Source organism: Cydia fagiglandana, chromosome 8 (assembly GCF_963556715.1).
Source record: "Cydia fagiglandana chromosome 8, ilCydFagi1.1, whole genome shotgun sequence".
Lineage (NCBI taxonomy): Eukaryota > Metazoa > Arthropoda > Insecta > Lepidoptera > Tortricidae > Cydia > Cydia fagiglandana.
The window spans coordinates 9,618,202-9,762,380 of record NC_085939.1 but is presented as its reverse complement, the minus strand read 5'-3'; the positions used below and the strand labels follow the sequence as shown (position 1 = coordinate 9,762,380).

General features: G+C 36.1%; 1 protein-coding gene across 3 annotated transcripts; it reads right to left on the bottom strand.

Annotated features, from left to right (window-relative positions):
• Window positions 1-64,100: 64,100 nt before the first annotated feature.
• LOC134666645 (uncharacterized) lies at window positions 64,101-118,390 on the bottom strand. Of its 3 annotated transcripts, none has more exons than XR_010098539.1 (7): window positions 117,986-118,390; window positions 86,512-86,874; window positions 76,465-76,582; window positions 71,850-72,019; window positions 70,653-70,724; window positions 65,035-68,764; window positions 64,101-65,004 (listed from the first exon to the last, which is right to left on the bottom strand). XR_010098539.1 is itself a non-coding variant. In XM_063523867.1 (7 exons), exons 1-6 carry the CDS (start codon window positions 118,080-118,082, stop codon window positions 68,697-68,699), a joined length of 888 nt encoding a protein of 295 aa, XP_063379937.1. In that variant the 5' UTR covers window positions 118,083-118,390; the 3' UTR covers window positions 64,101-67,011; window positions 68,675-68,696. The 3 variants fall into 3 exon arrangements, 2 of the variants coding, with proteins under 2 accessions (XP_063379937.1, XP_063379936.1); XM_063523867.1 differs by having other exon boundaries at window positions 64,101-67,011; window positions 68,675-68,764; XM_063523866.1 differs by having other exon boundaries at window positions 64,101-68,764.
• Between the last annotated feature and the right edge of the window lie 25,789 nt (window positions 118,391-144,179).

The following is a 144,179-nucleotide window of genomic DNA, read 5'->3' as shown; positions in this document are numbered from 1 at the left end:
CCGGACAAGTGCGACTCAGACTCGCCTACCGAGGGTTCCGTACTATTTAGTATTTATTGTTATAGCGGCAACAGAAATACATCATCTATGAAAATTTCAACTGTTTAGCTATCACGGTTCATAAATACAGCCTGGTCACAACCAGACAGGCAGACGGACATTGGAGTGTTAGTAATAGGGTCTCGTTTTTACCCTTAGGGAACGGAACCCTAAAAAACTAGTAAGATCGATATTTTTAGATCTGTGTCAGCGATTTTCTTTGCGTAGAATGACAGATAGAATTACTTGCGCAATTCCCATTTCTTCTTCTCTGTCGTATCGCTCTTGACAGAGCGGTCGTGGTCACGTTGAGGCGTCCGCATCGGTAGTAGAGGCGGACACAGCTCTTCGCACGATCTCCCGCCATCTCTCCCTGTTGGCAGACTGTCTGGCACAGTCAGATACGCGGTTTCCCACTGCGGATTTTATTTGGTCAGTCCAGCGCATAGGTGATCTGCCGCGCGATCTGGTTCCCTCCACTCTTCCTTGTACGACCAGTCGCTCCATGGAGTCGTTATCTCGCCTAGAGACATGGCCAAAGTACTGCAGTATGCGCGACTGTACTACTCCCATTTATAATATCATAATGAGTACATGAGTAGTCAGGATTATTTTCATCTCGCAATACTAGTAATCCGTAAAATTACTTCCATTTATAACGGTAACAACCTCCTTTTCGCTATATAGGCCATCGATTCACATCTCATTCTTAATCAGTCTAAGAGAGAATCTAATTAAACGGGGCGCGGGTTACGCGAGAACGCTTTTGTGATGGAGCCTGTTAAAAAGACTGCGGAGAATACTAAACAGCTTAAAGTTAGTACCTGTCGGTTTAACTATTGAACTAAACTATAAAATTGACTTTAGTTGACTAATAAAGGAATAAATATTTCACTCAGAATCCCGTGATATTTTTTTAAGATATAGGTACATTATATGTATAACAAAATTCTATGTAAAAAACAAGCCATGTCGTCAAAACCAGGGATCGAAAAGTTTTGTACCTAATGTTCTACTTAGTAGAGAGTTAGCTGAACTTTTATTTGAATGGTTTAAGTAAATTATTTGTTGCGAAATAGGTACTGCTTAAAATATTAAACAATTTCAACTGACAATGGACTGGACAAGAGAAAAAATAGCATGTCTGTAAACTAATAACGGTAAGATTAATAGTACAACTAACTGCGCACTATGCACCGGCAGGAACAGTGAAAAATGACTCCGTACTTCCATTATGGTAAAAGCAATGTTAGCTTTAGTAGACTTGAGTTTCTCCGTCTCATTTTTCTTTGAAGTCTAAGGAAATATATATTTAAAATGAAAATCATATTTAAATTGTTGCAACTTGGTACTTTGCGTAAAAAAATATTTCGCGAAACGCCAATTGGCACTTTGCGTATTTGGTACTCATGCGTCGAAAGAAAAATCTTGGTTGTTGAAAATTCAAGCTTATATCTTATTCCATAACGAAGTTGGAGAGGGGGGTCGAAAATGTCCAAAATGGCTTTGAGATTCTTTTGCCGTTTTATGTTGCACTATTTTTTTTTTACCAAAAAATATGTAAACTATACAGTGTGTTTACCAAATTTTTTTTTCTTTCTTCGATAATTTTAAGTAATATTAGTTTTAATTATGTAGTATAAAATGTAAGGATATTTGTTAGTTTGTCATTTTATGTGTAAATTTTGTGTCTTCTTTTGTATGATGTACCTATTGTCCTTTTTGTATAATAAATTGATTATCCATTAAAAAAAAAACTGGTCAAGTGCGAGTCGGACTCGCGTTTCAAGGGTTCCGTACATAACACAATTTAAAAAAAATTTTTTGTACGTGTAACGTGTCGTGAGTGAAACGCCTTGAAAAACCCGAATGAGTCAATCAAGTTTTCAACACATGTAACATGAAGTTTTCTGGCGTGGTGGCTTATATCTCTGCAAATATGCAAAGTAGCTTCTAGATAGGAAATTAAATGCCGAACAATAGTACAAGTGTCTAAATGTGAAGACTGAAGACCGAGCTCCGCGTAGGGCTGAAACTCGGAGCGTCCAATGGGTCGCGCTTCCTACAACTTCCGCAAGTGTTTTAAAAGTGAAGGCCGAAGAGAGATAATACCTACAGGGTGGCCAAAAAATAAGTACATTCCCGTAACCAGGGAGGTATTGGGATTATACCTACCTATTGAGCAACTTTTACTATGGGACCCGAAATCGCGAAAAGAAATGTATCCTCCCATAGAAAACGGACCAGTCAAAACGTATGAAACAGCCAAATTTTTCTTTGCGATTTCGGGGTTGCACGTCGGCAACGGAAATACACTTAGTTTATTTTTTGGCCACCATGTATAGTGCTTTTTAAAACACGTGACAATACCTAGTAACCTAATCAATCAGTACTACAAGTAACATTGCGGCTGTGTGCCAGATACAGCTTAGTCGCATTTTTTATCTTAAGTCCGACTCACGCTTGAAGCTAAAGGCACGTCTCTTCGGGACGCTTCGGGTCTTCGGCCTTATGCGGATTTCGGCCTAGGGCCTTCGCAATAGCTGTCTAGAACTCTAATACATCACGTTTCACTTAAACCGTGAAAATGCGGTTTAGGTTTTTCAGGGACACAGCCGCAATCTGTGTCCCTGAAAAACCTAAACCGCATTTTTGTTCTTAAATGCGACTCACGCTTGACTCTAGATTTCTAATAGGTTTTCCTGTCATCTTTAGGAAAAGGACTATTTTGTGTATTTTTTTCAGAGTTTTAGACTTAGTAGTTTCGGAGATAGAGGGGGGGGAATGGTAATTTTTTGTCTATTTTCTTGAATAACTTCTAGAATTTTTATCGTAAATTTATCAAAAAAATATATTTGAGATTCTCACAATGAGCTCTTTCGTTTGATATGTAACACGACATAGTTTGCAAAACTTTGATTTTTAATTTTATGGTTTACCCCCCAAAAGTAGCCCTTATGTTTAAAATTAATTTTTTGACGTTACATATCCGTCTTTGGGTCACGGACTTACATATGTGTACCAAATTTCAACTAAATTGGTCCAGTAGTTTCGGAGCAAATTGGCTGTGACAGACGGACGGACAGACAGACGCACGAGTGATCCTATAAGGATTCCGTTTTTTCCTTTTGAGGTACGGAACCCTAAAAATATTAGTTTCTTCGATTAATTACAATTATTACATTTATTACGAATGTATACACGTATGAATTTCTGAACGATGCATGTTCGATTTGCTGTCTCATTATTTTTACTAAAGACGTGAAAACGACAGAGCGATTGTAAACCAAGTATTTTTAATTCATAATTACGTCCCGCTCCTTGAAATTATATTTGAATAAATTTCACTTTAATGTCATTTTGTACCACGTAATGAGCAAAACCTAATATTTTTTACGGTTTTTTTTAACTCACCCTTGATCAACCTGGTGTAAAAATAACAACTCATTAACAAAACTGAAAACCGAATGAGATAATTTTAAGTTTTCGTGGAACCTTAAAATCTGTACGCGTTCTGATAGCTCATCTCTAAGATCTCAAGCCACGCTAATGTCTCATTGTGCGAGGCGAGACAGCATTCAAGTGGCTTTTCACATCAAAGGCAGTTTTCTCTTTGAGCCACCGTACATCATCTAGGAAGAGTGATATTCGCCGCTGAACCCTTGAGCAGCCAGGGCCGGCAGCGACACAATAGTCCTTTGTTTTTCTAGGTTTTAAAACATAATCGATAACTGCTGCTGTGACCCAATTCTCTTGGAGCTGGAATTGAGATGCCATTGAAAACAAAAATATACTCGTAATACGGTCATCATTCATAATTTCATTCGACATGCTCTCGTGACAGGCTTATCCCAATCCATAAATTATACGAGTTGTAGGTATAAACTCGATGCTTTGGTATTTTTTCTGATTCAAAAAATAAAAATTTACCTACCTATGTACAAGAAATCAACACTTCCTTGGAATTATTATAATGTACACCGAAACCTTTTTTTGAATAAGAATGATGTAAAAATAACAAATCAAGCTGATTCAAATTATTCTTGATAAAATATACCATTGCTTTTCTCAGAATCAATACGAGTTATCAAGAATACGGATTCCAATAGAAAAATTACAGTCTCGTCAAATACTCGCTGCTGTATGAATCAGAAGCGAACCAAGTTGATTGAGGTAAATATTATTTGCATAATTTAAAAACATTGAAACAGAGCAGAATTTGAGTTCGTTGTAAACCTATTAATTTTGGTTTTGTTTGTGTACGTTACGGCTTTGGATGTGATTATAAGTGCCTTGGAAGGGTATGTAAAAGTGGTTTATCTATAAACTGCTGTAACTTCGACCCACTTCCTTCTTTGTAACCGACTTAAATTCCAGGAAGAAAGATGTCCTGTATTCCGTTGCAGCTATTTTTTTATAACTAAGAATTAATGGGTCGGAGCGTGCGAATTGAGGTGCCGGGGGTTCAGAGTTGAGGCGTCCGGGGTAAGGAGTTAAGGCATCTGGGGTTTAGGGGTAATGGCGATAGTAAAAAGTTGACGTTTGTACAATTCAGGTACCACCACAAATTTCAACTGATACGTCGGAAGCGCTATATTTTCTTAGACTTTACATCCTTTCATAAACAATAACTTTTTGCTGGAAAGTTTTGACTACAGCGCCATCTAACTCACGTCGCTGATATTTGCATTTTTTGACTTATTTATACCCGCGTATGTTTCTATGGTTGCCGGTAACGCAAGACTTCAATGTTAGAACTTTTATAGGGAATGCTGTTAGCGGATTGGCCGTTTCTGGGTTTTGTTTATTTTGCGTTTTTATTAAGGCAGTGAGGGCTGAAAACGCGAAACCAGCTTATAAGAAACTCGAGATGCTTTTTTCAAGTAATCTCATCAAAGATTGTGTTACCTAAAAAGAATTACTGGTAATGAAAAGAGGGGAAATTTACACCAAATATTCATTGCGCGACTTCGTCCGTAAAAGTCGTTAAAAATAAAATAAGATAATTATCACTTAGCTGACCAATAATACATGATCGTTATCAAGAGGACGCTGTTATTCTCATGTACTTATAGGGTATAGTTAATCTCTAATTCATTTCCCGAATCGCGCCGCCAGTGTTTTTTACTTCCATGAATTTCAACTCTTTTCTCTTCTCTTATCTTCAGACATACGTTTTTGTGGCAATAACGAGTGTTTGAGAAAATGGAACATCGATAAATCTGTTATCGATAAGTCATTGATAGATTAATATTTAAAATAATAATATGTAACATCTACTTGCTGTAGGTAAGTTACCGAGAATTTTCAATTGCAAATCAATTACAAAGCGGTACATAATTTCTTTATTACATATATTTAGTACTTAAAAAATAAAAAGTAGACTGTAGTATACAGTGCCAAAAGAATAGAAAACTAACAATAAGTACATCAAAAGAGAAGAAGACCTTGTTGTGTATTTATTATATAATAATATTATAGATAGCTAACTTCTTATAAAATTTAATAAATATCTAAGTATAACGTTAAGGTAACATCAATAATAGATATGTCGATATTTTATTTTGTCAATCACCTTATCTTGCCACAAAAACTTCTACGTCTGCTTATCTTTATAAAAACAACTTGAAACAAATAATCTTAATGAAACGTCACGCCAAAAGCTACCCCTTACAAAGTTGACTCAAATCAATTAAAACCCATTACAAATAAATATTCAGGGTAGTCGTCGGAATCCAAATTCCAATCTTGCCAATATTGTCGCTCTCAGAATCGAACCTGTAATCTTTCAATTACAAATTCAAGTGCGATTCGTTCCAATTAACTTTCACATTGATCTGGGACTGGCCGGCTCCGAAGTCTTTTATTCGAGCTGGCAATTTAATCAAAATATCAAGTGGTTTCGTTTGGTTTTTTTTACTTTGAGCTTCCGTAGGAGTAATGAAAGATAGGAATCCAAAGTCACGTTTTCACAGTGGAAAATTTTTGACGGGTACGTAAAATAATTGGAGTATTTTGTGTTGCGTTCTGAAAAAGCCGTGGTTAAGTACGATTGAGACAGTAGTAGTAACCTGTAGGCTGAGGAGTTATTATGTTTCCAATCCAAAATCAATTCATTTCAAGTGTCATGGTACTCCAAAAAGAAGGTCCGATTCCTTAAGCTTGCCTACGAGTACATTCAAAATCTCATACTTAGGTACCGTAAAACGGGGTGAGTAGGTTTCGCGGGGAGAGTTGGGTTATGAATGGGGAGAGAAGGTTTGAGAGGGGGGTGAGAAGAGATTTTAAGGCTACTGCTACAAAAATAATATATTCCAATTTAAAATGGGGCTATAGTATACGCATAATAAAAAAAATCGATCCAATAATCTTCCAAAATCACTTTTGTTTGAAAAACCCTCTCACCCCAAATACGGAGCACTACGGGGTGAGGCGGGTTTTCCTCTTTATCGTCAAAGTTATGAAATGGAACTACCAAAAATAAAATACAAACTAAAATACAAACGTCCGAACCACTTATTATATACACCATTCAGTTTCACATGTAAAAATAAAATTTTATCGAGGTTTGAAAGTCAAATTTCACCCAACTCGAGTTTAAATTTTGCGTCCAAGCAACAAATTTTTACATACAAAACGGGTCTCGTATCGGGTCTAACAGATCCAAACGCACTTCAGACATCCGTCTCTCGTGAGTGTGACGCGCTAACGGCCAAGCAAAATGACGCGACTATGGTCAGACCAAGATAACTCTGCAGCGATTTTTACAGCACAGACGTGTAAGTAAGTGTTATTTTAAATGTGGACACTTGTACGTCTGCGCTGTAAAATCGCTGCAAAGTTATCTTGTTCTGACTATCTATCCCTTGAAGGGTCTAAGAACGGCAGTACCTAACGAAGAAGTTAGAGTAATAATCAAGGCCACTGGGTTTATCAGACTCATAAGCCACTGCTGAAGTGATTATAATATGTACCTGCACATAATAAAATAATAGAGAATTAATCTTAATTCTCTATGGCTCAAAATACCTCAATACACAACTTTTAGCTCGATCAATCAACGTAACGGGCCACAAAAACAACAATCAATCTATCAATATCGAAATTCCTAAATCCCATCTGAGTGGAAGTCAAAATTCACAAGTCCTATAAAAGATTACATCTGGAGTCCCGTTGTTTGCCGCAAGTAATACGTCAATGTCGCAATAATTCATTCTGTCACCTCGAATCACAACATTCCGGGAAATAAACATTTACTTACTATGCTTAACTTTGATCATTTGCAGAGAGAGTATTTTGGCGATGTCCAAGTCCAAGTCAACATTAGATTTTTTTTTTTATTATGAATGGGCTTACTCATGGCCACAGACTAGCCGAGGCGTAGACGTGGCCTACGATGGAGCGAGCTCGCCCAGAAGGTGCCTGTTCACTCTTGATTTGAAGGTTGCCGGGTTATAAGAACACGGAAATATAGACGCCGGCAAGGAATTCCATTCCTTGGCAGTGCGCATAAGGAAAGTAGAAGCAAAGCGCTTCGTGCGAATTGGTGCAATATCTACCAAGTAAGGATGGAAACCGGCCGTGCGTCTAAAAGTCCGATGGTAGAATGGGGACGGTGGAATGAGCTCGTGTAGCTCTTGGGCACACTCCCCGAAGTGCAACCTGTAGATTTTAGTTTAGTTTTAGTTTTAAAAAAAAAGTAAATAGTTTGTAAATCTGTGTTGAAAAAATCATTGCTCTAGCATCAAACACGGAGGAAACAGTCGAGTACGTTTGTATGGAGAAATGACCACTCCTGTTGGCTCTTAATAGTAGGTAAACTTTTAACTCTCCTAATCTTGTAAAATCAAGATTATGCAAGGCATATTGTATTATTACCAGATTATTAACACAGTTTTATAAATATATTTTATGTTGTAGGTATTTGTGTCACACAAGTACAGGGACAGTCAACATTAATAATAGTGAATAAAACAACACAACAGAAGAAGTATTTATTTGAAACCGTAAAGTATTTTTACTAATACTGAAATCTTGAAAATTATGAATTATTTATTCGCAATTATTGATTATTATTTTTTGATCTCAATTTGACTACGAAATCTTAAATGTGCAGGCGTAATATCCAAACCTAAAAAAGCATGACGTTTCCACTCAAAATTTAACAAAGTTTTAAGAACCCTAAACACATTTGACATCTCCATTATATCGTAAGTAGGTATTTAAAAAAAGACTTCACCACGAATTCAATTACTACTCGTAAGATCCTGGAAAAGCTAAACAAAGGAAGGATTACACACATCGTGGAACAAGAGGATAAAGGGATACATCCGTCTTTTAATTAAAAGAGCCTAATTATTTCACTGGTAAGGATTCAGACTGAGACGTGATTATTTTTCCTGTGATAGTAATTTCGAAAGGATTTTTCAACGCTTTTGAGGGATGCAGCCTTTACTTTTTGTAATGAGGTAGTTAAGTCTGTTTAGGTACCTAGGATTGTAAATGTTTGTTTTAGAACTAAAACCATTTGATGATAACAACAATATTATTGTTTTAAACTAAAGTAACTAAAAGGCTTAACTTGAAAACAATTCGTCTGAACATGAATGATTCATAATTATTATGTTGAAGTTATGTTAACTCGTGTAGCTCATTAAGATTATCCCCTTTATGTTTTTTTTTGTTATTAGACTTATTAGATAGCTGATTGAACATTACAGTTCAAGGGCCGATTTCGAATTTTATTTTTATTGTCGAATAACGGACGAAAACTAATTGACAGATCATATGATACTAAAAATCGCCAGATTACAGTGATAAAGTCAACTGCAATGATACCTATGTTACTTAACGAAGGCCGCAAAAATATCTGACACGGTCTTATTTCTAGAGCCTTAAGAGCATGTCACGTATTTTTGCGGTCTTCGAAGAGTAACGTATTATTGCAGTTGACTGTACACATATTTACAATACCTAGTCAAACCATGAACAATAAAAATATAAGCCTGGGTATGGGTAAGCCATGATAATGCATGACTTCCAAGGTGTATTAAATAGCTTATTATGGCGCTTGAAATTATTAATTAGAAGCCATTAAATAACACCTAGACTGTCATTCAACATCTTAAGTCTAGATTTCAAACTAGGTACCCACTTAGAGGTGTAAAAGCGAATCATAGCGTTTGAAGTCGCGGAAGGGGACTATTGAGTCGCGCCAGACGCACAGAGAGTGCTACTTGAAACATCAAAGAATGTGATTATAAAATACGTAGGTATGTAGCTGTATCATGTGGTCTTTGACGAATGAGACGTTTACCTACTCTATATTGTAATGTATATAAAATCTATACCACTACCACCAGTTTTGACATTGATATATTCACTCACATCTAAGTAACTTACTTTCTATGCATCTCGCTCGTACTCGCATATTAGTACAATTAGTACATGCGAGATGTATAGAAAGTAATTTGCGTAGACGCCAGCTAATATGTCAATGTCAAAACTGGTGGTAGCCGCACTAAATGACTAAAGTGTCATTCTATAGAACTTGCTAACTATGTAAACAAACCGCCATATTGAAACTGTCACTGAACGATGATTTCAATATGGCGGTTTGTTTACATAGTTAACAAGTCCATAGAATGACACTTTATATTAGCCCACATGCCTTTCAAATATAACACATTGAACAAATTGAAAAATGCAGAAGTTTTATAAAAACTTCGTTTTTTTTTGGCTTTATTCGTTTTTATCGGAAAAATTACCACTGGAATTTAAATAAACACAGCCGTTTTGAAATTCTACGAATTTTCGCAACGGTATCCGCAACTAAAGCTCTATTAATGCCAACATTGATTTAAAAACGCCATTCCTTACTGACCAAAATAAAATAGTTCATATTCAATTCGAAAAGATGCGCTATAGCTATTTTTTTAAGAATTTTGATGACAACCTTAGATAAAGAAAATATTGTTTGTTTTCAACAAGGCCGTCACATCATAAGCATGCTTTCTTCATTTTTGCCTCATAACCGAAGTGATATCAGCAACTTGGATTATTCCCAATTCACACCCTTCCCTGGTGCGAAATTCCACGGCAATCTTCAATTATCATTTCAAACATTGGGGGGATTAATTAAATTCCGCACTTGTATAAATCGAAATCGAGATCCCCTATACTGTTACGTATTTCCAAAAGAACCTAACTAGCATAGATGCTCTTCTAAACACAGGTTCTTTTACTCAAAGGGGTAATGAAAGTGGCGTGTGATAGACCGTTTTACGATTGGTTCGTATGCATCGGCATTCTGTTTGAAGTTTATTGAGTTGCACCCTTATTTGTAGTATGTGGGGTTGCGATATGAAGTCGCTGAAATTGACCGTGAATTGGGCGTCTAATCGCGGATGTGGAATAAAGGGGGACTTTACGTTGTAATTAAATGGATGGAGATTGGTATTACACGTGGTGTATCTATAGAATAGGCTACATGCATTAAAATATTATATGATCTTTGTTTTAACACGTTAATGCAAAAAAGTTATGTAAGTACCTAATCACCACAAATAAATTGGTAGTGATAAATATTAAAAAATATTTCTGAAAGAAAACGAATAAATATATATGAGTTATTTTTACTTAGGTATACACTATTAATCTTCTAGGAAAAGACTATCATGTTTCCCATACCTTTTTAGGCTTACACTATCTGGACTATAATATAACAACTTTTAAATTTAATTTGCTAAAAGTAAATAAAATTCACCCGTTTTAGTGCTTCAACACGAGAAAACATTTATTTTACTTCACCATTTTATATTACTAAATTAAATTAATACTTCTTCTACTAGGTACTTCTACCAACGAACCCTACTCATTAAACAGTTGAACAACCCCACGAACAGCGAAAATAAATTATAAAATCTAATCCCATTTCAAGACACCTTACTTAGTATATTTATTTACTAAGCCATAGACAAAATCAGCACAAGAGAAGCTCAAAATATAAGTAAAAATAAAAGGCAGGTTCAAAAACATATTATATAAAGTTAATAAAGTTAGATTAGTTAATAAAAAAGATTATAATATAAAAGATTATTAGATATCGCAAAATAAATAAACATGCAGAGAACAATGTCGTTAAACTAAATAATATACCTATTAGCTACGTAAACTTAATGTCCATGTAACTAAAGAAAGGTTTCATTAAAATAGGAGAGTGCCGGAGGGTTTTGAATCAATAAAAAACTAATTGGGAAGGTCCGGCTATTACAAAGGCCTACAAACAGGGTAAAATACATTTTCATAGGCTGAGCGGACCTAAGCTTTGAGATTTATTATACAGTGGAAGATAAATTGGGAAGGGTAGATGGGGAAAATCTTAATATTCAATGGCATCCGCAAACCTTTTGAGTTTATGTTGTTTAATGCATTGCCTTCGGTGTGTATATTATATGCCTACATAATTATGAGTATTAAAATGGAAGATTAACCTATTTCATTGGTATTACTCAACAGCAATGTTATGTGCTAGAGGTGGGATAGATTTATTAATAAAATGGCATCTAAACCAATTTCTAACAAGCAGTAGCGTCTGAGAGCGATACTAAAATTTTTATTTTAAAATAAAACTGGAAAAATTCACTGCTTCCGGCAAGTCTTAAACTTGTGACTTTTCGGAACACCCAAATGAATTCGAATTGGGAGTGAATTTTTCCTTTAATATTGAAATATTATAAAATTGCATCTGTACCCGAAAATTCAGGCATGAATAAGACAAATGTTTAAGTAGGAGACTGTAGCACAAAAACGTGAGACGATAGAAAACTTTTAACAAATTTAAATGGTTAAACTTATGTATCATTTCAACCGTAAAACGTATATTTTGTTGAGTTTTAATGCCACTAAGACTGATATGGAACCACATGAAGAATACTTCGGTAAAGATTGACTTATCTACACAATCTCATCTCATCAATGGATTAAAACATCGTTACTATACAAATTCTGTTTGTTTGTGTTGGAACAATTTTCTGCCGATTTTCTGTGCAGCTTTCAATGTCTAATTTAGCTGTTTGTTTACATTTTTTGTTCATTAGTGGGACTTATTGACTGAATTCTTTTATGAAAATATGTTATAGAAGAGCCTTTCTACATTGTCACTATACCTATCACCAGAAAGAAGGTAGACTTAGTAAAAATTCATGAAGTACGAAAAGCGATCACTAAGTAAGTTAATATAAACAGTTCAGAGAGAAGGCTGCCCGTTTTATTTAAATAAAGTGAAGAGCGGCAGGTTAATTATTCAATTATACACGCCATCCGTTCCTAGGCAAATTTGGGATTCCATCTAAAATAATCTAAAATCGTATTTCATGAACACCTTCCATTTGACAATATACCTTGATGAATCGTATTAAAGTTTACTGTCCTAAATCAATTCATATATTGATGCGAGGTATATGAAGAAAACGGACGATTTGCATAAAGGTCAATCAGAGCGATCGAGGACCGAGATTACAGGAACGCGGAGTGTTTGAATGGGTCTTTGTTCATACAGTTCAGGTAAAACAAGTACGTGGTACAGTCAAGTGTAAAAATATCGGTGTAGACAACTTACTCAAAAATATGTCCCATAGTTCTTAAGAGCCAATCAACATGCACACTAGCGCCAAACTAATTTTATTAATCGTGATTAAAATCGAAAGATTCCGGCCTCGACCACTGGAGGGGTTGGCGATTTTTATTATATGACATCTATCTCAGTTTATAATTCTTATACCTAAGGTAGTTGTAGTAGTGTGATTGATTAATTATCTACAAATATTTAAAAATTAAAATACGAGAATTTGGTTCGTTCCCTAGTACCTATTTTGGAAGTAGGTACTTACATAATGAACCACCCACCATGGGGACCACCATTTATGGGGGATTAAATTTTGTATGACACTAAACCAATAACATGATAGGTTTCCTTGCCTTTAATAAAAAAATAATAATTCATCGTCCACATCCACATCATCCACAGATCCAAGTTTAGACTTCTTGGAGCAATATATATAAATAATAATAATAATAATAAATATTATAGGACATGATTACACAAATTGACTAAGCCCCACGCTAAGCTCAAGAAGGCTTGTGTTGTGGGTACTCAGACAACGATATATATAATATATAAATATAAATACTTAAATACATAGAAAACAACCATGACTCAGGAACAAATATCTGTATCATCATACAAATAAATGCCCTTACCAGGATTCGAACCCGGGACCATCGGCTTCATAGGCAGGGTCACTACCCACTAGGCCAGACCGGTCGTCAAAATATAAAGAATGACATGATACTATTTGAAGTTTGTATTGCACAATATGAGGTTTGAGGTAAAAATTGTAGATGAAAAACACTTCCGCAGACTGTTTCAATTTCAAATGTCCTGTGCAACGGTCAATCTTGGCAAAGACAGATACAAACCTGTACCTAAGTACTAACTGGACAGCATCGTCGGTCATATTTACCTGACCGATTGAAGTCAGAGTCTCCTGTAGGTGAGCTTTTCTCTACAAAAATCTACGAGTCATACATATTCCAAGCACATAAAGTCTATTTCAATAGAACTTGCTAACTATGTAAACAAACCGCCATATTGAAATTGTCTCTGAATGATCAATTTACTAGTGATGGGCAAGACTCCTACATACTACTTTACTAATGTCAAACCATATGGAATAATAAAATACCAAAAGTAAAAAACAAGTAGTTACTTATTTTTAATTTGTATAATCACGATCAGAAGACAAATAAAATTAGTACTTAAGAATCATGTATTGATGTATTTTATAACCGTGGAGGTAGGTACAGAGCGTGGGTTGGGTAGTGTGTAGCGGGTTTATATTACAAACTTTAGTCACAACACTACCCATCATAGACAATTGTAGAATTTAAAAGAAACAAAACCGCCATTCCATCAGGTCCTAATAACCTAACTTATGAAACCATTTTAAACTTTTAATTAAATATCCAAGATACAGTTACATATTTATGTATTTTACGGAACGGATCGTTTCAATAGTGTATATGTGTATGGTTTCAATGGTATTTGATAAGGTGGTGTGAAAATTCAAAGAGAAACAGTGATTAATCAAAATTGCGTTGTTTGTTTACATAGTTTGCAAGTTCTATTGAAATAGACTTTAGTTACGAGTATTCTCACGACATTGCCTACCCACAAACAATACAATCATATCCGTAATGGCCATGTGACAATCAGCTGCCCAAATCAGGATTTCCTGTATCTTGGGCCAGTTACAGAGTAAATAGGTCTTGACCTCGTCCAAGCATGTTCGCCTAAACATTTACGACTTTAACAGCTAAAGACATATGAAATTTTATTTTAAACTTTCGCGTTAGACCCGTCTATAGCTAATGTGAGTTAATATGAGCTAAAGACATATTAAGTACGGTACATTGCAATATATGTATTATTAAATTGATACTATGTAGGAGTCAATATTATAAATTATAATCATCATTTAACTAACCTGAAATAATTTCGGCTAAGGTAAATGTTGGAATTATATTTAATCAATTTATATTTACTCGTAATAGATACGGTCCCACAAATCAACCGAAAATGTGTTTATTCTCACGAAATACGATTTCTAGATATCTACTTACCTATTTAGATAATGGTACATATTTATTGTATTCTTAGATCTGCCCGCGTAGCCAACATGCCAATCGCTTACGCTTTGTAGCGATCGAAACGCAACTGTCACTGTCGCACTAATATGATAGAGTGATAGAGAGACACTTTCGTTTCGAGAGCGTTTCGTTGTCGAAGCGATAGCGATTACCACATTGGCTAGGCCGGCTGACGGCTTTCGTTACGTTTCGATTTTCCGAACTCCGAAATCTTCTATGCTGATAACACTAGCCCTTTTTAATCTTACCTAACACATGAGAAAAACATATAATATGTCAGCTGAGATAAAGCTGTCGAAGTGTTAAAATGGCTGAATTACAATTTTTTCAATAGAAACGTACAAAAGCTACAACGGTATCTTATTGTTAGACTAACCTTTTCAGATTTTCTACATAATCGTCGCACGATGAAATAGGATTTCTTAGACTTTTATAAATAATGTACAACAAGCCTTGCGTGAAGTGGTCACATTTTTTCACTTGTAAAAGTATTAAAACCAGGGTGGACCTGCAGGCGGCATGATAAGAAAATGTACTGTGCGTTATTCCACTTTATTGGCATTCGTTGCCATACTTATTGTTAACAATATTTATTTGATAAGTAGCAGAGGATTTTAGGTCTAATTTAACAAGAAAGGTTTGTATTAAAACAAGATACATATTAACTCCAGTCTTAAACGAATAAATAAATATTAGGGAATATCTTATTTAGTTACACAGATCAACCTAGCCTCAAACTAAGTAAAACTGGTACCTACTATATGGGTGCTAGGCGAGAATACGAGTATAGATAAATACACACTGACTAATAATCGAACTCATGACCATCGGCTTCACAGGCAGGATCACTACCCACTACGCCAGGCCGGTTGTCTAAATATAATAAAGTCGATTTACTATTGTACAATAACTATTAGTATAATAATAACATCTAATCCACCGTTTAATTAATTGGTCATGTTTAGTTTTTCTCAAATACCAGCACAATAATATATTGTTACATATTGTAAAATAAAATTAGGTACAACACTTTAAGACTAGCGTGACAAAGATATCAAAATATCGATCGACCCCGCCTCTTCCGGCCTCGAGACCGCAATAGAGTGAACTTATTTTGTCATCTATGTCACTAAGGTTGACAAAAGGGCTTGCAATCTTACGCGGGGCGTTGGGTTCATTTATACGGCGCGATTCAGGAAATGAATTCGAGATTCACTAGATATGAAATAGTAGAAATATTGTGACGTTTCACGGAAAAAGGTACCTACCTTGTGGCGACTGGTGCTTACGCTATTATTAAAGCCGCTCCAATATTCAGCCAGGGCAATGGTACCTTTTGCAGCGGAACGTCACATCTTAACTTAACTATTTCATATCTAGTGAATCTCTAATTCATTTCCCGAATCGCGCCGATAATCAAGTGCGTGCCAATCCTTGGGTGGGTAAGGTGACATTCGAACGGCAATTATAACTGCTTTACTCTTCTCTTCTCTTCTTTTCTTCTTGCTGTAGTCTTAACGTGGGCCCTGTCAAGTGTCACTCATTCACCTTGGTAAAATGAGTGACGGATTCAATGTTCTAATCGCGGCAGTAATGCAACTACGAACGTTCTTATCAAAGTGACAACGCCGGCGTCAACGTTGCAGCAATAAGCTGTATTATCTATTACCTGTCATCATTTAAAATTTACCTTAAGTAATCCGTTGAATTATGCTTGGCAGTTAGAATTAAAAAATAATGAATTTTGGTTTTAAAAAACTGAAACGATGGCTGTTATAATATAGCAATAGATAGCTGATAGCCATGATTAGATGACTCAAATTGTCATGGACTCATTCTCACTCATTCACTCAGGATAAAAACAAATACCTACCCACCCATAATCATACACGAATAAAATGTTACACCTACTAAACAATAAAAATAATTTCAAGTAACATATTCATGTCAAATAATTTATAACAGGAAAAGCCCGATGAACGCAAACACCCCAATCATCATTACTTTGTCTTATTATCAAAAACCCTTGTTATGGAAGTCGTTAATGGAAAGAATATACAAAAAATTCCCAACGTCAAATATAGCCATATTCGCTGCGATGCCATAATGGAATTTTAATGAGAATTTCAGCTGTTAGCTGTAATTTCTTTTTCTCCCTGAAATAAAAGAGAGGCATTTATTGGAATCGATAACAGAGCCTTCCCTTTCGAGATAATGCCGAGTCGTGACCTTATTTTATTGATTGCGCTCCCTTCTCGAGATTTTAATAGACTTTTATGATTGTCTTTAAGTCGTTAGAGTTGGCGTGTTAGGCATGTCGTGCGGTCAGAGCCACAAATGGATTGACTTCTTAAAGCTCTTTCGCATTACTCTTTTCTACCTTACTTCTGAAATTGCTTACAAATCAGATGTAATACCTACTACATTTTTTTACAAACAAGATATATATACAGTAGCATTACTAAAATAAATTAATAACTAGCTTAAATCTAAAATAGGCCCTTGAGGCATTGAGGCACTAAGGATGCTGGCGGCATTTCCTCGCTGTATCGCAATGCTGATAAGTTGTGCGAGGTAGCCGCCAGCTCTTCGGTCAATTGAAATTTGTTACTTATTACAAAAGATGGAATTAGTTACTTTTTGCAATAAGTACCTATGATTGTTTTTATTCAGTAACTCACACTGTATTATCCCGCTACCATAATACGCACTTAATTTTCAAATATGGGCTCTTCTCTGAAAAAATACAATGATTTCATCGAATTGTAAATTGATCCCGACTAAAGACCATTGTTCCATTAGCATTGTTCTCGACAATGATAGAATGATTTTCAGACTCCATTCAAGATGTTACCACGGGTGGTTATGGTCCTACTTATATTAATTCTTACTCTTGAAGTTACTAAAATATCGTCTTATAAAACGAGAGACCAGTTACAGAAGAGTTATGAATATGTAAAGGATGGGAAACTGAGCACCGTAGACAATTTAGTAGGGAGAGCTGTGGATTTTTTTTATTCGAACAAAACGGTGATGAGTTTGCTTGCGAAACAGTTGTGGGACGTTGGATCTCATGCGATTGATGCAATCGTGAATGTAAAAAGTAAGTAGTGTTTACCACCGTAACATGTAGACGTGACATATTACTTGTAAACATTGGTACACCTTGGTGTATTCATTGCTGTAAAGTGTAAGTTAAAATTACACATACTTACTGCCGGATTCGAACTTTAAGATACTACTTACTTTAATAGATCTATAAACGATATAAATTAGATGTGTCAGTGTCAAAAGTGATGTATTTGTTTGGAGAAACGTTACATTTGACACTGACATATCTAATCCATATCGTTTCTATGTCTATTAACTGACGTATCTTAAAGTTAGAATCGGGCCGTTAGGTATTCAGAGGCCACGACTTTATTAAATTTAGTCAAAAAACTTATCAAAAACTTTTACCGTAAATTTTTTCAAAATCTGTAAAATGAATTATCGTCGCATCATGAAAACCTTTTACCATTTAATTTTACAAAACTAAAAAAATATCATTGCATCATGTCGTTTAAGTTCGCCTGATTCATCAAATTTAGTAGGTACCTAATTAAGTAAAGTAGAACGCACGACACACTATATCCGCCATCGTGTACAGTCAAGGAATTTAAATTCCGACCCATTTCGTACTTTGTCACAGTGACAACCGTATGAGGTCTCTAGCGGCTTTCATATTGATTGTCACTGTGACAAAGTACGAAATGGGTCGGAATTTAAATTCCTTGACTGTACCTATAGAAAATAAACATAGGGTGCTTAGATCATAACATGCATAAATCATAACCCTTCCCATAATGTGGTAAAAATAAAATGCTCAACTAATTAATGTTTTCTGGTTGTATGGTAATTTATTTTAGAGCTAAATTATGAAAGTAGGTACACAACTCAGCCACGTTAGTATTTTTCCTGTTCAATTATGTGAGGCCAATAGGTAATTAATTCAAATAAATATTATACTCGCCAAAAAAGAAAAAGCTAAAAGAAAAAATTCTTATAGCTTTTTTATTCAATTTATGATTTTAAGTTTATATAACTACATGAAAGTAGGCGTCCCTGGATTTTTTTATACCTACCTAAAATATTTTTATTTATTTATGAGTGATATTGTTACAGATGTAAATTGTTAGGACACTTATGATTATTAAGTTTACGAAACGGTAAAATCAATGAAAAATGTATTTTTTTTTTCAGATAAAGATATCAGTTAATAATCTGAAGCAGAATTGATTTCCGGATTGAGAGTTAAGTTGAAATTTATATCGTCAGGATGAATTTTTCTTAATTATTAAATTAACTGAGCATATCAAACAATTGTATGCACCGATACGATATTATTATATTCGTGAACATTAAGTTTTTTTGTATTTTGGGTACCATTCAATTTTACATACCAATAATTAACCTTTAACTAGTTTTAGGAGTTTGGAGCAAAAATTTTTCTTCTTTTCTCTCTCTTAATCATTTAAGGCTAATAACTAGAATTTTTAGCAATAACTGTTAGAACTTATAAACCAAACAGGTTGTAAACCTTATGCCATGAGCTGGCGACTATTTTGTTTTGTCTGTGGTTTTTTATTTTGTCAGTATACATGAACAAATGAATATATATCGTTTCTTTCTGTCTGCACAAAATAATGTTTTACTCTCAATCCTGGTATAATTCCACTACAAACCCAATAGGTTATGGGCCCAGGATACGCGATTAATTAGTACGTAAATAGTTTTCGGCAAGAAGTACAAAATTAATTCGAAAATGTCGAATGAAAATTTGCCGACGACGACCTCGTCTTCCGGGTCGAGTTCCGGGATCGCAGTCAATTTCGAAAAGCTCAGTGGCATAGCTAACTATGGAAACTGGAAGTTTTCGATGCGTATGTATTTGATTCACGAGAATCTATGGGATTGCACAGAGGAAGCGTCACTTGGCGTTCCCAAGATCAGCGATGAGCGTCGACAACAGAGAACGCTTGCAAAAATATGCCTGATGGTGCAACCGTCATCGTTTTCACATGTACGTAACGCAAAGACTGGATTCGAAGCTTGGAACAATTTGAAAAAGGCCTACGAAGATAAAGGGCTATGTAGAAAACTAGGCCTGCTACGTACTTTATTTGGATTGAAACTAGAGCAATGTAAAGATATGGAGGCGTATCTCTTGAAGATCATGGATATCGATCAACAACTACGAGACATAAATTCTCCATTAGATGATGATTTCCTGTCAGTAATTATGTTAAGTGGTCTACCACCAGACTATGATCCACTTATTATGGCATTGGAAAACTCGAACGTTACATTGTGCAGTGAAACAGTAAGAAGTAAATTACTACAAGAAAATTTACGAAGAGACGATAAGACCGAAGAAAGTTCTATGTTTACAAACCGGGGTTCTAGTACAAAAAGTGTCAACAAACATCCATCGAAGGTTAAGTGCTTCATATGTAAGAAACCGAATCATTATGCGAAAAACTGTCCGAACAAAGCCAATAAAAGTGAGAAACGCAGTGAGAAGAGTGAAAAAGCGTGGAACGGAACGTTGCTAACCGCTTTGACAGTTGACGTCAAGTCAAACTCATTCTACGTTGACAGCGGGTCAACAAGCCATATGTCAAACGACAAAACGTTATTGCAAAATTATGTTTTGGAAACTCCGCGTTCAATAACAGTGGCGAATAAAGAAAAGTTGCATAGTGAGGGACATGGAACCGTGGAATTGTTGTTAAAAGGACACAGTGAAACTACGAAACTAAGCGACGTTGTTTACGTGCCGGGATTGTCAACAAATCTTATTTCTGTTGGCAAGATGGTAGACAAAGGACTTGAGGTGCTTTTTAAGAAGCAAAAGTGCTATATTTGCTGTGGCAAAGACGTAATTGCCAGTGCTACGAAGGTGAATGGCGTCTATGAACTGGACATGGCGAGTCAACCGTCACGTGGATGCGAGCAAGCTGCGGCATGTCACTCTAAGGATTTGGGTGAGCGAGTGCCTGAGGTTCTTTCAAGGGATCCGGAAGCTGCTAATCTGTGTGAAACGAAGCCATCCCAGGAGTTGTGGCACCGCAGACTTTCACATCTGAACAGAAGGAGTATGGATTTACTGAAAAAAGGTATGGCTAGTGGAATTGATTACACTAATGATAAATATACTCCCTGTGTAGCATGTCTTGAAGGGAAACAAAGTCGATTACCATTCCCTAAAAGGTCTTATACCAGAGCTACTGAGAAACTTGGTCTGATTCATACTGACTTAATGGGACCTATGCCAGTTTCCTCATTCAGTGGCAGTAGATATCTCTTGACTTTCATTGATGATTATTCTAGAATGACTTTTGGATATTTTATTAAAAGTAAAGATAAAGTATTGTCTGTATTTAAAACCTTTAAGAGTTTTGTTGAGAATCAAACTGACTTAAAGATAAAAGCAATCCGTTCAGATAACGGCACTGAATATGTGAATAAACAGTTCCAGATGTTTCTGAGAGAGCACGGTATCCAGCACCAGACAACCATACCATATTCTGCAGCCCAGAATGGAGTCGCGGAACGCGCCAACCGCACAATTATGCAGGCAGGACGCTGCATGCTGCAGGATGCTGGAATGGACCCGAGGTTCTGGGCCGAGGCGTTGAATACAGCAATATACATCAAGAATAAGTCACCAAGTAAGGCGGTAAGAGGGACCACACCTGAAGAGCTATGGTCAGGTAATAAAGTTAATTTATCCAATTTGAGAGTATTTGGCTGTGTTGCCTATGCAATGATCCCTAGTGAAAAACGTAAGAAATTAGATGCAAAGAGCAAAATGTATGTATTTGTGGGATATTGCGATGGATCAAAAGGATATAGATTGATTGACCCTGAAAACCCGTCTAAATGTATTAAGTCTCGAGATGTACAGTTTTTTGAAGAGAAAATGTATAAAGATATAAAACTGAATCAGCAAAATTCTACTACTGACGGTCAGTTACATTTACTTAGTGATGGCATGGATAATACTACTAGAAATGCAGAACCTTTACCTGCAGATCCTTTGCCAGCTGATCCTATTGAGGAAGTACCTGAAGTATCTGAAAATGAATCGAGCACTTCTAGTTCCAGTTTTGTGGATGATCGTAACGATGTCACTTGGAATCCTGATATGACTACGGATCAAGGCTCCAGTGAGTATGAAGAAATGACAGACTCCGCTAATGCTGTGATTGCAATGACAGCTGCTTGTCAAGGTGCTGAACCAAAGACAATTCATGAAGCGCTGTCAGGACCTGAAAAAGAACATTGGAAGGAAGCAATTGCGGATGAGTACAAGTCATTTGAAAAGAACAGAGCCTGGACATTGACAACATTGCCTGCTGGAAAGAAAGCTGTGAAATGCAAATGGATTTTCAAAAAGAAACTTGGACTGGAAGGTCAGCTACTTCGTTACAAAGCTAGACTTGTAGCTAAAGGATTTACCCAGGAATATGGCGTAGACTACAATGAGACCTACTCTCCTGTGGTAAGATACTCAACCATACGTACTTTACTTGCCCTGGCAGTCAACTTAGGCATGAAAGTTGATCACATGGATGTGAAGACAGCCTTTCTTAATGGTGATCTAAAGGAGACTGTGTATATGGAACAGCCAGATGGGTATAAAGTAAAAGGTAAAGAAAACTACGTATTCAAGCTTAACAAAGCAGTCTATGGTCTGAAACAGGCATCGAAGGCCTGGTATGACAAAATTGATAATGCCCTGAAGGTTCTCAAGTTCAGAAAATCACTCAGCGAGCCCTGTGTTTACATAATATCGAATGATAGTGGTAACCTCATTATATTAGCACTATATGTTGATGACATTCTGATTTTCAGTAAAGATACGCAGGAGAAGAAAAAGCTGAAGGAAGAACTGATGAGAATATTTGAGATGAAGGATCTTGGTCGTGCTACGCATGTATTGGGCATGAGATTGACTCAAGATAAAAATAAAATTACTATTGATCAGAAAAATTACATACAGAAAGTATTAGAACAATTTAATATGGCGGACTGCAAGCCTGTGAGCACACCTTTAGAGACCGGCTTGAAATTTGAAAAGGGAGAACAGACTGATCCTGACTCTAAGTTCAGAAGCCTGATTGGATGCATTATATATTTAGCGGTGTGCACAAGACCAGATAATGCCCATGCAGCAAGCCTATTAAGCCAGTTCAACAACTGTTATTCTGAAACGCACTGGAAAGCGGCGAAGCGTGTTCTTCGATATTTAAAAGGAACAATGGATTATTCCTTACAATATGAGAAATCAATATTATCTGTTACAGGATATGTAGACGCTGATTGGGCATCCAACCCGCTAGACCGACGTTCGTATACAGGGTACGTGTACAAGATAAGCGGCTCAGCTGTGTCATGGGAGAGTCGTAAGCAAAGAACCATTGCCTTGTCTTCAACCGAATCAGAGTACATGGGGTTATGTGAAGGAGCGAAGGAAGCTGCATTCATAAGGACCTTTTTACATGAATGCCTAGGTAAATACTTACCCATTACTCTATACAACGATAGTCAGTCGGCGCAGAAGATTTGCAATAGTCAAATCAACCATAGTAGAAGCAAACATATAGACATTCGACATCATTATGTGCGGCAAGTCGTAAGTGATAAAATTATTAACTTAGAGTACTTGTCTACTGATCAAATGCCTGCGGATGTTTTGACAAATACAATAGAATACAATACTCTTTATTGCACACCTCACATACACGTAGTTTACAATAAATGGACAATAACATAAACAAAGACAGTAGAGGTAACAACAGGCGGTCTTATCGCTTAAGAGCGATCTCTTCCAGACAACCTTTGGGTATCGGAGACATAAGAATTAGAATATACGGTAGGTGGCGCAAAGAAAAAAATATGAAAAGTCGAATTGAATATAACTTAACAATACAAAATATTACTATAGATAAACATACTTAAATACGTATAACCATAAACATACATAGACATACATAAAAAGTATATATTAAATAAAGAAACAACAGTGTCAATATTATAAAAATGAAAAACTAAGGTAGGGAAAGGTAGTATTCCTTAAGGTTTGATTTGAAGGAGGTAATAGATTGAGAACGTCTTAACTCGACAGGGAGGGAGTTCCATAGTCGAATGGCCCGAAAAGTAAATGAGCAATTATAGAATTTGGAAGAGGAAGATGGCACAGATAGGAGCAAATTTTGAGAGGATCTAAGAGAATTTACATAAGGGAAACGTTCCTTGAGATAGCGGGGAGTTGCAGGATTAAAAAGTATAGAATAAAGAAAAGAAAGTATGTGAGAGTTACGACGATGACGGATAGGGAGCCACTTGAGTTGGGATCGGAAACTGGAAATATGGTCATATTTGCGTAACCCGAATATGAACCGTATGCAGACATTTTGAATGCGCTCAAGTTTATTAAGTTGCTCCTCAGTAAGGTCGAGATAGGAGATATCAGCATAATCAAGAATGGGGAGAAGTAACGTTTGAGCAAGCGCAATTTTAGTAGGTATAGGCAGAAAATGACTAAGTCGCCTGAGAGACCCTATAGCGGCAAACATCTTCCTGCTCACTTCACTCACTTGAGGTACCCAACATAGAGAGCGATCCATAACAACGCCAAGATTTCTCACTTGGCTGGAATAAGGAATTTGGATACCATCAAACACTATCGGACGAAGCTTAGCGAAGTCGATTTTGGAAATCAGTTTAGGGCTGCCAATTACAATTACCTGAGTTTTCAGTGGATTTACTCTAAGGCCATGATTCTGACTCCAATTGGATAAGCGCATCAAGTCAAGATTCGTGCCCTCTATGACTGAATCGAGATCACTAACAAACAAACAAAGACAAAGCCTTTAACCAAGGACAAACATTTTAATTGTGTTTCTAATCTCGGTTTAAACTGTTCGGTTTAAGGGCAGGTGTTGGAACTTATAAACCAAACAGGTTGTAAACCTTATGCCATGAGCTGGCGACTATTTTGTTTTGTCTGTGGTTTTTTATTTTGTCAGTATACATGAACAAATGAATATATATCGTTTCTTTCTGTCTGCACAAAATAATGTTTTACTCTATCAATCCTGGTATAATTCCACTACAAACCCAATAATAACGACTCTTTCAATGGGCGAGGTTTATATGTAATTAAATCTTCACTATCACAACATACATAGATATGTTTATTAGTTATATGTAAAGACGAAAATATGTAAAATAACATTTTTTATACATATTTCTTGTATATGTTTTGTAGTACCTACTGGTAGGTTAATAACATGATTTGCAAGCATAAACTGAATAGGTCTTTTCTGAAGTAGTTTTTTTACTTTTGAGTCAAAAGGGAAGCGAGCGAAGCGCTTTAGCTATTTTGCGGTGCTTATTGTAAACATAAATATCACACGTTATGACTAGACATCTAGACAAGTAATATCGATTGTTCATTATGCAGTAAAATTTATGCAAATTGATAATTATACTTCATGAAAGTTGATCACGTTGAAAATGTGCAAACAGTTTTAATGCAAAATAAAATTATGTTTTGTAAAACGCATCACCAACCAGGTTTTATTTATGTAAGCAAATATTTTTAGTTAATTTGTATTTTTTGCTGACTGTATAAATTTTTGTAACGAACACCAGGTATATTTTATTTTTCTAAACTTTATAAAACCGGTTTCCTGATTCCTGTGATAACATTTTATAAACTGCATTCATTTTAGTATCGATAGCTCGGGAAACTAAAAACTAAATTGCAAGTTATAGTTCGTAGCTTTGTAATAATCGCCCGGCGGCTAATCGTCTTTTGTTAAGTAAAACCGTACGTGGTACTTACCTGCAAAATAGGGTCATAATTATTCTATTTAGCACCTGAGCGCGGGCTAGTCCAACGCTCAAAAACCAGTGTAGGTGCGCTCTCCGATAACGCGCCTTTGTTACGCATCTCGATGACACATTTTAGACTGGTTCTGTAGCGTTCGACTCGCCAGCACTCAGTAACCGAAGTACTGTACTTTTTATGCAGGTGGTTGTGGCACGTGGCACGGTTTTACTTAACAATAGACAATATGATTAGCTCGGGCTCTATTAGAAACCTACGAACTGTACAATATTTGATCAGAGCGCATTCTCATCCGCATTTACGATGGCACTTGTAAACTTCCTTCGGTATTCGTCGCATGTTTGCCATTGAATAATGTAAGAAGTATATTGTTTCAAAATGAAGTAACACGTTTCATGTATTTTTGTATTAAATGGAAATATACTTATTTTTTTAAAGTAAGCGATACAAAAAATCAATTAATAATAAATTTAGTAATATGTAAATTCTTATTTACTGATCGCGTATTTAAGTTTCAAGATTTAACTCTGACGTTTCGAGGACGGCGTTGTCCCCGTGGTCTCGGAGAAGACTACCTACATCAACATCTTCTAGCCGCGCGAGTTTTTCGAACTATCCGCACTTGGTCTTGTTTATCTATCAGTTTGATCGTTTTGCGCACTAGGGATATTACTTCGTCGACACACAAGTTAATTTATAATGATATGTCCGAAAATAACATATTTATTTAAAATTTTATTATTTTACACAGTTTGAAATTAAAATACTCAAACAAAATTATTAAATTAAGCTTTAAAATATTTTATGGGTGCTCTAGGCGCATTCTAACGTTGGATGAACTAGTAAATTTCTTTTTTTGTGTAACAAGAACAGGCGGACCGTAATAAACACACTGTGCGACGTACGTAACGTTCGGTTCTGTGTGTCAGACGCTTCTCAAAACTGTTATCGTCGAAACGTTTTTCAACAAACAAAAGAACAATCGAAGCCAGAGTTTTGCCCGTCTATTTAATAGACACACAAAGACGAGCACATTATTGAGGCAATAATGAACGTCTTCGGTGGTACAACGGTAGTGTTACTAATCATAATTGAAACAGGGGCTCAAAAAACCTATTATGCAGAGCTTCCACCACAACCTAAGAGAGATTATAGACCCGACAAATGGTTAACCAACGCTGCGACAGATATGTGGTTTGGAAAGCAGAGTCTGACAGATATTCTGGGAAGAGATTTTAAGGACCTGGTCAAAAAGGCTGTTAGAATGGGTACTTATTAAATTAAAGTCAAATATGTTATGTTACTTTAATTTTCTGTATTTTACACTGTATTTAATATTTCAGGTCGGTCGACTACTAACCACATCTTGAAATACAAGCAGCTCAATAGTACCGTTATTTCAGCGCCAAAGGAGCTGATAAGCCAGATTTTGCAAAAAATGCGAGTGAACAATACGCAATTTTAAATCATTCTGTTTTTACAGATTTTTTTTTATCTACATAGTACATCCGAGTATTACAAAATGATTCGATTGAGTGATTGAACGTATTCTGTCTACATATATTTAAGTCCAATTAGAATAAAGTTTCTTATATAAAAAAAAAAAACATTTTTATTTTTAAACCTTTGCATCTAAGGTAAGGTACGAAATTACCATCATACTTCGACAATTCTCCTTCTAATGCTTTATTCATTCATTTCTGATACTCACTTTGTCGTCGTCCGTTTCACTTAAGAGTCGGTATTGAATGAATGTTTAATCTTCAATATTTCGACTTCAAATCTTCAAAGGGATTACAATGAGCTAGGACTTGATGAGAATTCTTTAGTTCCCTTTTTGGTAACTAATAAATAATTTTCGGATCCCTCTCGAGTCCCCTATATTGCAGCCCCGGGTGTCCCGTTTGATGTTTTAAAAGCCACTTCATAAGTGTTTGCCCCAACCGCATGATTAGAAGGCAGTTAGGGGGTGACGTGAAAGTAATCTAATAGGAGATGAATTTTAAATGACGTTATTGGACCTAATGACGTCTGAGATTTACAAAATGAGATTTATGCGCATTTTGGTGGTGTATCTACCTTTTAGCATTAAATTTTACAATTACATTATAAAAAGTTTTCATTTCAAGTGAAAAGTGTTATGAGATGATTTTTTTGGCTCGAGCCCTAATATGTTAAACAAAAGCCTTTGTTTCTTTTATGCAGAGGCATCTTAGGCAAGTGATTTTGTTAAGAAGCAACTACCGTGATAGTATTAAGGTTAAAATTTATGTAGCAGCTCATTCTGAGATAACTCATTGGGTAATGTAGGATGATCGCCTGTGCGTGGCCTGTCAGGTAACAGAATAAGCTGTTACAAAAATTTTAACCATATAAATAGGACGGTAAAATTGCTTTTTAAACGAGTTTGTTCCCGTTCAGTCAGTGGCGGTAGCATTGGTAACTGCTGCATAAAAGAAACTAAGGCTTTTGTCACAGATTAGGGCCCGAGCCGAAAAAATCATTTCATATTCAATTACACAAACGGGTCTACCGCGATATAATTTCATTGTTTTTACCTTTAATTCCGACGTTTCAGCTGAGTTGCACCAGCTGTGGTCACGGAAAGACTGACGTCCCAACAAATGTCAACGGAGATATTAATAAAACAACACTAAACTACCCGAAATTAGTTTATAAAAATGGACAAAAGACAAAGAAATTGCAGCTACCCGTTAAAGTTTAATGTTTATTGTCCACGGCACGACACGCAACACTCACACCTACCTACACCTAGACTTTCTTTGTCTACCCCGAACATTTTTATAAACTAATTTCGGGTAGTTTAGTGTTGTATTATTAATATCTCCGTTGACATTTGTTGGGACGTCAGTCTTTCCGTGACCACAGCTGGTGCAACTCAGCTGAAACGTCGGAATTAAAGGTAAAAACAATGAAATTATATCGCGGTAGACCCGTTTGTGTAATTGAATATGTGTACAAAACGCGAGAGTTTAAAGTGTTATAAATCATTTAATTTCATGATGTAGGTACAGTTGTGTTTTATAATAAGAACATCTAGTATGTAGTACCTACCACAGCATCCTACAATTACTATGACTGGATAATTACGTGCGCTATGCCAAATTACCTTTGAAATAAACTTCATTTTGACCGGAGCCTGAGAGGGGCGGCGCTTTGAGAATTTTTCGTGCAAAGCGAGGGTAGTCCTTAATGAGCGCACTTGAAAACAAAGCTTCAGGTACTAGCAGTTTGGTTCATATGGTAGGGTGACAATACTTTTACTTAGTAATACTTTTACAAACTCAGGGAACGATCTCAAAAGGCTTAGAAATAAAATAGACATACAAGCTTCATACGATAACGAAATACATTTTCAAGGTTTCTTTTGTTTTTGTGTTATGAAAAGTTAAACATTAACTTTTTAATATCTTTGTTGATACAAGCTCTTTACTGATTATTGCTAGGTTTGTTTAAGTAGCAGGTTCTTTACTTTATGCTTATTTGTTTCATTCGTTTTTGCAGTAAGTATTTCCATTAAGGTTACCAAAAAAACAACATTTAATGTATTACTAAGTCGCCTCGGGACTCTATCAAGAATCGTAATAAGAAGACAGTTGAAATTGTCACAAAGATTATTATTTCTACAGCTGCTACAACTACGTACAATAATAAAAATGCAACAAAAATAACGATTTAAGCCAAGAAACATACCAAATTTTTAGTGGCGCTGTTCACAAGCGAGCCTTATTTATAAGTACCCAGTTGCCATCTCGTAATACGATAATTATATAATGTGTAACTAAAATTAATTAAAAAACGGTTGACCATAATACACAAATACCTCCGAACCGAAATTTGAAATTTTACAAAGTATAACTAAAATTAAATACAAAACCAAAGACTCATAACGGTTGAACATTATTTACTCTGTCAAGCCATTTCCGTCAGTAGAAAAGAGCGGCAAATTTAAAAAATGTAGACGCGATGGGTTATCGTGCCATAGAACATTTGAAACTAGCACATTTTTCTACTGACAAACTTGATTGACCGGCTTTAGATACCTAAACATCCAAATCACTGTGATAAATAACTATAATACTAAGCTACTAAAACTACCTACGAGTATATACTTATTTATTACCTACTGCCAATTTCTAATAAAACTCAATAGTATTTCAAGCCAATATTACACAAGTCTTCTTCTTTCCCCTGCCCTTATCCCACGTTATGTGGGGTCGGCACAAGATGTATGGGAAAGAAGAATAAGAAGATTACACAAGTATAACATAAATACTTAAGTGAATAAATAAAGATATACGCACATTACAAAATAAATAAATATTTTATTAATAAAAAAAATCCACTGCACAACTATTTACACTTATAATTTCAATTTACCACACTCTCTTGATCCTTATTTCCGCTTCCATGTGATTGTATAAAAATATATTTGCTCAACAAAAAGTAATTGTTCACACGTGAGTAGTAAGTACTATTTAAAGAGAAAAGTTATAATAATGTGTGATAAAAGGGAACCCTTCGAATGAAGAGTTCAGGTTTTTTACACTACAACACATTTTATACACAATTGTACATTTCCTGTCGAAAATAACAAAATAAATGTCAATGTTGATATCAAATAAATACGTATGGTAGGTATAAATAATATTGATTCTTTAGTATTGTAAGACGTGTATTTTAACCAAGACAAACTTTTTTCTCCTGATCCGAGTTCGCCGTATTCGGTGCCATTCACGCGCTAACGTTCACAAAATAAGGCGGTCTCACTCTTTGGCTCTCGTCAACTAACCCCTTAATAACATTTACTCAATTTGCTTTCACTTGTTTAATTATTATATCCTTTATGTTATCATCCTTACTCTTATTCCACGTGAAAGGTGACAAATTCCATAATTTTGTAAACACATTTTTCACAACATTTGAAACAGTATTTTTTCCATGCCACATATCGACGATACTATCCCAAACGGTTTGGTCTGAATGTTTCTTAGGATCAAGTATTTCAAACTGTTCTGTTCCAACGTCAAAAATTACTAGAAACACTATGATGGTAATTTCAATAAGTTTCATAATGTTTAGCTTGTTTTGTTATTTTTATTCAAGCAATTACAAAACAGCGGTTGCTCCTTATTTGACGTTTATTTTTAGATCACTAGTAAACTGACCTTAGAATTTATAACCTTGAAATTTTCACAAGGAAGTGTTCTAAATGGAGTGACCAAATTTCCAAACTGTAGATGTGAACTGGCAAATGTCATGTTTTGGTACCAAGTAAAATAGTTCCGTACTGAGGATGCTCGAGGCAAATATTATTGCGGAAACATTATTTTGAAACAAGCAAGGAAATAATGCTTGAAACATAGTATGTATATTTAAGAACTAACTCAAGTGTCGACTCAATCATTAGGTAAAATGAACCCAGTTAGAGTGAATATCATTATTTTTCTTCTAGTTATATCTCAAGTGAAAACCGCATATAGAGAACCATTACGCAAAAAAATCACCAATGAAGCATTAGATTTAATATATAAAAACAAATCTTTCACCGACATCATAATGTCAGAGTTCCAAATATTGTGGAATGGATTTTTAAAAAGAAAAGGTAATATAGTTTTTACTCCAACACTTTATTTAAATTTTTAATTCATAAAGCAATAACAAGTACTTAATATAAACAAAAAATTAAAGACTTAAGATAAAAATTATATATTTACGAGAGGTAACTAAGATTTTGAAACAAAGTCGATAAAACAGCCTATTTTATTAAATATGTAGATATTTGACTATATTTGATTTTGCCTGAAAAAATATTAATGCGCGATATTTTTTGATATATTTATTTTTATTTACAGACCGATCGACATCTGAAAATGAAACTAAAAAAATACAAAACAGTAATATTCATGCATTTCCAAATGAACCTGAAAAACAGAAAATAAATTTTAATAAATAAAAAAATACTCATTTCTGTCCCAAATGACCCCAAAAAAATTAAAAAAACCTATCAGTACCACAGGGCCACACTCTTACCGCATTGGTATTGGACCCAGGTGTTATCCTGGCCAGTTAGACTCGGACCAAGCCAACTCTGCATATCATTTGCAATGACAAAATATGGTAATGTTATCATTAATGTATTTTAACCGTTCATAATGATACTTCCTCACTTTGTCGCATTAAAGTTGGTGCAAAGTTAGCTTGGGCTCTAGCCAGCCAGCCAGTTTTACAAGGCTACTGCCAAATAAGCTCATGACCGACGGCTATTTAATAATAAATATATATAAGGGCGGCTTTTGTAGGAAGGAATGGAAAAACTTGCACGTTTTTGGTAAGCTTTCATAGTTCAGTTGGTTATGAGCAATAAGACCGGCGTTCTGAAAGGTCCCAAGTTCGAGTCTTGCCGGAAGCGAAATTTTGCCATTTTTCCTTTCATATAAAAGACGGCTATTACGGTTGCTGATGTATTAAGAGACTGTCCTATCAGTAAGTAAAAATATGGTCGACCTATACGCCGCTCTTGTTGTCTTTGATATTTGAAGCGCACTCTATGAGGCTCACAGAGATCTTGATGTTCGATTATTTAAAGCTCAGCGTTATTTTTAAGGATTATACAAACTTTTAGCAATTAGGTAATATATTAATATTAGCGAAAAAATAGAGTCTGTGCGGAAAGAGAAGAGTGATGGAATATATGGGGCCCAATACATTCCACGACTTTTCTATTCCCAAACAGACTATAACTATAATAAAATATCTAATTATCCATGCTTGAAAAACTTTACGTGATGTAAGAGTATGCAATTTAATTGGACTTTAAAAAGGGATAAAATAAAATACTGCCCCTTTTATATACTGTATGTCAGCAACTGATAATTAGTTGAAGTCCGTGCCGAAACCAAATCGAAGCCTGTTTGAGACGAACCAAAACCTCTCTTATGTTGATGCCCTCTAAATATAATACATAACCCTTTAATACGAACTTTTTAAACGTTAAAAAGTTCGCATTAACGAGTTTTCCCTTGGGATTCTCGCTATCGAGGTTCTACTGTTTTCCTGCTTCTACCACTTTTTGGTTCTTTTGATAATTCTTGCATGTTGAAAAGAGAAACATGGTAGGAAACATGAACGATATAAAAGCGTAGAAAATACAATAAGAAACACGAACGAACAACAGTGGGCGAACTAGGCGCAATGAAATCAGTGTCTGGTGTTGCAATAGCTTACTTTTATTTTAGTGTTATTGCGGTATCACCCGAGCTGCACAGCACCTGCTCCTGATAGGGTTAAATACACACGGCCGGTTATGGCAGCGAACGTTATTTATTCCGTTTGTGGTAACTGGTAAAACTTTAACACACTTTTAACTAGAAGGCATATCTTAAATGTATGTATTATATTGATAAGAAGCAAAATAAATAAACTTCAGCAATTCCCATAAATGGTTGTGCAAGCGCCATATTTTGTGTGTTGCAATAGTATTTAGATTGTTAACCAAGGTATGAAGGGCATTCATTTCTGCCGAGGCTTAAATGATGCATTTCTCCCGAGGTAAACACTCTACTCGTACTTTTCATTTCGAAGACGAGGAAACTAAAATGCATGTGTTTAAAAAAACATGCCTAAGTATACATTTATAATAGTATTACTTGAGGGTGCTTTCAATAAACAATATAGGGAACAGTATTGTTATTTATGGAAAGCGAACCTAATACCTGGACCGAAATAACCTGGACAGAACTGATAAAATCTGCGACACAAACCACCATAGTCCAATGTTCCCGTAACGCTGAAGACCGTGGCAAGTGGAGGCGCATTGCGAGGACTGCGTTATCCACGATAGATACGTCTCATCATACAACCACGACCACTCTGTCAAAAGTGAACGACTGAGGAGAAGGAGGATTTTTCCTAAGTGGTTAGTTCCAGGAATTTTCAATTTTCCCTAAGTAAGTACTACTTCACGTCCATCCTACGCTCGGAGCTTTCCATTTAGATCCCCTGTGTTTCTCGCAAAGCCGGCTCGTGGCATGTCCCATTGCAGCTTTGTCCCACGCACTGTAACATAAACCTACGATGAACCTGGATTTTTGCGGACTCTTCGTTTCAGATGCTTAGATATTCTTTATGTTCTACATCTAAACCTACTTTTAAAACATGATGGTACACAGCACCTCCTAGATTAGTGTATAAGAAATATAATTTTGTTTATTAAAGATAAAGATTTCTTATTCAAGTAAGCATATTACAATACAATGCGCTTATGAACGTCAAATAAACCTACCTACCTCAGCCTCCAGAAGATTTTAACCCCCCCCCCCCCCCAGCCCCCCCCCCCTCTCAATTGGGACGGGCAACAAAATATACGAAAAATATACAAAGGTAGGTATATTAAAATTATGTACCTAGTATTTCACTTTATAGAGAAGACAATTTGTTTTACTGTATGGGTCCTTCACGGACAACTTACACCAACGAATGGGTTTTGTTTGATCCAATCAATTCTACGGTTAAACCAGACGCAGATAAGAAGCTCAGTCAACCTATAGCTTTCGCTTTTTGAGACCATTTTTAGAACTTTGTGTAAGTATTTTAAATCACTGTTCAGTTTCAATAAAGATCATAATATGTATGTAATATGCTGGAGTTGTTGAAATCTGGTATAAAAAATATATTATTTTATCTGTATTTGCGGTAGAAACTGCAGTCGGTGTGTAAGTCAAGGAATTTGTCAAGCACTTTAGTTGTTATCTCGATAGCTTCCTACCAAGTCGGTAAGCACTCAAAACTTAAATGACAAACTATTTCACATATATCCTGTGAGGGAAAGATATAGTGTAGGATTATATATGTATTTGTATAATTGGTTTACGTACTGTAACCGTTATTGTGATATTCATAATAAATAAATAAATAATGAATATATTATAATAATACTCGTGGACATTCTACACTGCCAGTTGCTACGTCGATATTGCGATATTATAAATACATAATTATTTCACCAAACTCAGCTCTTCTTATTAAATGCCTACATGCTAATATTAGAACTCTACTCATAGGCTTCAGATCACTCAAATTGTTTAGTGAGTGTAGCGAGTGAATAATTTTCTATAAACTAATACGAGGATTCCAAGCAAAATGTGGCGGTCTGTTAAATTAATAAGCATTCCTAGTTAACGTAATTTATTGATGATTATAGTTCTTTTTGTTTAACATTAGAAAAAATCTCCGCAATGTTGACATGACAATTGAAAAACGCTTTTTAAACATCAGTAACTATTAGTTATGAAAGGGAATGAATATACATAATCGTATAGGATTCATTATTGTTACATATTTGCCGTGACTTATTTATCAAAAGTGTTTTCCAATAAAACTACACGTCAAGATTGTTTAGGGTACATTTTTTTAAAACAACTATAGGTACTTGCTAACAATACACATGAATTGTGACTCAATATTATAATTCCTTTGACTTATACTTAAGCAATTAGGTACTATTCAATTCAAATATAATTGTTGATACCTACGTACTCCTTCATATTATTTTAAGCGGAATCACAGTATGAGCAAACACAGACGATGATTTGCTTAACAATGGTATATTGTCTTTTACAATGTTTCAAGTTCTATTGTTGGGAATATCCGTACTTTAGAAAGCAACAATCATCTTTGTGTTTCGATTTGTTAATTAAATGAATGCCTTGGTGAAAACTGAGATTTTTCGGTACCCCTAGTGTAAATTTCATTCGATAGTAATGGTTTCGTCTTAGCAACATTTTAAATTAAAATATTTTTGGATTACATACCGGGTGTGGCCTGTAACACGAGCAAATAATTACAACATAGATTGTACGCCTCAAACGGTGACACTTTTGTTCAACAACTTTTAAAAATTAATACATATTTAGAGTCCATATTTTTCATACAAAATAAATATTATCTTCAATGGACGCCATCGCCACGCCATATCATTGTGATTGACGTTACTTGTCACGTCTTAAACATAACAAAATTCGCAATACACTGTGTCTTAGAATAAACTTTAAAGTGTTTTAAAAATCAAACCACAAGTTATTTTTAAAAGTTACTGAACAAATGTTGGTTAGTATGAGGAGTACATCCTACAGTTAAATTTTTTGCTCGTATTACAGGCCACACCCGTATATTGTTTATCTCAGGCCACTTCGTAATAACTATCAAATGTCGGCATCTCATGGATTACTTACATATTTCAATAGTCGAATTGAGTTTTGTTATATATGTGAATTTGTTCTTATGTTTTATATCTGAGAAACAAAAACAATTTAGGATCTAACATTTCCTCGCTAAGCGAGAGTGGTCATACGGAGCGCCGTATATTACATGTAGGCAAGACGTAAAGGGTGCAGTGCCGTAATATTTCTTCATTATCCGACCCAGAGACCAGAGACTCAGCACTCAGGCACTAAGAACTGCAATTACTGGAGTGCTTGAAGCCACTATTTTCTAAGCTTAGTCAAATACGATAATAGTACCTACCTTCCTAGCTAACATTAATTTTGCTGCTGACATTTTGCAGTGCAAGTTCGCTAGAACAAAGTGCAGATATTTTTAGCGAGAACCTAGAGCATACCAGTTAACGCTAAAATAGGCTAGAATGAGATCTAATTAGTGTGTGTTATACGTTCGCTATAGTTTTCATTGAAAATATTTACTAAGGTTTACTTTTATGATTTATAAGAAAAAAATTACTTGAAAAATAAGAAAAATTTAACGTATTATCTTTTAATCAAATACTACCGTATGAAAATGTGGATTATTTACAGAGTCAGAAAAATTGTTGTTCGATCACGACCGACCCAGAAATCACTCTGTATGTATATCAACAATAAGGTATACACTAATGCGTCAAATATATCATTTGTCGTTTCAGAAAGCTCAGACATCACATGAAAACATTCACGTCCGTTTAAATCCGGACTCGAAATGAAGTTTGCCATCGAAACTAGATGTCGAGCAAACATGAGAGACAAACAGGCCAGGATTGGACGGTCGAGATTGATAGTTCTGTCCCATGACACCAGTTTACTTTTTTTAACTCTTATTCCACTCTATCACAAAGTATTAAAATGGACCTTGTTTTGTATCGTATAAAGTTCATATTTCAAGACATCACAAATGAATTGTACAAGGTTTCGAATATTGCGAGTCGATACGTTGAAGTCTAGACTGGAAAATTAAAAGTTCGGATGAAAGGATTGACATAAACCGTTTTGGTTCTTTTGATTTGACCCAGATGATATTTTTGACTGCAAGCCCTAAATCAAAATTCGGTTAAAAGTGTGTACACAGTTTAAATTTAAATGCCTATGAAACTCGAACATATTCAAATAACACACGTAGCCAAATAGGAATAGCTATCTTAAAGCCTTATCGTACAATAAGGTTTCAAGATAGTTATTCATATTGGCAATCACATTATGAATAAAAAAACGCCACGATTTTTCAAAAACTCTGCAATAAACTAAGTTACGAATACTATCGAACTGCTTAAAAAACGATGTTTACCAATATCATTAGCTATCAGTAGACAATTTAAAAATCAATAAACAACAAAAAGGCAAGCTAAATTACACTAGGCTTGCTTACGAATATTTTTGACTAGCGCCACTGCTACAGAAAATTATTATAACATTTGTAGTTATTGAGCGCTGCGGTATTGGGTTCATTCTGGGCTCGTGACAATTAATTTCTTGGAATATAATATATACTAAATAAACTTTTTAAATCATTAAATCGCCGGTTCCTATTTGGCGAAGGGAAAAACCAAGAAGTAGACTTAGCTAACTTAGGATTAGTTTACCCTCTAGATTGGAAGGTCAGATGGCAGTGGCTTTCTCAATAACAAATGGGGTTTGGATTGGTAAGATTACGTTGCCAAACGGCTCCAGGCTATAAGGATCCAAGTGCTTTTAGAAAACTCTGAAATTAGGAGTAAATATTATAGTATCTAGTCTCTACATATACTTATTTAAAACCTTGAAAATTTTAATACTAGGTATGTATTTCTACCAGGTGTGACCTGTAACACGAGCAAATAATTAAAATATGGATTGTACTCCTCAAACGGTGACACTTTTATTCAACAACTTTTAAAAATTATGAAGTATTTTATGAAGTATTTTAAAAATTAAGACGTCCTATGTTTCATACAAAATAAATATTATCTTCAATGGACGCCATCGCCATGCCATATCATTTGTGATTGACGTTGCTTGTCAAGCCTTAAACATAACAAAATGCGCAATATATTGCGTCTTAGAATAAATTTTAAAGTGTATTAAAAATCAAACCACAAGTTAGTTTTAAAAGTTGCTGAACAAATGTTGCTCAGTATGAGGAGTGTCAGCCTAGAGTAAATTTCTTTGCTCGTACACCAACCTATACGTATATTTTTTTGGTGTGTTTTTGTTTTGTACAGGTTTTTATTTTATGTATTTCTACCAATAAACAGAAATTTCAAGGCACCACATTTGCGCCAAAATTTGACAAGCCGACTTTCACTTTGCCACACCAAACCCCTCACGCTGGAGACACTTTTGATAAATTATTCACACACAATGTAGGAACTTTCGTCCGAATTCCGCCGAGCGGACGAATTTATAGGACACCTTCTGTTTCAATTTGCAGCCTGGATTGGATTGTTGCAGACCTAAACAAAAAACGACGTAACTGTTCATCAGCGGTAGCTACATAACATACACTCTTAGGTACTAAACTATACTATTTATACCTCTTTTTTGTAAAATATTATAAATAAATTCCAAATTAAAGATCAATTCTGCCAGCCAACATGAAGAAACAACTGAAAATTTGTATCAAATTACTTGGGGATAAAATGCAACTTAATTAAGACAGTTTTATGAGATGGTGTGGCGAGTAATATTTTGCGCGATCAAATAATATCATCCCGTTTCCACACATCCGAAAGTATACACTGAATCAAAAAACGCTCAATCTTTTTTTTAACAACCTTATACAACCTTCACCTTTTACAATTATTTAGCAACCACAACAACCTTATATTTTGTTATTTATAAAGATTAATTCATGATTTTACTTTATACTCCAATTCAAACGCTAAGGGATTGAGCACCTGGAATTATTATCATAAAAATTACTAACTGCCGTATTCGAACTTCAAGATATTCACAAGAGACAACACGTACTAGATCCATTCTAGATACGTTATAGTTTAGATATCAACTAGCTCTCTTTTGCAGCGCAATTCGGGCAACCAATGTCACTTTTACGTTAGATAGAGTAAGATATATGTATATTAGATGTGAATTGGATATCTAAATCATGTTCAGTGGAAATCGTTCAAGAGTACCTCCAGAACCGCGCAAATGTCAAATTTGACAGGTTAGATCTTAAACATATCGTTATCGTATCTTGGTGATGTCTAAAAGATATCTAATAGATGTCTATTTCAAAATCCGCATCGGGCCCTAAATATACAAACGTAAACATTAATGTACTTTTTTTGTGATTAAACTCTGTAAATAATTTGTTTTTTACAATAGATATGTAGACTATTTAAACTCTTTCAAATCATTGACGTACCGAAATCCTCGCAGTAAACAATAAATAGCGTACATCTATGTACTTAAAAGTTATACCTTTTTAATTTTGCTAATGGTGGCTGAACGTTTCATAAAATTATTAAGCAACTAACGCAAATTATGTAGAAGTTAATCATAGTTTACTGGCTCATAATTTAATATAACACCGTGTTAATAATCTCACACATTATATGAAATGAATGACCTAACTATTTAAAATTAACCACAATTGGACTGTGAATGTACCCATTATTCATAGAACTTACGCTTCCATATTTACCAATTCCAAGAATACTGATTCTTGGTATATTTCTTTCACAGAGGAATTTCAAGAAGAGAATGCTAAATTTCGCTTGGCACTGCGAATCGTTAGTCGTGCCAACAAATTGGATTAAATTTATTTAGTCCCCCCTCAAATTGAACTAATTGGTTAGTTGATGGTCGACGATTAATTTTAAATAACTGAAAGGGTCGATTTAACACTTTCAGCGATTCCTAATTAACTTGGAGCGTTAGTGTAACGGCTCTTTAAATGATTATTTACTTGCTGAAGTTTTTCTCCTAAAAGCTGTTAACGTCTTTTTGACTTTCATATATTTAGTCTTAGCTATTATTCAAGCACGACCAAGTACATTTGTTAATTATGACCATCTTGACTATAATTACCACATTTTTGACATTCAGGACCAGCCGGTCTAGCCAAGGTTACAATCGCTATCGCTTCGACAACGAAAAGCGTTATGTCTCTCTATCACTCTTCCATATTAGCGTGACAGTGACAGTTGCGTTTCGATCGCTACGAAGCGTAAGCGATTGGCATCTTGGCTACGCGGCCTGGAGTCCACAACCCCAAACATACGCAGTATTATATTCGTCGCACATTTGATGCATTATACCTATAAACCACCGTGCTTATCTATGGAGCACATTCTGCATCGTTAAAACATTGTATCTGAACACGAATGTTTTTTCAGATAGTGTTTTGATAAATGCTGATTTCTTTAAGATTAACGACGATGACGTTATCAATAACCGAAATTTCTCTCAGCTTACCTGTTTGGGCGTTTCTAATAGTTATTCATCAATAAATATTTATTTGACCAGCATTAGATGATTATATTATATTGTTTCCTATATTTACTCGAAATGTATTAAGATAAGTTTTTTTAAATGGTTGAAGTGTGAGCAATTTGCTTTCATAATCATAACGATTATGAATGCAAATTGGAGGCAATGTAAGGTGGAATACATATATTTATGTATGTAAATATGAGCCTACACTGCGGCCTCTGAACTAAATATTGAGTTACAGTATTGGGCCATAGAGTGGCAGCATTAGCCGTCATATTTCACCACAGGCACCTAACGCGAAATCAAAGCGTACCTAACCCGGCCAGTGATAAATGCCGCGTATGAATAGCCAGCACGCTATAATAATTTATCGGACTATCTCACGAGTCCACTCCACCCGCTGATCCGGGTGACGTATCACCGGTGCGATACCGTATGACTCGTTTAGTAAAGGCTTTTTGACTTATAGCGAAGGTTTGGTCAAGATACTATTAAGAAAACGAATATATATGTATATGAATATATATGCATTGAATATTTTTACGTAAAATAAGCAAATTATATACCACTCATTGTACCCTTATTTGTGCAAATAAATATTTTGATTGATTGATTGTAGTCCGTTTAGGTTATAGTTGATAACCATTTGTTAACACTGGAAGATTTTTTTATTTGATAGATAAGCATCAGCAATACTACTGATCATTAATCAGTAACAGCAGTAAAGCATTTTTCACCACACCAGCTCGGAAAGGCTTACTTTGCACTTCAAAAAATGATAGCAAAGTTGCATTTTATTCACATGTGAGGCAAAATAATCAAATGCAAATTTTGAGTTGTTTTCTTATGTTCGCTGGTAGAATTGACTTTTAAATGATGATTTTGGATGATAAATATTTAATAAGATTCATCTAGATTTGATTTGGTTTGATTTTGTTGGATATTTTATATTTAATATTTGCTTCGGTTTGGTGTGGTCAATATTAGCACGAGCGGTTAAACAACAATTTTGTCCCCTTGTAAAACAAATAACTATAAAATGGATCAAGTTTTATTTTTTCGAAGTCCATATCAAATTTCGTCTATATCGGTTTGTAACAAATATTCAAATCAAAGCACACTCGCAATAATAATATCAGTTGGGATAGGAATGTCATAGGCTTGATACAATCATTCTTGTTTTTTTTTGTATAAATCTTTTTTAGTTTTAAATTTTTTTGAGACCTCAAAACACTGGACATTATGAAATATAGGTACAAACGACAGTATATTATCATATGTAGGTAGGTATGATATGACTCAGATGTGGCGATATCGTGCAATATATTTTTAGCGGTTCTATTTATTTTAGCCTTCAAAACACGCGCATGACTGATCGCCAGTCATAGCTCTTTTTAACCGACTTCCATTTCATAGAAGGAGGAGGTTCTGTATTCGGTTGTGGCTATTTTTTTTTTTCTATGTACGTTCACCGATTACTCCGACATCCGTAGTCCGATTTGAGTAATTCTTTTTTTGTTTGAAAGGAGCTACCTCCGAGTTGGTCCCATTTTAATTTGGTTCTGTTCTGATGATGGGATCCATGAGGAATTGAGGGAACTCCTCAATTTTTAAAGGCACATGCATGGTGATTTGGGTATTTTCTTAAGCAACTCGAGCATTTTCTCCCGAAAACCACCACTTTGATGAAGTAGACCTGATGATGATGATTGTTTTGATGATAATGATGATGATTTATTAAATGTAGTATGTTCAGCGATTACTCCGGCACCTGTGATCCGATTTGAGTAATTCTTTTTTTGTTTGGAAGGAGTTGCCTCCAAGGTGTTTCCGTATTATTTTTGGTTCTGGTCTGATGATGGAATCCATGAGGAATTGAGGGAACTCCTCAGTTTTTAAAGGCACGTGTAAAGTGATTTCGGTGTTTTCTAAAGTAACTCGAGCATTTGCTTCCGAACACCGCCAATTTGACGTAGTGCAAGTGTAGCCTTACCACGAGTTTGACATTGACATATTCGCTAAGTTAGCGACGCTAACGTCTTCGTAACTTACTTTTTATGCACCTCGCTCGCACTAATATGCCAGTACGAGTGAGATGCAAAGAAAGTAAGTTACACAAACGCGCTAGCGAATAAATCAATGTCAAACTCTTGGTAAGCTGGTAAGGCTACTGATCGGGGGTTAGGGTTAGGAGTTAAGGGGTCGGGGATTAAGGGGTCGGGTAATGGTGGTTGAAGGGCGGCTGGTTCAGGGCCGAAGGGTACATGGATCAGGGGTTGATACGCTATGAGGTTGAGTGATCGGGGGGGTTGAGGGATTGGGTCAGTGGCGGGGCGGAGGATGGATTTAGTGTAGTGACAGGAATTATAATTTCCCAGACGGACTCGAGAAAATTCCAGATTACATATTTATTAACGTAAATACACGAATTTAGTGTTAATCATGATGTTGTTTTTCATTCACGCGTCGCGCTATTAACAATGCGTTAAAACTAAAAATGGAAAAATAAAAACTTTTTACAAAAAAAACAAAACCGACTTCAAAAAGGATGAAATAAAATATTATCCTTTTTAAGTCTATGCGTTACCAACTGATATGTTTGAAGTCGGTGCCAAGCCAAGTAGTAAAGAATACCCGTCAAAAATAATCAGCTTTATGACTATAAATCCCATTAGAAGTGTACCATTAGAACTATTATAAATGTGTAAGTAATTCTGTCTGCCTCTTTGTCGCCTTTTTATGGCTAAACAATTGAACCGCTTTAGGTGAAATTTGGCAAGAACGTAAATTCTTTGAATTGTTTTATATTTTGAAATGTAGTCCTCTGAATAAGGGACGGGAAATAACTTCAGTTCCAATCCCACGCTTGCGTGCCGACAAACATACGGTACGGACTGTGCCAGGAAGATCGATCGTGATCGTGTGTTCTGAGGTGTGTTCTTAGGTACAGTCGACGTCAAAGAAAGGTATTATACACTTTTGCACCTTACTCCTTGGTAATAAGACGAGAAGTGTAAACATATTTTTAACGTCGACTGTACCTACAGAAAGTACGTTCATTGTAAGGCAATCCAACGTACATCCTTATCGAATCGCACTAAAATAATGGTATGCTTCAAAAGTTGGCTTGGCACCGACTTCAAACATATCAGTTGGTAACGCATAGACTTAAAAAGGATAATATTTTATTTCATCCTTTTTGAAGACGGTTTTCTTTTTTTTGTAAAAAGTTTTTATATTTTAGTCTGTTCACTAAATACTTATGAAAGGAATAAAAGCTTAGAATCAGGCCAATGTTCGAGCTGGGTAGAAAAAAACGAAATGCATTGAAAACCTGGTTTAAGACAAAATTAAGAAGAATATTTTGTAACTAGTTACGAAAATAATGAAGAGGTCTGTCTTAATTGTAATTGTAACCAACCAACCAACCACCAACCAACTGAAAAATATACCTAAGGCCGTCGTCTCAGGCGGAATGGGCCTTGGTACAGCTCGGCAAAAAAGAGTAGAAATTAAAAAGTGGCAACACTGTTAGTGACGTCCCGTTTTCTTATATAAATTACTACAGTGTTGCCACTTTTTATTTCTTTTTTGGCAAGCTTTAACCCAGCTTTGCACCTTCGCACCAGGGACGGCGGGGGGCGGTTTGTTCGGGTAAATTTTTAGTTATTAATGTTTAGTTGTATAATCTGTAGTTATAAATACAATAATCAAAAATTTACAAAATGCCTTAACAATAATAATAGTTAACTAGAATAAAAAACAATTTCTTGCTACATATAAAATAAATAAATAAATAAATACATACTATAGGACATTCTTACACAGATTGACTAAGTCCCACAGTAAGCTCAAGAAGGCTTGTGTTGTGGGTACTCAGACAACGATATATATAATATACAAATACTTAAATACATAGAAAACACCCATGACTAGGGAATGCAAATCGGTTATTTTTTGTATGGAAATAACCGCGGTTTCGGTTAATAACCGATTATTTCCATACAAAAAATAACCGATTTGCATTCCCTACCCATGACTCAGGACCAAAAATCTGTATCATCATACATATCAATGCGTACTCGTGTGTAAATAGCTTGTACGTATGTACCCATAGTTATATAATATGTTAGTATGTACTATCAACGCGTTTTCCGCTGGAACGATCACCATTAATCTAATTTCCGGTGTCCAGGGAAGATTTATCGTCCTGCAAAGTTTGCACTTAGCGCCATTTGGCGCTAAGTTATTATTAACAATTACTTTGATCATCGCGCGAGTATAATAATGTTGGTGGGTCTGTTGTTTATGACGCATGAGGGAAAATTTAATTAAAAGCAAATTTAAGAGCGCTCTTACAAGAAAAGTCGAAATAATGCCAAATTGATGATACTAGTCGACGAAATTCAGGACTTTGTGCTCATTATTAGAAACAATGAGTACTTGTTCCAGTAAAAGCGTCTTCTTATCTTTTTAAATATTAGAAAAAGGACTTATTAAATTAGTAATGATTTTTTTTCTGATGGTCGTTTCCGAAAAACCACGTGAAGCACTGAACGGCAAGCTCTTATTTGGAAATGTTGAGAAGTTTACTCTGCTAAACCTGGCTATTTTGTATTACTAATACCCTATACTTTAGGCATATCAAACGATATTTTTCCTACATATGTACCTTTGAGAAAGAGAAAATCAAAGTAAAACGAACTCAATTTTCTCTCCGAAACAAGTGTCAATTTCTACGAAAATCTACTTAATATCGAAGTCATTTTCATACTCAAGCAATCTGCAACATTTGCTTATACTGTTGGTATACATTAGTGTTTATGAAATTTTACTATAATTTTTTGGCAATTTTTTGAAAACTACTCTATATTACCGATGACGCGCGCTCGCCAGCTCAGTGCCGCGGCAGAGCTTGTACAGGCAGGACGTGTGTCGGTCGGCTCCGCACATTTTCAACGGCGACGACGAGGTTTTTTATCATTGTGTGCGGCGGGCGCCGTGTAAAACGCTATACTGTGTGCGTGTAAACCGCAACGAGAGACTTTGATCCTAGCACTGTTTTTATAGTATTATAATTTATAATGGTACAGTTTAATAAACTACCGGACAGGATTAAAAATATTTGAAACGACCTGACATTCTATACGAGTATGTATTTATTTGACTCAAGATAGTACTCAGGGTCTGATGATGGAGCCGGAAGGTGGTCACCGGTACCAATCAACCATGCAACTAAACCACTTCGTGTTTAGGCTCGTTTTATTCGTCTTAACAAGATCTTTGACACAAAATAGTACTCAGGGTCTGATGATGGAGCCGGAAGGTGGTCACCGGTACTAATCAACCATGCAACTAAACCATTTCGTGTTTGGGCTCATTTGATTCGTCTCAACAAGATCTTTGACACAAGATAGTACACAGGGTCTGATGATGGAGCTGGAAGGTGGTCACCGGTACCAATCAACCATGCAACTAAACCACTTCGTGTGTAGGCTCGTTTTATTCGTCTCAACAAGATCTTTGACACAAGATAGTACTCAGGGTCTGATGATGGAGCCGGAATGTGGTCACCGGTACTAATCAACCATGCAACTAAACCATTTCGTGTTTGGGCTCGTTTGATTCGTCTCAACAAGATCTTTGACACAAGATAGTACTCAGGGTCTGATGATGGAGCCGGAAGGTGGTCACCGGTACCAATCAACCATGCAACTAAACCACTTCGTGTTTGGGCTCGTTTGATTCGTCTCAACAAGATCTTTGACACAAGATAGTACTCAGGGTCTGATGATGGAGCCGGAAGGTGGTCACCGGTACCAAACAACCATGCAACTAAACCACTTCGTGTTTAGGCTCGTTTTATTCGTCTCAACAAGATCTTTGACACAAGATAGTACTCAGGGTCTGATGATGGAGCCGGAAGGTGGTCACCGGTACCAATCAACCGTGCAACGAAACCACTTCGTGTTTAGGCTCGTTTTATTCGTCTCAACAAGATCTTTGACACAAGATAGTACTCAGGATCTGATGATGGAGCTCGAAGGTGGCGACGGGTACCTGTCTATCATGCAGTGTTGGCATCAATCTGAACTAAATCAATCCGGATTGATCAATCGAATTGACGCGTCAATCCGAATTGATCAATTCGAATTGATTTCATTCTGATTGACGCCTCAATCCGATTGAATCAATTGGAATTAACGCATCAATCCTCAATTCGAATTAAATCAATTCTCAATCTAGATTAACCTAGGGTCCCTTTCCCTTCCCTAAGATTAGTTTTCAAAGGTGTCCTTTTTAGGGACTTACTTACTGGACTTAAAGTCGATATCTGAGGTTCCCAGAGGTTCGAAAACATGTTCCTGATGTCAGTATTGACTGATGTCCCTTTTAGGGACATTTTTCGAAATTGGCCAATTACGTTCATATTCGTAATCGATGTCGACCATAGGTCCCGAAAAATGTTTCTGACGTCAGTATTGAAGGATGTCCCTTCCATTTCGGGACATTTTTTTAAATTGATCGTTGGCACTTTAAAACGATATCTGAGATTTCCAAAGGTTCCGTAACATGTTTCCGACGGCAATACAGACGGAGTTTCCTTTTTTTTCTGGACATTTATGGGACATTTCTTCCAATTAACCGATTGCGTTCAAAATCGATATCTGAGGTGCCCAAAGGTTTCGAAACATGTTTCTAACGGCAATACCGAAAAATGACCTTTTTTCAGCAGGGTGGCGTAATGCAGGTAGTAAAGTAAGTACGCGGATAAAGTGTAGAATCTAAATATTGCCGTTGAAACCATATTTTGCACCTCAGATATCGATTTTGAATGCAATCAGTCACTTTCAAAGAATGTCACTAAAATGTCCCAAAACAGGACACCTTTCAATATTGCAGTTGAAAAAATGTTTAGAAACCTCTGTTTACCTCAGATATCGATTTTAAACGCAATCGGGTAATTTCTAGAAATGTCCCAAAAAAGGACATCTCTCAATATTTCCCTCAATATAGTATTATAATTTATAATGGTACAGTTTAATAAACTACCGGACAGGATTAAAAATATTTGAAACGACCTGACATTCTATATGTATTTATTTGACTCATGATAGTACTCAGGGTCTGATGATGGAGCCGGAAGGTGGTCACCGGTACCAATCAACCATGCAACTAAACCACTTCGTGTTTAGGCTCGTTTTATTCGTCTTAACAAGATCTTTGACACAAAATAGTACTCAGGGTCTGATGATGGAGCCGGAAGGTGGTCACCGGTACTAATCAACCATGCACCTAAACCATTTCGTGTTTGGGCTCGTTTGATTCGTCTCAACAAGATCTTTGACACAAGATAGTACTCAGGGTCTGATGATGGAGCTGGACTGTGGCCACGGGTACCAGTCTACCATGTAACTGAACCACTTCGTGTTTGGGCTCGTTTGATTCGTCGCAACAAGATCTTTGACACAAGATACTACTCAGGGTCTGATGATGGAGCTCGAAGGTGGCGACGGGTACAGTCTATCACATAACTGAACCACTTCGTGTTTGGGCTTCGTGTTTGGTTTATCACCTAGTGTCAAAGATCTTGTTGAGACGAATCAAACGAGCCTAAACACGAAGTGGTTTAGTTGCATGGTTGATTGGTACCGGTGACCACCCTCCAGCTCCATCATCAGACTCTGAGTATCACCTAGTGTCAAAGATCTTGTTGAGACTAATCAAACGAGCCTAAACATGAAGTGGTTTAGTTGCATGGTTGATTGGTACCGGTAACCAACTTCCAGCTCCATCATCAGACTCTGAGTATCACCTATATAGTGTCAAAGATCTTGTTGAGATGAATAAAACGAGCCTAAACACGATGTGGTTTAGTTGTATGGTTGATTGGTAATGGTGACCACCTTCCAGCTCCATCATCAGACCCTGAGTACTGTTTTGTGTCAAAGATCTTGTTGAGATGAATCAAACGAGCCCAAACACGAAATTGTTTAGTTACATGAGAGACTGGTACCCGTGGCCACCTTCCAGCTCCATCATCAGACCCTGTGTATCTTCAGTGTCAAAGATCTTGTTGATACGAATCAAACGAGCCCAAACACGAAGTGGTTTAGTTACATGATAGACTGGTACCCGTGGCCACCTTCCAGCTCCATCATCAGACCCTGTGTATCTTCAGTTTCTTGTAACTTGTTTCTTGTAAATAAGCGAGTACCTATAATTTCTTTCGAGTAATATACGTTCATAAGTACGAGTATGGGGCTATTCATAAATTACGTCGTTTCAAATGGGAGGAGGGGGGGGGGGGTCTGGACATCGGATGATGGTAGCATGACGTAGGAGGAAACAGAGTCATCCGAAGCATGATTTTTGGATGATTTGAGGGATGGGGGGGTCAAAAATAGATTACGTAATTTATGAACAGCCCCTATGTACATTTGCACTGCATTTAGTATTTTCGTACTTACCAAATAACAGTTTTAGGACTTTATAAGTTAAGTACAGTTAGTGTTGTTATGGTTGATTTCAATATGCTTCGCGACGGATCAAGAATGTTTAATCCATCATTGTAGTGCGAGTGTGGTAGAAGGGATCGGAATACTGAGCTCGCACGGCCTGCCGCAGCGCGTAAAATACCTAAACTCGCTCAACCCCGAAATGTAATAGCACTCTTAAGCGTGAAGTGGTGACAGACAGACACACTTTCGCATTTATAATATTAGTATGGATTCATAGGGAATAGGCCCTATTCAAAAGGGTATTTGACTAATAGTCAAATCAGTTCTTTATTTTTAACTGTCAAAACGATTTAGCTATTATGGAATTTATATGAAACATTAGCATGCGACGTTACAATCAAATTACCTAATATTTATAGTTTTATACGGGTTTTAAAATAGAAATTGTGTCTAAAAATAACTGCTGTCAACGTTTCTCTGTTCTAATCTTCTGGTACTTTATTTCATGCATGGTGTAAAATAATCTATTTTAAATACAGTCAAATACCATATTTAATTGTATATATCTTAGTACAACTACATCCGATACCAAAAATCTAATAATTGACAAACTAGTTAGTATAAAGTTCACGTCATGTGTAGGTTAGTTACGAGAACTTTATGTGAAAATCACGGCTTTTGTCAAAGGAATAAGTTATTCCAAGTTATAATTGGGACACCGGGTTTCATTCAAATGATACTTAGTTACAAGATTATTATACGCATAATATATAGCTAAGTTGTTAATGTTTGTTTTATTTTAGGCATCATTATATTAGGCACATTAATTTATTATTGAATCTGTGATAGGGAATGCAAATCGGTTATTTTCGGTTATTTTTTGTATGGAAATAATCGGTTATTAACCGAAACCGCGGTTATTTCCATACAAAAAATAACCGATTTGCATTCCCTAATCTGTGAATCACTTTATAGCTCGGGTATACCTACCTACCTGCTGGGTATTTTTTTTATGGTAAGTTACCCAACAGGAAAAGTAGTGATGTTGTTTTTTTTACTTTCTGGGATGTCATTGTATATTATGTCTTTTAAACGAATATGTGTGGGACATTCCGAACCATTTTTTGATAATTTGAATATTTTCGAAAAAAAACGTTCAAAGCTGCCTATTGGGACGGACAACTTGTTCTTACTTAACCTAACTAAGACCTAACCTACATTGGCCCGACATGTTCTTGGTCGGACTTTTTCTTCTTTGCTTGTATGAGCTGTGCCAATATAATTGTTTTAATTAACAGTTGCCGCGTTTTATATTCTATAAGCGGCTTTAAAATGTAATTTTAGTTTACCACATTATTGCATCAGTAATTTTATTATTTGTTTTGTTTACCACTTCTTCTGCTGTCATGCCCTAGCGGGCATCGGTGGCCACTTTTGCAAAGTCTTTTCTGCTTTTAGCCAGTCTTGTTAGCATCGCCGCGTCCTTGATGTTTGTCCAATTTTTGTTTACCACGTTTTCTGTTATTTTCTAAATAAGTAGGTAAAATAGTTATTTGTAAAGCTTGAAGTAGAATATGTAAGTATTTAGATTATAAACCCAACAAACGCGTGTATATGTGTATATCGCGGACGGTCTAGAACGCAAAAAGACTAGTGTAATATTTTGCCTACATCGCTTTTAGTCTACATCGCGAACGGTCTAGAACGCAAAATGACCACTTTTTATATCACTAGGGTAGGTTAGGTTTTTTAGTTATCTTCAAATGTCCGAAGGCCAAACAGCACAGAATAGGAGCCCCGCTGTCGTCGACATCGCTAACGTAAAGATAAAACAACGAAAATGATGCGTTCGCGATGTAGACTAAAAGTGATATAAGATGGCAAAATATTACAGCAGTCATTTTGCGTTCTAGACTGTCTGCGAATAACCCCAAACGCCTACCTGTAATTCAACGTAGCATGAGACTGAATACCTACTCTGAAGAGGCTTGTGAATGAAAATATTTCATTCCGAGTGTGATACATCCTGGGCCGTAATTTGAGCAAGGAAGTCACAACTACGTGAGTGAAGTTTACAGACTCACCTTGTTGCTGATGTAGAGAGCTGGAAGCGTCATCTTATTGGAAAATTACCATACCACCACCACCATTTGACCTAAAGTGTCATTCTAAGGAACTTGCTAACTATGTAAACAAGTCACTAGTAAATTCATCGTTCAGAGACAATATCAATATTGCGGTTTGTTTACATAGTTAGTAAGTTCCATAGAATGACACTTTAGAAGACTTAGTTGGGCTAGGTTGATCTGTGTGTGACCGCCCCCATACAATTACTTATTTATATAATATTCTAATTTGCTTTTTAATAACTAAAATACATTTTTTTTAAAGTATAGTTGGTAGTGATCCTCACTACTAAGCTGGAGGTCTTGCATGTATAGCAATTCCTGTCAAAAGTTGCGATTAGACATGCTACATACATACTTGGTTCGAATCTCAGGCGAAAAATAGTTACCTAGAGTGACGGCACCAATCATGGACATGTTAAGCGCACTAAATTAGAATTTCGTTTAAAAATGGGATGTTTTGTGACGATACAAACATGGTGATTTTTTTTTCGGCACTTAAATACATGAGGAACATTTAAACAAAACCAAAAATTCTGTATGTTTAATACATAATTAATAAAAAATATATCAATTGAAATTTACGAAATCACCATTGATGGACATCAAAAATTCAGTAATGGACACCCAGTCATGGACATGGACCCAATTATGAACATCCATTAATGGACACTTTTGTATTGAACACATAAATGAAATAAATGATGTCACAAATCAACTTTTATTAACGCTATTTGAACTTTCATTTAGATTTCTAAGTTATACTATAAGAGTTTTAGTCCGGTTGCCGGCTGCATGAAACAAACCTGATCAAAAAATAGAATATACCTACCCTGTAGAGGTAACTGACATTTAGTACCTTCCAACGCACTTGGTCGGCCTAGGCTTAACCTGGCAGATTTTGTACAAATGGCAAAAACGTTGGACAAAAAAACATCAAAAAAATACCTCATCGAAAAATAGAATGAAACTTGTATGGTAGGATACCTGACTTTGGGGACAGTAAAAAAAAAAGTGGTCGGCCTCACCTTAGCCTGGCAGTTTTTGCAGTCCGACCAGATTTATTGGACCACATGACAGCTACAATTTACCTCATCGAAAAATAGAATTGTTGACGTATGTCTTGGTCGGCCTCACCTTAACCTGGCAGCTTTTGCAGTCCGACCAAATTTATAAAAAAAAAACATGAAAAAGACCTATCGAAAAATTGTATGAAACTTGTATGGTACGATAGCTGCCTTTGAGGACAGTAAAAAAAAATGGTCGGCCAAAACCTGTATTGGCCGGCCGATTGGCGATTGGGTCGATCAAATTTGTGGTACCATGTGAGAGCTACAATTTACCTCATCAAGAAATAGAATTGGCAGTTTTTGCTGCCAGGCTACGAGTTTTTGCAGTCCAACCAAATTTGTGGTACCACGTGACAGCTACAATTTACCTTGTCGAAAAATAGGATGAAAAAACGGATTATAAGAGCTAAAATAAATCTGTTGACGTATGGCTTGGTCGGCCTCACCTTAGCCTAGCAGTTTTTGCAGTCCGACCAAATTTGTGGTACCACGTGACAGCTACAATCCCTACAATTTACCTCATCGAAAAATAGAATGAAACAAACAGATTATAATAGCTAAAATAAACCTGTTGACGTATGGCTTGGTCGGCCTCACCGTAGCCTGGCAGATTTTGCAGTCCGACCAAATTTGTGGTACCACGTGACAGCTATTATTTGCCTCATCGAAAAATAGGATGAATAAAAGGGTAAATTTTTGAAGAGGGTGTTTTTTCGACATTTGTATGGCAATCTTTTATTTTTGAAAAATCTGATTTATAATCATCGTTTTAGGAAGGGTTCTTCACAACAAAAAATATACTGTAGAAGGCACCTCTGTACTTTTTATAGTTAGTTAGATATGGACGTTTAAAGATCGACATTTGTATGACACTATTTAGCCATTTGTAAGGCGCTTTTGACATGTATAAGGCATTTTTTCGACATTATATGGCAGTATCAACATGTATATGCTACTATTTATTATTTTTGTTGCATTTATAAGACCTTGACGACATTTGTATGACACCTTCTCGACATCTGTATGGCACTATGTCGACATTTGTATGCCACAATCGACATTTATACGGTCAAAATAGCCGTATAAATGTCGCCATACAAATGTCACGACATGTCGCTAATAATATTTTTTAGCGATATTTCCTACACAAAACAACCGATTCACTTATTTATTTTACTATATATTTTAACACTATATTTGCAACTATTATTATAAAATAAACATTTTTATTCCAACTATGTACCAACGTATTAAGCGTCCATACAAATGTCATTGTAGTCGTACCAAAATATATCGAAAGAGATTTTTATCTGTTTTTAAATAAATTAAACTGTTTCCGGGTCTATATTTGATGTCAATCGATGCCCAACTAACCGCACTATTGCGTCGTAAATTTAATCTAACCGTTATTCAATAGACAAAGAAGATTATAGGGGGTATATTTAAGTCATAACAAAACAGGTGCGACGCGGGACAGCGATAAAAAGGCTTCCCTGGTTTTATTAAATAACGCATTAATTTATCAATATGATTAAATCAATTCTCTAGAAAATGCTCTTTATAGAAATACAAAGTTCTTTATAATAGGTTGCCTACATACAAAGTTATGATTTTTTTTATTGCGCTATGCCGCCACTGGGACACGCGAAAAACGGCAAATTTCGCCGTTTTTGGAACTTCAAATGCGATTTTGTCAGGAACAAATAATATTTTAGGTACAGTTGTGCATGATTTTTAAAGCTTATAATACACTGAGTGAAAATATATACATACCCAGTCTTTTAGTCCTATGGACTTCGAGTTTTAGCCGTGGGACAGCAAAAAATGCCTATTTGAAAATTGACCCAAAAAACGGATTATAATAGCAAAATAAACCTGTTGACGTATGGCTTGGTCGACCCCGCCTTAGCCTGGCAGTTTTTGCAGTCCGACCACATTTATCCATCCATCTAAGACAAAACAAAGAGCCCAATTATGGACAACTAAAAATACCCAGTTATGGACATCGTCCATTATTGGAAAATAAAGAGCAATCACAAAATCAACCCAACTCAAATGTTTAGTGCAATAAATTAAATAATTTAACACAATAAACTAAAAAACTAATAAAAAGCTTAAGCTTGGACACTTGTCCATTACTGAATTTCATAAAATATCGAATCCAGTAATGAACAAACCCCACAAAAAACTTATTGCTGTGATTGGACATATTCAACTTAGCTCAATTTACTTGCAATATAGTATTATTCAGTAAAAATAACATCAAATCTCATTACAACATAACACAAGATAACAACATGCACAAATGTGTACTCACCTCCTTAACGATTTCAACAACAATAACGGATTTTTATGACTACCGCCCGCAACGAGATTTCACTTCGCAGCCATCTTAGAACAAAACGGCTGATTTTGGTGACATGTGTCAAAATGACAGCTCAAACATTTATTGGTTATGCTTTAGTGTTGCCAGTTGAAAAATGTTGGGACAGTTGCTTAATAAATTCGATCAACGTAAAAAATGTCCATAATTGGTGCCGTGTCCATTACTGGTGCCGTCACCCTATGTAGAAACGTAAATATTCAACAGTTACCATATTTTTAATGCAAAAAAAATGAGTATCTAACGAACTGAATGAAATATTTAGGTAAGCGGGTATAACATTTTAACGATAACTGCTGTTTGATGTGTTTGTCCCATTTGTTTTCATTTTTCACATTCACATTTAATTTCTACAGGCCAGTTTTAGGTAGCTCAAAATCGCGACAAGCGGAAGAAGAAGGGGGAGGCTTTTGCCCTGCAGTGGGACACAGTGGGTTCGTAATAATAATAACATTTTTATAAAAATGTGACATCCATAAAAAATCGACAACAAAATAAAAATCAGCCCAATTAACATCGCCCCGTAGTAGGCTTTACAGTTAGGCCAAGAATTCTATGAAATTATGACGTATAAATAGCACTTGCACTGCGCGTGCTATAAAAATCGCTGCAGATTTTTCGTGGTCTAACTCTAAACAAAAGATGAAACCAAAAAATCACATCTAGCGATTATAATATGAAGTCCATGTTAGGCCGTCTCATTTGTTTTGCACGACGCACGTAATAACACGATCAAACCTACGAGAATTTTGACATGCCTACGTGACGAGAAAGCTTAAAATGGAAAAGAAATTTATTTGCTCGATAAATTTATGAGTATGTCTGGTGCTATTGTTATAAGTATGTACCTACTATAAATAATATAAAATAAGGTACTATTTTATGGCACCTGAAAAGCATGAAGAAACATTTAAGTAGATTATATTTTATCAGAAACATGGTAAGTGTAAGTGCCCAGTGTGTCCATAGTTAGGTAGATGTAACTATTGAAATTTTCCGTTACCTACATAATACACTTTCTGAGTCTATCATCAGGTTACCACAAATACGCCAAACTACATTCTGGTTTTACTATTTGGTATTGTCAGCTAGATTACGTATAAAATGCATTTAAATTGGTCAGCCCAATACTTATTACTAAGAGCAAAATAGTATATTGTAAATTAGTCCGAGAAGTCTACATTAATGCTACGAGTTCTACCTATACGAGTGAAATATCTATAATAATCCCTAAGAAAAACTATATTTAAAAAAAAACGAGTATGTGCTTACTCTGAATATTTATCATTAGTACCTATGTATTTGCCTTCTTCCACGCCCTCCTCTATTATATTAACCTTCGTTGAACTACCGTTTCCAAATCGGCCAAATCATGAATGAAAAAATAATGCATGAAGGCACACAAACGATTGACTTGATTGTTAATACAAACAACGTACTTATGTACATTATCAATATTCGATCTATTCACTCATCGCCAACACACTGTTACATTGAATTTCAATAAACTAAAGCGCTCGCACTCTCAGCAGAGAGTTAAATTACTATTAACCATTTAGTTACCGACATAAATGTTCGTTAAAACAGTGTTATAAGCTTTTATTGCCGAACGATTTATAGGCCGTTTCCATCGGATTATTACGCAATATACACCAAACGCGTTCGATTTTGTTAAGCCAGTAATTTCCGATTAAGTTGCCTTTTGAGTGCGTCATAACTGCCAGTTTACGAGATTTAGAGAAAGAAATTTATATACGTAATAGAATAAATTATATTTATAGTTTAAATATATAAAGTAAAGTATACGACGTAATTACAACCATAGGATATTATTATCATTCCACTAAGTAGCGCCACGTGCGAGTATTCAAAGGACAATTAAATCTTACTTAAGTACATATATAGGGCTTCTAGTTCAATTACTGCTTTAGAGAACACAAGGAAGCGTGTATTAATTATAGTTCATCATCATCATCATCATCATCTCAGCCATAAGACGTCCACTGCTGAACATAGGCCTCCCCCTTAGAAATAGCCAGAGCACCGGGGGTCGCCGGAACCTCGGGGCCGTGGTTTGATTGTGCTCTGCATGATGGGGGGTGATTATAGTTATACCTACAAATACTAGTAGTTTGCCTGAACTCGCGTTTCGTCAAAGCTGTTGAAAAAGCTTACTCATAACTTTTGACTGCGGATTAAATTAAAGGGCCTTTACACGATCTGATTGTTTTCCAGATGATGAAGAAGAAATTAATTATGGCGGCCATCTTTTACAATATCTATTGACTTTGCAGCAACTTTTGAACCCTAATAATATTTATGTCAATTTTCATCACAAACACTATAATCAGTCGAATGCTGAAGAAATTTAAGATGACAAACTGTGTCCATTGTTGACCTAAAATGTTGGTGTTCGCTTAAATTCTATGGTATACAATACTAAAACAGTGCACAGTGGCTTGCTTTACCTATTAGTGTGATAAATTACTGTAACCTATAATTTATTAAGTAGGTAGGTACTTATAGGTATATTTGAAATCCCATATTCATTATTAAATGGTAGGTACGTACCAGCTGAGCCGTGTTCTATTGCTTATGGTGATACTCACTCGGAACTTGTTGAACAAGGATTGGATATGTTAGACCATTTCATTTGGTTTTTATGAGGGTCTTTCGACAGCTGACGCTATGATTTCAACTTGATTATTTTCTCTGCTGCTGCGTGACTACTGTATTTACAGGAATTTATATAAGTTTATGCATATCTAATAATAACTTTTCAAATAACAATAGTAAAGGATGCCTCACGTTAGACCGGGCCGGGGTGTCCGACACTTCGTTTTCTATAAAAAGTATCACGTGATCGCCAATCACCCATCATAGTGGAATATAATTCTGAAACTCACAAACAACTTAAGGTTATATTATGATTGTATAACATGTAATTTGATATCCACAAATCATAAAAAAAGCTGCTTGAAAATCCTCATTTCCTTTAGTACCATAAAGGATGACTCAAGCTAGACCGGGCACAGCCCGGGGCGTACCAGGGCCGACGCGTCCAACATGTAATTTTCCAAGCGGTGATCACGTGGTGCTATAGAAAACGAAGCTTCGGAAGCCCCGCCCCAGCCACGGCTCGGCCACGGCCCGGTCTAACGTGAGTCATCCTTAATCATGCATGACCAGATATTTTCGTGTCCATACTTTATATAATATTGATTAAATTTAATAAGTAAACGCGACTATTGTTTAGCGCAAATGGACGAACAACAGGGAAAGAATACTCAAGTAACAGCTCAATCGTTTTACGGAGTTCCCTTCTTACTTCGAGCTAACAAGTCAAATAAGGAGTGCGATTTATTCCCAACACCGGCGGTCAGAGGTGCTCAATAATTTAGCCCAGTAATTCGTTCAAGAGCGTATCCAGAACATCTATTATTCAGCACTAATGCCGAAATTTTCTAGGGCTGAGAAGCTTCAGGGAGTAAATACTAGGTAAAATAAGAACAAAGGGTGCGAGTGAGTCTCTTAAGGCCAGCGTAAAAATAAGGTAAAACATATTTTAAAGTACATATGGTGCTACTTTACCGCACTAGTGCGATAATTAGCACATTAAGTACGTGACTTTTTGAAGATTTGTGTAAATCTAAATAAAAATAACAGGGGAGAGTAGAAATACACACAACATCGTTTCTAAAATTATAAATAAATAATATATTGTAGGTTGCATGTAATAATTTACACCTGCCCTCAGCTGAATAAGAATGAAAATTTAAATAAAATAAATAAAGTTGAATAACGCTTCTGAGTAATAATTCCAACACCCCACTTCAAATACTTACACCATTCACTAAATACACCTGTTACTCGACAAATTAACTCCCGATCGCTCCATCCCTACCGTTCGGTCTAATGCACGCGAAAGTGTTTTCTAATTTAGTAGCAACACGGTCGCTGTTTGATTGATTGCTCCTGTACACAGGGAGTTGAATTGTTTATTCCATTTCGTTACGTTTCGGAGTGTTTGATGCATTATGAATTTGGATCACTAATGGATATAACTAACATTAGATCAAGCAATAAAAATGTTAAATCTCATTTGAATTTAGGCGTTTTATCAGTAGTAGAGGTACCTAATTCTACAGGGTGATTCATGAGACGTGAGCAGGACTAATCCTGCACACTCAGTAACTGATAATTGATCGATCACCGTCGTATTTACGTGAAACAACCACACTTTTTCCTATTTTTTAACTTTTTGGCGAGGGCAAATTTAATTCTCTACAATCATGGTCACCCTACAAGACCTAATTAATAAACATAAAACCTCTTTAACCGTAATGATAGCATTATGATTACGAAGAAAATAAACTGTCAAACTTGAGTGAAATACGACTTTTCAAAAGTAACCAGGCCGTGATGTCATTCAATTTGACACAGAATATCGGTAGTTTAGTATTCTAATTGTAGGGTGACCATGCATGTCGTAAATAAATTAATAACTTTTTTTTTCAACACGACTTGAAAATTAACGTTAACCTCACTAATACTGATACGAAACAGTTGCTTATAATTTACGAAATGCGCAGTGTTAGTCCTGCTCACGTCTCCTGAATCACCCTGTATATTTAAAAAGATATTTGAAAATAAATTTTGATCATTTTTGGTCAGTCATTATCGTAAGTCGTCCTTTATTTTACTTTCACCTTTAACCTTTCCCAGCGCCTCAAAGGCCATTTAGACGGTTTAATGACTTGCATGCTTTCTGTGCTTGCATGCAATATTCGATACATTGCTAACTAAATACAGAGATACCTACCGCTAGAGAGCAATTGCGAAATCGGAGGCGCGAAGGGAGAGCAGGAAGGCCTGCTCTTACGCAGCGCCGGAGCCACCCAAATCGAAGGGGAATCTATCCTGCTATAAAGCTTAAATAGTTATATTAGGTTGCTGCTACGTTACCACACTAGTGCGGTAATTAAGACATTACGTAACTAAGTAGGTATATCGAAAATTTTAAGGGCCATTCGAGGTGTGGGCGGTCAAGCCCGATAAGTCGAGATATTTTTTCATTCAAATTAGAACTATCTTGACGTGCGTAAAGTTCCTATTTGAACAAAAAATATCTCGACATATGTCGGGTTTGACCGCCCACCCCTCGATATGTACTGAAAAACGTTATACGATACATTTTCTATTTCTCGCATTTGTATCGTAATGTAAAGTGTCATTCTAATATGGAACTTGCTAACTATGTAAACAAAAGTCACTAGTAAATTCATCATTCAGAGACAATTTCAATATGGCGGTTTGTTTACATAGTTAGCAAGTTCCATAGAATGACACTTTACTCTGGTACTTCACCAAAAGTCTTATTATACTCGTATTAACATAGCAAACCCTCTGAATTTCTTAAATCCCTAGTCTCTTGAACATTCTAAATGTGGAAGTTGCAGCAAACCAAGTTATCTCACTCGCGAATCTTTCCCATTTTCATGCCTGAATTTGCATTAGAAAGTTAACGTTTGTAGATACGGAAGTCATCTGAAATGCTAATATTAAAACATTGAGCATTTAATGAAGATACAAATCTGGAAAATCAAAGCGGGAATACATTAATTTAATTTTTTAACAAGCAGAAACGTCTGCGAATAATGCTATGAAGCTTAGAATAAATTTAAAAGTGAAATAATGACTGCCTTGGTTGGGACTTGAACTCACGGTCTCTGGAATACATTACTTAACCAAGTTTGTCGGTTAGTAAACAAGCGAACCATGACGTTAGTAATAAAAGTTTTTGGTAAAAATTTCATTTTTGGTACAAGCTTTTATCGCTGACTGTACTTTTCTTTCCACAGGCAACTAATACTCATCGAGGCAATCCTAAAAACCCCAAACACAATTAGGTTTCGTTGTTTTATCACAAGAGTTCCTATGGCCACCTCTTGTCTCCAGTTAGTACATAGTAGTAGCAGTTGCACCGCCCACAATCTCCCTGCTTTGCCTTAAGGTTGACTGGTAGAGAATGCTTTTGGCATTAAGTCCGCCTTTTGTACGATAAGTTTTCTTTTGTGCAATAAAGTTTAAATAAATAAATAAATATCTAAAACTGTACGATTCTACATAGTACCAAATTTAAATAATAATAATGCTGTGGTATACTTACACTTCTTTAACTACTGTTAAATAGTTGTCTGGACCACATAATCACAAATCTAAACCCCAATATATACTTTTCCAGAACAGCTATACTTGACACTACGATAACAGACCACCACATGACTTTGCTAAATATCTACTCTAAATCTAAAAACATGCCTAATAAAGCTCACAAAACCATAACTGACTACCAACAAGCACTTAATTTATTTAAAAACAATGATCTCAACGAGTTATTAAAAATAAACGACCCCAATATTTTGACAAACAAATTGATTTATTACCTCAATAATGCAATCGTAACAAGTTCTAGGATAGTTAGAATTCCATGCAATAAAAGGACGTTAAGACCCTGGATTACTACAGGTGTACTGAATTGTATTCGGCATAGAAATAAATTGCAGAGGACACTTAGACATGACCCTACTAACGAGATACTTCAAATTACTTATCGCCGATATAGGAATTACTGCAATAATCTAGTGAAAAAATTAAAACAAAAATATGAACGTGATCTTCTAAATGAGGCCAAAAATAACAACAAACTATTATGGAAGTCAATAAAAAATATTACAAATTTAAATAAACCCAGAAGTAAAAACAATGAACTTGCAAACCTATCTGACTCCCCTATCTCTTCAGCTAATTTTATAAACAAACATTTTACTTTTGTCGGACAACATCTAGCTGAAAAAATTGCACCAACTTTGAGCTACGATCATAACCTCACAACATATTTAAACTCCTTATACTCTCATGCGTCATCAATTGGCATAATAGAGCCAGATCTGGGAGAAATTGAATCCACAATCCTAAATCTTAAAAATAAATCTGCATCTGGTTGGGACAACATACCAACAACTTTTATTAAACTGGCAAAATCTGAATTAATTCCCATTCTAGGCCATTTGACTTCACTGTGTTTCTCCAAAGGAATATTTCCTGACGCTCTTAAGCGAGCAATTATCCACCCAATCCACAAGGACGGGGACAGAACAGATATCAACAATTATAGGCCCATTTCAGTCCTTTCCACAATTTCTAAAATCATAGAAAAGATAATAAATCGTAGATTGATAAATTATTTTAATAAATACGATCTTCTGTCAGACCGACAATATGGTTTTCGTGAAGGTAAGAGTACGGAAGAAGCGATACTTGAACTAACTAACTCTGTCTCAAAGCACTTGGAGAGTAAAAAAAAGACGTTATGTATTTTTCTAGATTTACAAAAAGCTTTTGATACTGTGTCTGTCCCCGTCCTAATTCGAAAGCTAGAATCTATGGGTGTTCGCGGAAACTTCTCAAAACTAATCTCATGTTATTTAAACAATAGAACACAGCGTGTTAAAATAAGTAATGAGGTATATAGCTCCGATGAACAATCAACGCAGTTTGGCGTGCCCCAGGGCAGTGTCTTAGGTCCTACTCTTTTTCTGGCCTACATAAACGACCTTACTAACATCCAACTTACAAACGGGCTAGTTATTTCTTATGCAGATGATACAGCTTTACTATTCCATGGGGAAAATTGGGATGAGGTATATGCTCATGCTGAGGCTGGTCTTTCAAAAGTGATGATATGGTTACAAACCAACTTACTTTCATTAAATATTAAAAAAACCAATTACATAACTTTTTCAATTCTAAACAGTACACAACCATAAAACACAACCATAATAGGATAAAACATAATTTAATTGCTCACAATTGCATTAATCAACAAAATGATACTTGCTCATGCCCCAATATCAATCATGTTACCTGTACTAGATATTTAGGTGTCCATATAGATCAACTACTTTCTTGGAATCAGCAAAACGAAGTAACTGCTAATCGAATAAGAAAGCTGAACTGGTTATTTAGATATCTTAGGCATGTCTCAGATAAGGAACTATTAATATACATATATAAAACGCTAGTACAATCAATTATTCTCTATTGCTTACCTGTTTGGGGTGGTACTCATAAAACTAAACTCATAGCACTTGAGCGGGCGCAACGATCTATCTTAAAGACACTTCTGGGTAAAAAAATAAGATACAGCACTGTCGACGTTTACCGTGACGCGGACGTGCTTACAGTGCGACAGCTTTACATACTAAATAGTGTTCTCAAGGTACACAAAACATTAAAAATTGATAATAACTTAATAAAAAAACGTAATCCACATTCGGTAGTTAATCAACTTCATACAGCTAAGACTTCTTTTGCACGAAGACAATTTTATGTATTATCAATCAATCTATACAACAAAGTGAACAGGCTAACGAGCATTTACACAAAAAGTTATGGAGAGTGTAAAAAACTTTTATCAACTTGGTTAAAAAATAAAAACTATGATGAGACTGAATCACTCATAGAATAGATAGGATAGGTAAATAAATTATGTAACTGTATAACGGATGGTACGGAACAAGGGACGTTTATGCAAACGGGTAATTGTTTAGGATATGTACTTTATTTCTTACTTATTAATCACGCTAATGTTTGAATTCGGTTGTGAGATACAGTTTGTTAAACATTAGTGTAAAAATATGCATGTTTCAACCCTAGCTAGTAGATACTTAACTGTTTTGTAGACCACTTGGGTAACCTACTGTTATGTCTTTTTCTTATATAATATAATACTTATGTAATTAGTTAACAATAGTATTTAAGATTACCTTAAGTTATAGGTTATTTTATTTTTAGCGCTGAACCCTGTATGAAAGAGCGAATACCTCCTAACACAAGTTTTTAACTTAAAAGGAGGATTCGGCACCTATGTCTTTAAACGTGTGTTAAAAATAAATAATTTTGAATTTTTTGAATTTTTGAAAAATACGATATGTTGCTAACTAGATATATGTAACCTATAGGACCACCCCAGACTTAGTGTCTTTTGCCGGCGTCTAGTCAGTCGGCGTCTGGTCAGCGCTATGGAAAATGACGTCGCTGCGCAGTTGCCTCGACGTTGCGTCGACTTTGCGTCGAGCGCGGCCATACAGTTGTAGACGCCGACGTTCGAAAGACGCTAGATGTGGAGCCCTTAGTTGACTAGACGCCACAGACAAAACATTCCAGACTGAGCATAGTCACGCTACCACTGCCACGCATACGGTAATTTTACTCCATGTTCGGGTCGAAAGTGTCCTTGTGTGACGTCCGTGTCTTTGAACGGACCAATCACAGCACGAGACTTCGCTCACCTCGTCCCGCGCAACCGCGCACCTTGGCATCGTCGGTTGCATGAAATAATTGCTCTAAACTCGGTCTAGAGGATTCCTAGTGTATGCTAGACGCCGACTCTCGGGAGACGCTAGTGTGATGGTGACAGTCCATTTCCAACGACAGCAGTGCTGCACTACTGTTCATTTTACTATGGAAATTGACAATTACACCGACGCGTTCAGTACTAGTAGTGCAGCTGCGGTCAGAAATGGAATGTTACCATGAGGTAGCCCAAAATAGTTGTATTACTTAGGTTTTAGGTATTTTTATAGCATAATCCAAAATTAGCTAATATGTAGGTTTTTGGTTAATGGTTATTAAAACAAATTAATACACAACGATCCTTTTATTTTAATTAAGAAATCTCACAATAAAAGTCTTGAGTGGATCTTATCCATAAACGGCAATATGCACAGCAAATGTATTATTATTATTTCCTTACTCAAAAAAACTTACATATTTATTATACATACAAATTCCATACAAATAATTATTTACAAGCCCTTATCCATGAACTTCAAATTCTCAATTGATTTATAATTGGTCTCAAATTGCATCGAGAGTTAAAAATAAATATCGTTTACGAATAAGGGCAAAAACACTTGAATTTATGTTAAATATTGTCCATAATTCATAATGATGTCCAAACTGATGTAATTATAATAAAAAATAAGTGTTCCGTAAACAAAGTTTTGTACGGAACACTAAAAACGAAACAATCTAGATAGGTACCCTGTGTCAAAAGGGATCGGCCCTCAAATCCAAACACTTTTTAAACTAAACATTATTTGTACCGAAATACGTATATTGTGATTTATATTTTATTAAAAATAAATAAATTTTCGTGTACTACATACTTACTCAATTTATTTTTCTATAATACGAACTCTTAACTAAAGCAGTTATTTTTTACATTTTCACTTTATGAGTTAAATTAAATCACGTATAGTTGCATTTTTGAAATCACTATTTTAACGCTTTTTATAAAATGTTACATTTCAAAAGTAAAATATTATTAACTAAATATGTTTGACACATTTAGTTATACTTCTTCTTTTTAAGCAATGCAGCTTCTTTAATATGGAAAAAATATAAAAAACTGTGCATAACATGTGCACAGAAAACGTGTTTAATTTATATCTGTCACATAAGCGCATTAACAATTTTGGCGTTGTTTTTACGCTTTTTAACAATTATTGTAACGTTTGATTGACTATGTGCCTTAAGGTACTGCCCTACAGCGTACAGGTAAGGCCTTAGGCCACTGACGAGCATTCGAACAGTCCAAATAGCGTGGCTGCAATCCAAAATCGGTCCGTGAATGTCAAAAACGTACAATGTTTAATATTAATATGGCGTCCATTTGGATGAATCCATTGTAACGGCACCCATTTGGAAGGCTCGTCAGTGGCCTGCTTTAAACATGCATACCTATACAACGGGTCACTTCGATGCTGAAAATACTTTTTTGAACACTAATACAGCGATCTTACAATTTACGAATGTCAATACGTATTCTAAAAACTGATGGGTCTTATCAAAACAAATGAAGCCATAATATTAGCTAACAACTACTTCGAAAATACATGACAGACACATAAAACACGAGCTTCGGCATTTAGGCCCGTGTTCAGAAACTGTACATTTTTTTATTCAAACGGTATGTTATTTACATTATTCTAGTGTTGTTTAAATAATAGGAATTCATAGAAAACAGAGCTGTACAATTAATTATCTAATTTCTTTATCGAATTTATTAAATTATCGAAATTTAGCTGTCAACACGCAAATGTTAATTGAATTGCTTATGTTTCGAAGGTGATTCAAAATTGTCTAGAGTCAGACCGAGAAAAGTCTGCAGCGTTTTTGATAGCCCACGCAGTGCAAGTGTCACTTTAAACGTCAAACTTCTATGAGATTATGACGTGTAAATAACACTTGAGCACTGCGTGGGCTTCTAAAATCGCGGCAGTGTTGTCTCGTTCTAACTCTATATTCTTATTGTTTTTAAAGTAACGCGTTTATTCGGCCTATTTGCTTGAGTGCTTGCTTTGGCTTGAGTTTCTTAAAACTATAATTGTAATAGTTGACCTTCTTAAATATTACCACAAACAACAAATTTGAAAGGGAACTTAATACTAAATATTTTTGTAGACATTCATGGCGTTATCATTTAACGTCTGTCCTATCTAACAAACCGTTGATAATCGTTCTGTTATATGCAATTTCTGTTTGTTAGAAAGAGACAAAGGCATAAAGGTTTGTTGGTTGAGATTGCTAAGTTTCATGAATATGGTGGTTAATAATTACGACATTGTCATTTTACATACCAGGCAGGAATAGTTATTTACGATACAAGTGCGATAACGAGTTGCGAATTACCTTTTGGCACGTGTATCGTACAACGTTTTTCAGTACATATGTTCCTTTAAACTTTTGACATACTCGTACGCACGAAAAGTGCTATTTTATGCACTAGTGCGGGAAAATAGGACCATAATATGTACTGTAAAACTTATTTTTATTCGTGTCCCGTAACAAAGGTAAAAGTAAAACTGAGATCACATTTTATGTCTGTATGTAACACATTTTCATTATATGTCATTTTTATTATGTCATAATAACACAGTACTTAAAGTCAAATCTGTTCTATTAGTTAATCCAAAATATGAACTTGTAAAAGTTTTTAAATTTCTTGCTTGTTAGTTAGGGTCAATACGGATAAGTGTGGCTGCTTGGTTAAATATGGCTGGCCTTCACATGTGGGCCTGTTTACACATTAATTATAGTGTTTATTACGTGGTATTGGCAAACATATGAAAGAACTTACAATAAACACCTTTCAACGTGTAGGTAACCAGAGGGCCTACCGCGAACCACGTTCGACGTGTTGCCTCTTTGTCGCTCTTGTATATTCGTACGTAAGTATGACAGGGAGGCGACACGTCGAACGTACGCGGTAGACCTTCTGACCTAATGTGAAGGCCAGCCACACTAATCTCTCAGCCAAACTTATCTGTATGACCTTACTAATTTTAAATTACGACTTAAAAAAATAACGTATTAGGTAGGTATATCAATATAAAATTAAAGTTACAACGAAAAGAGCTGTGAACTAGTTTTATAAACTTTGGTAGTTAGTTTAGTGCCACTTTGGATTATGACTAGAGATCATAATAATATCTTTAATCTTAGAATGCCTTCAGTACAAAATATGAACCATTTTATTTACTGGACCTAACCTGCAACAATTAAACAGATGTTAGATGCAACAATAACAATTAGTGGAGACCGAGGTGAGTTGTGACAGAGGAGAGTTGTGACATTGTCGATTTTTTGGAATCTAATAACTGTTAGTGAGCTCGCAACAGTGTGCATTTGTTAGCTCGCAATATGAACTAACAAACGCGCGCTATTGCCATCTAGTTTTTAAGTAGTTAATAGATTCCAAAAAATCGACAATGTCACAACTCTCCTCTGTCACAACTCGCCTCGGTCTTCCCTGCTTATCTAAATTAATTAACACAGTAAAAACGTTTAGATCAGTATGTTGGTATACCAGCAAGTTCGAACGATTAGATTGAACGGTAATATATAGTATCTACCTACATACACGTTAACATTTTTTTTATGTGTAGAAGATAGGGCTATCGATCGAACCCCGTTCTGGCGCATCCCTATCCCCACTTAAGTATTGACATTAAAGTTTAAACAGCAAAATCTAAGTTTCCTTTTAAAATTCATATTTTTAAAACCCATATTCATTAAAAATTGCTCTTGAAAAAGAAAGAATTTCTGAACTTGATAAATTAAAGCATCAGGGACGATCTCAAAGTAAGATTAATTTATAATTAAGATTTTGTTTAAATATGAACCACATCATATATTTTCTTTTGTACAAATATAAATTTACAGAGGACCGTGAATGTGGACCAAATATATACGGAAAATAAATATGTAAATTTAATATGCTTGCTCATAAACAAATAATAATATAATGATATGAAATTAATGCATTTTAAATTATTCTCCTACCCATTGCAGTAATATGTTTATTTTATGAAGTACTCACCGCAACACCACTTTGCGACTGAGGTCATAATGCTATCACCTTTACCCTTGTCAAGACTAATCAAGAGTGAAAGAGATGGCATTATGACCTCAGTCGTTAGTTGGTATTGCGGCTACTACAATCCAAAATATACTTTGATGGTATAGTAGTACTAGGAGATCCACAGTTCGAGTTAATAGTATTTGGAAAATAAATATTCCTAAAAACACTTGTTAGATTTACTAACAGAATACATTAAAAGTTACATCTGGCATGCCTAAAAATCTGGACAACTGATACATGTTACTAAAGGGACATGACTATATTAACAACAACTGGCAAAATATTAGCATGGTGTATGTGTATGGTCCACATCACTCCATATTTAAACAATTTCCACTATAGACCGAACGCGCCGTACGCCTGCCGCCCGCAGCTTCCCCGTCACCCTAACGGTGACAGTCCATTTCCAACGACAGCTGCATTACTGTTCATTTTGCTATGGAAATTGCCAATGATAGCGACGCGTTCAGTACCGGTAGTGCAGCTGCGGTTAGAAATGGACTGTTACTATTAAAGTGACAGTCCATTTCCAACGACAGCTACACTACTGTTCATTTTACTATGGAAATTGACAAGGACAGCGATGCGTTCAGTACCGGTAGTGCAGCTGCGGTTAGAAATGGAATGTTAGTCGTCCTACCCCGTCGCCCCTGCAGTACCACGCAGGCGAGGACTCATTTAAGCGGTCGGTCTATAACTGCGCATAATAATATAGGTATTTTGGACAATATTGAAAAATTAATTTAACTGTCTGTTGAGACTTTTCTTACACAATGAGGAAAATGTTTTACCTTTTGTATTCTCTCTGTTGACTTATAATACTAACATTTGAGCTAGAACTGGCAGCGCTACCATGGTGATCGCGGTGTACAAATTTGCCCCTGTGAACAAAATAAATATAATACAACTGGTGTGTTAAAGTTAAGGTAACATTCCATTTTTGACCTCAGCTGCGCTACTGCTCCGACACGTCGATGTTATATTGTCAATTTCCAAAGTAAAACGAATGACAGTAACGTCGCAATAGTAGTGTACTACTACTATGGAAATTTACAATAACACCGCGGGCGCGGTCAGAAATGGAAAGTTACCATTATGGTCGCATATTGTGCGCTTCAACTACGAAATGTAAACAGGTTTTTAGCGCACAATATGTGTATATATCGTTCGAATAAATGTATACATCAAGTCAGTATCTGTCTTTAAAATATGGAATATTTGTATATGAGCCCTTATGTAACCGGTAGTATATATGTATTTACACTTCACAATGCTGTAATATAATTATCAAATTTCTTTAGGGGATGATAAAATTAGTCTGTGTTTTATTGTCTCAATCTACTAATTGGATGAGCGAAATGTACACTACTTCGCTGAACATTAATTAAAGGTATTAATTTCTTAGCAGATATCAATTTACACCCTGAACAATAGTCGTCTCTTTGTACTCGGATAAGGCTTTGTATAAAAGAAGACGAGAATTTATCTCTGTTATATAAGTTTTATATAATATATATAAATATGTTTCACCAAATAACAACTAACTAGTCTAACTCGCAGACTAAGTTGTCGGCAGAAGCTTAGAATTAACATTAACAAATAGGTTGTTGGTACTTATAGCAGCTATCATATACCTGTTATTAACTTACTTATTTATGTACTACAGGCTATAGATAGACATTAAAAGTGCCGCAACGTAGTTTATACCTAGCCATTTATATCTACACATTTTACTTTTGTATCTATTACGAATAAAATTGTCGTTATCAAACTTAATTATCATCATCTTCCTCGTGTTGTCCCGGCATTTTGCTTCGGCTCATGGGAGCTTGGGGTCCGCTTGGCAACTAATCCTAAGAATTGGCGTAGGCACCAGTTTTTACGAAAGCGACTGTCATCTAACCTTCCAAACCAGAGGGTAACTTATTGGGATTAGTCCGGTTTCCTCACGATGTTTTCCTTCACCGAAAAGCGACTGGTAAATATCAAATGATATTTCGTACATAAGTTCCGTAATTGGTGGTCAATGTCATTGGTACGAGCCCGGGTTTGAACCCGCGACCTCCGGATTGCAAGTCGCATGCTCTTACCGCTACCCCACCAGCGCTTTTTAGTCGCAATCAAACTTTTACCTATCATATATATACGGGCTCTTTCCTGTCCTGTTCGACTGAATACATCGTGTTATTATTTTAAACGTACACATGAGTATGTACCGGGACACGCGTTATCGAGATAAGTTAGTTCTTATAGGAAGGCTGATTTTGATTGAACAATTTGTTATAATTTTGATCTTATTATACCAACTCGACGATCGTCCTTAGTAATTGCCGCGCGTCTCACGCACGACTTTCATTTCACTTAACATGAACCAATCAGCGATATCATTCTCAAGTTTGTATCAAGACAAGATAAAACTGTAACAATCAGAATCAGCCTCGGGGTTTGAACCTTTCCCACTCGTGCTAAAGTTGTAAATGTGTGCGGGTCGCGCGTAAACATATCTCTTTCATCTATGTCATCGATTATACTAGGAATCGATGACATATATGAGAGATATGTGTTCTGGTCACTGGATTGGGCAACATCAACTTTTGATAGAATTACCGCATAAGGTACCATATACACCATCGTTCATATTTCGTTTTGAAGCACGAATATAATACAATAATACAACCAATTAATCTGTACGGTAGCAGTGAAAACTTACGAGTTGAATATTTTGTAAAAACCTAATATTATTATGTAGTAAAAAAAACATTATTTTACCTTTTGAACCAACAGCTGCGGCCAATTGCATATCCGCTGCCGTAGGCATCTCAGGAGTTGTGCTTATAGGTCCTGCAACAAAACAGCTATTATACTTCCACCCACCAGCATCACAAGGTGGGATTTAACTTGAACGATCGTCTTCAGATAAATATTCTATGTTTTTGCTATTGTATTATTTTCTGAAAGTAAATTAGTCTAATACCTCGGGGATACTATCAAAAATGTGTAATGGAAAAAAGTTGATCCATCATATTAATCTTCCTTTCAATCAGACCCAACATTACGTCACTGGAACCAATCGACGTAGAAGTATATGCCTTGTTGACTTTTAATTTAGCATCGGCAGCGTGCCTAAAAAAATGTTTTTCTGTCCGACCCACCGATATTATGTTTAAAGAATTTTCCGTACTACAATGGACTTAACGAAGCATAAAATTATTCACGAGGACTGCCTGCAGGAAATGTTTCATCTCAACTTTATACAGTAAGATAGCTGTGTACACAAACTTTCTGCTGATAAAAAGCTTAAATGGCCCTCTCGCAAATTATTCCGCAAAATTGTTATTTTCATGCCTACGTTCAAAAAAATATTTCCATCCCCTATTCTTGCCGGGCTCGGCCTTTAATGACGTTCGTCGACTTATAAAACGGTTAAATTGCTTGTTTTAAATAAATAAACAGCGTTGTGTTTATTTCGTCCTGTATTATTCTTTTCGAAACCGTTTTAATATTTCGCTTGCAACTATTCTGAATACATTTCTATATTTATTGAAGCATTTTTATAAAATCTTTGGTATAAGCAAATATTGTTTTGGCTACTTTTATTTTTCCTTGATTTAAAGTCATTAGCGCCCTTGTTACTAAAGCACACAATGTATCAAAGGGGCATAAATTTAACTAATTCACTCTTTATTGTCACTGGAGCCCCAAAGGTAGCAGTTCCTAGTTTCTCACAGCCATTAGCAGGTAACTGTCGGGTTGTGGGCGGGACTTAATTTGCACAAGGCATTAGCATGTCAATCCTGGGACTCCGGCAATACCCTGTCGACACGGGTACAATAATGAGGCATCTTTTTCCTTCTAATTGTTTTGTGTACTCTTGTTAAAAGTTTTTCTTTAACTGACTTTTAATTAAGTAGTTAGAGGCATACTCAAAAAATGTGTTTTATTAATGTAAGCATTTTTCTAAATTACCTGGGTAATAAATGGCTTCCTTCCGCACCGCGTATTTTGCTTGCGGTATCCTCAGGGTACAGATGAACTCAGCGGGCGATGGCAGATCCTCATCGCGTAGCGTCACTGATGCCACGGCCGAATACCTTCCGTTCACCAGTTTGAGGTCTCTTGTTACGCCATCTAGTAACCTATAACAAAAAAAACTGGTCAAGTGCGAGTCGGACTCGCGTTTCAAGGGTTCCGTACATCACACAATTTTCAAAAAAATTTTTTGTACGTGTAACGTGACGTGAGTGAAACCCGAATGAGTCAATCAAGTTATCAACACATGTAACATGAAGTTTTCTGGCGTGGTGGCTTATATCTCTGCAAATATGCAAAGTAGCTTCTAGATAGGAAATTAAATGCCGAACAATAGTACAAGTGTCTAAATGCGAAGACTGAAGACCGAGCTCCGCGTAGGGCTGAAACTCGGAGCGTCCAATGGGTCGCGCTTCCTACAACTTCCGCAAGTGTTTTAAAAGCGAAGGCCGAAGAGAGATAATACCTACAGGCTGGCCAAAAAATAAGTACATTCCCGTAACCAGGGAGGTATTGGGATTATACCTACCTACTGAGCAACATTTACTATGGGACCCGAAATCGCGAAAAGAAATGTATTCTCCCATAGAAAACGGACCAGTCAAAAGTAGTCAAAACGTATGAAACAGCCAAATTTTTCTTTGCGAGTTCGGGGTTGCACGTCGGCAACGGAAATACACTTAGTTTATTTTTTAGCCACCATGTATAGTGCTTTTTAAAACACGTGACAATACCTAGTAACCTAATCAATCAGTACTACAAGTAACATTGCGGCTGTGTGCCAGATACAGCTTAGTCGCATTTTTTATCTTAAGTCCGACTCACGCTTGATACTAAAGGCACGTCTCTTCGGGACGCTTCGGGTCTTCGGCCTTATGCGGATTTCGGCCTAGGGCCTTCTCAATAGCTGTCTAGAACTCTAATACATCACGTTTCACTTAAACCATTGCGGCTGTGTCCCTAAAAAACCTAAACCGCATTTTTGTTCTTAAATCCGACTCACGCTTGACTCTAGATTTCTAATAGGTTTTCCTGTCATCTTTAGGAAAAGGACTATTTTGTGTATTTTTTTCAGAGTTTTAGACTTAGTAGTTTCGGAGATAGAGGGGGGGAATGGTCATTTTTTGTCTATTTTCTTGAATAACTTCTAGAAATTTTATCGTAAATTTATAAAAAAAATATATTTGAGATTCTCACAATGAGCTCTTTCGTTTGATATGTAACACGACATAGTTTGCAAAACTTTGATTTTGAATTTTATGGTTTACCCCCCAAAAGAAGCCCCTATGTTTAAAATTCATTTGTTGACGTTACATATCCGTCTTTGGGTCACGGACTTACATATGTGTACCAAATTTCAACTAAATTGGTCCAGTAGTTTCGGAGCAAATTGGCTGTGACAGACGGACGGACAGACAGACGCACGAGTGATCCTATAAGGGTTCCGTTTTTTCCTTTTGAGGTACGGAACCCTAAAAATATGTGAATCATACTTAAATATCGCAATGTCATTACATACGTAATAGTAGGCTACAAAACCTCTCGTTGCGCGCGTTTCACCGAAGAGAGCCAGTAACGAATTTCATTACAACATCCCCGGTCTAGGCCGGTAAAATGATATTGAGCGCGTGTCATGCGACGCGAAAAACATTACATTGAAAAGATAGTATTATTTATTTAATTTGATTGGGGGAAAATTAGTATAAAAATAAATAATAAAAATAATTTTAATAAAATATGAATAATGGGGGTTAAAGTATTTTATAAAGAAAAAATTATTTAATTTATAGTAAATTAGTATTGTGAAAGAAATTTGAAATATTTGAAAATAAATTATAAAAAAAGTAAATTTTAATTATTGTATCTTGTGTATCAGAGTTTATTAATAAAAATTTTTATATTAGAAAATTCTCGAATTTAAAAGAGTTAATTAATTAAAAAATTTATTGTAGCAAAAATATTTTTCATAGTTAATTAGAAATGAAATGTTAATCGTTTTTAAATATATCTAGTTTTTTCAGAAAGAATTTTAATTTTAAATTAATTTAATTAAAAATTTAATTAAAAAATTTTTTAAAAATTAAATTTAATATTTTAAGGGATAAGCTTTAATTTAAATTTTTATAAAGAAAAATTAATTATTTGAAAATTTTAAAATTTATATTGTTTAAAAATTATAATTTTTTATAAATAATTTCATTAAAAATAAAATTTAATATAAATTTATTTTAAATTTTTATGAAAAAATAAAATTTAATTAAAAAATTTTAATTATAATGATAAAATTAGTATATTTATAAATTTAATTAATATAATAGACATTTAATTTTAAGTGGGAAATTAAGTATAAGGAAATTCGGCAAAAATTTATATTCACTTGTTTATCAAAAACATGTCTTTTTGAAATAATTTAAAGTCTAATCTGCCCACTGATTAATTCGTATTGGAATTGAAGGTTCTCCTTTGTATTACGTGGAGCATTTATTAAGAAAATTATTACACACACCTCCGCGGGTATATGTAAACGTTGTACGCTGTATACCAGTCCAGTGTTCAAAATTTGGCCTCGCTTCCATCGGCTCTTCGTATACGATGTATCTTTTACCTTTATAAATTTAACATACCTACTCATTCAACCTTTTTCTTATACATATGTACATAATTCGATTGTGCTAATAGCTTATTTCTCTGTTGAGGAAACTACGCAAGAGTGCAGCGATTTAGGTAAACATTTTGCTGTCAAAATCTGATAAATGTCAAAAATAGAGTATGACCAGTACTTGTCTACGTGATAGCGTATTTGTCTACGTGACAGCGTGATAGAACGGTGTCCGTCTCTTTCTATTCCGCTGAGTCAAAAAGTGACAGTTATTTTATCACGTGAATAAATGTGTATAAAGCGATCCATAATACGCTTGCAGATTGACGACTGGTGTTTGGAAATTTCAGGTGCAAACCGCAATGCGGCTAGTATATGCATTGATGGCTTCTAACACGGCAAAACGACTACTGAACTCGGGCATATCCAATTCAATTCAAAATCCCCTCTCCAACCGCATGTTATACGTCGGAGGCGGACAGGGCAGGTCAGCATAATTTTGACGGTTACAGCGTTTGGTAGGGATTAGAGAGAAATCGCGAAACGGAAACTTCAGTGTTTGAGGTTAAGCGGACTAGATGGAACAGCTCAGTATTGAACAGAATTTATAATACCTGATTACAGCAGAATGCACTTTATAGTTTCAAGACACGTGCGATTGGTATTGATAACCATTTTCCTCTAAACCGTTCGGTAAGATTAGAAACAAAACGTCAACGTTAATACGTCAATCAATATTTTTGTCTTTTGACCAAAGATGTTACAGTATAGAAACTAAAAAGGTGTAAGTAATTAATTACCAGTGTTGGAAATTGTAAAATAAATAACGCAGTAAATAGGAACATAGGTGACTCCAATGTACTGACATTGAGTATCCTTATCATGATTAGTGGGCTTATATAACTACCTACTAGTGTTGCTCAATAGGTACTATATTTACTAAAAACGAGTATGACAGTTTAATTAATTGAACACCTATTTAATGATAATTTTATCTTTCAATAGGTATTCCATTTTTATGTAAGTACCGATATCTGATAACATGTGTCATTTTAGTATGTATAAAGAGAAGTTTTAATAGTTTTAGTAAAATCTCACGTAGGTATCTGAAAGTATTCGCCACCACAGCAGTATATCCTGTGTAGGTAACTATAAATGATATAATATGTTGAGCTAGCCTTAGAAAAGTTGTCCAATTTGTAGAACAACGAAAGATACCGAGTGATATTTTCCTTATTATGTGATCCAGACGCTTACAGCTGTTGATCGATGGAGGTCAGAGAGATATCATAAGCAAAGGTTAATTGGGAATAAACAAGTCTGTGCAATATTAATGGTTCTGCTTCTGCAGAGTTGACGTGTGTGACGTAACTATAAATCTCATTTAATTTTTAACAATCAATAACGATGCTATTAAGCTTGGAATATTTTTTCAAAATGGAAAAAAAATACTGTATTGAGTGAGACTTGAACTCACGGCCTTTGGATCGATACTCTAGCTGCCATCTGAGCCACCAAGACCTCATCTATAGCACATAATAAATAATAGTACTAGGTACAGAAGACTCACTCTCTAACAAAACGCGTCTGTTACGATCAGGACAGATATGGCCGCTAGGTGGCGACAGCGCCACGCGCGGCTTATGGCTAACCACCAAAATTGGTGTGGAACGGATGTACTTTTAGCTACTTGTAGCAAAGCGACGAAATCGCGGAGTGAGCCACGCCTGTCCATAGCCAGCAAATCTTTCCACCATATGGGTCTAGGGAACTCCTAGCGCCATCTACCGCAAGAGCGTTATACTTCTTATACTTCTTAATATTTTCCACTTAAAAAAAATGCAAAGCTTACTCTCAATCCCTTTAGGTGACATTGCACCGTCACTGCCGCGGTGTATTAGACGCGGGCGATGACAACGACAGTAGCATAACACAGTGGCTTTAACTACTTACCTCTCAGGCGTTGCTAGCGTAAGATTGGGTGCTGGGTAGGCTCCCTCTGCAGCGCAAATGACGTTCACTGTGTCGTCATCAGTCTTGTTCTGGATAAGGCGGAAATTTGTCTCGGGAACTGAAAGAGAAGAAAAAAATAAAACATACAAATTTTACTGTATCGAATAATATTTTTAAAATAATAAAATGACCTGAATGAGGTACTTAAGTAAAAAAATTGACCTAAGTCGTATCGCTCGGTAGAGTGCCCAGAAGGCCCACTGGGTGGCAATGCTGATCCGCTGGGCAAAATATTGGCCAGCCCTCTGGTCACCAGAAGCCACTATCTATCTAGCGCGCTAGGTGCAACAACAGATAGGTACCAATTTATGTCCCAAAAAACACATGAAACACATGAAAGTAGAAAATTTTAATGAAGGTATTATAAGTATGGTAGGTATAATAAGTAATAGTTTTGCTGGCTGTATCTCAGAACTTCATAATTAGCTCTACTAATTTGGTTTAACAGTCCCGAACCGCAAATAGTTAACTATTGTATTATGTTTTATGATCATAAGTTACTTAATTCACTATGACGCAAAACTTTTGACTACCCCCATGACGTTGAAAGTTTACAGTGACTTAACATAATGAACTCGTAAACTCCAACTTAGAAGTAACACAGAAGCGCAGAAACATTGATTCCTTTTTAGGGTTCCGTAGGTACCCAAAGGGTAAAAACAGGACCCAATTACTAAAATTTCGCTGTTCGTCCGTCCGTCTGTCTGTCACCAGGCTGTATCTCATGAACCATGATAGCTAGGTAGTAAAAAAAATTCACAGATGATGTATTTCTGTGGCCGCTATAACAACAAGACCCAACAACAGAATATAATAAATATTTAAGTGGGGCTCCCATACAACAAACGTGATTTTTTTGCCATATCTGCGCATCTAATGGTACGGAAGCCTTCGTGCGCGAATTCGTCTCGCAGTTTTTTCAAGTACTTTATTACAATAAATGAATCTCGACTATAATGTTTATTACTCATCATTCACTGCAATATTATTATTTCTAATCCTAAAATAAAATACAAACTATCTACCTAAATGAAGAAAAAAAAAATCGTCGACCATGGCTTTTACGCGGAGTTGGCATGAAACAAATCCGAAGCTTTTAAGAATGTTTATCTTTGGACGTGGAATTGTAGTAGACATTCTTATAAGACATGCCAAGGATGCCAGGCGCCTTTTGGTCTTGAACAGTGCTTGGCATAATTTATTCTAGTCATTCTAGTGTAAGGTTTAATAGCGATATTCATAAACGCGCTTCAAACCTGAATTAATCGGTTAATCTGTCATTTTGACTAATATATGCAATTTTACAGAAAGCGCAATAAAGCATAAATTAACTAAGGTGGTGGTACTAGTGCTTGACATCCTAATGCCCAATAGATAATACCTTGCTGTCACCTCTATTGACGTGACATGACTTAAGTTTCAAGATGACATGTACTGGGACCGCGTCGAGCACCAGTACCACCACCTTAAATGAAGCTTGTATAGTTTTATGACATAGGGAGTAAATTGTATAGAAGTATTTAGATATCACGCATGTAACTATATGTGGTACTAGCTGTTGCCCGCGACTTCGTCCGCGTCGAATCTTATCTTCAACATTTTACATATTTAGTACCTAATATAATTTTCATATCCAAGCAATGTTGAAATTAAGTACTTTTCTTTTTTAGCAAGTTGTATGAAGTTTTAAGACGAAACGGGAGCTGAGCTAAAAGTAAATTTTGAGATTTCAAGCTGAATATACCCGTCGCTCTGACGGGGCGTAACCGCGGCGTGAGAGACTGTATTTGTATGTGTAATGCACGCACACAGACGCGTGCGGTGCGCCTGTACTCGCGCTGGCGCGCACCTCACTGATTGCAATTTGCATTGCCACTTTTTGTTACTGCTACTACTAAGTAGGGTAATTCGCCAGTAACTGGCCACTTTTAATAACTGGCCGCCCTAAACTAAAAATGAATCCTATTCACCTATAAACAGAATTCATTTTAGTATAAGGATTCAATAACTTCAATAACTGGCCACTTTATACTAAAATTAATTCTATTTATAGGTGAATATAATTAATTTTTGGTTTGGGGTGGCCACTGACGAATTACCCTATTGCGATTGAACTTTTTTACTTACCCGGCTTACGTTTACGGAACTCGATATCGAATAGGGTAATTCGCCAGTAACTGGCCGCCCTAAACTAAAAATGAATTCTATTCACCTCTATACACCTTTATGTACTTAGTGGTTAAGTAAGTATTTTTTTTTTCAATAATGCTCAGAAACGAAGTATAGACATGACAAATATAAATATTAACGTCTTTGTAAGGCAGAATTGGACATTCTATAGAGTAAGAGTAAGTGTATGAAACAACCAATTCAGCTAGGACTAGGGAATGCTATCTAGATCTCGCAATTTCGAGATCTCGCTAGATCTCGCACGTATTTTCGAAATTTAACCTAGTTGACAGGAAATCTCGATATATGCAATCTCGGTCGAGATCTCGATTAATATATTCGAGATCTCGAACAAGACTGAAAGTGAAATACTTTGTTTTAAGTAATATATGACCTTAGATTCATGTTTTTCAGGCAGTGCTATTATGTGTCCGGCTTTAGCTCTATTATTATTACGCAGTTTCTAAGTAAAGGTAAATAGTGGTTATCATCGATAGCATTTCATAGAAGTAAAGTAAAAATTAAAATTGATTTTATGTTGAATATTTAATTTGTTGATATTAAACTTTCGTGAGACATATTTTAAATTGTTTATACGACAACGGTTTCACTCACTTGAATTTTTAGTCGCTATTGGCGACATGTTTCGGGCCCGTCGGGGGTCCTTCCTCAGGCTCGAGTGCTCGCGGCGGCTGCAACTCGTGCACTGATCGCGCCGCTCGCCTCGTCGCTCGTTGCGCGCGCGCTGACAGAGCGGGGGCGGGGGGCGCGGTGCACTCCGCAGCCGGAGTTGTCAGGTCAAGGTCTGGTAGGGCGGCTGCATCGACTGGCATCAAGCACACTGCACTCACTATGTCCACGCGATCGTCACAACGCACATCCCGCCTAATACCAGGAATTATAGGCTTCCATGCAGGTGGCAACATCCAGCCTCCGTCTCGATTGAAATTAGGTCGGCGTCCAATTTCAATCGCCTCGCGAATCTTACGCGGCACAAAACATTTCTCCCGTACTAGTAATCTCGCTCTATCGAATCGAATGAAATGGGACGCGCCTGTATCGTACGCGTGCTCTGCCACCGCTGAATTTTCATTCGATTCGATAGAGCGAGATTACTAGTACGGGAGAAATGTTTTGTGCCGCGTAAGATTCGCGAGGCGATTGAAATTGGACGCCGACCTAATTTCAATCGAGACGGAGGCTGGATGTTGCCACCTGCATGGAAGCCTATAATTCCTGGTATTAGGCGGGATGTGCGTTGTGACGATCGCGTGGACATAGTGAGTGCAGTGTGCTTGATGCCAGTCGATGCAGCCGCCCTACCAGACCTTGACCTGACAACTCCGGCTGCGGAGTGCACCGCGCCCCCCGCCCCCGCTCTGTCAGCGCGCGCGCAACGAGCGACGAGGCGAGCGGCGCGATCAGTGCACGAGTTGCAGCCGCCGCGAGCACTCGAGCCTGAGGAAGGACCCCCGACGGGCCCGAAACATGTCGCCAATAGCGACTAAAAATTCAAGTGAGTGAAACCGTTGTCGTATAAACAATTTAATTTGTTGTTGTTATTTTCAAAATATAACATGAGGTACCTTAAATAAGTAGTATGTCGGCGGCATATCGAAAAATCGTAATCCTTGGCGTATCATGAAACGCCACCATTTCCTGATCTAATATTAACCCAGGCATATCACGATCTTCCTTATGAAAGAGACGGCAGATCCATCAGAGCAATGCATTCTTTGATATTCCTAGCTTCATAGCGGGCGCATTGTAAAATAATTGATCGAGAAATCATATACATATTTTCAATGATTTTGTAAATGACTACAGTTATGACTACGGTTATTAGAAACCAATTATAGTATGTTTAATATTCTTTCTAATGGTATGCATCACCAATTGATCAGTAAAATAGAACCCGAGAAATAATGATCAGTTGAGGTCGGTCGCCCGCCATTTACGTGACGGAACAAAATTCATCATTACTTTGTTATATGTATAATATCATACATCAATAAAACTTATGTTTTTTGAAAGCTAATGAAATTTTTCGTATATTTTATAATAACATTAATTGCGATAAAGTTATAATTTATTGAGTTAGACGCATGTTTTGTCAGTACTTATGCCATCCATGCACGGTAAAAAATCATATATTTTAAATATTTTGTAAATGACTACAGTCATGACTACGGTTATTATAAAACAATAATTGCACGTTTAATACTCTTTCAAACGACATCTCACACGAACCGATCGGTCCCATAGGACTAAAGACGTGAACAAATATCAATGCTGGTCGGCCGCCCACTTTTTTCTTCCTTTTTTTCGACACGTCCCCCCTCCTCCATAAAATAAAAACCGGTTTATTCATATTCTGGAGACCACGAGGAACACGTCCATACCAGTTTTAGGTATTTAGAAGAGATGTCGACGAAAATCGTGAAGGAGACGACTTTTGTTTAATTTGCCTATAGACTATAGGAATATCAGAATATCACACCTTGAGGTTTGCGCAAAATGGCTGGTGTTCGCTAGGCAGATCATGAAATGTCGGCGTTTCATTATATTCCTAGGAATATCTCGATACGCCCGATTTTACGATGTCTATATCTATGGAAGTCTTAGAGATTATTGATTAAAATAACACATTTTTAGTTACTTTGTCAAATTCGATCTCGTCGAGATATTAATCTCGATCCCGAAATCTAACTGTCGAGATCTCGAAACACCCAATCTCGATTCGGATTTTTCGTGCGAGATCTCGAATCGCCAATCTTGGTGCGAGATTGCATTCCCTAGCTAGGACCTTAAATTGCTCGACAATTACGGAGCGTGACTGTACCTAAAAATTTTGTAAACCCATAACCATGCAATAAAATATTTTTGATTTTGATTTCTAATTTGAAATATTAGAATCAAAAAGTTCAAAATAGATTGTACCTATGTAACTACAAAAATGTGTTCCCTCTCAACGCAAAACCCCTTGTGTCTTAGGAGGATCTAGATATTTTCACACAAGACGGTTTATCGATAACTTCTTACATCACTAGATTATCGACATTAAATGTCGACTATTGCCCATCACTTTTCTGGCTGTGTACGTATTTAGAAACTTGACTCCGCCCCTAAAATTAGTGCGATAGGGACAACTGCAGCTGAGGCGAAAAATCCTGCGTAAAAATGACAAAAATCGAGGTTTCGTAGTCCTCTTTTTCCTCCTCCAAAACTTAACCAATCGTAACCAAATTTGGAAATCTAAATGATTATGAAATTGTCTGTGTCGGACCGTTTTGCTTTTTTGGCTAATTGATATCAGTTTTGAATACCACGCCTCTCATTGCGGCATAGTCAATTAGGCCATTTTGGCCATTTTTGAAGGGCTCTAGCGCCTTAAAAAACAAAAATATAAAAAAAAGCAAAACGGTCCGACACAGATATTGACAATATTAATCTGTGTTGAAAAAATCATTGGTCTAGCTTCAAAAACCACGGAGGAAAACGAGGACTACGTTTGTATGGAGAAATGACCACTCCTGTTGTCTCTTAAGTCAAGTGGATTTTGATGTTGGTTGCTGAAATTACTTTTCTTGTATTCTCATAATAGGTACTTATATACAAAGATTCAAGTTCCGCACTCACAAAATATCTGATCTCCATACAAACTTTCAACCCCTTTCTCACCACCTTGGGGGATGATTTTCGAAAATGCTTGAATTAGTTTTCATGTTTTTTTTATTTTAATACCTTTTTTGATAAAAGTTCAAGTTCCTAGCTTAAAATTAAATTTACACCCCAACACGAACTTTCATCCCCTTTTTAACCCCCTTAGGGGTTTAATTTCCAAAAACGTTGCAATTACTTACTTACTTTTTTTTGTAATCGGCTATTATGTATTTCTAAGAAGTTTCAAAGCATTTGTAATCGATTCAAACTTTGAACCCCATTTTAACCCTGTTAGGGGATGAATTTTACAAATCGCTGAAATCACTTTTATTGTCTTCTAATAATATCCCCAAATACAAAGATTCAAGTCCCGCGCTCGAAATTTTTTTTGATATCCATACAAACTTTCAACCCTTTTTTCACCACCTTAGGGGATGAATTTTTAAAAACGCTGAAATTAGTTTTCTAGTATTTTAATTTAAAACGTTTTTACAAAGTTTCAAGTTCCTTGCTTAAAATAAAATTTGCACCCGCAGACTAACTTTCATCCCCTTTTTAACCCCCTTAGGGGTTGAAATTTCAAAAACGTTGCAATTACTTTTTTTGTAATCGGATATTATGCCTTTCTAAGAAGTTTTAAAACCATTTGTAATGGATTCAAACTTTCAACCCCTTTTTAACCCTGTTAGGGGATGAATTTTACAAAACGCTGAAATCACTTTTCCTGTCTTCTATTAATATCCCTAAATACAAAGATTCAAGCCCCACACTCGAAAAAATGTTTGATATCCATACAAACTATCAACCCCTTTTTCACCACCTTAGGGCATGAATTTTCAAAAACGCTGATATTAGTTTTCTCGTATTTTAATAATATATCTTTTAACGAAGTTTCAAATTCCTAGCTCAAAAGAAAACTTTAACCCCATACAAACTTTCATCCCCTTTTTAACCCTGTTAGGGGATGAATTTTACAAAACGCTGAAATTACTTTTATTGTCTTCTAATAATATCCCCAAATACAAAGATTCAAGTCCTGCGCTCGAAAAAAATTTTGATATCCATACAAACTTTCAACCCCTTTTTCACCATCTTGGGGGATGAATTTTCTAAAACGCTGAAATTAGTTTTCTTGTATTTGAATTTGATACATTTTTACAAAGTTTCGAGTTCCTAGCTTAAAATAAAATTTGCACCCGAAGACGAACTTTCATCCCCTTTTTAACCCCCTTAGGGGTTGAATTTCCAAAAACGTTGCAACAAGTTTTTTTTGTAATCGGCTATTATGCCTTTCTAAGAAGTTTCAAAGCATTTGTAATGGATTAAAATTTTCAACCCCTTTTTAACCCTGTTAGGGGATGAATTTTACAAAACGCTGAAATTACTTTTCCTGTCTTCTAATAATATCCCTAAATACAAAGATTCAACTCCACCACTTGAAAATTTTTTTGACATCCATACAAACTTTCAACCCCTTTTTCACCACCTTAGGGGATGAATTTTATATATCTTTTTACGAAGTTTGAAATTCCTAGCTTAAAAGAAAACTTTAACCCCATACAAACTTTCATCCCCTTTTTAACCCCATTAGGGGTTGAATTTCTCAAAATCGCTTCTTATCTCTTGTACACTTTATAAATGCAATCTGGTGTGCAAATTTCAACTTTCTGGCTTTTGTAGTTTCGGCTCTGCGTTAATGAATCAGTCAGTCAGTCAGTCAGTCAGTCAGGACACTTGCATTTATATATATAGAAGATTATCTAAATATCAAATTTTCCTTACGAACATATCCAAATAAAAACCAATTAATACAACCTAATTCGATAGAACTGATAACGTATCAGCAAACATAGACAAGTACTGGTACCTATTTCAATGTAGTTTTTACATTGCCATAACACGTATTTCTCCCTAAATATTAAATTTAATAATAATTAAATTTAATATTTAGGGAGAAAAGGTCATTGGCCTCCTACTTCACAAATTCTCGTTCTTCATTTACATTCCATAGTACTTAAGTAATGCAACTTGGAACATCAGAAACCGAGATCATTGAACCCACCCCTACAGCTGTTGCTAACTAAAGGTATTTCAGAGGTACCTACAACATTTTCATTCACTAGTGGGAAATAACATCGTCTTGTACTAATAATTGTAATGTTATTTTAACTAGTTTCATGTGCAGGTATATTATGTAATTGTAATTACATAATATACCTGCACATGAAACTAGTTAAAAATTAAGTTATCTACACCTAATCACTATCATTAAACAAAGTCTCCCGCTGAGTCTGTCTATTATGTTTGCGCGATGAACTCAAAAACTCCTAAACCGATTTTCAGGTGGTTTCCTTCTATCAATACATTGATTCTTAGGGAAGGTTGAGACACCATTAAACGATTTCACAGTAAGTGTCGTAGTAATTTTACATTTATATACAGATACAGATACAGATCTTTATAGGTAAAATAAGTACATTTTACAAGTCATTCAGTTTTACAATCAATGTAATGCCAGTAAATGTGAAAAGGTTTCATATTGGGTCACGAATCAAGTTATTTTGATAGTATTTAAGTACCTACGTTATCTGTTAAGTATAAGCCATTAGCCGTGTTTTATAAATTATAAGCATTTATAACTCATCATGCGACTTTATATCAGCAAACAATTACATATTGACATTTTGCAAACAAAGCTTTTTATGTAGACCAGAAGGCATCGGATAAAAAAAAATGTGGGCGGAAAACAGATGCCGATATAGGGTAGGCCGGGGCCAATTCAATCACTTTTGAAATCAAAATTTAACGATACAAAGTTAAAATCATATAGGACCCAAATACATTTTTAAATTGATGGTCTAGCATCTTTTATAAATTTTTAAGTAAGTTTTTTTTTCTAATTCAGTTTTTGTGTTACAATTGACCCCGATGGGCGCCAAATATTTCAAACTCAATATTACCCTATATTATTGTCTTACTTCAAAATTATAATATTTATTGACAAATGTTTAACCAGACATGATAACTTACAGAGCCATATAAAAATTTGAAACTAGAATAGATTTGAGTTACAAGCCACTAATTGATTTTACTTTTAACCGCTGTTAAAGATTAGTGCTACGTAGACGCTGCTAGTGATATTGATTTATCAGATCACCATAAACCTACAGAGTATTGTTTTATTTCTGAACATACGAGTATGTATGTACCTAATAACTAGTTAATAAAGCCTTTCAGATCGAGACATGTCAAGTGACTCGTGGATACAAATTAATGCATATTTATTTTATTATTGTTTCCAAAACATGGAAAAGGGTTCAATTGACCTCGTCCTACCCAATATAAAACTGCTAAGCCCTACAAAAACACAATAGTAGGGAGGAAGGAGATTGTATAAGAGGTATTTTGTTATATGTATACTGGACTGGCCTCTCTCAATTTCGCCTTGGGTGTTTGTGAAATGTTGTCCATTATCCAATCATGTAACTTAAGAGGCAGTTGGTTCAGCTAGCAGAGAATTTGAAAAATTGCAGCAGAATGCAGAGAAAAAACGTTTTTCGGCCATACTGAAAAATTAAGTTTTTGAGTTTAACCCTTTTACACTAGAGGCACAAAATGAAAGTCCCAGTTAAAAAAACCTCAATATTTATAGTAATTTCTATGTGATATTTGTGAAAGTGGGTAATGTTTTCTGATAGAAAGTTTTCGAACGGTCCCTAGCTTTCAAGGAGAGTGATAAAATATTTTGCACATAAGTTGGCGAATGTGTAAGACCGTACTTTGGTCGAATGCTCGAGGTCGGTACGGAACGAGTTATCGTTATTTCGACCTAACCTTATTTGAAGAGCAAGGGCCCAATTTTACAAGAAATACATTTGTATATGTAGAAGTTAAGAAGATTGTTTGTACCATTCCTAAATCATATTTTCAGGGTTCCGTATTTATTAAATGCTTGTAGGTAAATATATTATCTCCGTAGTGGTTTTGTAGGGTTGATCTGGGGTATCTACCGAGATAAGTTTTGTTACGTTTAAAGATTTTTTTTTACTTTAATAGTATGCAAATATTTTTCCTTTTTCAGTTATTAACCAAACGACTTCGACTTTAACTAAGCCATTTACTGACGAAAAAGCAGCAAATGAGAAAATTACTTACCGAAAACAATCATCTGCTTTGTCCTCTGATCTTCCGCCATAAAGGTGGACACCACACACGTGTAGTCTCCAGAAATATCCGTATTCGGTTTCACTATCCTTAGTGCCCGGTGCATCTTCAGCGGATCATTCGAGGCCTTATATGTCAAGTCTACTCTACTCCTTAAAATACCCAAATCCTGCGGCTTCTGTGACGGTATCCACTGATACACTGGTCGCGTTTTATTCCTAAAGAACCACTTCACCACTAGTCCCGACGTATCGTTCCCATATGTGTAATCACAATCTAGTATGACTGCGTCCTGAACGCCATATTGGATTATTTCTGGCACCACGACTTTCACTATTTTTATTGCGTGTAAATCTGTAACAAAGAAAATATTAATTGTAACTTATTTTACGCAAATTAGACCACACAACATAGAGTTTCTGTCGTTCCGTACAAGGGAGTTAAAAGGCGGGCCCAACAAAGAGAAGAGTGGCAATAACTCAACCGACAAGAGCATAGCTCTTAAATATTGATGATGATTAAAATTATAATTACAAAGCGAGTCTGGAGGTCTGTTCAGATAGTAATATTCTTGGTATCGAACGGTAAGGGATATGATCTGTCAGCTGTCATCAGTTCTTCAACGTGATAGATCATATCCATAACAAAACCGTCACAGCCAAGGCTTAAGAAATTTTCTGAATATGTCCTTGCTGCTTGTCATAAATCCTTATTATTGTCATTATACTACGAAGCGTTAGGCATTCCTTTCATTTTCGTATTCTTAATATAAAGGGGAAATGTTAAATTGATGGATAGAATTCTTTCTGTGGAACATTGAGGCAGACTGACATACCCTCTGACTGACACGGGCGGAGGCAGCGTTACATTCACTTTAATATATCACATACCTACCTATGTAAATGTATGTAAAACAGCAATAAATTGCAAAATAATGCGAATTCAATGCGAACCTGCGAAAACAACCAGTAGAGCTACATTGAATAATAACGATCTCCCTTATTACATTTTTACAAATACTTATATATTAGAAATAACGAATCCATTAATCGTAATACCTACTTTATAAAATACATATGAAGACTAAGTGCCGAGTAATGTAGCTAAGCACCGTCCAGTTAGTACTATTACTCACTAATGAACAAGAATACTTTAACTGCTCGAATAAATTATTTAGACAATGTTAAAACAACAACTTTATATCAAGAAACACTTTTCAATTTGTACGTATTCATTAGGATATTTCGTAATTCGTAAGCCATTAATATTAATCTTAATTTCAAGTTAATGCTGTTGAAAGCTTATTTGAATTCATCACCGGTGTTAGAAGGGCAGTCACGATTTAAAAAGTCTTTGCAGGTTTTTGAAGGGGACATTTTCGTATACTTTTATCCAGTTTAGTAAATCATGGTACTTTATTCATTTTGAAATATAAAGTACAATTTGTTTATGGAAAATCACACGCGCACATCTCTTCAACATTTTTTATACCAAACGCAACTTATTATTTGGAATTCAAAGTGTCACTCAGTCGTAATTATTAGGTAATTAAAAAATAACGCATGTTTGGGAATGAGTGATTTATTGCATATCACCTATAAATAACACCTGGTAATATCAAAGAAACCGTATAAATGTTACCATACGAATGGCAACCGTGGCGCAACATCGCCGCCAACTGCATTGCTGCCGTAAATGTGGATACCCAGATTTTTGACATTAGCGGCAGCAATGTCGCGACGCGTTAATGCATCAGTAAAATGCTGGGGTAGTTTGTATCCAAACGGTACTTCTACTGCTATAACGTCATAGACATAGTATAAATACGTAAAGTAAGTAAGTGTAAGTAGTTAAAGATGCGCCATCGAGCGGCCGGGGTAAGAGACAGAATATTCATTTATTTATTTCATATTTATTTATTTAGTTAATGCACGGGTACATTACAAATTAATTAATTAATTTAAAATTTATACTACGCAATTTATCCGGTTTACATGTCCAATGTCTTTCTTATGGAAGTGTGCCTATAACCTATAAAAAATCATATTTAGCTATCTCAAATACATAATTGAATGGTACGTACATGGTAACATTGATATACATAGGTACTGTGTGCTTAGAACCTAAGCTGTAGTATAAAAAACATCTCAAGAGCGCAATCAGACAGTAATTCTAAGGAATACCTAACGTGGTTAGAAGATTATAGACTCTTAATACTTACTTCTTAATAGTCAAACACTCTCGGGGATATCCATAAGACGTCAAAATTTCACTAACGAGGGAGACGCCAGGAGTCAGCAACGCTCGCCCTGAACAAAGTCAGATATGCGGTTTTATCTCCAGAGGGCATTGTGGCGACGTGATAACGTCAGCTAGAAATTTAATTCCATGAAAAGAAGAATCACGTGTAATACGAAAAACAAAATCGTTGATACAAGATAGATTATTATGAATTTAAGAGATCATTTATGTTTATTTTGAGCATGTATTGTTTTTGTAATGTTAGAGATTATTTTTTACTTTAGCACTTTTTTTCTGTTAAATGTTAATATTTCTCACAAAAGAATTGCTTCGCGTAGGTAGTAGTCGACATTTTTTTTCAACCCAATTTTCACTAAACTAGGAAACATCAATTGATTAGAAGAATTTTTTAAAACTACTTTTTAGGTAAGATACTATAATATGGGCCCGATTCGGATTTTAAAATAGACATCTATTAGATATCTTTTAGACATCACCAAGATACGATTACGACATGTTTAAGATATAACCTGTTCTGAGGATACTCTTTAACGGTTTCCACAGGATATGACTTAGAGATCCAATTCACATCTAATAGATATCTTACTCTATCTAACGTAAAAGTGACATTGGTTGCCCGAATTGGGCTGCAAAAGAGTACTAGTTGATATCTAAACTATAACGTATCTAGAATGGATCTAGTACGTGTCGAAGTTCGAATACGGCAGTTTATTATATTGTATGCAATGCATTCATAAAATGACCAAGCACTTTGCTTTGCTCGCTGTAGGTAAATGACTCGTAGAAAAAGATTTAAATGTGTAGAAGGCATTTGTTCCTTTAAAGCCATACCTGTAACAGTTTTGGATATTACATATGTAACAGATATCATAAGACTAGCTGTTGCCCGCGACTTCGTCCGTGTGGAATCTTATCTTCAACATTTTACATCTTTAGTACCTATAATTTTCATATCCAAGCAATGTTGAAATTAAGTACTTTCCTTTTTAAGCAAGTTGTATGAAGTTTTAAGTCAAGTGGATTTTGATGTTGGTTGCCAAAATTACTTTTTTAATACAGTTGCTCAAAAAGTGCTACTTTACGTAGCTGTTTAGCGTGCGGAAAGTTGGTTATCTCGAACTAGTGCTTTTTACTTTTCCAATTTTTTTAAATTTATACTTGTTCCAATTCACGACTACTTATTGATGAGTGTTAATATTAGTTTCCTTTAAATGTCGTAATCAGCATAAAAACCTACCGTTAATGTAAGAATACGAAAAATATTACATATTTCATATTTAATTACTTACCTCTTCATCATTATAACACGTTTATTTTTTAATATTCAATATTGAAAATTCCGTTCTTAATAAGTTGACTGAATGGAACGGAATAGCTGCCAACGGAATATCTCGGTACTCGTGAAGTAATGACATACCTTCCGCACTAGCATCGAAATGTACTATTCTTGTATTCTCATAATAGGTAACCTATGCCCTTATACAAAGATTCAAGTTCCGCATTCCGCACTCACAAAACATCTGATCTCCATACAAATTTTCAACCCCTTTCTCACCACCTTGGGAGATGATTTTCAAAAATGCTTGAATTAGTTTTCATGTTTTTTAATTTATTACCTTTTTTTCCAAAAAGTTAAAGTTCCTAGCTTAAAATTAAATTTACACCCCAAGACGAATTTTCATCCCCTTTTTAGCCCCCTTAGGGATTGAATTTCCAAAAACGTTGCAATTACTTTTTTCAAAGCATTTGTAATGGATTCAAACTTTGAACCCCATTTTAACCCTGTTAGGGGACGAATTTTACAAATCGCTGAAATCACTTTTATTGTCTTTTAATAATATCCCCAAATACAAAGATTCGAATCCCGCGCTCGAAAAAATGCATGATATCCATACAAACTTTCAACCCCGTTTTCACCACCATAGGGATGCATTTTCAAAAACGCTGAAATGAGTTTTCTTGTATTTTAATATAATACCTTTTTACAAAGTTTCAAGTTCCTAGCTTCAGATAAAATTTGCACCTGAAGACGAACTTTCATCCCCTTTTTAACCCCCTTAGGGGTTGAATTTCCAAAAACGTTGCAATTACTTTTTTTTTGTAATCGGCAATTATGCCTTTCTAAGAATTTTCAAAGCATTTGTAATGGATTTAAACTTTGAAACCCATTTTAACCCTATTAGGGGATGAATTTTACAAAACGCTGAAATTACTTTTATTGTCTTCTAATAGTATCCCCAAATACAAAGATTCAAGTCCCGCGCTCGAAAAAATGTTTGATATCCATACAAACTTTCAACCCCGTTTTCACCACCATAGGGATGAATTTTCAAAAACGCTGAAATTAGTTTTCTTGTATTTTAATTTAAAACGTTTTTACAAAGTTTCAAGTTCCATGCTTAAAATAAAATTTGCACCCGCAGACGAACTTCCATCCCCTTTTTAACCCCCTTAGGGGTTGAAATTCCAAAAACATGCAATCACTTTTTTTTGTAATCGGCTATTATCCCTTTCTACGAAGTTTCAAAGCATTTATAATGGATTAAAATTTTCAACCAAAATTTTTAAGTCCACCACTTGAATTTTTTTTGATATCCATACAAACTTTCAACCCCTTTTTCACCACCTTAGGGGATGAATTTTCAAAAACGCCGAAATTAGTTTTCTTGTATTTTAATAATATATCTTTTTGCGAAGTTTCAAATTCCTAGCTTAAAAGAAAACTTTAACCCCATACAAACTTTCATCCCCTTTTTAACCCCCTTAGGGGTTAAATTTCTCAAAATCGCTTCTTATCTCTTGTACACTTTATAAATGCAATCTGATGTTCAAATTTCAACTTTCTGGCTTTTGTAGTTTCGGCTCTGCGTGGATGAATCAGTCAGTCAGTCAGTCAGGACACTTGCATTTATATATATAGATAAGAAAAAATCTTTTTCTTCTTAAATTGAACCCCGCAGGCCGCAGTCATCACAAGTCACTTTATTTTTAATTTAATTTGGCGACCCTTCTACTGTCCCATGTTATTTATATTTAATTCGGTTCGCTAAGCACCTCGGGCTATACACACAACCCTGATTTTGAGATCCTCGACTAAGAATAGGCAAGCGTAACAAGATCCTTGGGTTTGCGGACATTTTTATATGTTGGAGGATTCTGTTTGCACATCATTATACAGGAACGGGGTGCAATTAAATGTAAAAGAAGTTATGTTATATGTAAACAAGCTTTAGTTACTTTTCACTATAATATATTAGGTTGGTAAGGAAAAATAATTCAGATACCACTGCTAATGCAGTGGTATCTGAATTATTTATGTGACTGACTTTTTATGTGATTTGCCTATAGAACTTTGCCATTTTTTATGTCTTGGACGTTTGAATAACCTAACTGAAGACCTTCTAAGGGCTACTTGCACAATTCACTAACCCACAACCGGTTAAATCTGGAGTTACCGCGGTTACCAGTACAATTTGACACTGGGTTAACGGTTTAACCGGCTGATCTCGGGTTAGAGGGATGGTGCAAGTGGCGCTAAGTACCCATATGATTTTCTCACTGCGTTAGATCACTCCAAATTAATACTTTTAAGTAATATTCTGTTATTCAAAGTCAGCATGCAAAAGTCCAATCTATACCAGTAAATATCGAAATACAGCATAATCTTCTTCAGTCGTTCCCTCAATGCTCTGAAATTCAGGTATCGCCAAGCGCATGGCCTCGTGCAGTTTTTATTGCATATATGTAATGATATGAGCATACAGTCTAGTAGGGAGGGTGGGGGGGGCTCAGCACATGTGATTAATTATTAGAATTAAAGAAGTACGACGAAATGCGGTTACTACTAATTTGGCTACTATATTGGAGACGTAACTAGTCCCACTATGATGAGAGAGTAATAATTTTAGCATTTTTAACGTAAATTATATTTAGTATATTTATTTAACACTTATTTTTCTTAATTATTTCGAATTCATAGTAGTACATGACTGTTTTTAACCGACTTTAATTCTAAGAAGCTTCAATTGAACTAAGGCTATCTCTATGTGGTTAAGTAGGTATGTTCTCCGATTATTCGGAGACACGTGGTCCGATTTCAAATTCCAGTAAAACCATTTTGGTTGTATTAACCGCTGTGGAAGAATCTTTTCAACCGTCCAAAACAAATATGTTTGGATCGAAACGCCCCGTTTACACTGTGCGGTCCCGCTCCACCTTAATTCTCCTATTTTCGAGTTTCCCGGACCAAAATGTCATATATTATTCCCTAACGGAAACCGGTGGGCTGGCTGGCTATTAATAATGGGTTTCCTTTGCCAGCGCTACATGCATCTGACAGTAACGATCGCACTTTTACTTCGTCATTTTTATCGTGTCGCTTTTAGGTATTTAATTTTTCCGGGATCACTTTATTTTTGAGATAAGATTTTTGCGTTTTTGAATAATTTATCTAAATTTTGCTGCAATAGCAACGTTGTTGCAGTCGCCATCCAAATCTAACCTTAAGCTTCACCTTACGCTTCTGCGGAGTTTTTTTGAGTAACTAATAAAAGAAATGAAAATTAAGATTCAAAAGTTTTATTTTATTCATTTATTTAGAACGAAAAATGCATTTGTTATCTACTAAATTGGTTTCATGGTAGAGGAGCTGGAGGCTAAATAAAATCATAGGCACGTTATTGGTCACAGCCCGAACATGAACTTGGTTGAGATAAATTTCTTATTCACTTTTGCTATGAACGAACTCAGAAAACATAAACACTTTTATTTGTTGTTTTGTTGCTGTATTGTGGTATAGACTAAGGTCAATTATTTTGAACAATTTCTCTATTACGAAAATACTAGAAAACAATAAATAATTAATAATCGAGTAAATAATGATTAATGAAAAACTGTTTTAGAACAAATAAGGCAAACTTCAAGAAATCAAATTTAATGAAAACTTGAACCTAACCACAGCCGGATATCTCATCTAAGTACCATCTATTAAGGCGTAGAATGGTTTGAGCTATTAATAGCAAGTTAAACGACTGTTAACAACTCACGATATCGAAATCAAGAGCACTTCTGCTACAGGCAATCGAGAAAGTTTGACTTTGCGATAAAGGCATTGAGCGGCTCCTAGTGGCCAGAGCCAAGTTTTTATTGCAACAGAGATAAAATATGGTTTGTTTTATGGGGTTAGATATTGCAGAGGACTTAACAGTTTTATTTTTGTTGTTAAACATTAGCAATTGAAGATAACGATACAAAACAATGTTGTTACTCAAAAGTTTAAAAGAACATTTACAGAAGACCACTGAGCTGAGAAATTAAGCGATTATATTGAAATAATTTTATTTAACCCCAGGTCCAGCGCATATTTAGTCCAGCATATTTCGCTGGCTGATCAAAGAGGGAACGCCAGGAGCGTGCTAGGCACATTTACCCAGGTACCTATCGATCCTAGTCTGTCAATTTCTATAATATTACATTTTATATTTTTTATATAAATAAATGGTTCTTTAAATTAAAATATTTCATAAAACCGTTTTAAATATACAAAACACAAAATAAGTAATCCATTAGAATACTGGAGTCAGTTATGTAACGCTGCCATACATGACCCAAAAAATTTTTATTAAGCTATGAGCTTCATCACATCTGATATTTGAGTAATTCTAAGCATTTCTAGCGTGAAGTGGGGGGGAGGGTGGGGTACAAAGACGGCCGCCATCCGTCATCTTTAAAAAAAATCTACTCTGATCCTGGTGGGTACTAGGGCAAGTTTGGTATCATTTTCGTATAAACCAAAGACGTAGAATTCATTGCTGATATTTGTTTTTTCAATTTCATAGTAATTTTACAAGAAAAACGTAAAAAGGTGAAAAATTTGGTTGGAGATTTTTGCTACGCGGAGCCGAAACTACAAAAGATAGAAAGTTGAAATTTGCACACTAGATTACATTTATAAAGTGTACAAGAGATAAGAAGCGATTTTGAGAAATTCAACCCCTAAGGGGGTTAAAAAGGGGATGAAAGTTTGTATGGGGTTCAAGTTTTATTTTAAGCTAGGAATTTGAAACTTCGTAAAACGATATATTATTAAAATACAAGAAAACTAATTTCAGCGTTTTTGAAAATTCATCCCCTAAGGTGGTGAAAAAGGAGTTGAAAGTTTGTATGGATATCAAAAAAATTTTCGAACGCGGGACTTGAATCTTTGTATTTGGGGATATTATTAAAAGACAGGAAAAGTAATTTCAGCGTTTTGTAAAATTCATCCCCTAACAGGGTTAAAAAGGGGTTGAAAGTTTGAATCCATTACAAATCCGAGTAGACACACATTTCTTATTGGCTCCCAGGCTTGAAATGCTTAGAATTACTCAAGGAACATATGTGATGAAGCTCATAGCTTAATAAAAAAATTTTGGGTCAACTTTATAACTGCTTCCGCTAAGAAAGACTATTAATGTTTTTAACTCTTAAATATATAGTTATTTGTTGCTTTTAATATATTGTTGTTTGCTGCTGGACATAGACTTCTCCCATAGACCGCCAGCGTGCATCGCCGCCGCCGTGATGAAGATGAGAAATCAGTGCGTTGGTGTGAAGAAGGTTAAACCATGCTTCATCGTGTGCAACTGCTCTCTCACCCAGAGTCTTCTTCCAGTTTTTCCCAGTTGGTGGGATCGATCCGGAATGACAGCATATTATGTCGCTTTGCAAGAAGCATATATTCATGCGATTTAGATCAGTATAATTTCACCATTTAATAATACGGCGTACGTTAGCGAATTACGAACCGTTTAATGCCGGCAATAGTCTAAAAAGCCTCAATAAAACGATAATCTGCCATGTAGCCAACAGCGAAAACCACAAAACGTAGTTTTATTAGCAGCTACAATATTTCGTATTGTTACAATTAGTTTGAATCCAATAAGCGTGGCTGGAGTTGGGAACTTCGATGCTGGGGTTATTGTAACGACTAGACCGTTCGAAGGCCAGATTCACCAGTGTAACTGTAACCTGGTGATCTGTTCAGCTGCGCAGTATTGGAGGATATACGTATGGTTTCCCTGAACCCTCGTTAAAAGACTGGAATAACACCCCTGACCGTAAAGCTCCACTCGATCGTTTTCGATTAACTGAAATTTAATGTTGCTTCGTAGTTTTGAATTGAGTTATTCAAGGGGCCGGGGCCAGATATTGAGATTTAAATGATATAACAAAAAGTTAAAACGAAAGTTAATTGGAATTTTCTTTGTGACTATTACTTAATTACTATTTTATTCGTAGCACGTGAAATAATGGGGAGTTGAATAATTAACTATTTAAAACGAGTAAACGATAGTTATGGCCATCTTTCCTACTGATAAAACAAACTTGGTATAAATACAAATTAATGCTACATATATTATATGTACAATACAAAACAAATACTCTTTATTGCACACCTAATTACAGAAATCAATACAAATAATACAGGATGAAGGGGATAAACAACAGGCGGTCTTATCGCTAAAAAGCGATCTCTTCCAGACAACCTTTATGTAGCGGAAATTAATAAATTTATGTCATGTCAGTAGGTGTACCTATCAAGAGAGGATAAATATTTTATCTCACGGGTAATTCGCAAAAAAATTGCCCTAAAAAGATAAGTTTAGTTTTAACTTGTAATTTCACGTTTTAATTAAATTAAGGCTATACATACATGCGAGATTGCACAAAGTAGCGTTAAGCGAAACAAAAATATCCTTGTTCCGCTGAGATGGAAACGTACGAATGTAGGTCAGCCTTCCTGAAGCAAACTAACAAATATTTTAAGAGACGGGACAATTCACAGGAAAGCCGCTACCTTTTGGTTGACTTTCTCCCATTGTTACGACAACTTTATGATAGAGGTTTGGTACTCAATGTTTACTAAATTTACGGCACTGTTACGATGAGAATTCAGCTACTTTTATGGATATAGATAGGCTAAAATTCGTTTAGTCTTATTAGGAAGAAAATGTGCCGAGTGTAAAGTATTTGGGCATTTTCACAGATTTATACTTAGGTATTTTGTTTCTAATGTTCCCTTTTTCTGACTTTCTACGCTTTTAATTATATGTACTTATACTATGCTTATTCTAAATCATTAGTAACTTGAATTTTTGAAACCTATGGGATTAGGCCTAGAGACTTGTGTACATGCTAATGTACCTACCGAATACCAATAAAATGTGTAAAGAGTTGACAAGCTTTTATTAAATTTATTTATTAATCGTTTTGCCAATATTTAGGCCATACTGAAAATTCATGGACTGGCCACTTAGAACAAATAAGTCGTCTCATACTCGTATATCAGAATCCAGAAACTATCAGTATGGCCCACGTATTATGGCTCCTCTACACGATGGGCCAGCGCTGGCCACTCCAAGGGACGCTTTTATGCGTTAGAGGGAGCAACTGATATTGTTATCTCATTCTACCTCATGGCTGCGTCCCTTGGAGTGGCCGGCGCTGGCCCATCGTGTAGAGGAGCCATTATATGTATGCCCGCTGTTTCCTATAGGTTTGCACCCGACGATGAAAGTTACTGGGCGTATAATTTCTTGTGATCTCGGAGCGGCCACGGTCTCGCACGGCTTTGTTAATGTGTATTCGCACTTGCTGAATTAAATTTACTCGTTTCATAAACGGGGGTGGTTCAATTGTAGTAGCTTTGAACAATATAGTTGTTCTAAGCAGTTGCGTTTAGTTACGATTTTTAACCAATAAGTAAGTATGACCGTGGAATATTTGTTAAACGCGATGTTACGCACGGGGATAATAGAATAATTTCTGTTATCTATTTTATGACGAAACGAAATTAATGGACACATTCTTTAAAATTATTATATTACGAATAGACTAAATTCTCTTAAATTTTATTGAAAGCGTCGCAAGATCACTACACTGCGTTGTTGTGTAGGCAACAAAAGTGACAATATACATACTTACTATATAATAATACTATAATGTACATTTTTCGTGCATAAAAACAGCTTTTTGTTCTTTAAAAAAGTACCTCGATCTCAATTTATATGAAAACGATACCAACTCTATAGCTACAGGTAGGTTATTTCTCCTTCCCTTTTGGGAAGGTAGCCAGGGGTTAATCTACTACTAAACATCACTAGATCAGCTTATTTGTATGAGACAAAAGTGCAGTGCTCCATATATTTCTGGCACAGTTTACTCCGCTATCATGTCTCCACCATGTTGCACGAACGCTTACGATCGTTAGTCTGGACAAGAAAAGATACGCGATACGCTTAAACTATACTAATGTAGACCCAGCTTTACCCAGTAGGGTAGACAAGACAGTAGCCTACTATGTATAGCACAACACACTATTGGCCTTGACGGCCGTATCAAATGTCAGTAACGTGCTTTCAAGGAAATTGGTGTCTCGCTGCTGTGACATTTATTCATAAACCGACAACGTGCAGAGTTGTATTTATCTGCAGAACATTAGTTATATTTATAGGAATATTATGAGTAGGTACTTACATTAATTTAACGTTTAATATGTAGGGAATGTAGGGATGTTGGCTAGAGCGCTGATGGCCTAGCGGTAAGAGCGTGTGACTTTCAATGTAGAGGTCGTGGGTTCAAATCCCGGCTCGTACCAATGAGTTTTTCGGAACTTGTGTACGAATTATCATTCGATATATTTACTAGTTACTTTTCGGTGAAGGGAAACATCGTGAGGAAACCCCATTAAAACTTATATAAAAAACCTATAGCTCTTAATAAATTATAATGGCTTATGTGTTCGTAATCGTTTTTGGAGCAACATCCCTAATATGTCGCTCAAATCGTGAAGCTGATGTATCCACCATACATCTGTAGAAATATAATATGTAGGTCGGAGCGGCGTTTTCATGCCCCGGGCTTTATAATTTCACCATGTTTGTCCGTTCTCGGCTTATCTCCAAAGTGGATCTTTTTTTAGTTTAACTCCCCTAAGCTTAAACCAGGGTAGTTTTATTTTTGCAAGTCAAGCTAAATTCAGTAGCGGCAAATCTATCATACTGTTGTTTATTATAATATGTTGGAAAATTCACCCTTAAATACTTATACAATCAAAATACTTGTTTAAATACTAATTAAAGCAAATCATCACGAGCGACTTCAGAGGTATTTACTCGGTAGTTTCCATATGCCGTATTACCCCAAAGCTCAGTCATACCCAGATTCTTTTCAACCTTCATCACTTTTAGAAGTTAAGAAACAAAAACAGCGTTTATAATATTTGTGACAGTTTCACCAACCCACATCAAATTTGACACGAAACGGCTACTGACGGCAGGCTTATTATCATCTTAAAATATAAATTATCCGAACACAAGAACACCATTAAGCGCACCACCTCTCAAAATCTGGATAGCCAGAGAGTCACGGAACCTATTAAAACTTTTTCATAGACGTGAAAAATGAAATTACTTTTCATTTCCTCTCGAACTCATTTAACTTCATAATGCACATGACTTGCGGAACTTGGGATATGGTTATTGACTTTGACTCAGTCTTTCTGTAACTAATGACTGTTTTAGTTACTTGTTACCCTGCTTATAGATTGTTTTATCATAACATTAATGCTAAATACAAATATGAGTACTAAAGTTAATATTCTTAATAGCCGATATAGCTGTACGATGTTCCATCCAAACCAAGTGCCGTAAAACCACCCGTAATATAGTCTATATTTGGGTGGTTTTACGGCACCCAAATATGGCCCCAAATAAAAGCCCCCAAATATGGTCAAAATTAATTCAAATATCTTAACGTGTAATAACTCGTAAATGTATTTCGTAGTTCTAAGGTTAATTATTTCTCTAAAAACTCAGACTAAGCCAAAAATAACATTTGTATTGATGCTTAATTGCATGCCTATTGAATACGTGGGTCATAGTTGCAGTAGGTACAGGACTATATAATAGTTAGGTGGTTTTACATGCTCCTAAAATTTTGTCAAAGTCAATACAAATTTTATAAGTAGAAGCACCTAATTTGCGAAACCAAATACAACTAATAAAGAGCAAAGCATAGGAATAAGGCCAGTGTGTCAACGCCCTAAAAATCTGTTTCAGTCCGATCGCCAACAAGATAGCAAGTAAAATACGGTTTGTATTTACTTCGTATATCCCGAATTAAATGTAGCATTGCAAATTTCAATAAAAAATCGTGCCCCAATTTCGCAGATAAAGCAGATGGCGCTACGCTGCACGGTACACGTATGATGTAAGTATACCTATTATAGAATTCTATTCTAACTACATTCTTATACAATGATTAATGTATGTACAGTGTATTATTGTAATCGCCGTACCTACTATAATTAAATAAATTGGACAATAAGTTAGGCCCTTATCGAGATTAGTCCGGTTACTTCACGATGTTTTCCTTTACCGAAAAGCGAAGGATTAATATCAAAAGATATTTCGTACGTTCCGAAAAACTTATTGGTAAGAGCAGGAGTAAGTACCTACAATAGATTATGAATATTGGTGAACTTAGGTGAGAATTAAATCGTCGCGTATTAAATTCACTACCACCGTGTATTCCACACTAATTTAAAGCTTACTTTGCATTCCCATCTCCGCGCGATCCTATCTCTTTAGCGCCGTTTAGCGTGACATGTAATAGGCCGTTAAGGGTAAGTGGTGTCCAATATTTTGCCGCATCTTGTGTCATGCGAGATGACAAATTTCCCGAGTTGGGGACTATTTTGCTCTTGTGAAATGGAGCACTAAACAATACAAACTTTTCACGTAATAACAACACAATACATCATTTTCGAGTAAAGTAAATACCTGATTTTGATGGATATGATCTTTACATTATACTATACACATTTCTCAATTATCACAATATCTATTAACAAAATAATAGTAACTAAGTAGTAGAGCGGGGTTAAACGTGCCGATTTTCATAAAATACTAATTTGATCTATGAAAACAGTGTGAATAAGGTATGTGGGTTGCGCTATATTAAATAATGATTATTTGCGTTTCTGAGTAGCGATAGTATTCCTAATCTTCAGCTATAGTGTCAAACGGACAAAAAGTTAAACTAGACTTAACCATATTGTGATTCTAAGTAAGAACTAGGGCATGCTAAATTTTCATATTTAAACTTTTGTACGTACGTAATATACTAATAATATACAAAAGTAAGTACTTACATACTTTACCTACTCACAAAATGAACTATTAATTTGAATGTCAATTTATTAATTTAATTAAATCTGCGTCACGTAACATAAAGATTACATTGTAATTACTCTTCAAAAACTCATAATTGACGTTTTTACGTAACATTTTACTAATTGCAATTTGTTTAATTAAATGGACTTGGTTGGTAAATATTAAAATTAATTTATTTCAGCAAATAAGCTTTACAGTGTTATAATAAAATAAATATGTGTAGGTTAGTACCTCTATCCAGCCCAACCCATGAAGGGTTTCAGACTTTCAGCATATATTTATTGTAAATAACATCCTCCTAAGTCCCACAAGCTTTTAAATTTAGAACCTTGGCTTATTTAATAAATCTTAAAATAAAATTTAGGAATAAGGCCTTTATAAGGGCTTCTGATTCTCAGGCGGCTGTGCAGCTTTCACTTACATAAATAAGTCCGACTCACGCTTGACTGCACATTTCTAATAGGTTTTCCTGTCATCTATAGGTAAAGTAAAGACCTATTTTCAGAGATGAAGGGGGGGGAATGGTAATTTTTGGCTATTTTCTTACATAACTTCTAACATATATTTTAAATTTAAAAAAATATTTGAAATTCTCAAAACGAGCTCTTTCATTGGACATATAACACGATATAGTTTAAAAACTTTATTTTTTAATTTTCTCGTTTACACTTTACCTTTAGATAACAGGAAAACCTATTAGAAATGTGCAGTCCAGCGTGAGTCGGACTTATGTACGGAACACTTGGAACGCGCGTCCGACTAGCACTTGACCGGTTTTTTCCTTTTGAGGTATGGAACCCTAAAAATAACCTAGCTCAGGTTTATTTGTAACCCAATACAATTAAGCGCTGATGATGCCAATATCGTATAGTCGCGTCACAGAATAAATAATAGTACTAGGCACATAAGACTCACTCTCTAACAAAACGCGTCTGTCACGATCAGCACAGATATGGCCGCTAGGTGGCGGCAGCGCCACGCGCGGCTTATGGCAAACCCCAAAATTGGGGTCGAACGGACTTTTAGCTACCTGTAGCAAAGCGACGAAATCGCGGAGAGAGCCACGCCTGGTCGCGTCTCGATTCGAATCTTGACATTCAATGCAGAAACTTTTACGTATAACGACTTTCGGAGCTGGCTTGTCATATAAACTCCATGTCCGGGCACTAGGCGTTAAGCGATGTTAAGGAAAATGACAAGGCATGAGTCGGCGCTCTGCTAAGTAATTACATACACGTCATATTGTAGCTCTCTTCACTGGGGTGGCCATGTTTTGTGGCGATAATTACGTTGCTTTAATCATGATTGCACGTTTTTGAAGTAAGTAACAGATTTCAGTGGGCTATACAGGGTGTTACTGACCATGGGGCTTTAAATCCAGGGCTCGATTCTACTCGCTAAACTGAGCTACTTTTATTATGGCACGAACCCCGAAATTCCAAATTTTTTTTTTTAATTTTTTATACATTTTGGCTGATCAGGTGTCTATTTCTATGGAAAAGCCAATACGTTTTCCCCGATTTTAGGGTTGGTCCCTTAGTAAAAGTAGCTCAGTTTAGCGAGTAAAATCAAGCCCTGGAATTTAAGCCCCATGGTCAGACACATACTGTATAGTATAATGTTGCTGTGGTTTTGGTAACTGAATGAACCTTGCTACAAGAGGAATTTTAATTTTAATGAAAACCCAATTAAAAAAAAACGTAGCAAAAATTGTCAGCTGCTTTATGTTTTTTTTACTATTATGCAATTTTGCTTTAATGTTTTCGCAGGTAGGTATTGAAAGTTGTAATCACTTACTTTCATGTCATGAGATAATGCCTCTACAAAGGTATTATTGATTGACAAGAGCACTTAAGGCCTACTCGCAGAATAAATGTTTGTATTTTGAATTCAGACTCTCATTTGAATTTCAGTAGAATGAGTAGGTAGTGACTGAGCTGCTTTATCCTAAATCAATAAATCTATTTAAAGACGTGATACAACATATATGTCTAGGTATGTTTAAGTACAGAATCTTGATACAAAATATAAATAACCTTTGTCCGCAAGAGTTTTAGGGAGTTGTAAAGAGGAACCACCCCAATGTTGCCAGATTAATTATAACCTCTAGGCGCCCAGAGACCTATAAAAAGGTCTCCTGTTCCATTCTAATTTGAACTTTGTGTTGATTAAATAAAATTTCATTTTGCTTGGCACGGTTTGACGTATGGGCGGCTAGAGGATAAAACAACGATTTTCCCCGGGTTGTACATACTGAACAATTTGAACATGTAGCTTGTCGCTCACGAAACGAATACATTATGCCGGTGCTTCATATGAATAAAGAGACGTCCTGAAGTTTTACAAATATATCATTCTTTATTTACAAATTTGTTTCAACTTATTTACTTTATTCTTAAAACAAATTGAATTAAATATTGTCCATTCTATGAATATACTGGATGACCTAATAATTAGCACCTTATTTTAACGGTAATCTAGCAGCAAGCAAAGACAAAATTTATAAAAGAATCTTGAAATTTTCCCAATTTAAAATTAATTTCTTGACCTAAAAATATATGTAACACTTTAAACTCTCGCGTTATGTACGTATATTTAATTACATAAACGGATCTACCGCGATATAATTTCATTGTTTTTATGTTGTTTTTTAATACCTGTATGTGCTTGAAAAAAGTTACCAAAGTCTGGCGCTAGCACAATAAATATCAACATCTCTTACAAAATAAGTCAGACGAAGGCGGCAAAATGTGCGAGAGAAATCTGAAGAGATTTTAAATAAGTGCGTTAAGTAATTAGGTTCCGTAAATTGAATTATGGCTCGCAATTTGCGTTTATGGGAGTTTCTGGTCGTATTTTCTATATGTCTTTATATACACAGAGTTTTCAGCGCACATATGCTGTTTTGGTATATAGTTACTAACTCCTTTAATTTCTGATCGGGAGGCAATAATCTAAAGTACTTGATGCCTTTTTAATTCAATTCCAAACTTCATATGGTAGATAATTATGTAGGTATGAGTTACGAAATAAGATTATTATTGGAACTAATTATATATATTTACAATCGAATTATTTGGCGATTCGGTATAAAATTGAATGTGTTTTTCATTTTATTCAGGAATTTATTACATTTTAATTTACGTAGGTAGGTATTTACCTATTGCTTTCATAATTAAAACTTATACTTTTACCCACAAATTTCCAGAAACCCCCCAACAGCTCAGTACCTATGCCTCAGTTGGCGTCAAGAAATGTAGACGCCCTAAAACAAAAGAATAACAAAACAATTAACCTTTAGGTATAACAAATACAAAACAATTTACAAACATCTCAACAATAAATGTCAAACTGAAATATATTCACAGTAGGTCGAATAAATAGGACTAATCATCTAATACAAAGCCCGTCACTTTGATGAATTACACAATATTAGGTACCCCTTGTGATCATCAATTGTCGATTATAAATTTGACATGTTTATTGCCAGTGGCTTTGTCCGGGTAAGTGGGCGTTGTATTGTGGTTAGGAATAGTAAATTGTGCGGTCACTGCGTTCACGACATGTGAAGAAGGTTGACTAATGCTAACGTTTTCTTTATTACCATTGAAGGAAAATGTGAGAATTAATGAATGGTACACAACTGACATGAATTAAACCCAACATTTTCTGTTTAAAACACCAGAACAGATATGATGGTCTTTCTTGTCTACGTGACAGCGTGATAAAACGGTGTTTGTCACTTATCCCGCGGTGTTAAAAAGTGACAGTTATTTTATCACGTGGATAAAACCATCCATAATACGCCGGCTGAAAATAGTTTTCTTTAACATTAATAAAATAATTATTATGCTTGCTTCCATTATTCAAGTATATGTTATCGATAAATGTAAGTTTAATACCTATATCATACCATATCGTCATCATTGTTTAAGGGTATCGGTGTGCAAAAATTGTCGGTATTAATCATACAACTCTCCATGGCGCCCTCATACCAGATGCGTTGCAAGTCGTATGCCGACAAAATGTGTGCGTGTATTCCTATAGTAGTGCACCTTCGTCGCCCTCATACTACCTACCTCAGTCGACTAAAAGTACGAACGCTTCAAATGATATTATAGGCCATTCAGAGATGCTTCCCGAGCCCTAATAATCTTAACTCAGGCCTTCACAGGAGTGCCACGGCGCCCTAAGTTCACGTAGTTAGTCGAAGTCAGATATCGAAGAGCTGGTTAATCAAAGTAATGTAACCAAGGCTACAAAATACTCGGTGAAAAAGTTTCATGTCAGAGAAAACGTTTTTTTGCTTCTTACATTCGTACTAATAATGTTGATTGATCGAGTTCTATTCAATTAAGATACTAAAAAGCTATCGCACAAAAATGTTGTTTGAATTTTGATTTTATTTTTGGTATAAGTTTTGCAATCTTGTTCAATACGTAATCTTGTTGTCTACGTATGTAAAAAACGATCGCGCTGAAGTTCGGAAGCTTCACGGGAAATTGGGTTGGAGTCGTTTATTGTTACTCTACTGCGTTACACTTGGATACGGGAACGGACGTAAGTATTAATAATTCTGTTTCAAAATTGTATGGATATTCGAAAGGCTTTCGAATATGGAAAGCCGGTAAATCATTTATAAAGTTATAATATTATATCCGATTACTATTTTTAACTATTTAGTGTATGTAATAATTATAGCTTAGTAGGAGAAAATTTTACAACTTTAAAGCACGTGATTCATTGATAAATCAATAATTACTACGTCATGAATACTATTTTTTTTTTCTCACATACTAAATTACATAATTACTAACAACTAGTTTGAAATTAAATACAAATTTAACACGTATTCAATTACATATAATGACTAAAATAAAAAATTACTTCAATCTAATAATAAATAATTACTTTTGTTTTAAAATTCAATACAAAAAAATCCCCTGCGGCAAGGTGCCTATGCAGTAAATTAAATTAGTCATGCAATACAGCGAGGAAATGCTGCCAGCTCTGCGGTCCCCGGTGACCTATATGTGTTAAATTTTTATTTCAATAATCCAGCATAAAAGCCCTCTGATTTATATTTAAATTACACATTTATATATGTACCGTAATTCGCATTATAAATTAAATAATCTCAGAGTAGACAAAATTCATGATTCTCAACTTTAAAGCGGATTACGTTATTGCTGTACCTACAGTCGATACAATGCAAACATTTCACACAAAACGTAGCACAATGGGGACTGAAAGGGAAGATAAACGCAGCAGCTTTAATGTCCCGCTCGCAATGGACATGTCCGGTATGTCGGCGGGTGTTTTTTCGGACTTTTTTAATAAACGAGTTAATGACTTAGTTAAATGACTGTGAGAATAAGCGTTCTGCGATGCAAATGGTTCAATTAAAACGGTAGAGATAGACGTTGATTTTTTGTAGAGTAGGTACTCTTAGCATATTTATAAAATGTAGTGGTAAGTTGCTCATGTTTCTTAGTTTTATGTATAATAACTATAGATAACTTCGAAAAACGCATTGTGGTTTGCATAGCAGATGAAGAACAGGGTAGTGGACATCCACCGACCCGCTGGGTAGGTACCTATAGTTAACGAGGCCCACCAGGGGTCTACTCAGGCGCGTATTATTAAGACGATGGAAAGAGAATTCCAAGTAGAATTTTTCTGTTTAACGATCTTTTTGTGAAATTCTTTGTAATGTTGATCTATAGGATAATCTTATATTACTATGGAATAATATTAACATCAATAAATTGCTCTGATGGTTAGCTTTAGGTAACATAATATAATTATGTATGTAATAACAACATACCATTTATAAGTGCTTGTTGCTAGGCCTACATGAATAAGTATATTTGAACTTGAACTTGAACATACACGCGTTATTATTCAAATGGACAAAAAAGACCCTTTCGGTATAATAGCGGATAATTTGTCAGGCAATTACAATTAGTTAATTACGATAAATTTTATTGACTACATAAGTACCTAGTTCTTCGTCGTGAACTGAGCCACAATCTTTTTTTGTTTTTTTTTATGTAATAGTCAGCAAACGAGCAGACGAGCCGCCTGATGGGAAGCGGTCATCGTCGCCCATGGACATAAGCAACATCACAGGAGCCACTTAAGCGATGCCGACCCTTGAGAACCCTAAATACCCACTTCTTGAAGAATCCCATGTCGCAGCGCAAAGAAAATACCCCAGGAGGCAAATTTACATATTTCAGTTTTTCAGTTTATTCATGCAACACGACCAACCCAATGGAAATGGCAGTTAATATAGTCGGTAAAATCACCCCGTTTTAATGTCGCTTCGGACATATCCACTTTGCTGGCATTACAGAGCGATGAGCTCGCAAAACTGGGAATTATACAGAGCTGCGACATCCCGGGCATACAAATAAGTTGACAGATATTGCTGCGTCCGAAAATACATAGGAACAAATACGACCCTTCTTTATTATTAATGGTAACATTACGTGTAACATTTTCAGTGAGAAAACAACATGATTATTAAATCAAGAGCATTCTTTATAATCATTTTTATACAAACTATTTAGACAGCTATGGTGGAGCCGTTAAACAATGATGATCGTAGTGTACTACCGTCGTGCCGTCTTAAACTATGCTGGAGCGCTTGGACACATAAGGGCCCCCCACATCTAGCGTCTTTCGAGCGTCGGCGTCTGTCGGCGTCTGATCAGCGCTATGGAAAAGGACGTCGCTGCGCAGTTGCGTCGACGTTGCGTCGAGCAGCGGCCATAGAATTGTAGACGCCAACGCGACGCTCGAAAGACGCCAGATGTGGGGGGCCCTAAGAATTTCGGACCCTTTTGGAAAGAAAAGAAAGCGAATTAAACTAAACATTTTCTACTTATTATAGGTAATCAAATATACTGTTACTGTCTGTCCTTCGGGGCCCCCTGAGCACGGGCGCCCCGGGGCACGGGTGCCCTTATGGTAAAGACGGTACTGTGTACTACGATGAATTTCATCGAGAAATTACCCCACATGCGTATTTGTTTCCCAATCATTTGTAAATAGAACTCCTATAATATCTTTGGACAGCTCTGGTGGAGCCACTAACCACTTATAATTACGATACATTTTATCGACAAATCATACCCCATACATTTTGTTTTTCTCAGCCATATTTAAATTGCACCACTGTTCAAAGTTTTATGGCGACAAACTCCGAAGTTGACTACAGAAATACATAATATGTCAATCGTGAATATAAGTTACCTTGCTAGTGTATTGGTAGCTTAAAGCCAAACTGAATAGGTAACTTGTTATAACAACTAAGTTTGCCGCTAACTTCACCCCACAATTCGAATGCATTTGGCTGGCTTAACAAGGGTATCCTGGTGTAAAGCTGCTAACCAAACAAGAATTACTAGTGTCACTACGGTGAACTGACCTCATTACCGCAACGCAGTATACAAAAACAACAGTACAGTAATAAACTGCTCGTCGAGAAATTGCACAGTTAGATGTTTTTTTTTTAAATTTCAATGATAATAATTGTTTTAGTAACACCACGCAGCCAACGTAAACGCTGCAACAAAAATGTTGTAACAGTAATGCAATTGTCATCCAAATATCACTTTTATGTCTAATTTGCCATTGTAAAAATACCAAAAATTTTAGGCAAATATGAAAATCCTTCTATTTTGACATAAATTTGGCCCAAGTTTCAGTTCCATCATTATAACAGCGTTATTATTGCTGAATATTATCTTAAGCGGATAAGATAAGACGAAAAATTATTATGCTATGATAAGAAAAAGTTTAGTTTAATATGTAGACCAGCGACCGTACTCGATAAAATGGCCATCGCTGGTGGACATTGGATAGCGTTAAAAATGTGTTTTATGGCCGGGTCATGTTGTGCTTGACAGTAATGGCCGTTTGTGAAATATAAGGCTTTTCAAAAATGTGTGTCAGAGAAATTTCGAACAGATCGTGCATGCGTGTAACTATCGCTTATGCAAAATGTGTTTGATATTTTTTACGTACCAGCATTTGGGTAGCTATGAAAATGATGACACCGCCTTAATGTTAATTGGATGAAGTAAACTGAAATAAATACTTACATAGGTACAGTCAGCTTCGATTAAATCGGTAAATACACATTCTTAATTCCATGGTAACAATTACCAATGATGGACGTAGAGTGGATGATAGACCCAACAGACGATGGATGGATTGTGTGAAAGAGGATATGAGAAAAAAAAGGAGTGAGTGCTGAAGTGGTGAAAGATAGAGGAGAACGGAAGAGAAAAACGTGTTGTGCTGACCCACATATATCGTGGCATAAGGGCAGAAAGAAGGAGAATTCTATGGTAACAAAGGTGTGTTACGAAATATTTGGGCACTTTGACCGTCACTATCTATTTAATGCTGACTTCGCCTATTACTCTGGTTAATATAGGTATGTAACTGCAACGTGGCTTTACTTGAGTGAGACGTTAAAATATTCAAAAGCATTTCCAAGTTCTTTCAAGACTTTTATTACAAGTTTTAAAAGTTTTTATTTTTTTAATTAAAAAAAAAATACTTGAATCTAATAGACTATGAAAAAACACTGTTTGTGTTGTTGTCATACTATTTATTTTGTATATTCATTTCCACATGGCTGTGTTCCCACGGCATTAGCCACAATTCTAACAAACACTGTCCCTCCGGACTAAATCCGTTTTGTCTCCTTCACTGAGCAATCGAACCACTGGATTCTTACAAGTCCACTTACGTATTTTAATATTCATGAGCATGGTATATCATTTTGGAAGGTACAAAGCGATCGCGTAAAAAATGCATGACTTAGAAACGATCCATATTTTCTGACTTAGTAAACATAAACATTACGCATATACGTAATTACACATTACATATACATTACACACATGCGCATTACATGTGTTCATTGTGGGCAGTAGTTCCGTTTCAGCCGATGCTTGCTCGCACTAACATTTTTATACCTCTAATTAAGAGCAAAATGCAGTGATGGGTGAATTATGCCAAAATGATATAAAATTAACTTCTAAATGTAACTCTGAAACATTTGACTGGTTTGAGATATATTCCATGCTAACTAAAAAATATCTTAATACTTTATTGGTAATAAGCAACATATTATAAGTATACATTTATAATAAAAAGTAACCTAAAATTAAAACTACCTACAAAACTAAAACTAATAGGTACTTAAAAAACTAAAAAAAATTATGTCTAGTCTAGAGGGCACTCCTGGGGCATAGAATATCTTGAGTACAAAACGGTCGTACTAAGCCTAATTTTGATCAAATATAAGCCATATCTCAGCCATAACACGTCCACTGCTGAACATAGGCCTCCCCCTTTTTGGGGGTGAATGCCATAATCGCCACGCTTGGCAGGCGGGTTGGCGATCGCAGTCGAGTACACCGAATTTGAGGGACGCTGCTGCCCGTCCACCGATGGTCTTGGACGTAGTTTAAGGACATACCCGGGTCCAATAATATAAATACAATGACACATTCTCTGAAATATTCAGTGTCTGAAATATTCATTCGGGACCACCGCCGCTACGACAAGACAAGAACTCTTAAAAATTTTGTCAATTAAGTTCATTACACTGAAAAGTCTGTCGTTTCTATTGTTTTTGCCTCAGGACTAAGTACTGAAGCTTTTTCTTGTTTGACTGATTTGAACGTAATTATAATGTACTATTCATCCCGATTATAAATATTAACACAACAAAAAAAAAACAATGTATTATATCATTGTTCGGACCTCCTACTGTTTATCATCTATTCTTAGAATTATAATGGAGTCAGCGGGAGTCGAGAGGTGGAATAAAAACTTTACAGCCTGCAAATATATCGTGAAGTAGTTGCGATAAACCTGAGCCTCTTTATGCCTTCCTGAAGACCATAAAACTGTACTTATTTTATAAATTATGGTTTGCCCAAGCGTTCATAGGGCGATTTTCTTTTAGTACTTGTGTGATTTTTCAATTTACATACAGTATATTTTACGAACACTAACTTCATAATTATAATACAAATGACTGGACATAGTAATAAAAGCTGCAATTACCTACAGCAATTACAACCTGTATATGTATAACAGTCGCAAGTAAATTTTTAGATGCTCTTTAAAAAAATGTGATCTACACTGTATACCAGGAAAATCTGTAGAAAAAAAAACATACAGTCGAATTGATAACCTCCTCCTTTTGAGATTTGGAAGTCGGTTAGAAACAAATTAAACATATTAAATTTTATAAATGTTAGTCCATAGCGCCAGGCTTTATCCAAAAAATATGTGCAGCATACATATTCAGGTAGGTAACCTAAACTTCGATCAGTTTCATGCGTTACGGCTCGGATGGTATCACACGCTTTGATAAATATGGCCTATCACTCGGTAACCAAAAACAGAATCTACGTTATTTATGACTGGTTATAAACTCTCACGCCTGTTACCATAAATTTCCACTAGCTTTGTGCTCTAGCTGCGTTTTTACGTGTTATATTTAGGTTTAGTTATTTAGCTTTGAACCGCAGTATTTTGTAGGTAGGTAATTCAGGTAGGTAGTCTCTGATTCAAATTTAAGAACTTAAATTTGAACCACCTCAGTTTTCTGATGGAGGTAAATAAATAAGTAATAAATAAAGTAGCTAAGTAAGGTATTAGGTAAGGGGAAAATTGCGACTACAATGCAATAATAGGATTTTACTGCAAAATGAACCCATGATTTACTCAGAAGGTAACCAAAGGAGAACCACAACGAAAAAGCGCAACAGCTTTAAGTTTGACCTGAAAAGAAAAGTCAATAGACGTATTCAAGATACCAGCTAGGTATACAGAGAGATACTTCTAACAATGCAATCGTGGATCATAAAAAAAATATAGAGTTGCGCAATTAGTTTACGAAGCTTTTTAGAGTGCGCAAATATCGTTATTGCACACGTGAGTTTTCCTTTTCCAATTTTCAAATTTATTTCTGACCATCATTATCGGGAATCCTATTCAAGATTAAGGTTATAAAGTTAAACAAATTGTTCTTGCGTGTAATGAATATAAAATTCAATAGCTTCTTTTTGACAAGCCGCTTGAGGAAGGTATGAATAAATTCTAAAAAGACGACGAAAACAGCCGAGGGGCCCGAGAGTATCATTTAGGAAGTTATTTTTATCTGACTGTGTACCTGTGTACCTGTGACCTGTGTTTATTTACTCACGACAGTATATAACTGTAGTGCCTTGGACATAGCTACCTAGGTACAACATTAATTGTTTTATATAAATATTGATACCTTTTTATTAGGTTAATAGTACCTAATAAAAAGGTATCAATATTTAGTTGGTAGGACCCGGGTATGTCCTTAAACTACGTCCAAGACCACCGGTGGATGGGCAGCAGCGTCCCTCAAATTCGGTGTACTCAACTGCGATCGCCAACCCGCCTGCCAAGCGTGGCGATTATGGCATTCACCCCCATCAAGGGGGAGGCCTATGTTCAGCAGTGAACGTCTTATGGCTGAGATGATGATGATGATGAATATTTAGTTAGTGGCTCTGTGAACTGTAGACCTCGCGCCCTTTAAACCTATGATTCTTGCATAAAATGTTTCTATAATTTTAAAGTTGGATTCTAGTTTTACATATAAGCTCATATTTTTAAGCGTGCGATGCCTACATACTTACAGGTTGTATCCAATAGGTATAATAGCAGTACACCGAACACACGAAACTGACAGTGGCTCGGCCAAAATGGCTTTATGCAGGGTGTGTCTGACCATGGGGCTTAAAATCCAGGGCTCGATTTTACTCGCTAAACTGAGCTACTTTTATTATGGCAGCAACCCGAACCCGATTTTTTTTTACTTTTTCATACATTTTGGCTGATCATATGTGGACGTTTTCTATGGAAAAGCCAACAATTTTTCCCCGAGTTTAGGGTTGGTCCCATAGTAAAAGTAGCTCAGTTTAGCGAGTAAAATCAAGCCCTGGATTTAAAGCCCCATGGTCACACCATGTATAATCTGCTAAATTATGAAAACATCCATTTCATTCGTCTCAGTGTCATCTCCGATTACAGGTAGGTACTCACACGATACGAGTTTTCTTTCTTCTTCTTGTCTGTTGCCTTCCGTGATTCTTTTCACTTGATGGTCTCATCAGAAGATCAGCGCTGGAAGCCACCAGCAACATGCTGAGATGAGGCCATTTCGTGGCACTTTAATATTATTTTGTGTTTTCTTTTAAATTATTGTCTCGTTTGTTTGCGCTTACGAATAAATTATATTCTATTATGTTCTACTTCATACCAACAAAGTTTTTGTTGAAATGGTAATTTATGTAGCATTTGTTTAATTCCAAACATTTACCTTTGGATTAATTAACTTTGTTTTAGAAAAATTGCTGTACGGACACAACCAGGGCTCGGAACCGGTATTGAAATACCTATTAATATCGTTCCAAAACCATTATTATAACTTCGTTATTTAATATCAGTTAATTAATAGTTATTTAGTTGAAAATTGTCTTCTTATTCTCTAGTGGAAAGTTAATTATATACCGCCTATAGCAGAGTTCCTATCAGATTAACACGCCTAAAAAAGAAATAAACTAATGTCCACTATGGGTACGGGACCCTAAAAAAGATTTGGATTTACTCGTTTAACCAATATAATATATTAATTATGACAGATACGTGATCGACGTCGTGGTTATCAAACTCCCACCAGACAAAACAAATATTGAAATAGGTATTAATATATTTCATTCGGTTCGGTCAGTATTAAAGCAAAAGTTTTATTTGAAACAAAAATTCATTTTGGTTTCATTAATTTTCAACAGGTACCCAGTGTGAATTTCATTCGATAGCGTGCGTGAGTTTGCGTTGAGTGTCTATTTGTGTGGGATTTGGAGTTTGCAAAACGTCCCGCTTGGCGCGCTGTTCAAAATCTCATACAAAAATAGACATACTTCAAGTAAGAATCAATATAAATGTTGTATAAAAACTTATACAACATTTAGCGGGGCAATGCGGCCAGCCTTCTGGGCACCCTACCTACGGACCATGACTTAGGGCAAATTTTTTATTTATAAATTTTAGTGATTTGTTATAAAGTTGTAAATATGTTATTAAATAAAACTTATAAACTAAAATTATACTAAATTAATAAAAATAAAACCTAAACTACAATAATAAAAAATCGCCCCTCGGCAAGGTACCGTAGACGCTGGCAGCATTACCTCGCTGAATTGCAATGCTTATGCATTGTGCGAGGAAGCTCTCAGCCCTACGGTCCCCAGTTACATCCACCAGCCTCTTTGCTAATGCGCCGAAAAATTTCAGAGCACCGGGACCCCACGGACCGAGACAAGACATACTTAACACAAACGCTTATAATTTTTATTCGAATTCCCCTAGTGTAAATTTCTTTCGATAGCACGCTATCGATTTGTTTTCCTTTTACTCTGATTTCTGTTTTATTTATTGCTAGAAAACCGATGTTTTTTTTAAGGTAGTAAGCCGCAAATAAACCGAACAGTAAGCCGCTATATAGTCTGGAGTTTCGCTGTGCTTTTGCCACAAATGCGTAGCTAAGTAAACTCAATATATTGATAATCAGGGGTCGTACAAAAAGTGCGGATGACGTCAAACCACTTATAGGATGATTTCAAATAGTATTTTTGATTTTCATAATCAATTATCACTTATCATTTATCAACCTCTTTATTAAACGATATCGCCACTTGAAATGAGTAAGTACGTTTTTGACTGACACATTGTCAATCAGATGAACAATAACTGAAATTGACTTCGTTATTGTTTAGCTATTGTATCTTCACGATTATATTTAGCTAAAATTTATATTTACTAATGTATAAGAAAACGCTCTAAAATGTGATCTTTACTCGAATATTGTGGCAATTTTCCGTTTTTGGAGGTACGTGACAAACACGTATACTGCTCTTGCTGTAATCAAGATATACCAACGAAGGTAAGCAATATTAAAAGACATTTATTCGTGAAATTTATTTTATTCACTACATCAACCCTACCACCTGTATTATTAATTACATGGATTTATTTACGATTATTTTGTTACTTCATTAATACTACTTTGTTACTACATGTCACACGGAAGTTTAAATACAAACTCAAACATCATCCTGTGTGCAAGATTACGTCATTTTTACGTCATCCGCACTTTTTGTCCGACCCCTGTTGATAATTGATAAAATTTTGACGTACTTATAGGGATAGCGGTTGGCCAAAAACAGCAGCAAATGGTGTTAAAGGTATGAAAATCGGCACGATTAATCTTTAGGCCATTTGAATCAATTTGACCCGTAGCACCAAAAAAATTAAAAAACGGAAAGGAATTATGACGTCATTTTTTTGTATTTTTTTTCAGAAACCAATTGTGTGTTGTATTAAATGAAAGGGCATTCGGAGCTTGTTCAGATTGCTAGAAACACTTTTGTGGTGTCTAAGTATGTTATAAATTTTAACTAAATTAGACGAAACGTATACGACTGGTCAGTACGGTGCTATCAAAAATGGTCTAATGTAGTTCCAAATTTCACATCTCTAATAATTTATTACTATAGATACGTTATAATATAATAGCTAACCTCAAAGTAAGAGATTAAGGGTTATTACTCCAGCGAAACCCCAAAAACATTATAACTCAAGATACGTAAGTAATCTACTTCTTTATGTGGAACGTAATCCTTTGATATTGAGCTCCTTGCTTCATTGAAAGCATTATGTTATAAAAATAAGCGTTATCTCGTTTTATTGTTATCTTCGGATATTCAATCTCGAGTAAGTACTAGGGTAGTACCTATGTTTTTTTTTTCCGAGTTATTATTATCCGAAAATATTATAATATGTTTATCAAAAAATAGTTTGTGAAGACCTGTCTGTTTCAAAAGACATATCTAACGACACCCCATATTATGGGGTAGAAAAATATATCCCCACTTTTAGTGTAGCGAGGCCACCATAAAGTAACTACATAGTTTTTATTTTACGAATTTATCGGCGTAACTGATGTATATATTCATCATTGCAAATTTCACCCTTATAGCACTAACAATTACGAAACAAAACCCCGGACGGACAAACAGAGAGACAGGTGGACATGGCGACTACGGAACCCTAAAAAAAGCATTTGTGCTTAAAAAAAGATTTAAAGATATAAGTAGATGGAACTTTTAAATGTTTCTGAATGTTGGTTAGGAGCAGACATCGTAACTTTTACAGCATTTTTCGTGCAGCGGAGTGTTAACGGAATCGGTATAAACAATTTCAACCCTAATGATTAATTAGTATTAATTATGTTAATATTGACCTTAATTTACCATTTCAGTTGGAATTATCTATACCAATTCCATTAACACCACTCCGCTGCACCAAAAATGCTGTAAAAGTTACGATGTCTGGTTATGAGCTCTTCGTATCTATTATTCGGGCATCTTAAAAAAGTAGGTACCTAACTATTTGTATCTTGCATTTTCTTTGTAGTTATTTGCAATACCTAGTCATTGTGTACCACCAACCCACTGTTAGCCAACAACATCCTTCATATTGATGTACGTCTACCTATTAATTTCTACACTTAGGAATAAGTTTCGTTTGGTTTTGTTTTTATACCCATTTCCTTTCCTTTCAGTCTTTTGTACCTACATACAAATTAGAATTACATGATTATACTATTCTAATTAGAAAAAACAAAACAAAATCAAACAAACGAAAGAAAACAATTTTAATGGAGGTGAAGGTACTCGCTCATTGTTCCCCTTGATTCTGTAACAGCAAAACAAAACTAAAATATACAACTACCACTAAACCAGGGTTAACCGGTTAAACCGTTAACCCAGTGTGAAATTGTACTGGTAACCATGGTAACTCCAGTTTTAACAGGTTAAACCCGGGTTAGTGAATGAGGCAAGTGGGCCTAAATGGTATTTATCTCATAATGGGGTTCCTGAGTGTTAGAACGTATATGCCTGTTAAAATCACGCTCTAGTAATCTATTCCATATAACTTAATAAAGATTAAATATTATATGAAATTATTTTATAGAGGTGTGCAATAAAGAATATTTGTATTCTAAATATAATACTGATTAAAGTATCAGCCTATAAATTACCGAAGTTTCCTAGAAATCCTACAACACTTAGAACTGGACAAGTTTTCTAAAAATTATTAAAAGCACAAAGTGATTTTTTTAAACATTCCAAATATTATAGAGATTAAATCAATGAAATGTATTCCCTTGGCTTAAAATCCCGCCCAAATTTCCTAAATAAACAATAATATTATGACCCGTTCCAATTGGAAATTAAGCAGGAATAAATATTTGCCTTGTTTCTATAATATTTAAATATACATATACGGATATCAATTTAATTGGAGTAGGTAGGTACTTAGAGTCAATTAATTTGTTTAATAAATATTGCATATTTTATGAGTGGAAGCCTGTGCCGGATACTCGGCATGGGACGTATCCGGTGATAAGGATAATGATACTTTAAAAGCTTTTAAGTTAGATTATTTATCAATGTAAATTTGATGCTTCAAAAATTTGTCATTTGTCCAATGTCATTGCATCTCACTCTCTCATTAAGCAAAATTGGACAAAGAATTTGGACAGGTGGAATACCATACTAAGGTATTATATAATGTAACTCCTGAAAATTATTTTAAAATAATTAAACAATTTTAAGTGACCATGTTAAATTAAACAACTCAATTAATTCCCTTTTCAATTAATGTAGATTAAATGATAACAACACTGACTGATCCATCTGACCTCCCGCTCATTCCTATGCAACTTTGTAATTATCTAACTAACAACCAAGTCATTCGAGTATAACAAAACACTCCTAACTTAACGGTCTCGTGCACCGGAGCGTGTCGAGTTCCGTAGGGCTTTCATACCCAATTTGACCCTTCTAACTTACCATTAAAACAGGTAAGGAACCACAACAGTGTGGTGCAAAATTTGGTGAACGCGGAGCGCCTGTAATCCCGCCGTCGCACCATTTTTAACAACACCATCGAACCACCATGCCACTTATCCAGTACGGTTGCACTTGTTATTCACGAGTGACGCAACCGAAGTTGATTGTGGAGCAGGGAGACGAGCACTCACCGCGACGAGAGGCAACAGACTGAGGCGCGATAGGGCTGCTTGAATGGCGGGGGGTGTGTATCAACTCTGCATCCTCACTTCCCTCCAAACCACGTGCCGCGTTAGTCAATTTTCGTTTGAATTGCCGGCTACTTTGTATTTTTATTGAGGCCGTTAAACGAAACATCATTAGGAACGATCGGAGTTTATTGTTGCTCGCCACTGTTAATATAATTGAATACTTCCCGTTTTGCTTTTTTCGGTTACAATTGATAAAAGCCGATTTATATTTGAATGACAAAATTAAGGAATACGCGTTATTTATATACTGTATTTAACGACTGCTGAAACACAAAGAAGTTAACTTAATGAATTTGCAAAATTAATTTGTAATTTGATTAGTAATTCGACCAGTTCTATATAAATTTTTATCACATATTGTAACTACATATATTCTTCTCATCCTCGAACATTTACCATAATTCGTAAATTCCATGTCTACTTACCTACATAAAAGTACAAATCTACGCAGTAAACCAGCCCGGGCCTCTTGGTTTTCTGATAAAACTGAGGGCCTAGCGTGCCACCGCAAACTTCGCCCATTGCGACCAACTTTGACGACACTTTCGAGGGCGTTGTCGTTATAAAATCGCCGTTATGTTATTCTTTTGGAGCAGATAGCTGGCTATGGGATGATTTCGTATAAGTTAGGGAAAAGATGCTGTCTTTCGCTGCCAACTGTAAAGGCTTTTTACACAGTTCAATAAGGTATGCAAGTACGGATATTTTTATTAAAATAAAACTAGATCGTAACTACTAACCTAGGTTAACCTTACAAATCATTAACATAATATTATTAATACTAAAAAAGAAAATAAAAAAAAGAAAATCTGATTTAAAAAAGGATATAATAATCCCTTTTATATGCGCTACCAGTTAATATGCTTGAAGTCAAGGCCAAGCCAAATCTGAAAATCGTCAACACACTGTCAAACCGAAAGCCATTAGAAGTGGACCTTGACAAATACGTTCCTTAGAACCTTACTTGCTTAACAAACTTAACAATGAAGACAAATCGCCAAACGTGAAATACAGCTTGTATTCAATATTACGCAAATAAAGTGATGTTTGCATTAAATCAAAACATAACAAAGCAATAAGCAAATGGAGTCCTATTAAATTTAATGCCCTCTTATAAATGCACGTATAACGAATCCAATCGCGGTTACAACCTGGATAAGGATAAAAAGTATCTTTTTAATATACACAGTACAAACGAGAGTTTCCAACAGATTTATTTGTGTATGTAAAGTATCTATCATACTTTATTTGTTAAATTATTCTAACATTACGATTGTTTATCCAAGTCAAGATGCTAACGTGTGGTTACATACACATAGGTATTTGTTATGGGCCTGCATATAGTGACGATTATTCGTAAACAAATAGGGGTATTACTGCAATATTTCTGCCGCCAGAGTGCATCACTTCAGTTATAATTACAGCATCAGCAATGGAGCCCTAACCTGCCTGTTGTTATGTGCACGGGTCTTTGTCGGGAGGCCTTGTACGACATGGAGGCGATCAATTGAGAAGAAGACTGGCTCAACTGGACTCGGCTGGAAAGAGCTGGAAATAGCAGCTCAAGATCGCGATAAATGGAGGATTCTTCTGCGAGCCCTAACTCCCTAATGAGGGATAACAGGAATACATCACCATTTCGACCTGTGAGTTCCAATAATTGGCTTCCGCTATCTATTACAATTTCTATGTTAGTGTCATAGCTGTTGGATCTCCAAATAAATAAAATCACCACCATGTCACAGAGTAAGTAAATTTGATGCAGTTCAAGCACTGAGCTAATATAGTATAGTTTTATTCCTACGGAACCCGACGTTATCAAAACTCTCACACCGCACCGCCACCATTTTGTTTCCGTTTAAAACCAAAAGCCTCTCCGAAGTAGTTCATTACGTCGGCAAGTTATAAAAAAACTTTACGTACTGACGAAACTCCCCAAGTCCAGTTTGTAAACTCCACTTATTTATAGGGTGGAATCCTATGTATACTTTATACTGATTCTGAGTGAAACTTTGAAAAGTTAAGCAAAGAGTCAATTATATCCAGTTTTGGTATTTTTAGCATGTTCATTTTACATAAACAAATAACTAGTATGGAAGTATCTGGAATGATTTTCATTAAACGAATCGATTTAACAAGAGTGAGGTTTAAATTACTGGTCGTTTTTCTATCATACAAAAAAAAAACCCACAAAATCATAACAATGATCAGAACATCGATTTCATTGAACTTTTGTTAAATTTTCTATAATATTTAACCAAAATGTGGGAGCACAGCAGTTTGCATAATATTTATATTAAAAGGTGATCAGAATAATATACTACAATAATATCAACTAAACGAGAATTCTACCTATTTCAAATAAACAAAAAATACTTATAAAATTAATATAACTAAACCTAACTCAAAAATCTATATACACTTAAATATACTAAACAGGCCCAAATCATTAAAACATATATGTATCAACTTATATATGCTAAACAGGCCCAAAGGATTAAAAATCATAAATACTTAATTCAATGACCGTGTAAATACACTTTAAAACCCAATTCACTGAAAACCGGTAAAATATAAACCCCTAGGAGCACGTAGTCTCTCAAATTGGCCCACCGTTGCAAGGGAAAATGCTTTAATTCCGAATAAAGCTTTTATGTACTAAGTACGTTATTCCTTTGGCAGGTGTAGAGACTGCCGGTTACAACCCGTACTGCGTTTATCGGATGGCGTCAATCGTGTGTGGAAAGTGAAAAGTTTCCACGTGATAAAGTAGCGGGTGAGTGTGACGTGGAGATATGAAAATACGCTAGGATCTTACTTTACCGTACTACGAGTTACCCATATAAAAATTCATTATGTAGGTCAAAAAAATCAATATTTAAATATCTTTATTGATTAGTAGTATTTTTAGGGTTCCGTACCTCAAAAGGAGAAAACGGAACCCTTATAGGATCACTCGTGCGTCTGTCTGTCCGTCCGTCTGTCACAGCCGATCCGAAACTACTGGACCAATTGAGTTGAAATTTGGTACACATATGTAAGTCTGTGTCTGTGACCCAAAGACGAATATGTAACGTCAACAAATGAATTTTAAACATAGGGGCTACTTTTGGGAGGTAAAAGATAAAATTTAAAAACAAAGTTTTGCAAACTATATCGTGTTACATATCAAACGAAAGAGCTCATTGTAAGAATCTCAAATATATTTTTTTTATAAAGTTACGATAAAAAGTTTAGAAGTTATTCAGGAAAATAGACAAAAAATTACCATTCCCCCCCCTCTATCTCCGAAACTACAGGGTTTAAAATTCTGAAATAAATATACAAAATAGTCCTTTACCTAAAGATAACAGGAAAACCTATTATAAATCTACAGTTAAGCGTGAGTCGGATTTAAGAACAAAACTGCGGTTTATGTTTTTTAGGGACACAGCCGCAATGGTTTAAGTGAAACGTGATGTAGACAACTATTGCGAAGGCCCTAGGCCGATATTCGCATAAGGCCGAAGGCCCGAAGCGTCCCGAAGAGGCGTGCCATTCTCATTCATGACGACAAAAAATGCGGCTGTATCCACCAAATGCGGCTGTGACCAGTTTTTTTTTTTTTACATAAAAGCAATGTCTGGTGGAGCCCAAACTAGGCTGAGCCTGTATCTTGTGGCCCTTAAGTTTACCTGGGTATTCATACGTAGTATTACCAAAGCCTTTTGGGTAAAGCCCGAAAATTAAATCAACTTTAATTTGTATTCGCCGTGTACCTGTATACATCTAGGTCTACTCAACACTCACTGTGTAATGTTAGGTGTTGCATCATCACTTCTGACATTACCCTCCCAGGGTACGGGTAAACGTCGGGTAAATGTTGTTTAAATTTTAGGACTCTACTCAAAAGGCTTAGATAGTACTAGTTATACCAGGGTAAACTTGAGTTTAATAAACTTTCTAACATTACTCGTAACATATATATATTATTAATATAAGTACATTTGATAGATCTACATAATATACAATTGAAATTAACAATTTTCTAAGTTACTATTACCACTTTTTGCGCCATTTTGTCAATAATAAGAGTCGCAGATTTAAATTGGTAAATATCATATTATATCCCTATTTAAGAAATTCCATAAATTTGTTTTAATAATGAGCTGACAACTTTTTACACTATTTTTAATGTTAGGGGAAAATAAAATTTTCCAACGAATTTTATGACTCGTTTCACGCACTTTGCTGGATCAAACAAGTGCTTGTGATCTATAACATCAAAGGCATATTTGATAATAATCCCATTGTAAATAATCTTCTTACTTATATTCAAGGAGGACTTCTGCTCGTACCTTTTCGCAGTGATTACTAATATAATAGTCGCCTTCCACCAACTTTGGAACTAAATTTAGGTGAACTATGCTACTGAGTTAGGTATACACTATTAGTAATTGAAAAGAAAGAAGTATTTATTTTGTTACCACGTCCACCCTTTACATAATCCTTTTTCCGAGTAATGCGGTAGGTATCACATTTAGCATTCTGAATCTTTAAAGAACCCCAGCAATGCCTTCAGTTCAGAACTCCCCGGATTTACATAACACGCGTAATGCCTAACTTTGGTTTTCAGAACTTCGTACTCTATTAGCAATTCTATTTTTTTCCTACTTCAATTTCAAAGTTTTTTCTTGGTTTTTAAAGCTTTGGTGCAGTGATTACTGAATATAAAGTAAGGATCTTTCTTTTCTTATTGCAAAAGTGTTGTCAGGAGTTTTTGATTTTTTATGTCCCGAATTAAAAGCCTGCTTCGAAAGTGTGCATAGTGACAACTTTGCCAAATTCTCCCCAGCGGTAACGAATACCTACGATGTAAAATTATATATAATTTTTTCTCAGGTCCGTTTGTTTTCTATATATAACGTGGACGTGCCATCAGGCGGCGTGCTGCACTTGCACCGAGCTTGCGTCCAATCAAGCGTTCATAACGCACGCGATCGAGCACGAACGGCATAAGTCGCAGATAGCCGGGCAAAAACAATAGATTATATAAACTGGAGATGCTACGAATAAGAGGCTGCTATTTGGTATTCGACCTATTCGACTTATTGATTTAACCTGTAAATTTTAATAAATTTTAATGACTAATCTGAAATACCTGTAAATATTAATGACTAAGTTGAACTAAAACCTATAAAAACATTTTTAAGTCTGCAACCCCCAGAAATTAAAAGCTAGTTACGTAAAATGAAATTGTTGGTTCTCTTGAAATTCGTTTTATGGAGTATCCACCTTTATAAAGTTCAAGGCCTAGTCCGTTTTATTCTGACCACGAGTATGCGCGCTGATATCGTCCTAAAGTTTCAGGAGTCTTAAAATGGCAACAAAAGTGATCCCCTACAGCCTAGGGTAGTAAATCCGTGGCACGCACGTTGCAAATATAAAACAGGCTGTAATGGCTACTAAAACTTGTCTAATGACTGTGCCGTCCCCAAACTGTCTCCGGAGAGACGAGTTTAACTGAAATATGTATCATTTCTGCTGCGCAAGAGGTTTGTGTTTGTTTACAGTTATACGAGTATGATCCTTCTTTGTATGGAACATAATTTTGCTTTGTGCTATGGAACTAAATAATAATATTTGCCTACGATACGTTGTTCTTACTTCTTATATTTTATGAGATATTACAGCCAAATTATAATAAATATAAAATTTACACTGGCCGTTGTTGCGGATAACAGTAAAATGTCAAATGAGAGATTTGTGTAATTACCTGACGAAAAGTCTACGAAAAAGTTAAGGATAGGCATCACAAATTAAAACCACATTTATTAGGTAATTATTGTCAATTGTCAATATTTAGACACGCAACACTCACTATATCCGCACCCACATCCGAAGATAGGTTATTTGGTTTTAACTTCTGAATCCGCGTACTTACATAAATAAATAGACACTCCTTTGTTGGGCAGTTGTGTAAAAATAAAATAACGTAAAATAAATAATATGTGACGTTCCACGGCAAAAGGTACCTTATGGCGGCTGGCGCTTATGTCGCATAGCGCCGCAATAATATTGGAGCGGCGTTAATAATAGCGTAAGCGCCAACCGCCATAAGGTACCTTTACCCGTGGGACGTCACATATAGACTCTAACTGTATTTCATTTTCTGTGTATTTTTAACTGTATGGTCCTCAATAAAGAATATTTACTTACAAATCCCTAAGGTCCCAATCATATTACGCCGAAGTTGTGCCTTCAATACCAACTACCGTCAAAGACACAAAGGAATATCAGAAATAGACCCCCATAAACGGAGCTGTTCCTTGTTCACTGTAGTCTCGCTAAATTTAGCCAAATCGAATCTTGCCGTAGACTCTGGGTTCTAATTAGTGAGCTATTTCACTTGCATACTCTATTCAAAGTTGCAGCTTTTACTCGAGGGCTGTCTTCGAATCGACATTGAAATTATGATATTGGATAGAATGGATAGCAACATTAGCAACCGTAGCTGACAAAGAATCAGGAATATTATTCACTGTAAGTGTGAATTGAATTATTTTAATCGTAAGTTTAATGTATACTTAAAAAATTAAAGTACTTTAGTGGTGGAGTTTACAAGTGCTTTGTAGTCCTTTCTCGAATTTCGAAAGCCGGGATAACGCGAGGAAGGAGGAAGTTATAGGTACTCATTTTTGCTTCTTTTATATTTGTTAGTTATTATATCATGTTTGGAACCGTATTAATAATACATGCGTGCTACTGACGTGCAAAAAAAAGGTTTTGTCATAGGCATAAAAATAGACAAAGAGCCGTAAGGGCCAGCTTGAAAACTAACGTACAGAGAAAGATTAAACGTTATACATTGTTGGAACACAATTTTGGCATAGTAAAATGCCACTTTTATATAAGGAACTCCCTAGCTAATATCGCCTTGGTCGAGTTAACAATTTCTTTATTTGTTTTGTCTAATATTTAAAAAATTATATAAATTATATAATTAAACTCTAACGCAGACAGTAGCCGAAGAGCGCGTCGAGACAGCTCTTGTTAAATTTCACAGGAGATTTTACTTCACTCATTCACTTTGAAGTCAGAGTCCAAAAATACTATGCTGAAGGCATTAACCTAATTAAATTTAAATCGTTTGAATACGAGTAATGACATCCATACTTTTCACCATACATTCGGATTTGAATGAGAGCTATAATTGTATTGCCGGCTGTACACATTCGTCGAGGCACCACGAGACAGGCCGAGAACGAGTGTGTACATACTGCTCCCTCCTAGTCTGGCTCTTACTCGTCTCGTTTCGTCCTCGTTTCAAGATGTGAAATTATTTAGATTTCATCCCGGTTTTATACAATTCTTATTATAAACAACAAAAATCTCTAGCTTGTTAATCTGTCCGTCCGTATGTCATAGCTAAGTTACTCAAAAAAAAAAAGTAAGTACCTACACAACAATAAAAAATATATAATATAAATGAAGAAAAACCACATATCCATGTAAAATGGGCCTTGGTTTACTACATAAAATGTAATCAAACCAGTAACTAATTATTTTAGTACCGTAAATAGGTACGTTTAATCTGTTTTCTTGATGTATTTTAACATCACCAGTCTCCACCTCCAATGCAAAATGATTGGTTTCACTGTTGATGTCATAAGGAAGTAATACTTAGCTACTAATTTAGTACAATGAGTATATTTATGGGTAAAAGCAATCGATACGGCCCGATGACCTAACCCATCTAACGTACTACTGACATATTCATAACTTCCTAAGCCAAACCACCTATTACAGGTTAAACCATCGCAGTAAAGTATATTTAGTAAGAATGTATAAGTTAGCTTCAGCTATGGCTAGGAAATATGCAAAAGAATGGACGAGGTAGTTTCTAAGGTCTTTATCATTTATTGCGCCATTTTAGTCAAACAAAAGAATAGACTAGCTAATTAATAAAAGAATAAAAAGCATTTTACCGCATGGGTAACTCTAATGCCTTAATACCGCGTGTGAAGCAAAACGGGACAAAAACCCATTCCGTGCCAAAAAATACGCATAAATCCAACACAAATCAGTTAATTCTGCGAAACATTCGTTGTAATTTCGGAAAGAGTACGTTTCGTTTGCAAAATGCTCCATTAAGTTGGAATAATTGCAAAATAGGATTTTAACTGTGGAAAAAATAATCACCAATTTGTAGGTACCTAACGTTTTCCGGTGCGGCGTTTTGTTGCTTTCAGTTCAATTGGCATATAGCCATTGCTTTATTGGATTTTAGAATTACAGCCAAAAAATTACTTAAATAGGTATCTGATTCTAGTATTTATCTGGTAATCAGGGATCGGAAATTCGGATGCTTTTATACCTAAACTTAGCAAATTCCCGGAAAAAAGGTCAGAAAGTATGGAGTCGGCTTCTTAAAAATATTATTTTAATTATTTAAGTTCCAGGATATGTCCTTAAACTACGCCAAGACCACCGGTGGACGGGCAGCAGCGTCCCTTAAATTCGGTGTAAGTACTCGACTGCGATCGCCAACCCGCCTGCCAAGCGTGGCGATTATGGCATTCACCCCCCATCAAGGGGGAGGCCTATGTTCAGCAGTGGACTTCTTATGGCTGAGATGATGATGATGAAGTTCCAGGATTCCGGGATCGTATAAAACATCACGAAATAGTGATAACTGTTAAAATATTTAGTTGATGACTATTTTCAGCGTTTTTCCTAACATACTCTCTCATAGGATGTTCTCAATTACTCGGTTTTTCTGGTTAAAACTTTATTTGACTTACTCTGTTGTATGTATGTACATAAGTTTGTTAGTGTGTACACTAATGTGGATCAAATCTTGGAAACTAAATTTGACCCACTTGCCGATTTCCGACTGAAAGTTTGCATATACATATGTAAGTCGGGGGACAATGCAATATTATGGTACCATCGAGCTAATCTGATGATGGAGGCATGAGGTAACTATAAGTAGGAACTGTGATGTAACAACGCAACCTAATTGTGTTTGGGGTTTTTTGAATTGTCTCAGTGAGTATTAGTAGTTGCTTGTGAGCTGTGATAAGAAAAGTACAGTAAGTACAGTCAAGGAATTTAAATTCCGACCCATTTCGTACTTTGTCACAGTGACAATCAATATGAAAGCCGCTAGAGACCTCATACGGTTGTCACTGTGACAAAGTACGAAATGGGTCGGAATTTAAATTCCTTGACTGTACTTACACATTTGGTGTCTTTAAAAAAATAAGACAAACGCTCATTCATATTTTACATTTTAATAAGCTGGTGTATCTCCTAGAAATACTAATTGACATTAAAAATAGAATGCAACTTTGCATCCGCGTCGAGAGCAAAAACTGCATTTTAGAAAACATTTAAACGAAGTTAGGAAAAAAATCTCGAATTTCCCTAAAGACATGACTACTGGCTAGTAGAGACCGGTTTGTTGAGTCTTTCAATTTAAATAAATAATGACATGGAGAAAACTCGAATTACATAGTTTTTATTTTTTACTGGTCGACGTTAGTTCTCATTTTCATGTTTATTGTTTAACCTAACATTGTAAAGTACCTACGTTCTTGAAGAACCTAAAAAGTCAAAGTCTAGGTACCATAGGATCCGATTAGTCAGTGGAGGCCCTCTTTTAAACTAGTCCATTTACTCAGAATTACTGCGAAGAATGAATTATTACTTTATTTTCTAATTATTTTAAAGGATCTGTTTAATGTTAGACAGGTATAATATACCTATCGGATGCTTTAATTTCACTATGTTTATGCATCTTACTATTTTTACTAGCATAGTTAAGTAATGTATAATATACCTAAGCATAAATGTAATTACCTACTGCCCAAAACATAACCGCAGTGTAGGTATAGCGTTTAAAAATTCTAAAAATATTTCTGTACCAATAGGAGATCCCAAGAATGTTCCATCATAAATCGTTCCCCATAGGAATAGATTATACTTACATTTATTATTTTATTAGGTACGATATCTGTTATATCAATTTTCTTTCCCAAACTTGCTGTGGCACAACCACCCCAGATTTCCCACGGGATCATCAGGATCATCCCAACTATGAAGCAGTGGCAGCAACCAAATTAATAATGCATAACGTTCTCTAAACAAATACTTCGACGAAGTTTACTAGATAGCTATATATGTAGTTTGATAAACATGCAATGTTATCTATTAATATTAAGTAAAACTGTACTAGTTAATAAAATAATGTACGAAACTGTCACAGCTATATCATAATTTCATAATATTGCATTGGCGCTGAAAATATTGAACAAGCCAAAAAGTAAAAAAGTATACTTAAGTCAAAAAGTAAAAAAGTAACAACTAAACCTGTTTAAGCCGTACGTACAATGCAGCAATTGAACGTAACAACATAGTATTCAATACTCGTGATGGAATGAATAAAGGTTCAATTGACCTAAAGAATGTCGCTCCAACTAGTAAATAAGTGCCATAAAACGCGCAGTAAACTTAACAGCATGAAACGGAATAGGTACCAAAATTAAATCTGTATCCTTCTATCCCTGGATACGAGTAAAATAGTTAAATCCGTATAATTAAACGAACATGCGCTATGCGCTATCTTAAGGCGACAATTAAGTCTCAAGATCATATTAAGCAGAATGTGCCGCTCTAGAAAGCTGAATTATTTTGTAGTATGTGACTCACCCGGACTTATTTACTTTTAAGTAGTGTTTAGTTTTAAAGTATATTTTTATAATATGTATGCTAGTTTTAAGGTATTAAATATATGGGCCACTACACTAGTTGCCTTAAATAAATTTCATTCATTCATTCATTAATGATTAATGAATCTTGCGTAATGTATGATTTAGTTAAATTTTAAGTCGAAACACCGTTACATAATTACAATGAAAGTTTATCCATTCTATTCGTGCCAGCTTTCGTGAATCAACGGTACCTATAGATCTGATCTGGCACATTTGACATTAAAAATAACTTTGAAAAACAAAATCTAAAACAAGTGTCAATAACACATCTGGCATGTATACAAAAACCAACAAACTGACATTTAGTTTAATAAGGAACACAATATCCATGGGACCATTGTAATAATATCCGTTATCATGCGCGTCACGAGGAATTAAAAGGGGGTGCAATTTTATGTTTGTTTCTCACGCAAGCGCAAGATGGAGCCGCTCGATACAGTATACTAGTATCCCTTTCAAACACATGTGTTTCCGTTTGTGGGTCTTCGGCAAGGCTCGCATACTAATAGTACTCGTCAGAAAATACCTTTCTTTCCATCTCTCGGTCACAATCTGTACCTAGCTTCTACAGTGATTATGGTCCGTTTTCTTAAGCCAACCACTGACTAACAGGCCGCCGGACGATATCGGCCTGTCAGTTAGAACAAAAATTTGACAGTTCCGAACAACTGACCGGCCGATATCGTCCTGCGGAGTGGTCGGCTTTACTTTATTGCCGTTGATCTTAAGCTCAGAGTCCGCTTTAATAAGCTTATTCATGAAACTAGGCATATAATAGAGCCAAAGAAAAGTCTGCAGAGATTTTGACAGCTCACGCAGTGCATGTGTTATTTATACGTCATTTCATAGAAGATTGACGTTTAAAATAACACCTGCATTGCGTGTGCTGTCAAAATCGCTGCAGCCTTTTCTTGATTTAACTTTATTTTTGTTGCCGCTATAACAACAAATACTAACAGAATATTATATTTATTTAAGTGGGTCTCCCATACAACAAACGTGATTTTTGCCGTTTATTGCGTAATGGTACGGAACCCTTCGCGCGCGAGTCCGACTCGCACTTGGCCGTTTTATGAATGTAGGCTACTCCTTATAGTCCTTATGTGACTGTCCAAAAACATCCGAATCAAGGATAATACGAGCATTTTGGCCCACCGCGCAGTAACACCCTTAAATAGTGTTATTTACGATGTCGTTAACTTGTAAAAGTCGGTATAAATTACACGATTACGATCTCCCGGACTAGTGTGTTACAATAAAAATGTTTGTGTTATGATTTAGTGCTCCTATATTTTACTAGAAACCAACAATTTGATGGCCGTTTAAATTTGAGAACGTTTAACATTAAAGCCAATATCTATTAATAATTTGGCATTTACATAATACAGCCACATTTGTACTACCGAAAATTAGTCAGTAATTGGTTTGTGTTTTATTGGTACGTATGTAGTTTGTTTGTACGTTATTATTCAACAAATAAAACAGACCGTTTCTGATCCCACATTTTCTAGACACTCAAGCAGCACTCTTTGTGATCACGCAACTCAGAGCGTGGATAAATCTCAAAGTACGAGTAAGTGTGTCTACAAATAGCTTTACGTGGTAGTCTGGAATGGAGGCTTTCAAGCAATTGCGTTAGTCCGATGGACGTGCCTTGCCATATATTCGTCGGGCCTTATTGCTCGTGGGGCTTGGCGCGGTATTTTTGGAGTTGTGTTTCGATGGCTTTTAACAATGTCAAAGCTGACTAGAGGAACGTATATTGTTTGACCAGCCGACCACACAGCCAACACATCAGAAACAAAAGGCCACGAGGAAGCACAGGAGCGGAAGAACTGTGTCAGATGTTTTAAGCAGCATCCTGGTGACGACACTTATTGAATATTTCCTAATTAAGTAATCTTTTTGTGAATAGTTTCAGCACAGGGTCCGCATTCAGACTCTTAATACTCCACCTCTATTTCCTCTTATACCTACAACCATGAGCAATATGAGCATGCATAACTTTCGTCCAGAGCCAGACATTGAAAACCCTTCAATTTGACTATATCTGCTAGACGTGGTGGTGCCAGCGAAGGGAACACTCTTGCAATTTATTTTCTAAGAGAGCTACATATGTTGTCAACGTGAATGGCCATTTTGTATTACTTTAAACATTCAGAGCAATAAAATCATTTCTGGGATCCACGGCACCCACAACGATACTAACTTAAGTAAGATAAGGTGGGCACTTGTTTGGAATCCTTATACTGTTAGTCTTGCCCTGAGCAAAAGAAACTGTCCACCCATTTTAACTTTTTTTAGCCTGGTTTAGTGTCCCAAACTGCTGGGTAAAAGCCTCCCCTCGCTTCCTCCACTCAACCCTGTCTTTTGTAGTTTCCAGCCAATCTGGAATAAATGCGTCCAATTCGTCCCGCCATCTCCTTTTCGTTCTGCCTGCACTCCGGCCAGCACCATATATGGTGTTCAAATCCCGTAATCATTTTGGCCAACCTTTCAGGGTGCATGCGGCAGACATGTCCAGCCCAATCCCACTTAGCGGTCTTGACACCTACATCTACAACTCGAGTTCTGGAGCGCCGCAGTTCCGTGTTTCTGATTCCTCTTAACTTATATAATAGAAACTGCAAAGTATAAAAAATCGCTCTTAGTCAAATCACTATTCGTTTATGGAATGGAAGTCACTTTCAAGGTGGCCTCGAATGGATTAGAACCGGCTATTCTTGCACGTCTGACGCGAAATAGGATTTTAAATTCCGCTATTCAGTTGCATTTCGTCGAAAATTGAATTCGCATTGACGTGTATTTCAGCACATTAACCTGGCACCGACGATCGTAGCTACATTGCTAGTTAGATTCCGTATTTTGAACCAGAACTAAAGTGGAAGATCTATATCTATTGCTATATATTTTACATATTGCAGATAACATAGTATCTATGTAAAATATTAAGAATTAAAAAAATTTTTTCTCAAATTTAAGGAAAACTAGGTTTAACTAATGAAACCATATTTTAACCAACGTACCCATGTATTAAGAAAAATCGGCTTTAACTGGGAAAACAAGAGCAGCTAGGTACAGCTGGTTTACCTACTATAAATTCTTCTCAATATTTTCTATGAAGTTTTTTGTAAAGGATAACAGGCTGTTAAGAAACACAGGCATTATATGGCCGATCTCTTTACTCTTTGAACGCCACGCCTAACAGGTATAAAGCGCCATCATAAACCTTATTGGAAAACAGGAAGTTTAATTAGCGGCATACGCAAAATGGTAGTTTTTATTTTGAATTTACACGTTTTTGACAAGGGCCAAATACTTCGCCGTGTGCCTGCTACACTGCTACATCTCAAAAAACCTTTTTTTCGAGAAATCGCGTCTCAAAGTTGTGAGAGTATAGTCCAGGGTGTTTAATGGGATCTTACTCCTTTAGTTTTAGGTCTATGAATTTAAAATTTAGCTTTTTTTACTCGGAATGATATAACCCTCCTTATGACCACGCCACTTTTTAAAAGAAATGTATATTTTTTAAGATACAAGGTCCGAAAGACAGGTATTTAGTGTTGTGGCCGTATTGCAGAAACGTTTTTTTAAGATTTTGAGATGCGGCCAAATTTAAACACAAAATTATTGGATAAAGGTTACCATGTAAATATAAATAAAAACACCAAAATAGTTAAAATCCCTTTATTTTTACCCGACTACGGCAACGCAAAAGGAGGGTTATGATTTTGACCGGTATGTATGTGGGTATGTATGTATGTATGTATGTTCATTTGTTCCCTCATAACTTCTAAAGTACACATTATAATTTGACAAACGATATGTCATTCGAATTATCTTAATCGTCCGCTGGTTATAGGCTATATGAAGTCACAAAAAAATTAACAAGGTGCCCCTCTAGAGGTCATAAAGTCACGAACGAAAAAAATAAAAATAAGTAATGATTACGTGATGTATATCATTTAAAAGAGCTCAATTAGCACATTTCAAATATATAAATATTGTTAGCTTTTGCACCCGGCTTTGCTTGCATGCACCCGATGAAACATTAATTTATCGGGTAGGTAATTCGAACTACGAACCTACAAGCGCTCAGTACGGTTACCATCAGTTTGTCACTGACATAAACGCCGTCGAGAACGTAATTTACTTTCTATACATCCCGTTTACACTAATATGCGAGTGCGAGCGAGATGTATAGAAAGTAAATTACGTTCTCGACGGCGTTTATGTCAGTGACAAACTGATGGTAACCGTACTGGATTCTATCCGCGTATTACCCGACTACGGCGATACAAGAAGGTATTTGCAAAATAAATTTGTTTGGCCGCTATGAACATAGTGTGTATTTAATGACCTGCAATATTTTATAACGTGAATAGGTATAAAAGTCCAGATCAGCCAAAATGTATGAAACAGCCGTACAAGAGACGTACGAAGCTCGCTGTACGCGTTCCAAAGCCGGGCGCCTTCGGCGCCCTCATACTAGAAGAGTCGGGCGTAGCCCGACGTACGTGGCGCGCTGCAAGCGGTCCAAAGCCAGGCGACTTCGACTTTCTCATACTAAAAGTGTCGACATACGTGACACGCTGGACGCTTACCAAATCCGGGCAAATGCATGAAACAGCCGTACAAGAGACGTACGGGCACGCTGTACGTGTTCCAAAGCCGGGCGCCTTCGGCGCCCTCATACTCAACGCGTCGGGCGTAGCCCGTCGTCGTACGAGGCTCGCTGTATGCGTTCAAAGCCGGGCGCCTTGGGCGCTCTTATACTAAAAGAGTCGGGCGTAGCCCGACGTACGAAGCTCGCTGTACGCGATCCAAAGCCAGGCGCCGAAGGCGCCCTCATACCAAAAGAGTCCGGCGTAGCCCGACGTACGAAGCTCGCTCTACGCGTTCCAAAGCCGGGCGCCTTTGGCGCCCTCATACTAAAAGAGTCAGGCGTAGCCCGACGTACAAGACACGCTCTACGCGTTCCAAAGACGGGCGCCTTCGGCGCCCTCATATTAATAGTCGGGCGTAGCCCGACGTAGGAGGCGCACTCTACACGTTCTAAAGCTGGGCGCCGAAAGCGCCTCCATGCCAAAGGATGGCGCAGCCCGATATATGTGGCGCTCTGCGTGCATTTCTGTACTGGAGATGCCCTCGTAAAAGTAATATAAAGTAGTAAATTTTATTACGCTAATTATTATTTTCTAGGACGCAACTCAAAAGCTTAATTGAAAACGTGTGCTATATAGCCACAACTCAAAAGTGGCTGTATTGCAGGGAATTGTCTGACAATTTATGGTCAAATTCATAAGGCCACTTGTGAGAAAAAGGCTCTTAAAGACCTTTTTTGCTATGGCTCTCGAAATAAGGTCGTAAATTGAACAATTTTGAATACGAATCTGCAATAATCCAGAAAAGCAAAAATTTTGAATTGTGGCCGTATAGCAGGCACACGGCGACTTACCATGAAAAAATTAATACGGAAACTACAAATATTAACTAGATTTTGCAATCTCAGACTCTGACGTAAGTATAACCTTTGCTACATTAAAGTTGGATCGACAGAAAAAATCAATCACAATTAACTCTCTATAGGTAATAATAAGTATCATAAATGATAATTTTAGTGTAAAATAATTGTATATTCTATAATATATTATAATTTTCATAATAATTTAGGTAAAACTTTAAAACTCGCACAGAGCATGGCGCTTTTTTCGTTCTCTTATAATTCCCGGGCGCCACCCTTTAATATTAAAATTTTAACCGTGTGCATTTGTGGCCGTCGTTCGCGGTCAAATGGTTAATGCAGGAATCAGGAAAGTATATATTTGATCCTTAAAGTTACATTTAGGAGGAAACGCTGTAAAGTAACAATACTTACTTGCCACGGCACGGCGACAATTTGATTACTCCTCAACTTTTCTTTAAAAAGTTTCTGTTTGCTCCATTTTTTCAGGCGATGTAGCTGCTTAAAAAGTGACACTTACAAACTATTTATTTCAGTTTCGTCTGTGACATTTATTTATTTTCAACTTTACTGCACACCAAAAAAGTTACTAATATCAGTCAACCATAGTATGTCAGTTTTTAATTTGTTTACGTTGTTTTATTTTCGGACATTTGGAAGACGTACGCAGATCCGAAGCAAACACGTAAAGGCTCTTTTGCGCCTTTAATACAATGTAAGGGGTACACTAAGTAAATGCTGATTCTGCCCTTGTCTGTGTCATGGGGTCCGCACAAAGGCAGCACTTGCCAGGGTTTATACTTATTAGCTTATTACTAAGCTAATAAGTATTGAATGTTGATAAATCTAAAATTGACCTGCTAGACTACGAGGGAAAGCGACAGACTAAATACTGGGCTATGAGCTATAATATTATAATATCGGACGCCTGTCTAATAAAATAGTATGAAATTTAATTTCCGGCAGACAGTGACTCGACCCCACAAGAAAGCCACACCGGTGTGAGCGTTGAGGGTAGAGAGGTGTCACTGGACTTTAAACATATAAATAGCCAACCAATTATACAGTATGTGTCTGACAATGGGGCTTTAATTCCAGGGCTTGATTTTACTCGCTAAACTGAGCTACTTTTACTATGGGACCGACCCTAAAATCGAGGAAAATTTTTTGGCTTTTCCATAGAAAACGTCGACATCTGATCAGACAAAATGTATGAAAAAGTAAAAAAATTCGGGATTTCGGGGTTGGTGCCATAATAAAAGTAGCTCAGTTTAGCGAGTAGAATCGAGCTCTGGATTTAAAGCCCGATGGTCAGTAACACCCTGTATTTCGAGAATGCAGCTCTCGCGGCTCCGCTCTAAACGATCGGCTAAGACAATCGAGAGGCAGAAGGCCTTGTGAGTTGGGTGATAGAACTCCCAAGGAGCGCTCGGGTATGTTAGATCGCTATTCCTCAACAGCTTGCCTCAGGCTCGCTGTTCCACAAAGCTGTCCCTATATTATGGCTCTTCTACACGATGGGTCAACGCCGGCCACTCCAAGAGACGCATTTATGCGTTAGAGGGAGCAAGTGATATTGCTATCTCATTCTACCGCATGGCTGCGTCCCTTGGAGTTGCCATCGTATAGAGGAGTCTGTCTGTAGGCAAGGAAAATGGAACACATTTACATACTAATGATCTTATAGTTCAAAAATAGAGAAATAAACAGAGTTGGTTAACTTACTAATAAAGTCTTCAACCTCTAAGGTAAGCCTGTTAAGAAAGTTCGTATGCACCAAGTTGGAAAACACTCCAAGTACTATTATGGGGCCCTTATCGGCCAATCTGAGCTTTCCATCGAAAATTTTCTTTTCGTTGGCACACAATTAGCCCTGATAGCTTTTTGTACCGCGTCATGCTGCCGGGGCAGGTGAGTATTCTTGTTATGGTAGGTGCTTTTGAATAATAGTAAAAAAAATTGTGTTTAAAAATGTTCATAAAGTATGATGCATTTTCATGTTCTCCATACATGTTTCTTCTTAGGCAATTTTGCATTATCGCCTATTTAAGGTTGCAGTTGCTACGCCTAACACTAATTGCTTGATTTAAATCGCATAACCTATAAACATGTGAACATTTTTTATAGGTAGATACAACTAAACTATATCCACTGGGCGAACAGCGAACACGCTTCGTATCAAGGTGAGCCATTTTTTTCACTTAGAAGTGTACCTTAGAAGTTAACATTTTTCGAAAATCCAACAACCTTTTGGTTATTTATACTTCACGAGTACTATCGATTTAAAAAGAAAAAAATGTTTACCAAAAAAAAATACAGTTTTTTAACGCATTTTCACACGCTTTATGTATGGACCGTTACAATACTGACACCCAAAATTTGTATGAAAAACTGGGGACACTTTTTTTGGTCTTATACAACAGTACTCGTTATTCTAACTAACCCGAAAGTTGATGGTTTTTCGATAAAAATCAAATGATTTCATTTTTTCTGAAAACGCTCAGTCCCACGTATGCGCGTAAGTTCCTTAGTGCAGTCAGTTGAAAATGTTTTACTTACCTTCTATATTAATTTGCCTTCTATATCATAAAAAACCAAACTAAATCACATTAACGGGAATCTCAAAGCTTCAAGCAAGCCCTTCTAATTGGTTCAAGGGCTTTTACAGTTTATTTTGTGGAATACAATGCGAAAAGTAAATCAATCATGGTACCAAGCCATTTGTAGTTCCTCTAATAAATACTTTCGTAATAATTACCTAAAGTAAAAAATAATTATATAAATTAAATATAATCAAAGCAAATCAATTCGAAATGAATGTTATTAAATAGGTATGTATTATTTAAAGACATCTTTTAGAAGTTAATTCTGCCAGCCAACATAAGGAAACAAGTCAAAATTTGCATTTGATTACTTTGCCCAACACATATGGATAAAATGCAACTTTGTCATCAGTTTTTGAATAATCAAGAGAGCCTTTACCATCAGCTGGTGTGGTGAAAAGATCTTATCCAGCTAATGAAAAAAAAATAGGTAGCTACCCCAAATAGAAAATACTTCTAACCAACAATAGATTCCATGGGATGTATCTGAATAATACAATATTGCTTTTGCTATATTTACTATTTTGAATTTTAATACATGAAGTCAGTCATAAGCACTTTGCGTGATTGATTTTCATTACCCAAGCCATATTGCAGCTTTCTAGCAATAACCATCACGGAGAAAAGCAGCGGATGGACAAATAAATATATCGACAGACAGACGGAAATAACTAGCTAAACTATAAGTGTTCCTTGTTGACTACAGAACCCAATAATGCAATGAAGAGTCGAAATATTTTCGAAATCTCCTTTATATACTCGGCAACGTCATAAAAGTGCAAAGTAAACAGCAATAACAAACGATGTTTCGCACATAAAGAGGCCGTGGCTGCTCGAGCACAAATCTGTTTTCTCCCAATGATTTGTCTCTAGAACAGAATCTCAGCTGGGACTGTGCCAAATGTGCAACTTACACCGCACTAACTCTGCTGACAATAGCAACTTACTACTAACACCTTAGGGTCTAAAATTGCAGCTGAACACTGCAGTAAGCATTTGGTAACTTAATGCTTGAATTCTGGTGGGTGCCAGACGGTTCTAGTCTCTCATGATGCTTGTATGTATGAGAATCATATTTTATTATCCTCGTGATCGCTAAATTGATAAAGGGTTTGTTTTTCCAAAGGGAGATATATTTTGGTTTCAATGTGTCGCCTGTTTTTGTTGTGGTCAGTGTGTTATAAAACGCAAAGTGTTTCCTAACTTTTAACTTTTTACCCGAGTTCAATTTCAAACACGAGGTGGTTTTGTATGTAACATTCGGTTGTGGCAATTTTTTAGGGTTTCCGCACCTCAAAAGGAATAAGTTTTTCGCAAAAATTTCATTTTTGGTACAAGCTTTTATCGCTGACTGTACTTTTCTTACGACATACAACTAATACTCATCGAGACAATTCTAAAAACCCCTAACACAATTAGGTTGCGTTGTTTCATCACAGAGTTCCTATGGCCACCTCCTGTCTCCATCATCAGACCAGCTCGATGGCACCATAATATTGCATTGTCATCTGATTTATACATGCATGTAAAATTTCAGCTCAATCGGAAACCGGGAAGTGGATCAAATTTAACTTGTAAGATTTGATTACAGACGACGGTCAGGTGAAACTAAATAAAAAAACTTGTAAATAAAATTAAGGTAAAAAAGTTTTAAGTTAAACGGTTTTATTTTAATCAGAAAGTGTACCAAAAACTAGAAAATAAAAATTATTATACTAATCGGAGTTCTATATATGTACTACCTACGTTTCTTTTCTGGGCAGTAATCATGCAAGACGTTTAGCAAAATGTAGTTTTCTCGAGTCTGATTCTAAACGCCACTTTTCGACACTATGTCAGTGGATTAAGTATTAATCGGATTTTTTTCTGAGACTAAAATAAAAACGTGGGGCGTTAGAATAAAAATACATTCATATATTTGGAAAAGAAATATTAGTAAACATAACTAGAAATCAATATAACACAATTTTCCTACGTCATACCTATCTCAGAAAGCTCCACATTTCATTGTATATTTTTACTTTTTCGATCTTACTCAACATTTTTAAATACTAACGCCCCACGTTTTTATTTTAGTCTCAGAAAAAAATCCGATTAATACTTAATCCACTGACATAGTGTCGAAAAGTGGCGTTTAGAATCAGACTCGAGAAAACTACATTTTGCTAAACGTCTTGCATGATTACTGCCCAGAAAAGAAACGTAGGTAGTACATATATAGAACTCCGATTAGTATAATAATTTTTATTTTCTAGTTTTTGGTACACTTTCTGATTAAAATAAAACCGTTTAACTTAAAACTTTTTTACCTTAATTTTATTTTTAAGTTTTTAGTTGAGAGCCCGAAGCCTCCGGCAGGTTAGTGCTCGAACAGAGAATAATGGTTCAAGTGTCTTAATTGCGAAGGCCGAAGGCCTAGCTCCGCGTAGGGCCGAAGGCCCGAAGCGTCCGGCAGGTTCGAACAGAGAACAATGGTTCAAGTGTCTTAATTGCGAAGGCCGAAGGCCGAGCTCCGCGTAGGGCTGTAGGCCCGAAGCGTCCGGCAGGTTAGTGCTCGAACAGAGAACAATGGTTCAAGTGTCTTAATTGCGAAGGCCGAAGGCCAAGCTCCGCGTAGGGCCAAAGGTCCGAAGCATCCGGCAGGTTAGTACTCAAATAGAGAACAATGGTTCAAGTGTCTTAATTGCGAAGGCCGAAGGCCGAGCTCCGCGTAGGGCCGAAGGCCCGAAGCGTCCGGCAGGTTAGTGCTCGAACAGAGAACAAAGGTTTGTCTTAATTGCGAAGGCCGAAGACCGAGCTTCGCGTAGGGCCGAAGGCCCGAAGCGTCCGGCAGGTTAGTGCTCGAACAGAGAACAATGGTTCAAGTGTCTTAATTGCGAAGGCCGAAGGCCGAGCTCCGCGTAGGGCCGAAGGCCCGAAGCGTCCGGCAGGTTCGAACAGAGAACAATGGTTCAAGTGTCTTAATTGCGAAGGCCGTAGGCCGAGCTCCGCGTAGGGCTGTAGGCCCGAAGCGTCCGGCAGGTTAGTGCTCGAACAGAGAACAATAGTTCAAGTGTCTTAATTGCGAAGGCCGAAGGCCAAGCTCCGCGTAGGGCCAAAGGTCCGAAGCATCCGGCAGGTTAGTACTCAAATAGAGAACAATGGTTCAAGTGTCTTAATTGCGAAGGCCGAAGGCCAAGCTCCGCGTAGGGCCGAAGGTCCGAAGCGTCCGGCAGGTTAGTGCTCGAACAGAGAACAATGGTTCAAGTGTCTTAATTGCGAAGGCCAAAGGCCGAGCTCCGCATAGGGCCGAAGGCCCGAAGCGTCCGGCAGGTTAGTGCTCAAACAGAGAACAATAGTACAAGTGTCTGAAGGCTTGAAGCGTCTGGGAGGTTAATACATAGAACTATAGTATAAGTAACAAACACAGAACTATAGTATGTATAAGTGTCTAAATGCGAAGGCCGAAAGCCGAGCACCGCGTAAGGTCGAAGGCCCGAAGCGTCTAGAAGGTTAGTCCTAAAACACGGAACTTAAGTTTCTTCGGCACCCTCATACTAAAATGATTACTTGGGACTTCGCATATTTTGCGAAGGTTGAAGGCCAAGCTCCGCGTAGGTCCGAAGGTCCGAAGCGTCCGGCAGGTTAGTGCTCAAATAGAGAACAATGGTCCAAGTGTCTTAATTGCGAAGGCCGAAGGCCGAGCTTCGCGTAGGGCCGAAGGCCCGAAGCGTCCGGCAGGTTAGTGCTCGAACAGAGAACAATGGTTCAAGTGTCTTAATTGCGAAGGCCGAAGGCCGAGCTTCGCGTAGGGCCGAAGGCCCGAAGCGTCCGGCAGGTTAGTGCTCGAACACACACTTCGCAATTAACAATGGTTCAAGTGTCTTAATTGCGAAGGCTGAAGGCCGAGCTTCACGTAGGGCCGTAGGCCCGAAGCGTCCGGCAGGTTCGAACAGAGAACAATGGTTCAAGTGTTTTAGTTGCGAAGGCCAAAGGCCGAGCTCCGCGTAGGGCCGAAGGCCCGAAGCGTTCGGCAGGTTTGTGCTCAAACAGAGAACAATAGTACAAGCGTTTGAAGGCTTGAAGCGTCTGGGAGGTTAATACACAGAACTATAGTATAAGTGACAAACACAGAACTATAGTATGTATAAGTGTCTAAATGCGAAGGCCGAAAGCCGAGCACCGCATAAGGTCGAAGGCCCGAAGCGTCTAGAAGGTTAGTCCTGAAACAGGGAACTTAAGGTTCTTCGGCGCCCTCATACTAAAATGATTACTTGGGACTTCGCATGTTTTCCATGCTAGGGGTTATACCTATAGTGTGGACAGGCCACACCTTGCATCATCACGACTGAGGAGTTGGAGGTCATTTTTAAATGCTAATGCCCCTACTGCCTAATATCCTACTTTGAAATCAGAACTTTATTAGTCTTGGTGGTTAAGGCAGACAGTAACCCTGCAGCCTCAGAACTGATGAGTTGGGAGGACAATATTAAACGTAAATGCCTCTACCTAAAACATAAAGCACTACTTTAAAATTGACACATTTTCCAACCGGTCGGTTATGGCAGGCAGTAACCTTGCATCATCACGATTGAGGAGTTGGAGGTCATTATTAAATGCAAGTGCCCCTGCTCAATACTTTAAATCCTACTTTAAAATTAGAATTTTTGCAATCCCTACCGCTAAGGCAGGCAGTAACCCTGCAGCATCAGGACTGATAAATGGAGGTCATTATGAAACGTAAATTCCTCTACCTAAAACATAGAGCACTACTTTAAAAGTGTCATATACTCTAACCTGTCGGTTTCGGCAGGCAGGTACCTTCCATCATCACGACTAAGGAGTTGGAGGTCATTATGAAACGCAAATGCCCCTGCCCAATACTTAAAATCCTAATCTAGAATCAGAACTGTATCAATCCTGGTTGTTAAGGCAGGCGGTAACCGTGCAGCATCAGAACTAAAGAGTTCAGTAATAAGTCACTAAGAATTTGTTTCATAGCAAGAATAATATAGTGAAACTAGCAAGTCTGTAATACTCTCGGTTAAGGTAAGCAGTATCTCTGCAGCATCAGGATTTGAAGATCCAAGGTTGAAAATATTATAAAAAGCCATTGTCACGGGAACCTGATACGGATGCCAAATTTCATCGAAATCGGTTAAGTAGAAGTGGTCGAAAATTCGATTGCAAGATTTGAAGCACATATATGTACAAAGAAGATACGGGGTCAAGCTAAATAAAACCGTTTAATAAAACCGTTTAAGTTTAGTTTAGTTTAGTTTATTTATCTCAATATACAATTTTCATACAGGTAAAATATAACATTTCAGCTTGTACTACTTGTCGTATGATGATCGTTTTTTAGAATAATAATAAGAATTAGAATAGAACATCAAAATATAAAATAAAATAAAATTAGTACATAACAAATCAAAACAATGCAAATAGAAATAAATTAAAAAAAACGTCAAAATGTCACAATAGTAAAATATTTAAAAATAAAACAATGTCAATAGAAAAATTAAATCAGTTTCAGTACTACAAAGTACAGATCATAGAAAACGATGTCAATAAGAATAATTAAAAATAAATTAAAAATAAAAATAACATAATAAAAACAATTTATTAAATATATCTAGTACCTACTGTATAGTACGCATCAATGTCCACTAACTAATTATGTTCAATATTTATTTAATTATTTGTATATATTCTTTTACGGAGTAAAGTTCCTTTTCCAACAAAAGGCTCTTTAGTCTGCGTCTAAACGTTTCCTCATTAGTTTCCTTTTTCAAGTCGACAGGTAGGTGTTCATAGTATGTCGGCCCTATGACTCGTGCGTTTTTTGCTTGCATTACTGTGCGACGCGGCACTGTCCGGAGTTTACCCGTACTACGTAGGCACTTACCTATCACTTCCACTCGCTTATACTGTAATAAAACCGTTTAAAAACAGAACCCTTATAGGATCACTCGTGCTTCTGTTTGTCTGTCCATCTGTCACGGCTTATTTGCTCGGAAACTGGTCTAGAAATTTGGTGCACATATGTAAGTCTGTGTATCGTCTCCACCTCACTGCTGTCCCAATTCCTCAACTTCTGATCACTGAACCCCTCGACCCTTAATCCCCAACCCCACTTCCGCCAATTCCCGCTTTCCTCAATCCTAACTAGAGTCAGACCAAGAAAAGTCTGCAATGATTTTGATAGCACACGCAGAGCAAGTGTTATCATAAACGACAAACTTCTATGAAATTATGACGTAAAAATAACACTTGCACTGCGTGTGCTATCACAAACGTTTCTTGGTCTAACTCTAGAGAAAGTTTATTAACTGGAAATCTTCTTCTACACAAATCTTAGAGAATATAACCAATGGCGTGGTCATTAACAGGCGTTCCCCTCTGTCGAAAAAAGGCGGCCAATGGTCAACCACATGTCAAACACATGTATGGACTGACGTTTATCTGACATGGCTATGTTGACGTTACGTATACATTTGATGTGCCCCTCCCCCGCAAAAAACGGCAGACTATTTTGTATCGAAAATTATAGACATGGCGTCTCCGTTGGTTATATTCTCTAAGACACAAAATGGTTATGACCATCGCTATCGGAAGTTAGTAAATAATAAAGTCCTTTGGATTATTTTATTTATGCAAATCATTGCAGCTCGGCCTAGACTGCAGGTACGAAGTTAATGATGGTGGCGTGCTGATTGATATCGCTCACATTAAAACATTTACCTTTGAACTGGGTACGTTTTAACACGATATTATATATGGTGTCAGTGAAACTTTTTATTACATTGATTTGTTGGACACCTTACCTAGTGGCAGTCACTTTCGGTAAAATTAGTGCCTATGCCAATTCTTGGGACTAGTTGCCAAGTGGACCCCAGGCTTCCATGAGTCGTAGCAAAATGCCGGGACAACGCGAGGAAGATGACTCGTGTATCAATGTATTTCATTATGCAGCAGCCTTATAAACTACTAATGAACATATGCAAATTATGTATTTTAATACTACAAATATTATGTATTGCATGCAATATCAAAAATTCATTTCATTTAAGCTCTTTTATTCCTCTTATATTGCAGCACAATAACCACTATGCATATTATTATCCAAATTGTAAAAATAAA

Coding starts and splice junctions, on each gene's coding strand:
- LOC134666645 (XM_063523866.1), bottom strand. CDS start 118,082: ATGGTGTTGTTAAAAATGGTGCGACGGCGGGATTACAGGCGCTCCGCG. Junction 70,725..71,849: donor GGAAGCCATTTATTACCCAG/GTAATTTAGAAA, acceptor GTTTTGTTGCAG/GACCTATAAGCACAACTCCT. Junction 68,765..70,652: donor CGCAGCTGTTGGTTCAAAAG/GTAAAATAATGT, acceptor TTTTGTTCACAG/GGGCAAATTTGTACACCGCG.